The sequence below is a fragment of the Fundulus heteroclitus genome, chromosome 16 (genome assembly GCF_011125445.2).
Source record: "Fundulus heteroclitus isolate FHET01 chromosome 16, MU-UCD_Fhet_4.1, whole genome shotgun sequence".
Lineage (NCBI taxonomy): Eukaryota > Metazoa > Chordata > Actinopteri > Cyprinodontiformes > Fundulidae > Fundulus > Fundulus heteroclitus.
Window position 1 is genome coordinate 27,817,764 of NC_046376.1, and position 134,164 is coordinate 27,951,927.

Genomic DNA, 134,164 nt, shown 5'->3' on the forward strand with positions numbered 1-134,164 from the left:
TGATTTCTGATGGGGGTTATTTACTGCACTCACACACAAAACTAGAGTGTAATTTAATTTATGCATAAATGTTGCTGTTCTGCGAAGCCAGCCGTCAGAGGTTTTATGAGAGCATTAGGGAACAAACGGCATCACGAAGAACAAAAGAACACAGCAGACATGTCTGGAAAAGCGCAGTCTGTGAAAATGGAGAAAGGCAGAGCCGAAGAATTAGCTGCGAGGCCCATTGGTAACTCTGGAGGAACTGCAGAGGTCCACAGCTCAGGTGGGACAATTATTAGTCATGCGCGCCATGATTCTAGCTTTTAGGGAAGAGTAGCCTGTAAAAAAAAAAAAAAACATTGAGTGATCGGCATAAGTTTTGTTCGCTTCAAGTCACGCAGAGGATACAGCAAAAATGTGGAAGACGGTGGTCTTGTCTCATGAAACCAAAATTAATCAGTCCTACATGGAAAGGGCTGCGCGCGCTGGGGCTGGACGATAATTCAATAACGATATATATCGATCGATAGACGTATGGTTGAATATAAAAAACAGGGGTCAATAAAAAGTTCAATAAAAGAACAGTGCATTCTAGCCTATCATGTGGGTTAATACTACAGTCATTCCATCCTCCCAACCAATCACAAACCCAGGAAACCTCTATCAGCCTTCAGACAGTTCATAGAGCATGTGTCCTTTTTTTTTTTTTTACTTTTTAACACTTACAGTTTCGTAAAAACTTAGTTGAATAAAGAGTTGAGTTTAAATCCATTTATTTAATAATAGGTCATTAAGCAACAGCATAAAATGGTCAAGGTCGCACCTAAAATGTATATTTTTATTTATTTTTTTGATAATTATCGATATCGATCAATATGATTTCTATTTTATCAATATGTTTTTCTTTCTATATCGTCCAGCCCTAACGTGCGCCAGAGAACTAACAATGTTCAAAGCGCTGAATACCCCATCCCCAGTGTAAAACATGATGGTGGCAGGATTACGTTGCAGGGATGCTTTTCTTCAGCAGGGACAGGAAAACCGGTTACATTCGAGGGAAGACGGCGTGTAGGGCAGAAAACCTTGTGCTGGAGCGGCCCGTTCACACGATGTTCTCAGACCCTTAAATCCAACTCAGTTATTTTGCAAAGAAAAGAAAAAAAACGTGGGAAAGAAAGAGATTCTCCAGGCGGGAAGCTCTCTGGTAGGTCGCCAGTCTTCAGAGAAACATAACGGGAGTGAATACAAAGAGCAGTTTTTCAAATTATGATTTTATTTGTTCTAAACCACCCATAAGCAGCAACAACTGCAATCCATCTGTTGCCAACTGGAAATCATTTTTTTACATCACTTTAGAGATACGTTGGCCCGCTGCAGAGTTGTTTAAATTCTGCCTCACTGTTGTTGTTTTTATTATGAACAGTCTCTCAGAATTCGTTCCAGACTTGGACTAGGCCGCTGGCGGCTGTTCATTGGATCGTTGTCAAGCTGCGTAACTCAATTGCACTTGAAAATCAAGGTCACAAACTAATAACTGGACGCTCTATTCGGGATTTTCTGCTAGAGCGAGAGCAGAATTAATGTCAGTTATGGCAAGATGAAACCATTACTCTACCACCGCCGTGTTGGCATGATGTTCCTTTTCTGACATGCTGGTGGTTTTCCACCAGATGTAAATAGACGCACAGCTTTGTCTCATCAGCCGACAGAACGGTTTCCTAAAAAACAATAAAGATCTTTTTTTTTTTCAAATACCAAACGGCCTTCTGCGTTCTTTTTGGTCAGCAGTGGTTCCCAGCTTGGCCGTCTTTGCCCAGTCTCTCTTTGTTATTTATTGAATCATGAGCACTGACCCTAACGGAGGAAAGTGAGGCCTGCAGTGCTTTAGACCCTGCTCTGGGCTCTTTTGGGACCTCATGGATGAGCTGTCGTTGCGCTCTTGCGGCCACCCTTGGGACGGTTCCCCACTGTTCCATGTTTTCTTTCTTCGCGTCTCGCTGTGGCGCCTGGAAAGCCTCTGTAACCCTCCAGACTGATGGCTGGAAGCGTTCATTTCTCTGTGGCTCTCGGACTTCTTTAGATGAGCACGATGTGCCGCTGCTGTTTTCAAATCCTTTTGCTCAGTTCATGTTGTCAATCACGTAAATAACGGAAATCATTTAAACACCCTTTATTTAGGTTATCTTAGTCTGATATCAAAATTTATTTGATGATCTGGAACATTTAAATGAAAGGGAGTAAATACTGTTTCCAGCACTTGTAGGTACAAGTTGATTTGAGTTCAAAGCAGTATGATGCATTAAACCTAACGTGTTAACTCGTAACTACAAACGTAAATTATCACATGACACTTTAACGAAAAGGTTATTTTCTGACACTGCCACTGAAAAAAACCTAACAATTAACTATAGGCTCAGGAGACACAGCAGGTTGTTGGACTGCTTCAGTTCATAAATCTGAGTTCTCTGGGTGGAAACTGAAGTTCAGAGTCCTCCTCTATCACTGCCATGTTTGTGTGTAATAAAAAGAAAAAAAAAACAATACATGAATTTTGGACAACAGAAGCATTTGTGTGCAGCACAGCAAAAGCCATTTGATAATGCATGGTGGTACAAATACTCTAAAAGACCCATTTTGTTCCAGAGCCCTTCCCTCTAAGCACCCAGATCTACGTTCCTGTGATGCTATAGACCTGGGATGAAACGTTTGCTACCTCCCTTGATCACTGGTGTTAAAAATCTAAAATTGTTTCTCTTGTATTAAAATCCAGAGGTTTTTAAAACTCATAACCACTTTTTTTTTATTCTGAAAGCAAACACAATTATCCTTTTCACATAAAACACACATTCACACCAACTCAGTCAAACACTCAGTATAACAGATCCTATTTCAGTAAAGTCTACAAATCCAGTTTCCAAACAGCCACGGTGGACACATCACTGAATAAATACAATGGTTTAATAAAAAAAAAAAAAAAGGAAAGTCCACCTGTGAAGATGTGTTTGGCTTGTTTTAGAGTAAAGTGTGTCGATGTGCTTCATTTGGTGGCTTTGTCTTTCAGCAGGAGCATGAATTATAAATCGTTTCAGACATAAACACCTGTCCTTTGTTAGTGTAGAGAAACAAAATATAGGGAGAAATTAGAGGAATTCACAATAAAAAAAAAAATTTTGCTTTTTCTAACTGAGCTACTTTGATTTATGGGCAAACCTTATGCAAGTAAAAAAAATAAAATTTAAAGTTCAGTGCATGATCAGGATTGTCCTCCTTACTGCATCTCCACAGCTCTGATGTTTTAACAGAGGAACGGCGTAGACTTTAAAGCTACAACACCATCCCTTAACACCCTTTTCAGTGCTTCAAGCCACCTCAACTAGTACTGAAGGCACAGTTGGGCTAGATTGTGTTTCTTTTCTGAAAATATTTGTTTTCTTGTGTATCTTGGATTAGTTGGAATAGCACCTATTTAAGGTGATATGCTTGTCCGCAGTTTATCATCTTTAACAACGCATTTTAATTCACATTTGCAACATCGATTACACTAAAGTTAATCCCACCGATCGACTCCCAAGCCGTCACGTTCCCAGGGCCTGAGGTTTTTGAGACGACTGATAAGCGAACCATCCATGATCTTGAACACTTGGTGCAGTTTTCCGCGCTCTCCCCACCCTATCCCACCTCACAGGTCCTCTCTACGTCAGCTATGGTCTTTGGAGCAGCGCAGGACAAAATCAGAGGCCCTCCCTTTTCTTGGATCGCCACGTCATCCTCAATCCTGACGCCGAGGCCACGGAAATGCTCTGGCGCCTGGTCGTTGTCTTCACAGATGTATAACCCTGTGGCGAGGAAGACGGTGAGGGAAGGGTTTTCTGGTTGTGTAACAGGTGCAGTGCCTTGCAAACACGTTCAAACCCCTTGAGCTATCTGGGCCCATGACAAACGTCAGTGCTTTTCATTTTATGTGAAAGACCAAGGTCAGCTTTTCATAAAAACCTGAAAGGTGTGTTGTACATTTGCATTCAGCCCGCTTCATGTTGATAGCCCCAAATAAAATCCCCCTCAAACGGCTACCGTTAAAAGTAAAAATTTGTAAAAGGTCAGTCAGCGTGGACTTTAATCTCAGCATAAATGCAGCTGTTCTGCAGGCCTCGGCGGATCTTTTAGAGAAGATTAGGGAACAGTTTGTACCACGAAGACAAAGGAACTCAGCAGGCAGGTCAGGGAGAAAGCTGAGGGGAAGGTTAAAGCAGAGTTACGTTGTAAAACAATATCCCGAGCTCTGACCATTTCACAGAGGACTGATCAATCCATCGTGTGTATACTTAAATAGACCGTCCCTATTGTGAAACATGGTGGAGGCAGCGTCATGCTGTAGCGATGCTTTCTGTCGGCACGCACAGAGAATAAAAATGTTAGAGACAGCAACAAACTTGAGGTCTGAGCAGAGGTTCTCCCTACTGCAGGAAAAAGCGTCCGATCCTAAACATAAATTTAGAGCTACAGATCAAAGCTCAGACGTGTCCCAATGACCCAGTCAAAGTCTAGACCTAAACCCAATTGAAAAACTGCCAATATTGGACTGAGACAACCAATCTGACTGAGCTGGAGCAATTTTGCAAAGTAGCATGGGGGGAGGATTCAGCCTCTGAATGTGTAAACCCGATAGAAACACGGCCTTATAGACTAGCAGGTGCAACTGCTCCAAAAGATGGTGCAAAACCTTGACCCAGGAGGACCGAATGCAAATGCACACTCCACTGCACTACTTTGTGTTGGTCTGTCACATAAAGCCCAGGAGAATTCAAGGAGGTCTGTGGTCATAAAGTTAGAAAAAGAAATAAATTAAAGAAAATACTTAAATTCATGTTTCAAGGCACTGTGGTTTAGCGATTTGTACTCGTAGCTTAAAACTACCTGGTTCTATAGTGATGACCATTCCAGGCTGGAGAGGTTGTGAGCGGGACAACTCGGGGGTGTCGTGCACGTCCATGCCCAGGTAATGGCCAACATGGTGGGGGCAGTACCTCCTCGCAGCCTGGGATCGAAACAGAATTGAAATCCTTAGTGCATGTTAAACAAAAATAAAACCTGCCACCATCTGTTAAAAGTCATGTCGTTCATTTCCCACCAGCAGATGTTTGTGGCGCCGGACAGTATAATGGTTTAATAGTTATACGCAGAAATAGGTTTGCCGCTAACCACATGCATCTGGTATCTGTGAAGTTTATTGATCTGTGAAGCTCTCCCCCTCAGGCAGTGTCGCTCAGAGCAGCAACACGGTCAAATGGTCATAATTAAAACGCTGACGCTGAAAAACAAGGCGGTTTGGTCTTAACTATGTCCTCTGAAGCTGTTATAAATACTGTAAATGCAAGATGTGAGCTCCCCGTAGCCAACGCCCACTCCAGCTGGAGAGATCATGGAGCATCATTTCACTCGTCTGACAAAGGGGACCCCCCCTCCCCCGTCCCTTTTTCTGGTATTTTACCTTCAACACATCTGCATCACTGGTACCAGCCTTCAGGATGCCGAGGCGCTTCAGCTGGCGTCCCAAAAGAGCCAGCATGGTGCTGTAGATGTGATCGAGGCTGACGCCAGGGGAACAGAGGGACAGACAGGAGCGCTGCACCTCCAGGACGGCCTCGTACAACTCAGTCTGGGCTGGGCTGAACCTGACGAAGGACAGCGAGAGGGCCCAAAAAAAAAAAAAAAACACCACAAAAGTGTGTTTCTTACTCACCATGGAAATATGCACTCGATTAGATGAAAGTACCGAACTACAGATTTCAACAACAGAATTCATCTTCCTCAACGTTTGGTGAATTTTGTCTCTTTTATTAGCAAGATATTATCAACTGTTTGAAGTGTTTGGTTCATCTTTAAACTTTTTCTGTCAAACTTACCTGCCGTTGACGGGCCACGTTCGAGTGATGTCGCTGACGTAACCAAAGTACTCACAGCCACCATCAAGAAGAACCATCTCACCATCCTAATGAAGGACACGGGGAGCAAATACTTATAGAACAAGCTGCTTGGTGTAAAGACCAAACAAAAACACTTTTACGTGGAATAATTTTTCCCTAATTAAAAATACATGATATCTCAGTGCTGCATTCAATAAAGTTGATCACAATAAGACTTGAACATACTGTAGGGATTAAGGGACAAGCATTAGGCTGGTTTAAATTTTATCTGTCGGACAGATTCCAGTTTGTTCATGTTAATAATAAATATTCTTCAAACTCTAGGGTCACTTGTGGAGTACCACAGGGTTCAGTCCTTGGGCCAATTTTCTTTACTATATATATGCTTTCTATTGGTAAAATTATCAGACAGCATGGGAGTAATTTCCACTGTTATGTTGATGACACTCAGCTATTTATCCATAAATCCTGACAAATCCAACAAATTACTTCGACTACAGTCATGTCTTGATGACCTTAAAAAACTGGATGACTTTAAATTTCCTGCTTTTAAATTCTGACAAGACAGAAGTTATCACTGGACCAGAGTCCTTAAAAATACGCATCTTAATCGATCACCTAATCTAAATGGCATTAAATTGGCCTCTGGTAAAAACCCTTGGTGTTATTTTTATCAAAACATGTCACTTAAATCCCATATTAAACAGGTTTCCAGAGATTCCTTTTTTCACCTCTTGAATATTACCAGAATTAGAAACATTCTGTCCAGGAGTGATGCTGAAAAACTGGTCCATGCATTTGTTACTTCAAGGCTGGACTATTGTAATTCTTTACTTTCAGGAAGTCCACAAAATGCAGTTCAAATCTTCAGATGATCTAAAATGCTGCAGCAAGAGTTCTGACTAAAATCAACAAGAGGGATCATATTTCTCCAATTTTAGCTTCTCTTCATTGGCTTCCTGTTAAATCAAGAATAGAATTTAAAATTCTTCTTCTAACGTATAAAGCCCTTAATAATCAAACTCCATCATATATCAGAGCTCTGATTACCCCGTATGTTCCTAACAGAGCACTTCGCTCTCAGACTGCAGGTCTGCTGGTGGTTCCTAGAGTCTCTAAAAGTAGAATGGGAGGCAGATCCTTTAGCTATCAGGCTCCTCTCCTGTGGAACCAACTCCCAGTTTTGGTCCGTGAGGCGGACACCCTGTCTACTTTTAAGACTAGGCTTAAAACTTTTCTTTTTGACAAAGCTTATAGTTAGAGTGGCTCATGTGACCCTGAGCTACCTCTATAGTTGTGCTGTGATAGGCTTAGGCTACTGGAGGACATCAGGGACTATTTTTCTCACTCTGCTGAGTTCTACTGTTCTCCAATTTGTATTGTTTGTTATTTCAACTTTTTGTTCTCTGTCATTTTTTTCTTCATAGTAGGTACACCTGGTCTGGCGCCCTGTTAGCTGTGACATCATCCAGGGAAGACAGATCACCTGTTATTACCATATAACATAGAAAGTATTCCTGGGTCAATGTGTGCTTCTGTGCTCGTTTGTCTCTCTTGTTGTGTCTCTGCTCTGTCTTCTCTAACCTCTAGTCGGTCGAGGCAGATGACCGTTCATACTAAGCCCGGTTCTGATGGAGGTCTTCCTTCCCGTTAAAGGAGTTTTCCTCTCCACTGTCGCTTCATGCTTGCTCAGTATGAGGGATTGCTGGAAAGTCATGGACAATGCAGGCAACTGTCCACTGTGGCTCTACGCTTCTCCAGGAGGAGTGAATGCTGCTTGTCAAGACTTTGATGCAATCTACTGGGTTTCCTTAGATAGGAAACTGTTAAACCAATATGTATGATTTGACTGAATTTGACTTTGTAATGTGCCTTGAGATGACATGTGTGTAAAATGGCGCTATATAAATAAAACTGAATTGAATGCAATTCGTTTACTAGCATTATAAAATGTTAAATACCAGTTTTGAAGGCTTGTCATTATGTCTTAGTGTTGGGAGTTAGTCTGCTTGCTTTCTGAAACCTGACCCTAGGTTTAAATACTTGTGATAAGGATCTGGAGAGTTTCCAGACCATGGAGCCCAAACTTAGAGGAAGCTTGTTTCGACTTAGGATTGTGACACGCTTCTCCGTATTCCTGGAAAATAAGCACACATCATCGGCAAAGATGTTGCACGGTGTAGAACATTTCGATACCGATCTATATTCACTGTAGTGCCCCGCTGCTTACATTTTCTCCTCCAGACAAATTATTTTAAGGACTTCCTAAACAATTACGAGGATTCATCAAATGAAATAAAGTTTATCTGAGCAGACTCCAACAGGCTTTCTGTCAGTTCTTGATGTTTTTCTTGAAGAGGAGTGGCTTGTTCGATGCCCCTTCTTGTACCTGGCTGTGCAGACGCACGCAAACAGTATCTTAACGCTGAACAAGTCTGGAGGCTACATTGTTCTCGGCTCCCTCCTCAGTGGTAGATCGTCACAGATCTTGCTGGACACTGGTGTAGAAGCCCTCTTGACAGGAAGTGAGTTTCTCATCTTGAAGTACATGATGATCCAGAAAACTGTGGTCTTTATGATGCAAGGTGATAATGGTTGCACATTTTGCTTTGAAGGTAGTCATTTCAAATGTATAAAACCACTGATTTCCACCACCTCTCCCCCTTTGTAATAGTAATCAGTCTAGTTTTACTGACAGATTGATTTCAGATGGACTCTTTCACAGCTTAACCTGTGGTTATGATTTCACTGCACTGATGAAAAAAGCTTTTATCCCGTCAAATAGTTATACATTTTTAAATCAATACATCTGATCTCTGCAGATTATAGTTCGCCTCTGTTTGAAGATATTTTATCACAGCAAAGAAAGACTTTCAGCCACGACTAGACAGCAGCTGGAAACTATATGTTATATGGTCTTAACTGCACCTCAAATGTTTACCTTGATGATCTGGTTGTTGTTTATGTAGTGCAGAGTGTTCGCTCGATTTCCTCCGGCAACTACGGGGGGGTAGGCCAGGAAGTTGGCACCATGGATCCGATTCTCGAAATCAAACTAGAAAAATACATAATAGTTTAAGGAAAGAGTCTCTGTGAGATTCACGGTGAGGTGAAAAAGTATTTGCCCCACTGAGCTATATAATACACTGGAGTGCTAATCACCGTCTGTTTGAACGAGTCGCTTTGAAGCCACCAGCCGCCATATTGGTACTCCCTATTTCCCCCCAGTAACTAGGGAATATGTGCGCTACAGCATCGAATAACGAAGATTTTCTCATGTTCAGGGGGGGCTTAAGACTTTTAAAATGTCAAATGCCATATAGTTTTATGTTATGTTCTAAAAATATGAAGTACTGAGAAAGTCATGTGCTGAAATATTTTGCATTTTATTCATTTAAATATATATGTTTAACATTTATAAATATATAAACAACAATGTACAAAAACATATATTTACATATGTGTATACATATATATACATATATACATATACACATGCTTATATATACATATATATATTTAATATGAATAACATGTAAAATATTTCAGCACCTAATTTCCTAGTAGTTGATAGTGTTAGTACATCCACTGACTGTAGAATTACCTGTGAAACGTTTTCACACAGCCAGAAAACTGCTTGTTGTTGCAACCAAATCCTATGGGATTCTGTGAGAGTAGGGAGTAGCAAGATGGCGGCCAGTGACTTCAGTTTTTCGGCAAAATCAGCACTCCAGTCTATTATATAGCTCAGTGATTTGCCCCCTTACGCTTTTTTTTTGTTCTGTTTATTTTATTAAATTTTAATGTTTCCAGATCATCAAATCCATTTCATAGCCAGACACACGAAAGGGTAAATAAAAAAAAAAAAAAACTGTTTTTAAATAACAATTGCCTTCAATAAGGGGAAAAAACGATCCGCTGCTGGAGTACCAAAGCCTTAGAAATGGCTTCTTAACACTTTCTAAACTGAAACTGATATCTCTTGATGACTTTGTTTCTCAGCTGTTCTTGCATTTCTTTGAATCAGGACATGGTGAGAACACAGATGAATTCTATAAAAGGTAGCAAATACTTTTTCACACCACTGTAAATAACCATCTCTGACATACATGGACAATTTTAACAAAATAATACGGTAATAAAATACAGAACCATTGAGCTGAGGTCCTCAGCTCTATAAACCTAACCTTAGCAAACAGGACTGACTCGTCGACATCTCCTTGTGACAAAGCCATCGTCCTCCTAAAGGCCTGAAGGAAAAGGATGTTAATCTGTGTTTCAACTGGATCAAATGCACAAAATCTGAGAATGACAGATGAAACGACTGACAAACCTGGGCTGTGATCCGACCCGCCTCTTGCATAAGCGATACCTCTGCAGGGCTCTTGATCGCCCGGAGAGAGTGAACGAGGGGCCGGAGCGATCGTGGGACGGGGCCCGCTTCAAGCAGGGGGAGCACATGGGCCTGGTGAAGCCCAGAGTGGGCAGGCTGAGAGGCATCGTACCAGAGCTGAGTGCCTAAGGGAAAAAGAGATGACCAGAAGAGTTTTCTTAAGTTTTAATTGTGAAGGAATTCATTTTTATTTGCCAAATGTCGATTTCAACACTATATGAAATAAAAGTCTGATGGAGCAGAGAAACAGAAACTCACTGTGATCTTCTTAACCTGAGTTTGTTTGTGATGCTTCCTTAAAAGACTCTAAAAGTCTACATATTCTAGTTAAAATGACTTGAATATGTGAATGTAGCTTAAAAAAGCAAGACCACAACCAATCGTTTTAGGACTTTTTCCCTTCTAAAAAAAAGCTGCAGCAACCCAGCTGCATAGATGTGCACACCTTTTTAAACCAAAACAGGAGGCAATTTCAGCATTCAGTCTTACACGTTTCCATCAGCTACTTATTATTGTGAATAGATGAACCTGTTATAAACTTTAGCTGTACTAGTAGCATTCTATGTGACATATATTGCTAAGAGGTTACGAAGGTACCCGTATCAAAAGCATCAGTCAAGAGGATACAAAAAGGGTTCCACACAATTACATATATACACACTATATATTGCCAGAAGTATTTGCTTGTTTGCCTGCACACACATATGAACATGAGTGACCCATGACAGGATCTGTCACTGAAAGGGGGTGGGGGGGGGGGGATGAAGTTGACCCGTCAATATTATGTCCACCATCCACAGCAGGAGGTATCAATAAACCTATAAGTACTATGGACCGTAAGGGGGGATGTGGGATTGTGGGACAAGCAGAGACAGCATGAGTAGCTGTACAGTTTGCAGGTGCACACAGATCTGTGCCCGTATTCACAAAGATGCTCAGAGTCCTCTCAGAGAGCGCCTATCTTAGCCTTAAAATCCCTACCTAGGAGTCCTAGCTTCAGAGTGATTCAGATCGCTGCTGAGAGCGACTGAGTGAGAAGACGACACACATTTTGATTTTCGTGACGAGGTGTGTGGTTGACCGCGTTGCTAGTTGGGCGCCCCCCCCTTTTAGCCCTCCCAGTTTTAAATGCACTTGAGAACAACATGCAACAACTTGACATTTGAGCTGGCGGAGGCAGGCTCGGGGTCTTTTTCACACCCTTGTTCTCCGATTGGCATCTAGAGTTGGAGGCCTGGAGGAGGAGCGGGCCGCCTAGCTGGGGTCTGGCATGGGTGTTGGGTCCTGGGGGCCGGCTGGGGCAGGCACTTCTGCCTTCCCCGGGACTAGGATGAGCGTCTTAAACAAGGTGGGCAGGGTGTGGGGGAGGCAGCACTTCTGGGCTCATGGGGCGGGCTCTGGTTGGCTGGCCTGTTCACATTGTGTTGGGCCTATCCCTGGGTAAATGGGCTCGTGGGTCAGCGTGGAGGGTTGGGGCTGGAGTATGTACCGGGTATGTCAGGCAGGAGGTGCCCCCCCCCCCCATCCTGATGATGGTGTTCCCCTCCCAGCTCTGGCGTCTGAATACCCCAGAGGGGTGTCGGTACTTGGACCTGGAAGTATATAATGTGTTCACTTCTATACAGAAAACCCCTATTATTAGCTTTGGCTGTCACTTTATACATCCTGTATTAAATAAGACTGCATATTTTTCAGCGATGTCATCGAGGCGTTGGTTGTTTGTATTTGTGATACTTTTTTGGTTGGTTTTGCTGTTATTTTTATATCTCTCTGCAGTGGTGTAGACGCAGACTCCATGGATGTTATCTTGTACTCTCTTTTTCCTCCGCTCTATTTTTGTTATCTTTTCTCCCATTTGACTCATCTTTTTTTGTTCCTTTTCTTTCTCTTTTACCTTTTCATTTTCAGTGTTCATTAAACTTGAAATAATCCCAAAATAATATTTAATAAAGCTTTAGGCATATATTTATATCAAGCAGAACAGTATGGCAAAAGCAGTAATGCTCCACTTGTGAAACTAAACCTGTTGGGCTCTCTTTGCAGTTAAGAAAGCAATTCTTAAAGCTACACAGCCAGACAGGACATGTTAAAAAAAGAAAGTGTGACGCTGTCTTTTAAGACCTGGGATTGGTTGATAGTACACGAAAAAAAAAACAGAAATACGCTCCTAGTAATCAAAGCACTGGTGCCCCTTATGGTCCTTATGGTTATTATATGGTAAATAATATAGAAATTCCTATATACTGTATTCCTTGTACAATTCTTCACTTTTTATTTATGGTTATTCAATATTTTCCTATTATTTATTTATCCTCAATAAAAATCACGTTTCTAAGGCCGCACCTTTAACCCGTCCGCCCACTGAAACAAATTTTCCCCTAAGGGGAAATGTTGTATATAGTTGTAATTGTGGAATCAGTTGGGTGCGATTTACAAACTGAATATTTACCTGCAGGAAATTTCCCAAGACTTAGCGCTATGTCACAATCCTCTCACAGATTATCTAAATTGACCCCATGCTTTAAATACAAAGTTAGCATATTATAATCTTAAGCAAATTTTTCTGCTTAATATTTTTCTCAGATCAGGCAGAAACTGAAACTATGATTTTACTTAGAATTTTACCTTGGTAAGATAAATGTTATTGACAAAGGATCTTAGGCCTTATGAGAGTTCCTAAAGTGTAAAAATGTAAGGAGTAGTGAGGAGGACTTTTAGACAGTCTAAAAGTGGCCATGTTTAGATGCACAAAATTTCACAATCACTTTGTTACTTAAGCAGAGAAGATGGTGGGAACAGAGAGAGCTGATTGGCTGATCCTCCACCTGAACAGTGGAGGAAAGGAGCGCAAACTTCTTTAACAAACATACAATTATTAATATGTAGATAAATTAAACTTCATTATATCCATAGGGGAAAATAATTAGTTTCAGTGGGAGGCTGGGTTAAAGGTAAATAATAGGAAAAATATTGAATAAAATGAATAACGATTGGAGAAATTTACAAAGAATATATATAAAAAAGGTGAGAAAGTACTTTCTGTATTGCACGATAATGTCAATACCCTAAATGGTCATCTAGAAGTTTGATTGTGTGATACTTTCTCCTCGCTTTTGATTGCTCCCCGGAGCACTTCTCAGTTTCCAGGCTGGGCAGTAAAAGCACCAAGATGCACAGAGAAAAAGAAGCATTGATCTGCGGCAATACACTTTAAAGTTTGTGTATTTGCCCCCTGATCCAGGAACCAATTTACCTTTCAACACTCCTCTACTCTCCTCTTAGAGATGTGCGGACAGATGTGCCGCTGTCCAGTTCAGTATTTTTATTTTATTTTTTTATTTTAACACCCCTTTTCTCCATTTTGTCGGTCGCTCTGCCAAATACAATGTACTCATAAAAGCAGGCAAACCTAGTAAAATGCTGACAGGTGAGTGCGTATTGATATTAAATAGATGAAGTAATAAAATGACTAGCAATAGGAATAAATAAGCAAATCAAAAGAATGATGAGGATGTATACAAGGTGCGTTCAAACATTTTGATGCTGTGTGACAATCATGACACACATTTCTTAATCCAGTCTAGTCGGTTAATTTCTCTCTTTTGATTAACATAGGAGCGCATTAGTGGTTTTTTTTTTTTGTCTGGTACTATCAACCACACAGCTCTTGGAAGACAGTGTCATACATAGTAATAGGGTCGACCCTACCTCCTCACTAAGATAAACATTTCTGTCATTTCCTTACTCAGAGTCGCTCTCAGCAGCGATCTGAATCACTTTTAAGCTCAGACCCCAGGGTAGGAATTTTTAGGCTAAAACAGGAGCTCTCTGAGAGGACTCTGAGAATCTTTGTGAATACGGGTACTTGTGCTTAGAGATACACTTCTATAGAGAAAACCTATAGTTAGCTTCGGCTGTCGCTAAATACACTCTTAAGTAACATAACATAAGTAGTCACCTTTTCTCCCTTTTAATGTTTTGCCTCATCTTTTTCTCTTCCTTTCTTTCTCTTTACATTTCTGTGTCTATTGAACTTGAAATAGTATCTAATAATGTTTTTTGCATATATATTAAGCAGAGCAGTATAGAAAAAACCAGTAATGATCCACTTGGGTAAGTAAACCTGTTGGGCTCTCTTTGGCACTAAGAAAGCTATTCTTGGTGCTACACAGTCAGACAGCACATGTAAAAAAAAAAAAAGGAAGAATCTGAGGACGCTACTAACAGCCATAACAAAGCCACACTGGACGGCGCCATCTTTGTTATTTGTAAGTGTGAGGTGCATGTGGGTTACAGATAACCTGACCTGGGCCAGATTGATATCGCTCCGCCTAGCTCCACTCACATCCATCTGGGACCTCTCCCATAGAAAGTGATTTCTTCAACCAATTTTATGGTCTGGCCAATCAGGACGCAGGGCTGCAGTTTCATAGATGTGACGTAGTGGAGAAGCGACCATGACGTGAGACTGTTTTGATAGCAATGGCGGCTCGCATCGAGGAAGCAAGCGTTAACATTGATGCTGCTATTTCTTCCGTGTTGTCCAATCTACCTAATATTGTTTCATTAAAAGAACATCAGAGAACGACTCTGAAGGCTTTTGTTGGTGGAAACCATGTTTTCGCCCTTCTCCCGACCGGATTTGGCATGTTTTGTTTTCCGGGGCGCGTCCGCAGCGGACATCTTGTCGGTTAGCGGTTAGCGCTAACCATATTAGGAGGGCTTTAGTCCTCGACGCGGTCGGCCCGGGATTGACTCCGACCCGCGGCGCTTTGCCGCCTGTCTTCCTCCCTCTTCCTGTCAGCTCACTGTCAAAAAAACGCGTGCCACTAGAGCCGCAAACACATTAAAGGAGAAGTCCGGTCAAAATCAGAATTCAAACTGCTGAAAGTACTTTAAATATAAAACTACTACATACTGTGCAAAAAATTATAAGTTTTTTTAATTATGAATAATTTTCATTTAATCATGTTTATGTGGAGGAATCCATCTTGGTCAAGAATAGTACTGTCACCTCCCATTTTTTGACGTCACTCGGTGGACCCGCAGTTGAGCAAGTTTCAACGCTCTGTTTGTCACGGCGCACTATTTTCCAACATGGTGACGACTGGTGCTCTGTACGAAGCAGAGAGTGATGAAGTACTTAGTGACAGTGATGAGAGTTCCGTGGAGCTATCATCATCTGATAGCGATATGGATTTTTTTTAGAAGAGTTTCTTGACAGAAACCGGACTTTTGACGGAATCCAGCCTACCTATTTCCAGTGCAAACTCAGTCGGGTCCTACAGTATATATGTATACACGCGTGTGTGTGTGTGTGTGTGTGTGCGCGCGCGCTCCGCCGCAGCACGGCTTTGCCGGCGCTGCAGCGGAGCGCGCACACACACACACAGCGGAGGAGAGATCGCGCTGAAGTGACTTAAGTTATATATTTGCCCTCTAGTAAATAGGGCAGGTGGTCATTATTGTATAAATATTAAAATATAAAAGCGTTCCAGCACATGCTGGGGCGGAGGGATACCACATCACATGTGGTATCCCTCCGCCCCTCTGCTCGGTGACCATCCCCGCAAATTCTAAATAAAAAATTCTAAAATAAAAAATAACTTACCAAAAATCCTCGCTCTCATGTCATGTTCAAAACATTCTTCTTCGAAATGGTCGCTGCATATGACGTGTTTTCTCTCTGGCCAGAAGTTAGATGGCAAATCCGCTCTGTTCAAGTTGGCAATCCAGCAACGAGCCCGGTGGCTCATGAATCGGGAAGTTGAAATAAGCAATGTTTTTTCCACTTTTACCAGTTGTGTTGGGACATCCGATGGCCATGCACGTGGGCATTGTTGCTTCAGCAAAAGCTCTCTGAATGTCAGTGATGAAGTCCTCTGGAAATCCGAAAAAATTATTGATGATCGCAGCTGTGTAGAACGGCTCCTATTGACTTTGCTTGGAAAGAGCGGAGAAATGCTGTCGCCGCTTCCGCTTTTCCACGCCCCAGGATGTGATGTCAAACGCCCCTTACTGCCCAAATATGGGCAGTAATGTCAGCCCCCATACACAGTGATTCAGACGACAATTTATGTTTTTATTTTCTTATTGATTAAAGATAAGTTCATTAAATAACCACAAACGTATTAGTTTTAGTTATAGCTAATGATACCCTGATTTTTCCTTGTTGACTGGACTTCCCCTTTAAAAAAAGAAAGTTTTGTTTTTTCCTGCGTCGCTCTCACAGCGTCACGGGTTAGCTTCAGTGTGAGTGGTTGAAATAGCACGTCAATAAAGATGACAGACAAGTGGCTTATCCAGTCATATGTAAGGATTTTTGATAAGGCCCAGCCTTCAATAAAGACAATTCCTATGAAGAGGTCCCAGATGGATGTGAGTGGAGCTAGCCGGAGCAACATCCATATGACTGGAGTCAGGTTAGGTTACAGCGAGAGGCGAGGCTACAGTCTCATGTTTAAGAAAAGATGCAGCTCCCATGTACACACGGAAAAACCAAACCGGCACTTTGAAATGTATCCACTCTGGGACCCGGTTCTAAAAAACGATTGTTCACGGTCTCCCAAAACACTGCATCCATGTGGACGCACAGCCTCAAGGACAAAACACGTTTGCGGATACACCTAATCTTGTCTCCGGGGGGCGGGGCCTATCTACCATAAAAAACAAACAAATAAAAAACAGTAAAGTGACTCAGAAGATCTGTGGATTAAGATATGTCCTTAAAAATGGGACAGATGTAGAGATTGATGTAGTATTGTGGACAAACACAGCCAATTCAAGATGTGGCAGGTTGATAGGAGTTCAATCATAGAATCGTTAAATAAATGATTACCTTAGAGATGTACTCAATGTCTTAATCAGGGTGACTGAACCTTTAAAAAAAGGTGTGCAATACATCTAGAGACATTTACCTTTAAGGCTTTTTAACACCAGACCCAGCTCCTCTGTACTGTGAACTCTTTCTATGCCCGTCAAAGCAGCTGCCCCGTCCTTTCCCGCCCGCGGACCGTCCCACAGTTCCCTCCCCGGATCTCTGCGGGGGACGAACAACATGGCCTGGTCTGGTCGAGCCCCGCCGTAAAGAACCAAGGCACTGTCTGGTTCCAAGAAGCCAGTGAGGTAGAGGAAATCCTACGAAATGCGGGGACGAGGATTAATCAACGGAGCTGTGGACCAGATGGGATCCACAGGAATGACAGGATGTTGTTTTCTTTAGAGGGTGAAGGAACACAAAACGTACCTGGTTCTGGTGGAAGGGATAAGGGATGTCGTTGGTCATGTAGCGTGTTGGATGGGATAAAACGATGACCACGTGGTTGCCAGAGGAGGCGGGAGGTCCCAGCTTGTCTGCATGGGCCTCAATGAGCAGGGCGAGCTTTTGCCTGCGGAGCTCGTACTCTGTCTGGGTTATGCCTGGGGTCACCTCACCTGAGGAGCAGAGAGATCCTCACTGCCTGAAGATGCACCGAGCTCTTTGGTTGGCATGAATACGTAGAGGTAGGAGCATCTTGCATCTATGCATGAAAAAGGCACTCACCGTGTTTGATGAGGTGAGGATGAGTGAAGGGGCTGGGCTGGCCAAGGTACCGAGGTGGGACCGTCTTTGGTTTCAAGCCTCCTGGTTTCACGGAAATGTGTCTGCACCACATGCAACCTGCAGAAAACGCAACACAACTTACCCGAAAAAAGTTGACACTTTATACCTCCTGGTAAAGTCTCGCAAAATTGTTAGGTACTGTTTAACGACGCTGGTTTGGGGCAAGAAAGACGACCAGAACCGAAACTCTCCAGAGCTTCTTTCAAACGATGTCAAACATTATTTTAGTCCCGATCCAAAGCGTTTCTTTTAAGGTTTCAGTCCAGCTGGGCTGTTTCAAGGGTGACATTCCTCCCCTGTAGCTCTGTTTAACCCTGGATTTATATGGTCCTTATTATTTACACTCACTGGTAGACTGAAGAATCGTGAGTAATCTCAGTAATCTGCCTCAATGATCAACTTAAAAAGCAGACTAATCAAACAAATATTAAAGCTATCACTGCTTGAGCAGAGAATCCAAAGGTCTCTGAATTTTTTCTAAAATATTTTTACCAATACTCTTTTTTTCACCACAGTTTTCCAGATCTGAGAGCTGACTTTTTAGTCTTCCGAAGCCTAGAAAGTCTGTGTAGGAACCCCGAGAGAACGAAATTTAGTTTAGTTTATGAACGCACGGGCTACAGTCAAACTTTTTCAGCTTGTTTGCCTCCTGCTTTTTTTTTTTGTCTTTTCTTCCTAAACACACAGTTATGGCATGCCTGAGTCTGGCTTCGGTAGCTGGATCTTCATGAACCTTCAGCAGTAAGACCCACCTGCAGCCCGGGAGCGCGGCGGCAGCAGCCTGACAGCAGAGCGCAGGAAGCTGCGGGCTGGGGACCACATTGTTCCTGAAGCTGCTGCTGCTGGAGGACACCGAGGACCACTCACAGCATGGCGTCCTGCTGAGGACAGCACCCGTCAGAGACAGACAGGGAACACGAAGTTATATCTAAACACACGACGGCGGCATGCGGGTGTTAACTCGCTTGTTGTAAAAGCCGCCCAAAGCCTCGGTTATGTAGTGAATGACAGCTGCCTTTGCTAGCTCGCTGCTCTGTCAGCTACATTCATTCGGCTGCCGGGGATTGCTGCCCGGAGTTTGGGCTGTCAGGCACAGAGCACTCGTCCCAAAAGCCACTTGCCGCTGTTGAATCACATATATATATATATATATATATATATATATATATATATATATATATATATATATATATATATATATATATATATATATATATATATATATATATATATATATATAAATAAAAATAGTATTAACAAAAGAAGAGCAACAACAACACTGAGACAGCCCCTTACTGGTCTGATTTTCTGTCACACATCAGTGTTTTCAGATTCACAATAGGGCTGCACAATTAATCGCATTTGCAATATAATCACAATAAAAAACCCCCGCAATTTCCATATTGCAGAGTTTCAGCAGTGAGACAATAGAATTGTACGGTACGGAATAGAATTAGGGCCACTCAAAAAAAAAGTATCCTCAAATCTGACTTCTTTCTCAGAATTCGGAGAAAAAAGTCAGAATTGATTAGACTTTTTTTTTTGAGTGGCCCTAATCCTCTTCCGTAGTATTGTATTACTTGTTTTAGAGTTTATATAATCATACTGTTTTACCAGAAACTTTCAGGAATCTCACCATAGCATTAATTACCGGCCAATCAGTTTAATACATAGACTTGCTTGTTGGTTGCACTTTGCACTTTATGTTCAACAAGGATTGATGTCCAAAAGCTGTTCTCTTGAATAATACTCTGATCAACACAAACATTAAAAGTTATTGTCTTAAATAGGCCTTGTTTACAAAAATCTTTATCTAGAGGCCATTTTTTGTTGCTTGTGGTTAATGCAGAGAAAAGTCTAAATCAAATCGCAATTTTGGTTGAAATATATCGTCATTTCTGCTCTGAGTTGAGACGCAGTGGGTCTTTTAGCATGTAATCTGCACAGCGATGAAACAGATTGATTTGTGGTTTGTATATGTTTAAAAAGACACGATAAATTAAACTGGGGAAAAAAACACATTAAATCACAATCGCAATATTAAGATAAAGAAATCGCAATTAGGTTATTTTCCAAAATCGTTCAGCCCTTATTCTCAACATATTGATCATGTCATTAAAAGATAACCAGAGAAAATATAGCATTTTGTTTTTAAATGGCGTTTTTATCCAGATTACAGCAACAACCGCCATCGGTCATCTGTAAGAAGCGAGTATTATGATTCTGGCCCACTCTCCTTAGTGCAACTGATATCATTCAGCCAGACTGGAAAGTTTTTAAGCGTGAATAGCCTGTTTGGGATCACTGCACACAGACAGGACTTGATAGCTTATTTGTTAATTTTGACTTGCTGGTGTTCTTTGGATCATCGTCCAGCTATGTCACCAAAGTCACACATGAGGCCACAGACTGATGGCTGGCCATTTTAGGTGGAGACCAGAATTAAACAGCAAGTCATCCAAGTACCAAAGACGCAAAACAGCCACTGACCTTCTCATTGCCGTTTTCCCAAAAGAGAAAATGGAAATTGCGAGTCAGGCCACTTTTGTCACTTTTTGGTCTGCAGTGGTTTTCCCATTGAAACTTTCCTCAGAAGCAAATTTTGCTCAGTCTCTTATTGTTGAATCATGAACACTGATCTTATAGGAGGCGAGGCCTGCAGGGCTTTAGATGTTGTTCTAGGTTCTCTGTGATGGAGAAATGTTATTATAGCACTGTATATATGTTTAAGATGTAAGTATATCTTTGGGATTTCAAATAAAAAAACAATGACATGTTTTCTTGAAAAAATGCAAAGGAAATTTTGGGGAACTCATACGAAGTTTAAGAAAACCATGCAATGACTCAGAAAATGAAAATCCCAAGCTAACTAAGATACCTACTCTAGGCTGAGAACAACACATGGGATCCCCCAGAAAAAGCTGCAGGACGCTGCTGGGAAGAGGGTTGTGGGTTTCCCTCTCGGACTTCTGTTTGATTGTCTGATTTTAATTAAACAAATAAATGAAAAATAAAAAATAGAAATAAAATGCTTTTAAAAGTAGCCAAAATCATGATTTTATTTAGCATTTTTCATGAAAAATAACACATGAAAATGTCTTCCTTCCCATTGCAAGAGTTGTTTCAACCGCCATTAAAACTCATGGTTTTCAAATGGTCTGCTCACGGATGTTTTAATATTTAATTCCAGTGGTAAACAGTGATCCTTTTTTTTTCTTTTAGGAACCCTTTTTTGTCGTTGACGGTGTTCTATTCTTTCTAACATCTGTTGTCAACGCCACCCTGTGAAACCTGCCTGACAACCCCTAACGAGGGCAAATTTCACCCATGTCTTCTCGGGCTGTCCAACTTCTCGCCTGAATAAAAACACAGGAGCGACGCAACCTCCAGCGGAGCAGTGTTTGTGGCGATAAAAACCGATCGCAACCTTCCTCTGCAGCGCACCTCCTCTTCTTTTAGCATTTCCAGTCAGGTGTGTGGAGTTTATTTCCCTCTCCAAAACATGCAAATAGATAGTTTCATTCAGTGACGCCGCATGTCGTTATGTTGTTTTCATGAACCAAAGGGTCAGCGCGTCACGCGCTGATCCATATTTCCAGAAAGTTCTCGCTGCCAGCTATTGCAATATGTATTTACCTTGCGTTAAACCCATTTGTTTTGCATCTATTTCTTCTGGTTCTGAAATGTTTGACGGATGCGGTAACTAGAGCACGTAGATCACGTTCGTTGCGTGTCGCCATGCTAGCACCGCCTAGCTTAAGACGGGGTATTATCAGCTCAGCATATGAACGCTGCCTCGCTTGGCTGAGTCGCTGCCCGTGTGTGTCGCTCTGTTCCAGGCCGTGTGCCGGACCTTGACGCGCCAGCATGGACCCACGAAAAGTGACGGAGCTGAAGGGCTTCGTGCAGCTGTGCGAGTCCAACCCAGGGATCCTGCACCTTCCAGAGATGGGCTTCTTCCGCACCTGGCTGCATAGGTGAGGATCTCTGAAACAGGACTGCTGATAAACCCTGGGGGGTGGAACTGGCACCAAACTTTGAATAAAACCAAAACCAAACTCATGGGAGAAACTGATCGCTCCGGTCTTTGTTCTCGGGAACATCTAAAGTCTTTAGCAGCCTACGGGCTGACCACGTGCTCTGACCCGCCCACCTTCCAGGATGAACCAGTGGCCATTTCTGTTTGTGTGCATTGTGACACAAGCCACCCGCCGAGACTGGTGTTCAACGTGGTTTTGCAAAATTAATCTCAATAACTATTATGATCAAAATGTGTCCTCGTCCCATCATAAAAACCAGTGTCCAAAAAATGACAGGATGGTTAATTCTAGGGGCCCCTGGGTTAGACGAGGGTTTCTAGGAACATTTTAGTGACATAAACCAAATTCTACTTATTCTTTATTTTTATTTGCCGGTAGGAATTTGTAACAATCAGTGGTGGTTCTAGACCAAATTTAGCAGGGGGGGCCAGTGTTTTTTACAGGGGCACCAAACAAAAGATTGGGGGGGAAAAAACTAAACAGGTCAACATTTCGTCGTTCAATATATTAAGCCAAAGAGCCAATTGTGGCTCTGGAACTGAAGGTTGCAGACCCCTGATCTTTTCTCAATACAGCGGGAGCTTAACGTGAAACAGCCTAATTTTTAAATTATTGTTATTTTTGTATATTTATTTTTTAATTATTTTGTTATTTTATTATTGGATAAAACCGTAAATGTAAAAAATACAACTGATCCAAATGACCAGTCTGTCAAGATATCTTTGTCAGAATTTGTCATTCGAAGAAATTTAATATCATGTCTTTAGTACAGGGGCCAGGAACAGTTCTACAGGGGCACTGGCCCCTGTTGGCCCCTGTCTAGAACCGCCCCTGGTAACAATACAGTCAAAAGTTTTTATAGCGATTACAGTTAAAAAAAACCCATATTTGATGGATTTTATTGAGATTTCAGGTGATAGACCAAAATAAAATGGTGCTGTTGGGGATACAGTTTAGCCCGAAAGTATTCACCCCCTGGCCGATTTAGAGTTAATCCTTCAGTATGACATTTCTTCTCAGTGGAAGTAATGGCTAAATTTTGGCCAGAGGTTGGCTTGAATCTGAGAATTATTAGGGGGAGTGAAAGATCAAGGTGATGGCGCTGAGGCCTTCCAACCTTAAAGACTTGGAGCTCAGCACCAAAGATAAATCATCAAAACACCAGTGGAAGTGCGTAGGGAGCCGCTCAGCAGTTAAAAGAAGGGTTGGAGTGCTCTAAAGCCAATAAACATCTTTTCTGTCAATTATTGAATATTGCATGTAATTTTAATTCTTCAAGATTGATACTTTTTTTTCTATAAAGTTATCATTTGAGAGATGTCTGTCTCATTTCCTTTTAAGAAAGAAAGATCTTTGTTGAATGAGAATTACTTTATATCTAAATTTGCTAGGCGGGGTATTAATTATTTTGGGTTTAACTGTAGGCTTTGTTTTAAACCACAGGTGGACAACTCCAGTCCTCGAGGGCTGCAAGTTTTAAATATGTCTTTGCCACCACCCCTGGTTTAAGTCCCTTTATCGCCTCATACTAATGGAACACACTGAACTTTGTAGTGCTGAATGTTTTATTGCATCCAGCATTATGAAATGATTGTGAAAACAGGGATGACTGCTTTTTTTTGGTCCATTACTAATCGCTCCTAATTTGATCTTTCAGTATGGGCGCTAACATCCCTCCTCCGACCAAGAAACAGGATTCGTGCCAGGTGCTGTGCAGATGTTTCTCCTCTTGCCCAATGTTTTTGGCTTCTTTCATTTAAAAGACACGAGGGAACGATTATGAGTGACGGGCTGTTGTGCGTCGTTTAGGGTGGCTGTCCATGTGGTCCTTCCCCTTCGGCGGCGCCGCCTCCAGAGCCCGAGCCTGAGGTTCCCGTGGACCCTGAGAGCGAGGAGAGTGAAATAGGTACTGAAGAGATGCTGCTTTGATCACAGCTTCACTGCTTGGTCTGGGATGAGCTATTTTTTTTTTGGTGCAGAAATAGAAAATCAAGTTACCTAAATATAACAGAGAAAGCAAAAAAAAAAAAAGAAAGAGAAAAAAAAAGTGACCCAGAGTCCCAGACTTCTATTTTATGGACGTTCTGGCGATACCGTTATTGGTACCGTCTCTTTTTGGAAGAGTATCACAGATTATGCAGTGTACCAAACAGTGGGCATTAGGGCTGGGCGATATGGATTAAAAAATAAATCTCCGATTTTTTTTTCCCCCTCCTTTTTGTTTCATAAAACGAAATTAAAGAAATTATTTTAAAACCTTGCTTTTATGTCAAGCATTTCGTCAGGGAGTTGACCTAAATTCAAAGTGCAACTAAAAAACAAGCTGTGAAACATGCTTGTAAAACAAGATGGCAGCCGTGCCAATATAAACAATGAAAATATAACAAAACATTTGCTGCTAGTGGTATTACACATTGAGCAAAGAACAGTACTGTTTATCATTTCTGATGAAATCTTGGCTCCTAATACAGTTATGCCCAATGCTTTGGACCACAAATATCAAGATTGTAAATGTTAATCATTTTAACCGTGGGCATTAAGTTATTTCTCCTCTGCTTCACAACAAACCCACCTGAGAAGCGCCATCATACTGAAGCACACAGATCCAGTTAAAGTTCAGCCAGCCGCTCATGTTTGTGATGGTAGGAGAGAAACGTTTCTTTCTAATATAACTCCCAAAGACTGATTAGCAGGTCGATGGTGTCTAATGGTTCTTACGGAAACAGTGAACCTCAACGTGGCACGCTTTGCTGAAGCTATCCAACAGTAAGGAGAGGGGTTTTTTTTATTTTATTTTAATTTTTTTTTTAAACCTGTCTACTTGTGTGCGGTGGCAACATAAATGAGTCCTCGTCCAGCTTAATGCCCAGTGGCTAAGAAAGATTTTCCTCTGTCCCGTGCCTATACTCTTGAGAGGAGTGGCCAACTGGCCTCCCACGCAAGAATCATTGCCTTTTAATGTAAGGCGTGTTAAAATTCTCAGAAACTGACCCTTGAAAACATTATTTGCTGTTTTTTTTTTTTTTTTTTCTTTTTTTCTCCCCCGTATTTTTTTTTTTTTATAACCGACTTTCTTTAATAGACGCAACTAATTTTCTATACAGAATATTTTTACCTCAGTACATTAAGGTGCAATGTATATGCACTCAGCAAAATGATGCACTGCCTAGGAAGCCAAGAATTTGTGTGAAATCTTGTCTTTGGCTCCATCGTCCTTAGCATTGATGAGGCTGGAATGTCTACTCTGAGGGGGGACAAAAAAAAAAAAAAGAAAGGGGGGGGAAAAAAAGAAATAACCAAGATACTTCTTTCTTTTAAGAAATCGACAACGAGGGAGTGATTGAGCCAGACACAGATGAGCCGCAGGACATGGGAGAGTTTGAAAGTGCTGAGGTACGTTTTACTTCCACTAAAGCCGTATTCGCTGAGCCGTTCACCCAGACCAAGCTTTGAGCTAAATAATTTGAATTTGTCTACGCAGATTACAGAGGAGATGATGGACCAAGCCAACGAGAAGAAGATTGAGGCAATCAACGCTCTTGGAGAAGGTTGGTTATTCTCTTTTAATAGATGAACTTGGATCCAAAATTGATTAGTAAAGGAAAATGATCTCCCAAGACTGAAAGGAATTAATTATTTTCCTTTTTTTAATCCTAGGCGACCTTCAGAAAGCTTTGGATCTTTTCACAGAAGCCATCAAGCTGAACCCTCGTTTGGCCATTCTTTACGCCAAGAGGGCGAGGTGAGCATCTGGGGATGCATTTTGATTTAGCTCGATAACGCCACTGTAAATTAGCGCCTGTTTTCAATGTTTTTGTCTATTAGTGTTTACATTAAAATGCAGAAACCCAACGCAGCCATCAGAGACTGCAACAGAGCCATCAGCATCAACCCAGACTCTGCACAGCCCTACAAGTGGAGAGGCAAAGCTCACAGGTACAAGAGATTCAGTGTTTACCAGTGCCATCACCAAACCCTCAACGTAAACGCATGAAAGCCAGCCCAACAGGTTGGAACGTTATACTTTCATCATATTGTGGAGCTGGGAAGATTAAATCAATACCTTGCAAAAGTGGTTCTACCAGAAAATGTTTGCCCTTCAGGGTTCCCCTGTGTTGAAAAATATTTGCTTATGTCATTTCCCAGCACTTGTAGAGGTTTGAAAAAGGCAAACTGAGCACAGGAAAATCTGGATTTTCAAGAGTTTTTCTTATTTTTCCCCACTTTTTTCTATTTTATGAAGGATATTTAAAAATCCAATAGACCTTTAAAAATGCAGTCATTTCATTTCAGTCATTTTTTTGGCATTTTTTTGTGGCATGGAAGCCTGACGCCAGTCTTCGATTTCTAACATAAAAAAGAGAAAGTTCACAATTCATTTGAGTTTCTAGACCATTTTAAATTCACTTTGAATTGTGAAGAAAGTGCTGCAGCTGTTGAGTTTACAGGGCAAATTTAAAGTTAGTGTACTGTTCTTAAAGCCGCAGTAAGGAGTTTTGAGAATACTGTGGACTTAGGCTGAAAATTTGAGCAAGCACACCTTACAGGTCCCTCCCCCTTGCTCTCTGCTGCATAGCCTGCCGTGATACGCCGATGTTTACCTGACTGTTTTCTGAGCAGGTGCAACTCCAGAAATTTGTTATTTTCCTGTAAAGCGGGTTGTTTCTCCGCCATTTCTCCACAGCTGCAGCCCACCGCCAAACTTGAGTTAGAATGACGGTAGCGCTGTGCAGGAGAGGGGATGTGAGCAGTGTGTACACAAGAGTGATTAACACTCCTAACAACCAATCAGAGCCAGGCATTCCCCCTGCCTCTGATTGGTTGTTTATGACCGGGAGCGATCTATTTCAGCAAATGGCAGTAGGACCACTGGGAGGAGCGAGAGGAGCTTTTATTTATTTATTTATTTTTTACAGATTATCTCATATTTTACTATCAACACATAGGAACAGTTTTAACAAATGAGTAAAAAATGTATGTATACAAAAGTTACCTGCATTTAGTGTAAGATACTCCAGTCCTTATTTGACACGTCAAGGAGTTTTAGCCTTTAAAATAAAGCTTATCTAATTCCGCGCGGATGGCAAACAAGCAGTGAAAAGAGCCGACGTCGCTCTGTTTTAGGATTGGGTTGTTTCTTGATTTGCGGAACCTACAGACAATCAGACCCGACTGCTTGTTAATTAAACATTTTTCGGGGATAACATGTTGTTTAAGTGTCTGGAAAATATTTTTTAAAAAGCATCCAAGAAATAAATAAAAAAAATCTTGTGTTGAAAGATGAAAATTGTGAAGTGGCGGTAAATTTTTATTTTTTTTAATTTTTTTTCTTTCAAAAAACTTGCACAGCATGATGCCGCCACCTCCATGTTTCTGGGAGGGGGTGGTGGGTGCAGGGGGCTGTGCGGTAAACACGGGGCCTTCCTCACTTCCTCATGCTTGGATGTCGGATTGTTCCGAGTTCCTAAGCTCTGACGTCAGAGAAAAATCAAACACAGCAACGCACCCTCAAAAAGTTCAGTTTTAGACAAACAAGTGCTGGTAGTAGTTGTCAAAATATGCAAAAGCTTCCACGTTTCGCTGCGTGTGTCTCTGTGCAGGCTGCTTGGTCACTGGGAGGAGGCAGCCAAAGACCTGGCCATAGCCTGCAAACTGGACTACGACGAGGACGCCAGTGCTCTGCTGAAGGAAGTCCAGCCCAAGGTACCGAAGCGGGGGAACAACAAAGCCCTGCCGACGTCACACACAGCCGATCAAAATCAGATAAAACGTTTTCATTCCCATTCTGCTGCCGTTTGTCAGGCCAACAAAATCCTGGAGCACAGACGCAAATACGAGCGGAAGAGGGAGGAGAAGGAGATCAAGGAGAAACAAGAGCGCATAAAGAAAGCCAGAGAGGAGCATGCACGAGCACAGAGGGTGGGTCTGGGGGGCGGGGGGGGATGCCTTCAAGCTTTTAAATAAAATCTGTCAACCTGCCTCACCTTTTTTTTTATTTCGTCAAAACAGGAAGAGGAAGCGCGACAGTTTGGAGGAGGGTTCTTCCCAGGTGAGAGTGGGACCGTAATGGCTGCACACATTCTTTCTGCTACACACAGTGTGACGTTATCCATGTAGAACCTGAAGTCCTACTCATGCGATTGTTTGTGGCTGTGTGTTTTGAGTGATGCGTCTCCAAGAATGGCAGATGAACTTTTTTTTTTCTAACCTGAGCGTCGTGAAACACATCAGATGATTTCTGTTGGGCGTAGCCAAAGTCTGGGTCTGTTCTTCTACAGGACCGTCTGGATTCCCGGGTGGAGCCCCTGCCGGTATGCCCGGTCTTGGTGAGCTCTTCACAGATCCTGAGCTGCTCAACGCCATGAAGGTGACTCTCATGTCAACACAGATCCCTCGTGTCGTAAATCAAAAATGTCATCAATCAGGGCCATAAGGGTTTCTTGGATAACTCTAACACTAAGATGCAAACGGTTCAAATAGAGGAAACTTGTGTGGTTGTAGGCAGGCCCAAAAGGAGAATGTCGTAGTTCAACATGGATTGGGTTCTTCATTCATGCTTTTACTGATCGATCCTATATAAGCATCAACAATAAGTCGTTAGTGTTGGATTAATGTGCTGCACGGTTCAGTCACTAACCCTAACAGCCAAGAGGACGGATTCACCGTGGCGATGTAGGCTAGAGGTGCGTCTAGAAAAATTAGAATATCAAGAAGTTAATTTGTTTTTCCAGTATTTGACGGAACTTTTACATTAATTTAGATTCCTTGAAACAGCAAATCTGTATTTGGTGTTGTGTTTCAGAGTATGGCATTACAGTCTAATGCTGTTCCAGAAATGTCAGAGTAGTGAAAAGAACCTCTGTGTGCTGCAGCATACGCATGTAGTTCTGGGTCTGGGCTCCTTTTGCTTGAATTCATCAGTGCAGCTCAGTATGGAAGGTCTGCTGGGGGTTTAATTAGTAAGATGAATGAGGGAAAAAAAAGCATCTAGACCTGCAGTGTGAACGTAGCCTTAGACTCTGTTGGCCCAGTTTGCTGGTCACCAAAGAACCGTGACTACTTTTAGCAGCGTGGGCAGGTCAATGACTGTCTTCTGGACATCTGTCCAGTCAGCAGTCTCACCTGTGACTGTGTAGGCGATGACATGATAGTTCTGTATTATGATCCTCTCTTTATTGTTCTGATGCAGTGTCCCTGTTCTTAGAAACTGAATCCACAATTATCCATATGTGGCAAATGCTTTGAATATTTTACTGTGAATAATCACAAGAGTTTACATTTTTACCTAAAACTACTGAAATAAACAGTTTTTGTTATGCATATTCATTAAGATGTCCCTTTTTAATATTAGAGACCAAACAAGATGTGCAGCGGGTTCTGTAAATAAGGGCCCATATGCTGAGCAAGTTCTAGTTTCTTTGTGGTAGACTGCCTTTTTAAAAAAAAAATTTATTAAAGGTGACTTTTTTTCTTTTTTTTCCTTGTCCAAATTCAGGACCCTGAGGTCATGGCTGCATTCCAGGATGTGGCGCAGAATCCGGCCAACATCTCCAAGTATCAAAGCAACCCCAAAATCATGGCGCTGGTCACCAAGCTGAGTGCTAAGTTCGGAGCCTCCCCGCAGCCATAGGCGGGAAAGAGACCAGAACCGAGTGGTGAAACGATGCAGAGAGCGCCGCTTTTCAACAATTATTCACTGTGTTTAGTTCAGAGCGGGGAGCCAACGTTGTGTCACCCGGTGAAGTGTTACAAACCATTGAGCCACTCTTTACAATGTTCTCAATCAGCCTGTTAGCACTTAACGAGACCTGAACAAGCCGACGGGTCGGACTCTTCAGTAACCTCGCCGACGCGTCTCAGTCGGGACTTTTCTTAACCTATCTGGAACAAACCCTCCGCGTTACGACTCTAGCATTTCTACATTTAATACACTGTAAAGTTTTCCCTCCGAACACAGCCGGAAACCCGCAGGCATTGGCGTGTTTTGTTATCAGATCTGCTAACGATGCTAAAGAAAGTACTAATGTTGTCTGACCTTGTTGGAGAAAAATAAAAACCTCTTGATGCAAAAACGGCTTTTATCCTCAGTTCAGACCTGCATTTCATGCTATTTCAAGTTCTTTTCTTCCTTCCTATTAAATGGTGAAATTGTACCTGTGTGAATTTCGGCTCTTGTGCTTTTCATGTCAGCTAATGGGCTTTTTTTGCCGACAGCTTTGTGAGCAGCTGAAAGCTAATTAGATTTAGCTGCATGTATAATATAAGGCTTTACAGCATTTACTACCTTATGTGAAAACTCAACTTTTATGCACATCATTTTGAAACGTTTGATCCATCCAGATTTACAAACTCAAAAATCAACTTTTATACCAAGAGGGTGGAACCTTAAACCTTAGAGGAGACGTTTGGGTTTATGAAGCTAAACTTTTACCCTTTTGTCACTATTTTATGCAGAAATTAACTTTAGTATTGTTTTCTAATTGTTTAAATCCTTTTCCTAGATTCGACAACACACCTTTAGACAGAAATGTTATAATCCAGGAAAAATACAAAGCAAATAATTACTTTACTGACATACAAACCAAATAAATTGACTTGTTGCGTCCTTAGCCTTTACAATAGTAGTATTCAAACCTGGTACTCAGGGCCCACTGTCCTGCATGTGTTTTTTTTTTTTTTTTTTGGGTGTTTCTCTGCCTCCACACACCTGACCTGAATGAGTTAACCGGCCTCTGCAGCCCTCGGTGGCTCCTGAGGTCAATCGTGTGATTTAGGTGAAGTGGAGCAGACATCTAAAACATGCAGGACAGTGGGTCCTGACCACCAGGGTTAAAGATCGGTGCTTATAAATATTGTTTTCCTGCTATGGAAGGATTGACAGGATATGACAAAGTGCTGCCCATTTCTGGCTGACGTGAGGTTGAAGAAATGCTTGTGTAATAACTACCCAGTAGGTAGTGGTTTTTGGGGGACACCTTTTATGCAAGTTCATCAATTAGACACTATGCAGAAAAAGGTTCAGTTATAACATGTACAAGTAGATAAATATTCAAAATAAACCTGGGTTAAAAAAAAAGTTTAATCGAAGAATTCTGAACCAAATAATTTAAAAAATCTTGTTAAAGGGATGAAAACTGCCTAAGCTCAAAACATGTGCATCATGTATTAAAGCCCTTTAGGCTCCACCTGATTGCACAATCCCCATGTCTGGTGTCTTTTTCCTCACTAAACGCAGAAGATGAATGTGCCAGATGCAGAACCAGATGTTAGACAAATCCATTACAAACAGAGTGTGGCTCTTAGGTCACTTAAAATCCTGCTGAATCATCCGTCCTTCAGCCGCAGGATTACTGATACTATAACGCACAGCGAGTCCTCCAGAATGAGCTTTTTAAACCGACTCAAACAGGCCGTACCTTATTTCAGTTCAATTAAGCCATTGTCTATTAGAAAGTCATCCAGTGCAACCGATCCGGGGTCTGTTTGTGATAACATTACTCTTTATTTAGGTACTCGGAACATCCCAAAACAAATGTGTAAAACAACATCTAGTATCATAAGCAGGGGGAAGGGGGGGGGATACAAAGGCAGAGGCCGCCGCTTGCAGAAGTCAACAGTATAACAGCTAGTGTCCGTATCTGTGAAAACATGAGAGACAGATGATGTGCTGTCAGTGCAGCTGTGTGGATCAAAAAGATTACGCTAGAATTTCACTGAATTATTAACCCAGTTCAGAAAGCCTAACAGCAACCCGTCATACTCACTTCTGAAACTCCCACTCTCTGTTGTCCAGAGGACACACCTGTCTGGTTTTCAGCCAACGGGAAATACAGTGAAAATGAAAGGCATGCTGTGAAACAAAAACAGAACACAATCGCCTTAAAACCCAGAACAGAGGTAACTTGATGACAGCAATTTAGTGTTTTTCTGGAGACTTGACGAGGCGGCATCCTGTGTGACCGTGGTGCTTTTTAAATTTGGGCCTAAAGACTTACCGTAGGTCCAGAATAATGAGCTCCAATGTTTAAATCTGAAACTAGCTGCCAAAAACAGATAGTCTTCTGCTAAAACTGTCACATTTAATATCTTGATAAGAAAAAGCTAAGATTACAGAAATATTAAATTAAACATTTCGATTAAATTTACAATTATGCTTAAACAATGTGAACCATGTTCACTTTTAAAAAAGGTTATTGTCAGTAGTACAGTTGTAAAAAAAAGTATATGTTTGGCTTACGTTAACGTTATGAACAATTATTTTAATCTTTGTGGCACCAGTGATTTCAGATGATTTAGAACAATTTCTATATATTCCAAGAAAAGAAGTGAAGATATTAAGGAATATCTTAAAGGTCTCTAACATTTAAGGTTAAAAAAAAAAAAAAAAAAAAAATCCAGACAAATTCAAAGCCAGTCTAAGAGAGAGATTAGTAAACTCACATTGCAGACACCCCAGGCTACGGTGCACTCTTCCGATGTCGCAGACGCCTGGTTGGCCTGACACTCTATGCCTGGAGGAGGACGGGAAAAGGAGGTCCATTACAAATCAGCTTGCAGGAGCACCAAAATCATTTACTTTGAAAAAGAAAGTGGGCAGCCAAAAACTCCATGCAGCAAACATGATCAATGTCAGGTTCAAATGAGCTCACATAGGTCCATGATGTGGTTCCTGCAGATGGCACAGTTATCCACCACTATGTCCCAGGCCCACAGCGCCACAGCATTCCACTAGGGATGAAAAGAAAATCCACAGTAAGAGCTTACATAAAGCTATATATTAACCAACCAGACATAACATTATGACCAGTAACAGGTCCAGTAAATTACAAATTATCCCCGGTTAAGAGGGTGGGATATATTAGGAGCCAGTGATCAAATAGTCCTCAAGGTTGAAATGCTAAGAGGAGTCATTTGAGCGAGTTTGACTAGAAAAGATAACTGGAACCGAGAATCTCTAAATCTGCAGCTCCTGCGGTGCATGTGTGGGGAGTGCTTGACAAAATAAATTGGATGCCTGGAGGTCCAACCTCAAAACTTAATCTACGAGGTGCAACAAGGTTGTTTTTTTAAGACAGATTTTACCTACAGTTTACCTACAGTTGCCATGGCTACTTGGCATAAAAAAAAAAATCTGCATCTGAATTTGTGATCTGAATCTAGATGTAATCGTGCAACTCCTGGTGCCAATAACTGATAACTGGCTTTAGTCAGTTTGACAAGTCGTGTAATCTGTGATCATGTATGGGATACACACTCTTTCAATGTGCTGAAACCAGACTATTAGTGCTCAGTGCCAGAATGAAATTTGCGCAATGGGTCCCCAGCTTTATGACCTGAAGAATCTGCTGCTAGCACCTGGAGACCCTGAAGTCCCACAGGCTGATTTGACCGCAAAACGGGGACCGACACACTATTAGGCAGGTGATCATGGTGTCCAATGTGAGTAAATAAAAACTAGATATCGATTTCTGCTAAAATAAAATAAAATAAATAAAAACACCTAAAGATCACATTTATGTAAATTAACAACCATTAAAACTTAAAAACATATCACCTCTTCAGTAAAATTAATAACGCAGGTATGGCTGTCATGTCATCAGAATGAAAGTGGAGCTTTAGCCTGACTTCTCTGTTTAGGAGGATGACGGGTAAAAACCTATGCAGACATGCTAACCCCTCTAAAATTAAACACACTGGCTGATTCGTTAGAAAATAAGCCAAGATGGGCCAATAAACGTTAGGACAAAGCAAATAAATAAATAAATAAAAAATACAAACAAAAAGAGTTCAACCACTTATTTCATTAATTTTACAGTTTGTGAAATCGCGACAGTTGGAGCTAGCTGACTAAGCTAATTTAGCATGTAGGGTAGCATTAAGTTGTCTTTAGAATAGGAGTTTATCGGTTTTCTACCTATAATTACTCTAATAGAGCTACAGACGGCGTGGGATCGCTTTCAATTGTACGTTTAAGGCATTTTCCCTGTAAATACGACGCATTTCACAGTGCGGCATGCTAACAGTTTCATGGCTACTAGTAGCTTCATCTAAGTAGCTTAGGCTGCTTGTAGCACTGGGCTGTAGCTCGCAGCCTTCTGCCACCATCAACGACATAAAAAATAATTTTCATTCCACCAAGGCCGCTTTAGACAAAAATACCTTTTTGACTTCAAATCGCTTCTTGCTCGCTCCGCTGTTGGCACCGCTCGGTGTGTCAACATCCATCGCTGCTGCCATCTTGGATTATCGGGGGGGAAGCTTAGTTTACTCACCCGGAAAGAACGACGGCTTCCGCTAATCTGTTTCGAATTAAATTATTCCGTGTGAGTATTTTCTGACAATACGGTTTAAGTGAACGAGACTTATGGTGTGAAATAATTTAATTTTCTAAATTTGTAAACCAACCCCCAAAAAAGACCAAAGAGAAAAAAAAGTCAGGTTCCACCGAGATTTGAACTCGGATCGCTGGATTCAGAGTCCAGAGTGCTAACCATTACACCATGGAACCACATGTTATCAATATCTACAGAATCTTTCCATATTCCTTTCTTCATTTTATTGTTTTAAAGGTAGATATCAGTCTGTCTGGAGGGAAGTTGATTTAGGATTTCTGGTAGAAACATTGCTGGGACTTTAAAATGCAATGCCCAGAACATAAAGTTTTGTTCACAACTTGGCTCCAAATAATAACTAATTTTATACTCTTAAAAAATGCTTCTGTGTTTTATGAATGCCAGAGTTTCCTTAAATCCAAACAAACTTTTTGGCCATGTTGTATAGAATCCATGCAAACACATTTCAATGAGGAATTTGAAAGAAAAAAGAAGCTGAACACCAAAGGGGGAAAAAAAAGAAATTCATAAAGTCAGATCCATTGCCTATATCTTATGTGACGCCACCAGAGGCATATGAGGATGGGAGTTTGTTTTTAGTTGATACCTTTTGTTTGATTCAATAATGATTTGTAAAGCAATTGCAAAACAAATATAAAAAGTTAACATGTTCTTCTAAAGGGGATAAACTATAAAGTGAGTAAATTGATATTACAAAAAGGTCTGGCTTGAAACTTTAAGAAGCCTACCACTGATGTCCTGTGGCCTGGACGGACTGAAAAAAAATAAGGAAAATAAACAAAATGTTATGGAGAGCCCCTATAGTGGAATGTTATCAAACATTTTTTTTAATTGCCATTTATAATACCACATTCTGGGTAAAGAAAACCATGTTACAAAACTTTAACAACCAATAGTGACATCAGACCTTAACCAGGCTAGTCAGTCTTGATTTTGAATGGACTTATTAAGAGACTCCACGTTCTGTAATCTTAGCAAAATACAGGGGCACTAACTGATGATTTGGACAGAAAGGGGAGTCAAGGTGCGATCAGTGTTGAAAAAGAACCAGACTTAGTATCCAAAATGAAAGATACAGATTGTTTCTGAATGTTAATGATACCCATAACTTTATTTTCAGACATGACAGCAAAAGTTAGCAAAACATGTCAAAGAGAGATTCAGAAAAAAACTAGACCAGGCCTCTTCTCAATGTACTGTTATGATAAGTCTTATGACACACATTCATAGTGGATTTTAACCTTCATCCAACCATTTACTACAAGTATTCCTTTTTAGCTGAAAGTGCATAATTATTATACAGGTTGTCGTACATTATATAGTTATGATATTATAGTAAACGGATCACTGGAACATGCTTCGACAATAATCTAACAGCAAACACATATCTACAATGAAACAGCTCGTTACAAAGAAACTCAATTTCCCATTTTTGCTTCGTTCATCTTCTTGTTCTTGGCCTTTTGCTTCGCAGCCTTTCTCCGATGCTGGGTCCTGGATACTTTGTCCAGCTTGGGCTTTCCTGGCCTCGCTTTCACTCTGGCGGATTTTATTTTTACAGGTCTGGACCCTACAGCACCCATCTCCGTAGAAATTGTAGCGTTTTCTGGGCAGGTAGCAAAGATGTTGGTGTCTGCCACCTGCTGACCCCTAAGCTCAAGAGGGTGACCACATGTTGCTGCAACCTCCAACTTCGCATTGTCTATCCACCTGAGGAAAGGCGAAAGGAGGATGAGATGTTGGAAAACCATTAAAAACTGAACATACAGTCCGAGCTTTACATTGCAGTAATAAAAGACATGATGATTATACAGATGTAGCATAATGCTAGCCTGCTTGGTCCTTTCCAAAACCAGATTTGGTTTGGGATCACTGTCATGTTGGAACGTCCAGTTACATCCACATATCAACACTTCTGACTCTGACAGACAGGGAAACTTCTAGGCTTAAGCCGACTATAAACTGGAAACTGCTAGACACCATCGTCACTGTCCACAGTGAAGCAAGTTTCACAACAACATAGACCGGGAGGGTGCAAATCTATTTAAAAAAAAAGTGTTACAATCACAGGAGAAAAAGATTGAGTTATCGGGCCACAATTACAGGAGAAAGCTTTGAAGAAGTCACTGCAAAGCTTTTAAACACATGAACAAATTCATTGACATAAAATAACTTCTCAAATAAAACAGCAAAATCACAAAGCTGATACTTATGACGATGATGAGGGGATGGAAACTTCCAGTCAGGAACTCCCTTGGAGTGAGCTGAACTATCTGCAGCTCAACGTGACAAAGACTAAGGAGCTAATAGTGGATCTGAGGAGGACAAAAACACCTGTGATCCCTGTTTCCATCCAGGGGGTCCCTGTAGTCACTGTGGAGGAGTATAAGTACCTTGGAGTGTACTTTAACAATAAGCTTGACTGGACTAGAAACACCAAGGCGGTCTACAAAAAGAGCCAAAGCCGACTCTTCTTCCTGAGGAGGCTGAGGTCCTTTAACATCTGTGGGGCGCTGTTGAGGATGTTTTATGAGTCTGTTGTTGCCGGCACGCTCTTCTTCGCTGTCACATGCTGGGCCAGTGGGCTGTGGGCTACCGACAACAACTGACTAAAGAAAGTGATCAGGAGGGCGGGGGATGTTGTGGGGGAGGAGCTGGACACTCTGACGACCGTGGCAGAGAGGAGGATACTGTCCAGGCTACAGTCCATCTAAGATGTCTCACACCCTCTCCATGACACACTGACCCAGCAGAGGAGCTCCTTCAGCAGAAGACTCCTCTTACCCAGATGCACCACAGAGCGCCACAGGAAATTATTCCTGCCTGTGGCTATCAATCTCTACAACGCCTCCCTCAGTTATTCTAACACCCCCCCTCTGTAACTGTCATTTATGCATTCTCTGCACTATTCTTTGCACAAGTCACTATCACTTCACTGGGATTCCCAAGTGAAGTGATATGACTATTGTGGTATGGTAATACGTTGTGTGGAATGTTGTAAATATATACAGTATATAACAATGTGTGTATTCTGAAGCATGTAACAAAAGTAATTTCCCCCTGGGATTATTAAAGTAAGTCTGATTCTGATTGTGAATTCCCCCCTTTCCCAAAACCTGCTTGGTGGGAAATGCACTGACCTGCGAAGGGGCAACAGAGCGCAGTCACACAGCAGAGGGTTGTCCCGCAGGTCGATGGTCTCAAGGCCGGTGAGCGCGCTCAGGTCAGGAAGCTCCCTCAGCTGGTTTCCTCTCACAGTCAGCACCGTCAGTCCAGGTCCCAGGCCCAGCAGGGCCTCCTTCGACATCTAACCACAAATACAAAATATAGACAAGGATACTGACCTTCATTATAGAAAGGACTTCACTGCAAAAACGGATCTAAAAATAAGTAAAATGTTCTTCAAGTTAGTGTGTTCATCCTTGATCTGAGCAGGTAAATAAGATTATCTGCCAATGGAATGAGTATTTTGACCCCTAAAATAAGATAATTAGACATCCTGCACTTGAAATAAGATGATGGAGATGAAAGGTTCCTATTTTAAGTGCATAAATCTTATTCCATTGGCAAATCATCTTATTTACCTGCTCAACTCAAGGACAAATAAACAGATTTTAAGAAAATTTTACTTATTTCTAGTTCCGTTTTTGCAGTGTTCTTATTTGCTGCTTATTTTCACAAGCAGTCAAATCAACACTTTCTGTATCAGAAGGTTTTGTTTCGGTTCAGTCATCAAAAAAATTCTACTTCATCTTTACAAGATCTCTTTTACCTTTTCGATCCCCATACGATCCATGTAAAGCCTGCGAAGACTCTGCGATGCGTGCCGGAAAGCCCTGGGTCCGATCCAGCGGACTGAGTTTCCAGACAGGTTCAGCTCCTCGAGGCGCGGGGCGTCAGCCAGAGCGTCGGCAGGCACCTCGGTCAGATTGTTTGAGTCCAGGTGAAGCGTTCCAATGGGAGCAAAGCTCAGGGCCCCTTTGGCGATACCGCTGATGGCGTTGTTGCTCAGGTATAGGTCCATCAGCGTAGGAGCGGCCGAGGACGGTAAACCTGCGGGCTCCAGCTTTGAGATGGCATTTCGCTCCAGATGCAAAACAAACAAATTTGGTAAGAGTGACAGAGCTGCAGAGGGAGAGCAGAGAGAGAGAATAAAAAAAGCAACTTTACTTTGGTTCCTTTCATGGGTGCAGTGGAACCTTTAGGAACTTTCCTCTGACCTGCTCCAGGGACTTGTGTTAGTCGGTTCCCCTCCAAGTGAAGATAGGTGAGCTTCGGGACTCCAGCGAACGCTTCGGGCTCCAAGGACGTGAGGTCATTGTCAGACAGATACAAATAAAGCAGGTTTCTCATTCCCTGGAAGGCCCCGCCTTCGATTTCGTGGATTTTGCAGAGCTCCAGGTGAAGAGACACGACTCGGCCGGTGCCTGGGAAGCTGCTGGTGGGGATGAAATGGAAGTGGTTGCCACGCAGGTCGAGGAGCTGAGTCCTGGTGGGGAAGCCTTGAGGGACTTTATTAAAACCCCGGCTCTCACACGTGGCATGATGGGCTTCAGTCTGGGAGAGTAATCAGAGAGAGGAAGCTACAGTGCATGTTTGTCAAGAATATTTTTTTTTTAGATCCTACAATAATCTTTATTAACTTTCAATTATTCAAGTCAACGTATCAAAACGTTATTATCCCACTTTACTGCAGACCTAGCCGAAGAATAACGAAGCTAAGCAGATCTAAGGAAGAGACGGATGCTTCATTGTCACAGCTAGGTCTGCACCGTGACGTTTGTACATCGTTTCACAGTAAAACTGAAGTCTCTTTCTCTGCTTGAAAATAATCATTTGCTCAAACAGAAACATACGTCACATTCACAGCTGAGTGGACACTTGACCGTCTGCTTGGGCGTGGCCGTGGCCGTGATGTCGCCATCGCTCTCCTGCTCCTCTCCCTCTTCCTCCTCTTCGTCCTTCAGAGCGTCCGCCCCGCTGCGGCAGCGCAGATGCGAGGAGGTGACGGTTCGGAGCGGCTCGTCAGAGAGGTGAGCCGGTCCTGCGCAGGCTCCCAGCAGCTTCGCTCCTCCAACCGTTGCCCATCGCTTCAGAGGCCTCATGTGGCAGTCGCAGTAGATCGGGTTGCCTGTGCGAGAGAGATCCCTGTAGCTGCACAGCGCTTTGCTGGAGTGGTCACACTTCCTAAACTTTTTCACACCTTGTCGCATTGCAGGCCCAGTAAAAGCGCACGCCTAAATCCAACTGGAAATCCTGGACGAGGCGCGTAAACTGATGTTCAGATACAATTCCCATCAAATGCACACACCACATGTTTCATGTTGAAAACCATGCACTATACAGGACTGTCTCAGAAAATTAGAATATTGTGATAAAGTTCTTTATTTTCTGTAATGCAATTAAAAAACATGAAATGTCATACATTCTGGATTCATTACAAATCAACTGAAATATCGCAAGCCTTTTATTGTTTTAATATCGCTGATTATGGCGTACAGCTGAAGAAAACTCCAAAATCCTATCTCAAAATATTAGAATATTTCCTCAGACCAAGTAAATAAAAAATTATAACAGCAAAACAAAATCAAACATTTGAAAATGTCCATTAATGCACTCAGTACTTGGTTGGGAATCCTTTTGCACAGATTACTGCATCAATGCGGCGTGGCATGGAGGCAATCAGCCTGTGGCATTGCTGAGGTGTTATGGATGCCCAGGATGCTTCAATAGCGGCCTTTAGCTCATTTGCATTGTTGGCTCTGGTGTCTTTCAGCTTCTTCTTCACAATACCCCACAAATTCTCTATGGGGTTCAGGTCAGGGGAATTGGCAGGCCAATCAAGGACAGTAATGCCATGGTCAGTACACCAGTTACTGTGAGAATCTTATGTCGTCTCTTAACCACTACCATACTTGTGATTTAGTTTACTGAACCAAGCTGAGTGTTTTTCAATGCTCAGGAAACCCTGCAGTGTTTTGAGTTAATTAGACGATTCAAGTGATTAGTTGAATAGCCTACTAGTATACTTTTTCACGATATTCTAATATTTTGAGATAGGATATTTGGGTTTCTTAAGCTGTAAGCCATAATCAGCGATATTAAAACAATAAAAGGCTTGCGATATTTCAGTTGATTTGTAATGAATCCAGAATGTATGACATTTCATGTTTTTTAATTGCATTACAGAAAATAAAGAATTTATCACAATATTCTAATTTTCTGAGACAGTCCTGTATGCCATCCATAGTTATGCACTACTTTGTGTTGGTCTATCAATAAATCTTTAAACTTGGTGTTTGGGAAATATCAAAGAAAAGAAAGAAAAAAAAAAAGGTGCGAATACTTTAGGAAGGCACTTTAAACATAGTAATTGTGACTCTGCTTATCAATGAGAGAGGGCAGGACGGTACCGGTCAGGTTGAGGATGGCCAACTTCGTTGGGCCCGTGAGAGGTTCTAGGTATCGGAGCTGATTGTGGCCAAGGTCAACGTGGGACAGGAGCCGGGCCTGGGAAAACGCCTGGTCTGACAGATCCTGAAGGGACATGTGATCCAGGTGGAGGTGCGTCAGCTTCCTCATGGAGACGGATCCTTCTCCGAGGTAGGTCATGCGGTTGTAGCTCAGCTCCAGCCGTTTGACTTCAGGGAGCCTTTCAAAGGAAGAACAAATCTGGGGTAAATCAGTCTCCAGACCTAAAACAATCCTACTTTAAAAACCTCTAAAGCAGATTTACGGGGGCCTTCTGTTTTCAGGTAATTTGACTGATCTCCAGAAATTATCAAATTGAAACATATTGCCGTAACAATGTCTTCACACAACAGCTGGATATATGGCGACTCAATTACACACAGGTAGGCTCAAAACCTACTAACAAGGTCACTTCTGAAGGCGACTGGATTTTATTCCTTCACATCAGAGTAAGGAGGGCTGAATACAAATGCGTGCCTCACTTTATTTGAAGTTCAAGGGGGTATACTCTTGGTAAGTAGGGTTAGGTCAAACACTCTATTTGTCCTGAGATTAGTGAAACGGTCTCCCTGTGATAATAAATCAGAGTCTAACCTTGTCATTGTCTGTGTGGGGAAGAACTGCAGCTCATTGTGATCCAGGCTGAGGCGGCTGAGTGCGAACAGCCCTGCAAACGCTTCAGGCGCCAGGTTGTTCAGGGAGTTGTAGCTAAGACGCAGCCATTTCATGTTTTGCAAGCCCTGAAAGATAAGTTAGAATCGTGCCTCCAACAGTGAGTGAGCGCTGCAACTACTTTTCTGTATGTCAGGAACAGGAAACTGCAAAAGCAAAACTAAAAATCAGTCAAACTTTCTAGAAATTAGTGTATTTGTCTTGATTTGAGCACATAAATAAGATGATTTGCCAATAGAATGAGATCTTTGTGTTTAAAATAGGAACAACTCATCTCCATCATCTTATTTAGAGGGCAAAATATCTAATTATCTTATTTTAGGGGTCAAAATACTAATTCCATTGGCAGATCCTCTTATTTACCTGCGCAAATCAAAGACAAATACACTCATTTCAAGAAAATTTGACTTGTTTTTAGTTCCGTTTTTGCAGTGTGCCTTGGGGGTTATCCTGCAGTTGTCGAGTACCTGGAAGGCCATGTTGGGGATGTAAACCAGGCGGTTGTGGGTGAGGGCCAGCACGTTGAGGAGGCCGAGCTGCATGAAGGCTCCAGGCTGGATCTCCTCGATATGATTGTGGTCCAGGTGCAGCTCCTTCAAGGATGAGAGGCCGTCAAATGACTCCTGCAAGGTGCAAAACAGAGGCGGTGGTTTTTAGCTGCAACCTCAGTTGAAACGCTAAGAGGAACCAGCGTCGCCCCTTTCCCCTCTCATCTCACCTGGTAAAGGATGTCAATTTTGTTGTAGGCCAGGTTCAGGGAGACCACTCGACCAAGACCACGAAACGCTCCCTCCTTTACCTTGGAGATGCTGCACCGCTGCAGGCTGAGGTGGGTGAGGTACGGTGTGTGAAGAAACGAGCCTCTGGGTAGCATCTGGAAGTTGTTGTTCTTTAGATCCAGCTTGACCGTTATCTGTAGGATAGGGTCAAAATTTAAACATTTAACATTTAACCTGCCAAAAAAAAACTCAGATTGATGGTTGGATGGTGGATAAACAAATTGTTAGACTGAAAGATATCAGAATAGATTGATACCAGGCATATGCATTGATGGACCAATTGACAGGAAGAGAGACACAGGGGGGGAGAGATGTTTTTGATAAATGAATGGATGATAACGAATGGCTGGACAAATGGTTGGATGTTATAGATGAGAGATAAATGGATGTCGGACAAACCCTTTGATAGGAGGACCTGGGAAGTATTTTCTGGGTCTAGATATGAGGAAATTATTGACTTTTCTATGCTGCACAGGAACCATGTTAACAAACGAGGCTCAACTCACTCAGAATGACCTTTAAAAATAAATGCACAGGCCCAAACCCCGCGGTTACCCAGCAAATCACAGGCCGACATCAACGCCCCATCAGTCTCGCTCTGGGTTTCAAAGACAAGTAAAAAGCAGAAGCCTAGACCAGGTTGAAATTCCTCACCTCGTCTACTCCCAGGGGAATCTCTGTCAAGTTCTTGCCAGCGCAGACCACCGTCAGTTTGGAGTCATCACAGCTGCACTCTTTGGGACATTTCCTTGCTTTGATGGTTGAGCTCCGAGTTAAAACGAGCAGGAAGACTACAGCAAAGAACCGCATCTGCGCCAGTAGTGTTAGGATCATGATTTTAAAACATCTGAGATTTCCTGCAAATCACTTTTGTCTCCCAAGCTACGTCTTTTAGGGGTAAAATGTGAAAAATCAAAACCACAGAAATCTTCTGTAGTATGTCAAACTGATCAAAGTTGCTCTGTAGAGTACGACTGCTGCTGGAGTTCAGACCCCTTCAGATCTTTTCTCTTCTTTGCCTTTAAAACTGCTGAACCGTTTTACTCGTTTGGAAAAAGTTTAAATAATCCACTTGTGGTTATCAGAATTTGTTTAATATACAGTACTGATGAAGATCTAAACGTCACCTAAGTGAAGAATATCCATCTAACTGAAGCCTAACCCGAGGTAGGTGTCATTTCAAAGTAAAATGACCGACATGCACACACCTTACCTTAGAGCTGGATCCACCACCACTGCTTCCCTTGGAGTGGTTTAAACTCTTGTGTGTCGGTGCAGCTTTCAGCAAACAAGGCTTTGGTAAATTCCTCCTCTTGTGTGACCCCTGATCTCTATGCTACCCAAAGAATTTACACACCAGCCTCCCAATTTCAGCCAAGTCAGAGAACCGAAAACACACACAAAAAAACAATTCCCTTTTAATATTTTTCTGCATTTACCTTTGCAAAGACCATCTTTATGTGAGAGGAAAAAAACAGCTAACAAATTGGCCGCTGTTGTCGCGCCATTTGCCCTTTTTCCAATATATAAATGAAAATATATTTATATAGACAGACTTAAAGCCATCAAACATTTAAATGTTTTATTTTTTTGCAAATCAAATTCAAAAAACACAGCACCTAGCTACAAAAGACAGTCAAGACGTCAGCTTTTAAATTCCTATTGGTTTAACTTAACAATTGACTTCATTGACATTTGACCAAGATCGTTTAAACCAGAACTTTTTTTTATATTAAATGACAGAATACTAAATTTAGCCATATATAAAGCTGAGAAAATCTGAAGCTTGAGACTGCTCTCAGTCAGACTACAGTGTAATGTGTGATGAGGTCAGGTAGATGGTAGCAACTTTGTTTCAGGATATGTTCAGGGTGCAGCCGCGTCCGTCCTGTGGTTTAGGCTTAGTGTACAGAAGAAGTTCCTAATGTAAGAGCGCATCAATTTCCAATGCATTCAAGGCGAGTCCCAAAAAACATGAGGATTAATGAGAGAAAAGCTTCAGATAAACTGCAGTGACGTAGCTCATTGTGCCAGAATGGAGATCTTCTCCAGTGCAGCTTTGTTTAAACCCTCGGGTTCATGTGTGCGGGGTTTTTAAAGGTCCATCAGTGAATCAAGTTCAGTCTATGTGCCTCAGCTCTGAGATCGAACTCTCTGCAGGGTTGACTGGAGGCCGTTTCTGGCATTTCCACACGACTCCAAGGATTTGTTGCTCCTGCGGATGAAAGCAGAGATTTTCTTACTTTTTAACCAATAACTTAAACATAGTTGCCCACTTATATGCATTAGTTGCACAGAAGGGGCCACTACAATGGCTTGCAGAAGTTCCACATTTCCAAATATCTCGTTACCACAAATTCCAGTGTATTTTTTTCAGGGGGTTTATGTATTAAGCCACCAAAAATTAGTGAATAACAATAAAATGGGAGGAAATTATTATTAACAAATAGAAAAAATCTAATGTATATCTATAAACAAGTCAATACTCTAGAAATATTTATTAAAGCAATACAGATGCAGGTTTTGAGGGGACAGAAGGCTTCGATATCAGCCAGATTGGATGGAGACTGTCTACGTTTCATTTTTGAGTCTTGTCACAGATTCTCATCTTAATTCAGATCTGGACTTTGACTAGGCCATTCTAACAGACGCATATGCGTTGATTCAACCCACTCTTTTGTAGCTTCCACTCTGTTTGGGCTTGTTAAAGGCCCAAACAGACTGCCCAACAAACAGGCCCACCTAGACTGCCTTGTATTTAGCTCCATTTTCCTAATAACCCTGACCAAGATCCCCGATGAACCCTGCTTAAAAAAAAGCATCCCAGACGCATGATGCTACCACCACCACCACGTCACTGTGGGAATTGTGAGCTCACTGTGATAAATATGGTGTTTTGGTTTCATCTGATCAGAGCACCTTGAACTGGGTTGCCGATTCCCTAAATGACCCGGGGCAAACTGAAAGTAGCCTTCTTGTGGCTTTCTGCCTGGCATTGTTCTATAAAAGCCAGGTACTTGAAGTGCGCAGCTATTAGTTACGTCAAAAGATCCTCCAACCCGAGAGCCGTATCTTTGCAACTCCTCCAGTGTGACCATGGGCCTCAGGGCAGCCTCTTTATCTAATGTCCTTCTTGCCAGGCCTGTCGGGTTAGGTGGATAGCGATGTCTTGGTAGGGTTGCAGTTGTGCCAAATATTTTATTTTACCATGATGGATTGAAAACATCTCTGTGGGACGTTCAGCTCAGAGTCTTGATTCATAACCTCTCCCTGCTTAAGGCCTCTTCACAACTTTGTCCCCGACCTGTCTGCCTATGCTCCTTGGTCTCCATGATGCTGTTGGTTCTCTAATGTTCTCCAATAAACATCTGAGGCCTTCACAGAGCAGCTCTGGTGGACTTTATTAAAATAAATTAATTCAGGGGTGTTGAGGTTGTAGTGCCATTGAGCCATGATGAGAAAATAAAATCAGATTGGAAGCAAAACTAAGCTTTTCAGGCACCAAAGACCCGCCCCCTCAGCAGGGTTCCATCGGTGCTACAAAACCTTTGCTCCCACAGGACAACCCCTCTTACTCTTCATCACTTCTGCCTGGGACATCTGAAGGAGAGGTGACGCCAGCCACGCTGACCAGCCATGCATGGGGCCACATGGGCCTCGAAAGACCCACAAACCAGCACAGGGGAGAAATCGCTCTTTATCCGGAGGACCCGACTGGGTTCGGTGATCTGCCGACCAGGATCAGAAGCTAAGTTTGCAGCCTAACTTCTGCGCAACCAGCTTTGTTTATTCTTCTCAGCGGTTGCAGGAAGCTGATTCCAGACAACATGGAGCGGCAGAAAGGTCGGCACAGGACCCACTTTCCCAGGCTGAGACCGAAAAGTAGCTGAAATCGCGACTGCAACGGGGTCAGAGACTGCATGCAGGACCTTGGAGCTCCCTGCTCCGACCATGTTTCGGCTAGCTCATGGCCGCATGTCTGCTGCTGCTACCCCTTTCGGCTAAGAACCAACGTATCCACAGCTTTCACTGCTCTCTTACTTGGATGGCCAAAGAGGACCGAACTCACACAAGGCACCGGCAGAGAAACCACAGGGAAAGTTACATGGTTTGTTGGAAAGCTTGTGTAATGCGTATTGGTGTTTTTAAACACAAAGAGCTTACGGACGTAGCTCATGCTAGCATTCTGTATCAGGCCACTGCTGATATGATTCAAGTGTGTTTTTATGGTTATAACAAACGTTATCTCCACAAGGGTTTCATACATTGATGGGATATTAATGTTTATGTTATCCGGCTCACTCATTATGAAGAAAAATGAGACCGAAGCTTTTAAAATTAGCAGGGAAAATCCGCTAGCCAAGATGCTATTTAGCCCCCGGTGACTTCCTGTTTCCGGATATTGAGTTATGGTCGTTTCAAGCATAAGGCTTGTTAGTTTCGCTCCGCCATCGTTCTATAGTGCTCTGAGCGTTATTACCACATTAATATGGAATATTAATGTCGATTTAAAGGCGTTTTGTTTAACTTTAGGATTAGCTGATTTTCACGACCGATCGCTACAGCGACCCCTAGCCTCTCGGAGGTATAATTGCATTAATAAAATCAAGTGCCCCTAAAGTTAATGATTTTACTGAGCAAATCATTCTATAAAATGTTATTTCCTCAAATGTTTTGTGTAACTCAGGATTTGCATTGTGAATGGGTTGAAACACATACCAAATGTTTTGAATTAGTTAAACTAATTTAAGCTCATTCCATATTCTTTAAAGGGGAAGTCCGGTCAACAAGGAAAAATCAGGGTATCATTAGCTATAACTAAAACTAATACGTTTGTGGTTATTTAATGAACTTATCTTTAATCAATAAGAAAATAAAAACATAAATTGTCGTCTGAATCACTGTGTATGGGGGCTGACATTACTGCCCATATTTGGGCAGTAAGGGGCGTTTGACATCACATCCTGGGGCGTGGAAAAGCGGAAGCGGCGACAGCATTTCTCTCCGCTTTCCATGCAAAGTCAATAGGAGCCGTTCTACATAGCTGCGATCATCACTAATTTTTTCGGATTTCCAGAGGACTTCACCGCTGACATTCCCACGAGCAATTGCTAAAGGAACAATGCCCACGTGCATGGCCATCGGATGTTCCAACACAACTGGTAAAAGTGGAAAAAAACATTGCTTATTTCAACACAGTCACTTCAGCGATCTCTCCTCCGCTGTGTGTGTGTGTTTGTGTCTGTCTGTGTGTGCGCGCGCTCAGCTGCAGCGCCGTGCAAAGCTGTGCTCCGCCCAGCATGTGCTGGAATGCTTTTATATTTTAATACTTATACTATAATAATCAGCTAACTTAAGTCACTTCAGTGATCTCTCCTCCGCTGTGTGTGTGTGTGTGTGTGTGTGTGTGTGTGTTTGTGTGCGCGCTCCACGGCTCAAAGCCGTGCTGCGCGGAGCGCGCACACATACACACACACACACACACAGGCGTGTATAGATATATTCTGTAGGACCCGACTGAGTTTGCAATGGAAATAGGTACGCTGGATTCCGTCAAAAGTCCGGTTTCTGTCAAGAAACTCTTCTAAAAAAATCCATATCGCTATCAGATGATGATAGCTCCACGGAACTCTCATCACTGTCATTAAGTACTTCATCACTCTCTGCTTCGTACAGAGCACCAGTCGTCACCATGTTGGAAAATAGTGCGCGTGACAAACAGAGTGTTGAAACTTGCTCAACAGCGGGTCCGCCGAGTGACGTCAAAAAATGGGAGGTGACAGTACTATTCTTGACCAAGATGGATTCCTCCAAATAAACATGATTAAATGAGAATTATTATTAATTAAAAAAACTTATAATTTTTTGCACAGTATGTAGTAGTTTTATATTTAAAGTACTTTCAGCAGTTTGAATTCTGATTTTGACCGGACTTCTCCTTTAAGGTGAACTTTGGTTCTTTAACTCAAACAAAATGTTATTTGATCAAATAATGTTTTGTATAACTCAGGATTTGCATTGTGAATGGGTTGAACCACATGCTAAGTGTTGTTCTAAATTGGTTAAGCTAATTTAACTCCATTCCATGTTCCTTACAACAAATCTACAGTGAACCAGGACTCACTGAATTATTCTGATGATGATCCACCACTTGTTTTGTCTTTGTATTCTTTTCCATGTACACAGTTCCTTAGCTTAGTTTCTTTTTATCTTTAAATTTGCGTAGTAGTTTAGTTACGTTTTACTAACCTAGCAGAGGATTTGTTGATTGAAGTATAGTGTTAATTCAGATAAACAGCGTTATATAGTGATGATCTCTGGATGTTGATTTTATTTCTGTTAATAAATTCTTGAACTTGAAGAGAACTTGTCACTCATTTACTCTGTGTGTGTGCAGAGTTTGCTGTGAAAAGATCGCCAGTGCTCGAATCATCCTTTTCAATATTGTCCTGATATCAGCTCTAGAGCTTATGTCTACCGAACAATACCTAACAGAGTTTTATTTATTAATCATTGAATAACTTTTAAACAGTGTATAACTGCACAACAGGGTAAAGAAGGTTAAACACAAAAAACAGCATTTTCCTTTTTTATTTGTCAATTTTTGTAAACAGTTTATCAGTTTCCTTCCACTTCATGACCACTTTATGTTGGTCAAGCTCATAAATCTTCGGCAAAATAAATGCTGAAGGGGCATAAATACCCTTTCCAGACACTGTATGCCTACATAAATAACAAACAGTGCATTTTAATCACCCTGATCCTGACACAAAAATAACTCCTCACCACTTGTATGTCCCCTACCACTGAAGAGGGGACAGTAATTGTTGCATTTTGTACCTGGATGCTGCATGCTGATTGGCTCATTCACCACGCCCTTACCGGGACATGAATGCTTCGAGCACTGCCACGTTCTCTTTAGGGAAGTAGTCCTGGCGAACAACGTGCTCCAAGGCATGGAGGTGGCCCGGGACAACGAGGACGGGCTTGATCTTGTCCTCACTCTGAGGACAGAACGGCGGGACGGAGAACAGAGACAACAGAAGTGAAGCCCTGGAGAAACTTTTGACATGGTGACTGTCTTGGTAAAGCTTACCTTGATGAGTCCCAGAAGCACTAACAAAATAGATACGAAGCTGTAGCCTTGGAAGGAAGGAGTGCTGAACGCTTTAGTGAGGAGGGCGTCTGTGAGGAGAAAAACACATTTCAGCGAAGGTTTGCTCCTGAAACTCCACTCAGAGAAAACCGACTAAGAGCCGGTTATGATGGGATTCTTTTTACTCATGCTGACGATATGAAGGGATTTGACCGTAAAATGGCATAAATCTTCCAGGTAGAACTCAGTAAAAAAATGGAGTAAAAAAAATGATATCGCAACACACAAATCATGATTCATTAGGACTAAAAAAATAAATAAAGACAAAATATCTCTGAATATTTAAAAAGCCAATTTGTCAGTGAAGGCAGCTACAATTAACCCAGCACAAGTTTATGCATCTTACCAATTGTGTCCAACACAGCATTCTTGACCTCATTGTTCTCCTCCTTATACACAGACGCGATCTTCAGGAAGGCTTCAGCAGTTTTCCTCGCATCCGTCACATCCACCTAGATGGAGAAACAAACGAAACTTTGGTACGCATTTTTTATTTCCAAAAAGTAGCAAAATGCCTTTGTGACCTTTGAATGACTGGGCATTTAGTCTATTTATTTAAAAACCAAAATGCTGATAAAAATGCTTAAAATTAAGGCATAATGTGCCAAATCAAAGCTAAAGAATATAACAGAAATATAAATCTAAATAAAAAAACATTTAATTTTATAGTATTATTAGTTTTTTATTTTGTTCTTGGAAAAATTAAGCACCAGAAAAAAAGACTGGAAAACCCATTTGGCCAAAGTTAACTCAGTTATGCTCAGGAACCCTGAAATGAGGAACCTGCTTCATCGACACAAACACCTTTGTCTGCACTATTATTCCTAAAGTTGCTGTTATACTGTTTTCTTTTGTGTCATGTACGCTGGTGAATGGAAAAACACGTCTTTTATCGGTCCAACCGTGAGGAAACAAAGTGCATTCTGTGGAACATCAAGTTTGCTCGTGTCTTTGAAGTTAGTAGGTTTCGATGCACTCGCACTATGAATAGTTGTTGTATACTGGGGTCGGTGCTTTCACAGAGGTCTGCCGCGTCACGACCAGTCTTTTTAATTTTCCAGTGGCGTCCCATTTAATTTTCACACTGCAAGATTAATGGACCATATGGGAATGAAAATATAGTGCTGTTCGCTTACTTGCTGTTGGACTAGCAAAGCTCTCTTGGTGCCAAGTTTCAGCAGTTTGTCAGGAGACGGGAAGCTGAGGAAAGAAGAGACGTCTGGCGGTCGCGGTGCTGACACGGGAGTGGACAGCTTTGGGCGAGAAGGCAAAGAAAAGAAAGTAAGCAACTCATAATACCAGTAATTGAGACTCCATGTAATCAATTCAGCAGCGAGAGATGGTGATGTCTTCAAACATTTGTCCTGATCGCTGATGAAGAGTCAGAAATTTCTGTTCCCTAAAAGCAATACATTAAAGTCACAACTGACCTTGTTGGTGCTGCTTTCCTCCTCCTCTTCTTCTTCTTCCTCCTCCTCAAGTTCCTCATCCACATCTTCCTCATCTTCATCGTCCTCGTCATCATCTTCGTCCTCATCGTCTTCAGGCTCACCCTCATCGTCACTGACAAAATGTCAGAAACAACAGTTTGGACTTTAATGATGCATTAAAGTAGGCATTAAAAGTTTGTCTGGTTCGATCCTGATGATTTGTGGCAGCAGGTATGATTGGCTGGGGGTAAAGCAGGAATTCACATGAAAAAGGCTAATTCATATATTTAATACCCAGCAAAGCCCTTACCTCAGTGATCCTAAAAGATTGATCATGTTCACGCCTTCCATGGTGTCTTTCACAGCTTTGCAGCCATCCTCTCCCAGACAGTTCCCTGAAAAAAAAAAAAAAAATCAAGACTTTTACTAACGGCGTGAACACAAGCAGAAAAAATTAAATCTCTTCAAAGGTTTAGCAACCGTTTACACTTTTTCTGAAAATCGTTTAAAATATCGAACACCACGCAGAAGATTTGAGCTGCTGTTGTACGAATCTGTACCATTGAGGTCCAGTTTCTCCAGCTGGTCCTTGTTCTTCACTGCCTGCGCCACAGCCAGAGCTGCGTCCGCTGTGATCTCGCCATACGACAGATTGAGCTCCTGTCAAATGTAGCACAGAGCTTCACTCAGCAGAGAAGGTAAAAGATGGACATCCTTCATTCAAACAACATTCTACTCATATTCACAAAAATCACAGAATATATAGCGTTGCATTTCGATTACAACGATCTAAACATTAACTGTATATTAGAATCAGTTATTATTACTTATTCATGAAGCTTTTTAGGAGCAAAATGAAAGAGGTGGGTAAATGATATGAATTTATTGAGCTCAGTGTCAGCGCAAAGACACTAAAGATTTTAACCCTTAAAGCTGCAGCGCTGTGCTAAGATACAGAGTCCTTCACACACAGCACAGTGTAAAAGTGAGGGACCATTTCACATACTGAAGTAATAGCCAATGCGAATAGCAATATCACCTTACAGTGACCCCCAGCAGGTACGATCAGCTCTAAAAACAAGACTACAGAGAAAAATCCCTTATTTCAATAGCATTCTGACCACACAATCCTGAATTTAACTAAATTATTTTATTGAATTTCAACAAGGAGTTTATTAAAACTTTTAACCAAAAAGAAATCCTATCAGAGCACTTCCTAAGATAGTGGTTTAATCGTTTAAAATTAAATAACAGCAGTGGCTGGTTTTAACATGTTCTTTTTCACTGGGAGCATAACTGCGCTGTTGGAGGGGAGTCAAAAGGGAAGGGAAGCTAATTTCTTCTAGAGCGTCTTTAGTGCTGTCCAGACACAACTGGGTCACTCATGATGGATGTTAGTGTCAGGTCTCAACAGCGTCTTTTCATTTCTCATACAAGTGGTGTCAATTTATTCCACCAAATAAATATTAAGTACACACATTTAGTACAACATTTTTGGCTTGATCCAGAGAGGTCATACTTCATCACTCAAAGATGTAAAAGAAGAAATAACAGGATTTATATAATTTCTTTTAACCAGGTTAACTGTAAACTAGAGATGATCAATTATTATAACTGTGTGACAATGTTGCTTTCTGCTAGTTTTCCCAAACACAGGCCCTGATCCTTCATGCTGACACACTGTTGGCACAGATCAGGATACTTTATGTAATTCATGTTTTAACAGCCAAGTGTATCAAGCACTGACCTTGAGGGTGGGTAGGCCATTCGACACGGTTTCTGCGATAGCTTTGGCACCTTCTGGTCGCACTAAACAGTCCCCAAAGTTGATCACCTGGATGCTGTGGAGGTGTTTCAAGGCCTGTGGGAACACACGGTATATGCAACATATCACTACAGGGAAAAGTGATTCTGTTAAGGCAATCTGGACTAATTCCCTTGCAAAAATGAACACAGTCTCCAGAATCCTTCAGCAAAGTCCTCTTTTTATTAATTTGGACGGAAACTCAGATGAATAAATAAAACCAGCAACCTTTACCAGTGTGTTCCAATTATGACTAGGGATAAGCGATATGGACTTTGAATTATATCAAGACATATTGCAGCAATATAGTGATAACGATAAAAGTGATGATAAAAGACTATTGACAGCTTCTTGCAGTCTTTCTAGGTAACTAGACTGCATGTCACAGCAATTATAGCCCCATAAACGCAAATACTGCCCTTTAAAAAATAGAACCAAAATTCAAAATAGGCTGTATATCAGAACACTAGCTACATAAAAAGTGTGATTATCACTTTGATCAATTTCTAAATTAAACACATAAGTTAGCATAAACCAACACACTAGAAAAGCCACTTTATATACGCTAAATGTCATTTGATTTTCATACATGAAATTACAAAAAAAGGCTCACTCATATTGTTCATCTGAACAGAAAAGATTCACATCAATCCTTCAATGAGTCAGCAAGGACAACCAACACTAGATTAATATTTGCTTTTAGTTTCCATTTCCCTGTGTTTTATTTTGCTTAAATTTTGGGGTTGAGATGGACAAAACAATGAAAATGTATTTGAGAATTTAACCTTGATATATTATTCAGCAAATTTAACAATACATTTCACAAAAAAAAAATCCCTTTTCATAGAAGCCATCTTTTCATAACATTTATACTGAACTTTAGGGAAAAATAATATATTCTGATAAAGATCATTTTGATTAATACTGCTACTGTTCACTGAGCTTGGACCTCAATTCCAAAGATTAGTCTTTTAATAAACATAAAACAAATTGCTACTAAATCTCCCAGCCATTGTATGATTATTTCACGTAAAAAAAGCTAATAACGCTGATGTTTCTGTACCTGAGCCATGGCTATAGCCCCTTTTTCAGTAAAGGTGTTGTCATTGAGGTTGAGGATCCGGAGTCCTGGGTTCTGCTGCATTGCTGAGGCCAGAGCTGTCACACCAGGGTGATTGATACCATTCTGGGGCATATGCACCTCCTCCAGGCTGCCAATCAACTTAGAAAAACACAACAGAAAACAAGGGATGCAATGTTACAACTATCAGCCTAAGAGGCAGCAAAACCTTTCAACAGAGGGAATGACTATACGACGTCAACTGCTGCGCTAGTCGCTACAGTCAGGCTGTTCGCCACTATGAGCTGCATGAATTTATATCAAACCATCACAGTACAGGTATCACTCAGGGTGAAGAAGACATCAGTTGCAGGCGTTAAACATCTTCATCCAGAAATGGATGCAAGAGTTTTTTTAAGCAATGTAGATGCAACCCTAACCACTCCACCTCAAGATAAACCAATGATGGGTTTTAAAGCAAAAGACTGAAGACTTAAGATTTATTTTCTGACTTCACAATCGGAGGTATATTTAATTTTTAGGTCTACACTGCCTTTTATATTGCATATAGTAAACGACAAATAAGACGCTAAAAGCCAAATAATAAAATGAAAATTCTTTATAGTTTTGCACTTAAAAATAGGATTGCACATATACTGAATCACGACCCAAAAACAGTGTGGGTTAGGGGTTCTGCTATATAATACACCCTATTAAAATGACAAGAAATGTCAATTTTATAAACAGTTGGTATTCTCACCATTCGATCTAATATAATCTGAATAAAGGTCTCTTTGTGAATCCTACAGACAGTGTGAACCAGTCCTGTACCTGGAAAGCTTGAGCGAGGGCGGTGGCTCCATCGTTTTCCAAACGGTTCCTCCCGGCAACAAACACCTTCAGGCTGAGGGGGGCGCTAGTCTCACTGGACTGTTTATGACACTGGATCAATGAAGCGGCCAAGATCTGAAGAGTTGAGTTCAAAACACGATTTGATACACAACTGAAGAGGAATGTGTACACAAAGCATTTTGGTACTTGGTCCGTCTTTTCTCACAACAGCGACGACATTTACCTTTCCCCCTCCGATGCCCATGCCGCAGTTGTTGAGCCGTAGCTCCTGTAACGTGAAGCAGGCGGTGCTCTTGAGCAGCTTCTCAATGCCCTTCACGCCGTCAGGCCCGAACGCGTTGTCGCTGAGGTCTAACACCGTCAGTCTGGCGCCTGCCAGCATCAGGGCATCGCCCAGTGAATTCTTCAACACAGAGACACAAAAACTGACTGTAGAATAAGAAGATGCACCAAGACCACCCAACCACAGATTGTGTGCCTTGTAAACACAGATCTCCAAGGTGTCATTGAACATGCCTTACCAAGGCGGGTGGGATTTCAGAGCGCAGGCGACCGGTGAACATGTCGCTCCAATAGCAGCGCTGGTTGGGAAAGAACACATACAAGCAACAATGTAACCAAAGATAAAAAAAAAAAAAAAAAAAAAAAAAAAAAAATCCAAAATTGTAGGAATTGTACAATTATTCCCATTTATGCATCAGATCATGTTCTTAACTACTATCTGATTTGCTATCCATTTGTATTAATGTCACACTGCATGTGATGTTTAAAACTGGACTGACAACCAAAGTATCCAACTCAGAACCTTGAAGTCGCTCTTCGTCTCCAGGGCTTTGGCAATGGCTTGTGCCGCCTCGACGCCGACGGTGTTTCCCTCCATCCTGAGAGCCTGCAAACCCTCAAACTCCTGGATGTCCTTTACGATCTCCTCCGCTGCAAAAGGGGCGAGCGACGTCAGTTTCAGAGCCGGCAACGAGAACAACTAGTGGTGCACATATGCAACAATCATTGCGGTATTAGCGTGGGCAACATTGCAATCACCAAGAACTGCTGGAACGCTATATTCTTTTAGGATGGTGTGCATATCACTCTGCATAAATCTGGTATTTGCACCGACTCCAACTGCTCTTAATGCCTAGAGTTGATTTATATTTGCATTTGCTAAGATGCTAGAGCTCAGGAAAGGTGGTAGGGGCATTGTGTAAAAAAAGAAAAGAGTCTGAAAGTTGGAGCATTGGTCGCAAGAGTCACATACTATTTTTTATTTATTTTTTAAATTGCAGCCAAAATGATCACATATGACTGAACATTCCAAAAAAAGGTTAAAAAACAAAACAATTGGACTCTTTTCCAGAAGTTTGAAGACATTTCGCTTCCCATCCAAGAAGCTTTCTCAATTCAAATGTCTGAAGTAGTGTGGCGCTCCAAGCTTTTATACTATTGCCCAAAAAGGCCTTATATAGCTTAGATAACATGCAAATTAAACTGAAACCCTTTATAATGGGGAGTCGTTAGGGTCATTCTCAGCTTCTTGGATGGGAAGTGAAACGTCTTCAAACTTCGGGGAAAAAAAGTCCAGTTGTTGTTTTTTTTTTAACCTTTTTCTTTTAGAATGATCATGACCTGGATGACTGAGAATCTTCACCAGCATATGACTGAACATGAAAGTTTAAGACACTGGACTGAAACATCACAAAAAAAAGTGATTGCATGAGAGATTTTTTGTAATATTAGTAAGGAGGAGTCATCAGTGAGAAGCGTACCTGTCTGGGCATCATCCAGCTTCCTTCCCTGGCCTTTGTAGCTCAACTCTCCATCCTCCACCCCGGTCTTGGCCAGAGAGTCGGCCAGCTGTGCAACAATGTCTGTCGCCATGAGGATACCTGAGGACCAAAGGCAATGTTCTTTTGTCATTCCTCTTCATATTAAACTCGGGTGTGTGCACTGTTTCCCTCCCCTTACCTCCACATTTACAGAAAAAAAGAAAGAGGAAAACGCCTGGGCGTCCTTGTTTATCACAGCGTCCAACAATAACTTTAAACTTTTTAAGCCCTAATAACTCCTTTAAAACTAAACCATGACTACGTTTTTGACCAAAACTCGCGTTCGTAGGCTAATAAAGTTGTTCTGAAGGCACATATCTTTTTCCAGCACCTGCTTTCTAGAATAAACCCCACGGCTGCTAACTCATGGCTAACAGTGACAAGCTCCGAGGAGCCGACATGGTCAACTGCCGACTCAGCAACACACATTACCTAATAGTGGCTTAAATAACAATGATAATTTAAAAAACACCAACATGCTAACATCGAAACAGCACAGACAAGTATTAACATCTGGGCTCGTTAGTTTATAACAGTTTAAAAAAAACTTAGTTTGCTAGCTAGCATTGATGGGTTTCACGTGAAACAGAGCATGTCTGTGCCTCGGCCTTGTCATTTGGTCACACAACGTTTACTGCTGTTAGTTTACGGCTTACATTTAATCCCCCCGACACTTTAGACGACAAATTAGTTTACATTTAATGTAGAAACGTACGTCGCTGTTACCACAACACTCCAGTTACGATTGAATCCAGTCCAGTGACACACTCCCGCTCGGCTCTGCCGTTCAAAACCAAATCATCGCCTCACTAAACCGCTTGACGGCCGCTGAGTGCAGACACAAGGGACTTGTAGTTCCATTAGACTACAACGATGCGTTCAAGGGGCTCGACTGGGCAGCTCTTTAACTTCAACGGTTTTCCTGTTAAACATATCGAAAAAAAGCCGCCTGGGTTTGTGAGCATGCTTTTTTTAAAAAGTACACTCGAGTCCAAATATCTTCAGCCATTATTTCTGCGTATTTGACGAAATAGAAATAGACATTTAGTGGTATCATCATTGCACATTTCTAGCAAGAGTAAAAAAGTGGATTATTGTGCTCACATTATCGTGTGTTGCGAGACAATTGTTTTTAAAAAATGAATTAGTCCAACTGAGAATGTAAAGAGATTAATAAATGTGTGAGAACCAATTTTTTAAATGGAAAATTATATTACAAACCAAAGAAGGCACGTGCTATAAAACTTTCATACACACAGATTTGAGTACAGCTGAGCAGTAATTTAGTTCTACATGAATATATGAGAGTAAAATAAAACAAATACACAAATTAGGGAAAATAACAAAACAAAAGCAGAACAAGGAGGTTACTTACAGGGCACAACCTGCATGCTTACAGGAGTGGAAACTTAACTTAGGGAAACTTTACATCTGATTAGCAACTGTCTTATAGTTATAAATTCATTAGATGTAAGGTAACTGTACAAAATATAATTTTATGTATAAAGTGGTCAAAACAATCAAATTCCCATGTCGAAAACTTTGATTCTTTCTAAATTTCCTGTTTAACAACAACATCCGTTTCATGTTAAGAAATCATTTTAGGCCAAATTATGGAAATTTAACGCTAGAATTCTGTCCAAAAGATGAGTGAAGACAAAAAAATGTGATCTATCACTTACAATAATCATGACACATGGCTTAAGATGGAATGAGCTAATCACTTTGAAGCAGATGAACTTAAACAGATCCCGTTTTCCCTTTAATATATACGTAATTTTTTCCAGAGGGAGAGCAGATAACATCTGCTGCAGCCATTGGTCTATGGTCAGTCCATGAGTCTTTTTCCAGAACATTGGTATACATCTTTTCGCATTAAGCAAATATAAGTTTATAAATGTACGTTAATTTTTAGTATAATTATGTTTTTCAGGGTACAGTCCAAACACAAACAGCTTTGGCTCAAGAATTATTTGTTTGGAAATCATTTTCTCAATTACATCTTTTACCTCTTTCCAAAACGGTGTAATTTTCCTACAATACCACATAAAAAAACATAACAATATACCTGCTGTCACTTTTTAATTGACGGGTGATTAATGACCCTAATCATTTCCGGTCCCCCTTGATTTCCGGTCCCCCCTTTGATTTCCGGTCCCCCTCCCCCATTTCCGGTCCCCTCCCCCACTTCCGGAATCCATACCCCTCCCCCATTTCCGGTCCCCTCCCCCACTTCCGGAATCCATACCCCTCCCCCCATTTCCGGTCCCTTCCCCCACTTCCGGAATCCATACCCCTCCCCCCATTTCCGGTCCCCTCCCCCACTTTAGGAATTCGAAACTGACACAGATTCAACAAATAGGATCTTCTCACCAACATGACAATCAAAGACGGGGGGTTACCGCGCAACTCCGAGACAGGCTCAATATAAAACAACTCCGGTTATTTTTCTGCTTAACGCATGGCGTGACAAGATGATAGCAGACCGGATCTCAACGCTGTTCTGCAACTGTTGCGACTGGAGAGACGTTTTGAGGATCAAGAAAGTGGTAGCTTTTTAGACCCGCCCTCCTCACAACACCCGATAACGCCCCCCTTCAATGTTAACCACACCCCTTCTCAGTATAAAAAAACAACCGGGCAGACCGATCGGAACATCCATGCAGCTTCAGTGACCAGACTTTTAGCATCTGAAACCATGAACAACTACGCGGTTGAAAGAACTACCGTTTCAACATCACCGCAGCATGGCTCCCCGGACAGCGACAAATTTTTTCCGGGACCGTACCACCCTCCTTCACCCTCGCCAACCCCTGAATCCTCTTCCGAACTCGACAGCGACAGCGAGAGTCTCCTCACATCGCTGCAGAGGCGTATCGACGACTGGGCCAATGCCCCAGGAGGCGTGCATGTACGGCCCGAGTACTTTGTTTTACGGGATGAGAATTCCATGCTTCCAACCACACTTCCAGCCATGGTTCCAGCCATGCCGTCTCTGTCAGAGACCCAGGAGAAAGATTCACAAGTGCTGAATCTTCCACCCTCCCCGGACCCTTCTCAGTCTGAGTACTCACAGCTCCAGGACTCAGAACTTCCCTCCGGCCAAGGAGAACCAGCCTTCCCGGACCCTTCTCAACCTGAGGATACGCAGCTTCCATCCGGGGAACCAGACGCTGACACTGGCGCCGATGAATACAATGGATGGAAGCGCTTCGGGTTCATCAAAGCGGTGAAAACTGTGGTGTTTCATCTTTTGAACGCTGCGATCGGAAAATACATGCACGGTAAATGTTATGGGTGTAATAATAACCGTCCTAGTCAGAGAGACCATGAATGTTCGGAGCTGCTTCAGAATGGGTTATTTGAACGCAATTACAAGGGTGTAATGCGACTACTTTATAACGCACGTTTCATGATGCCGTTCAACGGTTTTTAGCCGCTCGCAACATCCATCAAGACAACGACACAGTCAATGCCGTCGCACAGGCCTATCTGTACGAATTGACGCTATCCAAGCGGGTGCATGACCACATCAGCGAGGTGTATCATCAGCTGGTTCAAGAAAACTATGACTTAAAAGATCAACTTGAAACCATCACGCAGTACTGGCAGGGGTCTTGAAACCAAAGCATGCATGTTTTGTCATATCTTTCTTTGATATATATTATATGAGTGTTTTCTACAATGAGTCTGTGATATATGAAATGATTGTTTTCTACAACTAGATTGTGATATATGAAATGAGTGTTTCTTTTACATTGAGTTTGTGATATAATAAACAAATGTAATTTCTTTCCTCACTCCTTATGTTAATAAAAAATATATAAAACCCAACTACATTCTTTCTACACGTTTCTTTCAACTAGAAAAAAAAAATCTGTTACAGCCATGGCGTGGGAAGTAAAATGGCACCACTCGTCATTCTTGTAAATGTAACAGTGTTTTGAAACTCCAAATGGCTAGGAGCACCATGTATTTGTTATATGTTAAGCAGCAAACTTGCAGGCTGTACCCTGTCTTTCTGAGTTACCACCCTTAGATTGGTGGTGTCTAAACTTTTTCACCCCACCAGTCAAAACGATCAAGTGGAAATTACTCACGGGCTGGTGAACAAGAAAACTAAGTTGTAAGTAATCTGTGTCCATCTACCTCTAGTTTTGAGTTTCAAGCTAAATTTGTGCCATTCTTGAATTGAGGTAGAAGAGAAATTCTTTTTAAATGGCCCCTGGAAATAGTTTAGGCACTCCTGCTTTGGCCCGTTGCCTACTAGGCAATTCCGTGGAGGCGGTGTGTACAACTAAGATAACATCCGCAGGTATTATAATCACAACACGTGTCCTCAGCCGCGCTTCTCCCCTTGTGGCTGTTCTCCGTCTCACTCAGCGGAGTTACAAAAGAGAAGCCGGCATGCACCTATGTAAAACCCACTAAAATACATTAATAACAGCTTTTATCTGCAGCTCATTTTTCCATTGTCTGCCTAGAGAGCTTATCTCTAAAAATTCAAAAAATCCCCGAGCCTATCGTTCCACTTCCCGCGTTTATTCTACAAAGAGCAGAATAACTTAAGGGAATATTGTTTTGCACAACATGATATCTAGTGAAAACTTCAGTTTTAAAAGAAGAAATAACTTAATATAACCAGGTCTGGAAATCAGTTTAGAGCCTGGTGCAAAGTCTTAAAAGCAGCATCTCTACAAGTATGACAGCTATCCTGTCCCACAAGCACATAAGGGTATCAGATATTAATTGAAGCACAACTTCTCTTTTACCAGAGAGATATTAAAAGTGGGGTGGAGAACATGACAGGACATCTGTGTTTTTAATGTTGATTTCAGAAGTCTTCCTGTTGCAAAACATTACCGTTGTTAATTATGAATATAGGCTAAATATATTTTCCTTTCATTACTTAAAGTCTGAAAACATTACATATCTTTTTTTTCTAATACCGACTACTTTTTATGCAAATATGATAATTTGGTTAGTAGTTTATAAGATAAAACCAATCAAGCAAATATTTCTAAGTAGTGTATAAACATGTTGAAGAACTTTTGCAATGGTATATTTCTTTTCTAAAATGAAAATTGGTAGAAACTGTCATGGTTTAGGTTTTTTGGTCCGGCATTTTTCCTGTTTTTTTTTTTTTAGTTCCTCCTCTCACTCAGCTCACCCTCCAGGTTCGTGCGGGTAATTATATTTCTGATAAATTTTTAGTTGAAAACGGCACCCCTCAGGGAAGTTAGTCCAGTACTATTTTCTATGATGATAAACCTGACATAGAAAAATCACTTTTTGCAGATGACGGGGCAATTTGGAAAAGAGAAAGGAATATGTTGTAAAGAAAGTTCAGGATGCTATTGATTGTAGTGGAAGATTGGTCTTTGGGGGATTTAAGTTATCTGTTGAGAAATCTCAATGTTTTTCACGAGAAAGAAAGTCAAATTTGTCTGAAATTGTATAAACAAAGATTAGAAAGGGTAAACATTTTTAAAGTCTTGGAGTTTGATAGTTTGCTTACGTGGAAACTATTCAATACTAAGAAAGTATTGAATATTATGAGGTGTTTAACAGGAAGTGTATGGGGAGCTGATCGTATAGCGTTGAAAAATGTATATATTGCATTAGTTCGATCAGTTCTAGATTACGGTTGTATTGTTTTTGATTCGGTTCATCTTTAAAAAGGTTGGACATAATTCAGGCTCAAGCGTTGAGAATATGTTGTGGAGCAGTAAAATCGAGGTTAGAGAAATGCCATTAAGTCTTAGAAGGAAACAGTTGAGGGCAAATTATTGGGCTCATTTACAAAGTCTAAAAGAAACACATCTAACAATAAAAATACTAATTGAAAGTTGGGAAAATAGTAAAATTAAAATGGAGGTATTTAGTAAGGGAATTATTCAGATAATTGAGGAGTTAGGAATCGATAATTGGGCCGTTAGTCTACCTTAATGCCGGCTATACCATCAACTAGTGTTGATCTTTCTTTATTAAAAAAGATTAGTTCAAGCAATAACGTATTAAGTATACAAGCTTATGTGAACACTTTGATACATGAGAGATATGGGTATTATGTACATGTATTCACGGATGGGTAAAAAAATCCAGAGAATGGAAAAACAAGCTGTGCTTTTGACATTCCTGAATTAAAAGTTAAGGTGTAAACTGATAATAATAAACTGATTATTTGTCGGTTTATGCAGCATATTACTGGGATCAGCATTCCAGAAACTGTGGAACATGTGTTGTTTGAGTGTATTAAATACTCAAATCAAAGAATGGATCTAAGAAATGGACTGGAACAAGAAGGAATCAAACAACTGAACATTACAAATATCTTCTCAAATAAATATGGAAAGATGGTGCTTAAGATCATGTCATCTTATCTACAACAAACTGGACTAAAACTAACGATTTAAGGAAAAGTAACTAAAGATCAAGTAGGCGGTGATAATGCACTATTTGATGGCAAGACACCGGTAAAAAAAGAAGAAGAAGCTCACCCTCCACTCCCTCAGCAATCTGTCACACCGGTTGGGCACTAATTAGTCAGAACTCCAAGTAAAAGTATAGCTACCTCTCCAAAATATGACTTTGGTAAAAGTCCAAGTCACTGACTGAAATGTTACTTGAGTAAAAGTATCTGAAATGTCTTGTACTTACGTATGAAAATTACTGTAAAAATAGATGTATGTAATGTAATAAAAAGTATAAGTAAAACAAAGCCAAATTCACTTGAAATAATATAAACAGCCAAGTGCAAGAGAAATTTAGACCAAGTTTAGACAGAAAACACAACCTTTTTTCAAGTAAGCTCAGTGCTATATACTTTACAATTGTACACAACCAAGTGCAGGCAAAATTTGATAAACCAGTTGCAGCCAACCTACAGGAAGTGGTAAACTTGCTAATAGATATACCTGCAGGTTATCATTGAGTTAAGAAAACTCTCTGCTATTAGATGCTTTACCTATACCACAAGGTTAATATAACCTGCCATACCACTGAACCAGCTTCTTATCCTCTTGGTGGTGATGAACAAGCCCAGGAAAGTCCCAACTTTGTCGCAGTCAATCAGTAGGTGGGGTCAAAACACTTGCGAGTCTGCCTGTGATTCCGAACGGGAATCACTGGCGAGTCTCTCTTAAACCAAACATTGAAAATGTATTGGAGTAAAAGTATGCAATTAAGTTCAGAAAAATAGTAAGGTAAAAGTTATCAAAAAATGTTATACTTGAGAAAAGTATAAAGTACTCCAAAATATACTTAAGTACAGTAGTAAAGTATTTTTACTTCGTTACTATACAACACTTGTTAAAATTGTAATTCTAGTCTTGTTTTGGACACTGTTGTCGATGCTGAATTCCAGGGGTAGAGAGACACTAGAAGTTCATAAATTTAAAATCATGGCTAGTGCTGATAGATACTTATGAGTCAAGTCACTAAAAGTAGAGATTTAGAACGTTGTATATATTTAAAAGCATTAATAACTGAATTTGCATTGCCAAAGGGATCAGAAAGAAAACAAAGTCTGAAATAAGATAATAACCTATGTATCAATGAGACACATTGTACTCCCTGGGAGACATTTTGCTTGGTATTTTGGTCATTTCTTTGTTAAAGTTTTAATTTGCTTTAACTTTTTGCATTCCCGGTGATTAACTACATTCAAGGTAGTTCTGAAAAATAAATTTAAAGAAGGAGATGTTTCTCCGAGTGATAGCCCGTCAGTTTAGGCTGACGACCATGTTCTGGTAAGGGTATGCCCCTCTCTTTCCAATTTCAATTGAACAATAAGCTTTGTGTTGACTAGAATTTAGCCATTTCTTTTTATCTTGGAATATCAGGCCCTGAATACAAATGCAGTCCACACTTTTCAGATTTGCATTTGAAAACCACTTTTTAAACCACAGATTCTTTTCTATCCACATTACAATATGCACTACTTTGTACGAGTCAATGTCATAAAATACCAATGAAATACACTGACATTTGTAATCATAATTTGACAAAATGCAAAACAGTTCAAGTAGTACAAATGCCTTTGCATCCATTGTACATTTCTATTTATATATGGTTCTTGCTTATCCAAATTGCCTTTGCCTCTTATACCTTTCAATTTGTAAAATCTTTTTGAGACAATCGCAAAATAAAAATCCAGAGGTGATTTTTCAGGGTTATCTGCCTTTAGAAATAACACTGTAAAAGATATGAGACGGCAGAGTAAGCTTATCCTTCATTTGCACATAAGTGCTTGTGGCGTTAGTAATACCAGACCTATGCTACCTTCCATCTTTACTCAGAAGTCAAATGACTGATTTTTACAGATAGAGGAGAGGAGTCAACTGGGGTCATTTAAATGTCTGATGCAGACGCCTTTAAGGGGCCTTTATTTGGTGGTTTCCCGGGCACATCCTACACTGCAAATCCGACCTTTATGACATATTATATATTGAAAGAGTCTTTAGTCCCATTTAAAGTGTGACACTGGCCAGATCAGACTAACACTGAAAATACTGGTGGGCTGGAAAACTAACACCGCATCCTGTATGCACCATGCCCACTGTGAAACATGTGTTTTTTCTGCCTTTCTCTGTCTTGAATCCCAACGATCTCAATCTGTTGCAATGCAACACAAACTCGGAATAATGAGTGTGTAAACATCTGCCATTTCTTCCTCTGCAAATAGGTGTTCTTGCCTATTCCTATACAGCTTTGATTCGTTTTGTATTGTTCACACTACTTCTACATTTGCTCGTTGTATTGCCAAAGCAAATTCCTCGTAAAATATGAATTAGCAACAAATCTCACTCAGACTCTGCTCTGTGACACAGATGACCGGCATTAGTTCAAAGTTAGTTTTTTAATCATTTCAGATGAAGTTTAGGTGTTCAGATGTTGTCACCTACACCAACCTGCACAGCAGCACATGCTCAACACTAATTGTGCTCTTTACATATATAATAATTTGCAAGGTAAAATACTTGATGATGATTACTGGTCATTCAAACTTGCTTAAAATAAGAGTTATGGTATTGTAAAATGCAATATATACAATAATTTCCTATTTGCCCACGCTTCTCTGTGCATTTCTTCAGTCAAGTTGGGTCCAGTTAAGTTGGCTTTGAATGTAGAGTTTATCATCTGTGTTAAAGTTGTTGTTTCATACATCTAGCTTTAAATTTCAGTGATTCTTGCTTGGAAGATGGTTTCATTATTTCTTTATTTTTTCCAACTGTAACTAAAAAGAGTGAAATACTTACATTACTTTATACAAAAACACAAAATGTGTTTCCGTTGCTGCTTGTTGTGAATTCAGATTTGAGGTCTTGCTTTTGTGTACGACTAGAGAAGGCTGGGGCTTTCTATCCGGGGTCATATTTAGTTGGGGGGAGCTTAGGTCAAATCAACAGGTTTGGAAGTGGCTTTTTCTTGTTGAATGATGGCAGTAATTGTCTAAACTTCTTCTTTTACTCGGCAAAACTGCTGACAAACACAAAATTGTTGGATTTTGTTGTGAAATCAAAGGCAGCCGCAGAACACCAGACTCTCTAACAGCTAAACCGGTGTTGTAAAACCCCCTAAAGCTACATCTCCGCTGCAGGATCCGGGGCTAAATGGCTAAAAGTGGGTAGAAACGGACCCCTGGTAGGAAGGCAGAGTTTTAAGGATGAACCCTGAACTAAAGGTGGAGTTTTGTGGAGGATGGAAGTTTCTCTTAGTTTTCATCTAGTTTACAAACACAACTAGACCCAGCAACCTTCTGTGAATGCCGCTGTTTTATAGAGTTTGCATTCAACCGCTTTGATAAAATCTACAAATCATTGGCGTAAATGTTTAATCAAATGAAGCTTGAACGTCCACTTTGAGCTTCACCACAGATATGCCAACGGTAGCAATCTTCTGACTTTTTAAGAGATTTTAACCTGTAAAGTTAGCATATTTTCAGCGTTTATGCTCTGAAGTACGGATGAAAGGGATCACAATCCCCCAGGACTGTTGATTATTCACCGTCTTTACAGAGCAGCGCCGGATTGAGGAAAAATCAGTGCAGTTCACGCTTAACGACAACAAATGAATAGGCCTACGTTCATGTAGGGCTTCAGCCAGATTGATAGTGTTAGTAAAATTGTATCGTATGTCGATTTATGGAAAAATATCAAATTAAAACCTGAAAACCTGAGTCTTTTTTTTTTCTAAAGTTGTATTTTGTAGTTGTAAGAACCCAACATACAATACGAGTGTGGATAGTAACTTTAGCCTCCCTGTACTTGCAGCTGAGCAACAAATAATTTTGCTAATTTTACTAGTAAAGTGAGGACTTGAATGTAAAATGAGGCACTCACTTTTTTCTGGGCTATGGGCTAAGGTGTCAAATAGGTCAGGGTGTGTGTATCACTTTACGGCATATATGCTATAAAAACCCACCGGTTATTACTCCTTTAGGGTAATCTTGCAGAAAAATATTTTATTGCTTATCAGACTTTATATAAGGGGTATAATTTCAGTGGTTAAAAACCTGCTGAGTTGTTTACGAGCCCCGTTTACGAATATCACCCAAGTTATTATTTTATAGCATTCACGGTTTGCATTTGGAGGACCTAGTTGCAAGAGACTATGTGCTGAAATTATAAAGGATTGTTCATTTGAAACTGAAATCAGAATGGAGTCAAATAATCAAAAGAATATCTGGTATAGTCAGATTTAACAACAGTGACAAAAAAAATTATGCATCTTTTTGTGCAGTGTTTCTTTTCATATAGCCTTTACTTTGTGATATTTTACATAAAAATGTAATCAATACATTATATAACTTTCAATTAAATTACTCAAATAACTTTTCAGACTACACTGAAATCATTTTTATATAGTTTCATCATTAATGTATTTGAAATTGAAGTCTTTCACATTGTAAGAACGTTAGCTGATATTTAACTGATACATGCATACGGCAGTTACGTGTATTAAAAGTACACCAGGAACAAAGTGATGGTGTGCCTATAATACACTTTCATTAAACAGCGAAAGCCCTGTTTTCACAGGGCATCAATTCATTTGGACAAACTCAAATAACACATGATGTACTTTATTCATCCGAGAATTGGGGAATTATTGAGCAGTAGCGGCATAACATATAGAAATCAAGCTAAACATGAGACCCAAAAATTAAAATATGAAGTGGAAGAGTATCATCTAAAAATGTCTATACATTCTTACATCTTATAGTTAAATCCATTTTGCTCTTAGCAGCCCCGTATTACTGACCTACTCAGTTAATGCTTTTAGCTAAGAAAAGACCTTGATGATTCTTTAGAGGATCCAAAGATAAATTGAACGTCTGTAAGAGACTATGGGTTTACCAAAATATATAAATAAAAGGTGAGATATTAAAAAAAAAAACTTTTGGGGTGTAATAGTGTGTGACTTAAATTATCAGAAGAATAATAAGAAAGAACATTTTAGCTGCTCCTTTAAAGAAATATTTCATTTAAGATACAAAATTAGAGATTAGTGAGAAAAACTGATTTATTGGTTATACACACTTTGGAATCCTGAGCAAAAACATTCAATGTTTAGAAACCTAGTAGGAAAAAGGTTAAATTAGTCAAGATCTGATGAATTAGAACCATATTGTTACAATTTACTTTTGTTTAGTTTTATTTAAACGCAATGAATTTTAACGCGCTATCATGGTGAAGCTGACTGCTTTAAGGATGGTAATAGTGGACTTTCTATGTTTTATTCAGTAAACCAGATTTAGAAACCAATCTCTGAAACGGATATGCCGAAATCCTTGGCTCCAAAAAAAAAAAAAAACAACAACAAAGAAACAAAACGATACACAGGTAGATTTAATTTACTAATAAATAATATTTTGTCATGTTACAACCACAACCTTTAATGCATTGTTTGACCCCAAACCCTGCTGCAGTGCTTGTTTCCAAAAGGCTAAAGCTTAGTCTCTTCTGACCGAAGCACACAGTTCCAGTCTAAATCCCAGAACAGTTAGGTTTTCAGTTTGTGATGGTTGCACAGAGTAGGCTTTTTTTCCTACCCTGACTCACAAGAAGCTGGTTGACGTGTTTTAGAATTTATGGACATATCGATGTTCAGCCAAGGTTAAACGTTTTACTCAAATGTCAAAAATGTTGTAAAAATTCACAAAGAATTCTGTTAAAAAAGAAAACTGTGTTTTAGTATGTGAAGTGTTATATGAATCAACAGTGAGGTAAAATGAGAAGCCCCTGATATCTGCAGCAGATAACTAAGTTCAACTTCATGGAAGTTTGACATAATCAACATCTTGTATTATGTCTTTTAAATTGTGACATTTACAGCAGAGCCTGTAAAAACATTTAGTTTTTTGATGATGATAGCTTGTGTTACGTTTTCATATTTAAAGCAGTTTCTTCATTAAACCATTTTTCAGCCATTCCTCATAAATTACTTTCTTCCATATAACCTTTTTCTCTCAGTTTAGTTATTTTTTAACCTATGTGAGGCAGAACTGAAAAGTGTTTTACAAATAAAGTTTATTTGGCTGATACTGCAGGCCAGTGACTAACTTGTAATAACAGAAATCCACTTCAAAAAGAGCCACCCTTTCAATGTATAGTTTATTGAGAAATAGGATATTTATGAAAAATTTAATGAAGAACAAGAAACAGCAGTAAGCACCATAAAGTTAAATCATTTTTCATTTTTACCATGGTTAATTTTATACTGATTGTGAGCCTTGATGGTAACGATCCATGAAAATTATCTAAAAAGGGGAGACAAACATTTCACACATAAATGTCTTTGTCCTTTTCACAATGTGCTGAAGAGGATACTTTTCCTTATTGCACATCTCCTTATAGCCTTCTGTCTGGGTTAGACCGCATGCTGTTTTTTGGGGGCAAAAACACAAGAATAAAATCATTGTTTTAAAAAAAACAATACTCCAATAAACACTAGTAAATATTTTACCGTCAATTGGGTTGTGGAGGAGGCAGTATTCATGGGAAGGGTTCCATTCTTGGATTTTGTGGTAGAAATAGCCTTTGAAAACAAACAGTATGCACATTAAAAAATGTTGTAAAACGTTTCAATGTAGAAAAGCAAACCAATCTTAATTTTGCAAAAAAGGATTTTGCAGCCGTCGGGCCAAAGAAAAAGATGATTTCTGTAACTTTACCCGGACTGAGGGAGGTCTGCTTCACTTCAAGTTCTTCTGAGGACTCCTTCATTATCTATGGAACCAAACAAAGAACCCCACAGAAGGAACACACAAACCATTTATTTTTCATAAGCTAATCCATTACAAGGAATATATTGCTAGCTCAGTGTTTCCTCACCTTATAGAACGTTCCCATTTAAAAACCCTAAAAGAATAAAAATAAAATGGTTAAAACAACGTATTAGTATTTTTAAATACTTTAGATACTTTATCTTTATGAAAGTAAATCCTACCGTAGTTGAACGGTGTTAAAAGTACATTTTCTTGCTCCACACCTGTGAGGTCTGAAAAATAATTAAACATATATTGTTACACAGCCGAAAAGCGTAAGGGGGATTCCCCAAGTGACATTACTACGGTATCACATGATCAGTGGCGTCATAGGGGGGGATTCCCCCCCGTATATTCAACGTATAACTTAAAACATCGTTAGAATATATTCATTAGAACTTACCAAAGAAGCGTATGCCATGTTGTGGGTTGGAGCTTGCGTTCTGACCCTCGGGGTGGATCAGAGCGTTAGTGAGGAGCGAAGCTGAAGAGGTTTCTTGCATGATCTCGAGTGATGACTACCTTGCACCGAATGAGCATCTTTATACATTTCTGGTACTGAGAGGATGCGTTTACCGAGAGAGTCGTGACTTCCAGCGGTATACTAAGTTTTACCGAGGCCCCGGATACCTCGACCTGCGCGGAGCAGTGTCTTATTCAGATAAGTTGAAACGCTTTCCTGTTCTGCTAACTAACAATGGCCTGGTGTGTGGCGCACTGAGCGGCGATGGTCACTGGTTTATTGAGATAACAGGGAGGTTTCCTGTTCGGCTCCCTAGCTGACCAGGAAGTGTAGTGTCCATCCACTGATCTGCGCTGAGCAGAAACTCTGTTGATGAAGATAACAGAGAGGCTCGGTGTTTTTGTTTATTAACTAACAATGAAAGGATGTCATGCTCGTTGAAAGGAAGGTTTTGCTGTTGTGTGAAAATGATAAGATAACGCCCTGCACGAATTTGCTGACTGCAAATGCCGGATCGATATTGTCTCCCCTTCCTGCTGCATGCAAACGCAGCACATGTGTTTGAGACAACTCCTCCCCTCCTCAACAGAACTCGTGAAATTTAGGTCGTGACCCAAAAACCTGTGGTCAGTAGACACTGTCCACCGTAGTATGAGGACGCTCCAAACCTTTAGTTTGGAGGGAGGACTGACTTGAGCTTTATATCAGGATTAAAGATTAAGGATTCTCTATTTCAACGCAATCACAACGGTGCGGGACGGAGGTTTTTTCCACGTAGAGTGTGGCTGGTCTGCTGCTGAGCGTTAGATTGAGTGCGTATAAGATACATTAATTGCGTGTGTACAACCGAAATAAATAGATATAATTAAATAATCACGATAGTAAAGTGAATTGTATTATAATTAATATCACCTTTTAATATGGGTGGTATGCTGCTGCTAAGCATCAGATTGAGCGTGTATAAAAATTAAATAACTGAATGTGGATAAAATTAAATCATTGGATGTGTATAAGATAAATTAAATAACTGGATGTGGATAAACTGAATTAAGTAGCTGGATGTGTATTAAAGGAATCATTAGACATACTTAAATATTCACGATAATAAAGTTAATAACTATATTAATAATAATATCGTATTAATGACAATAATATAATATGGGTAAGGCAGGAAATCAAAGGGAGGCCGGATATCAAGAGGGGCCAGAAATCGAGGGAGGCCGGAAATCGAGGGAGGCCGGAAATAGGGAGGGGGGACCGGAAATCAAAGGGGAGACCGGAAATCAAAGGAGACCGGAAATGATTAGGGTCATTAATCACCCGTCAATTAAAAAGTGACAGCAGGTATACCTATATGTTTTTTCACATATAGTGAACCAGAGTTCCTCTGTCCTCTGTACATTTTGGACATACATCGGGTATCTTCCTGTTATACCTATTAAGGTCCACTGGTGTTATATAAACCCGCATTAACCATTTGAATTGAATAATTTTAATAGCTGTGTTGATAGAGCTGGTGTGGGACAATTTACATGCTGTGCTTCACCGTGTTTTACTAAAGCGTTGAAAACCAGTAGAGGTTGATCACGTTTTTATGGGGATAGACCAGCACAGAGTAGCGCCTGTTCATTTATCGTGAGATCTTTCTGATATATGTAACATCATTGAGTGATAAAACTCTGTTATGATACCTTTCTTCAAACTGTCCTTTGTTAACATTTTTTCTAAAGTTGACTTGGCAGGCTTAGTCAACTCATTATTTTTGATTCATTCATAAATTTCTGAGTTGGAGATATTTAAAGAAATGTTTCCTATCTAGGGGAAATTTATGTTGCAGAACCTGAAAGCTCATTTGTATGTCTGAGTCTGGTACATAAAGATTCTGATTCATTTGGAGTCCTTTGTCTTTCTATATTTTAAATATTGAATGAGCTTTTCCAGGTACAAAATACTGGTTATCCCACACTGAACTGAACAGAGACAAACAATCTGGTTCATTTAAAAAACAAATTATATTTTCATACTCTTATCATATTTTTATGAAATGGATTTTTAGTGTATTTCAAAAGCTTTAATATTGAATTTGAATATAAATATGAAGGGAGAGTCAATTTTAAATCCTGAGTCTCCATGTCAGTCCAATGTGGAGAGTGATTACTGTAATAAAACATCATAGACCTCAACTGCACAGCATAGTAATACAAGTAAAATTTGGACACTTCAAGCCTCCACGGTCATAAGGGAGGTACAATAAAGACAAACGGAGTCTGGGCTTCCTATTGTTCCGTAAGAAACGTAACATCTTCTTCTTTATTTGTGAAAAGAATTCAGGAGGTGGAAGAGCAACATTCTGAAATATATAGAGTAACTTTGGAAATATGTTAATTTTTATTATATTTATTCTGTCAATCATAGATATTGGTAATGGCATCCATCTTTCAAATGAATTATCTACTTCATTCAATATGAGTTTCTAGTTGGTCGCAGCAACCTGTTCAAGATCTGAAGAGATGTCTACCCCTAAATATTTAAATTCATTAACTATTTTAAACTGTAATACATCTGAAGATGGGCTAATTCTTTCATTTGCATTCATTAATAGAATATGACTTGTTTTTGTTTATTTTGTATCCAGATATCTCACTAAATAATTTAATTATTTCCATAATAATTTGTATTGATCGATTTAATTTTGATATGAACAAGATCACATCATCTGCGAACAAGGAAATCCTGTGTTTTGTAGGTCTAACAGTGATTCCAGAGAGATGGGGGTGTGAGCGAATCGCAATAGCAAAAGGCTCTATTGCCAGAGTGAATAGTAAAGGCGACAATGGACAGGCCTCTCTACAGCCTCTGTTGATCTTTATTGGCTTAGATATGTTTATTATTTCAAATGAGGGATTATTGTATAATATTGTGACCCATTTTACAAAATTGTTTCCACAATTGAATTTTTCCATAACTTGAAAAGGATATTCCCAGTGAACTCTATCGAACGCCTTCTCTGCATCTAATGATAAAAGAGCTGAGTCTGAGGTACCATTATTATAATGAATTATGTTTATTACTCGCCTCGTGTTATGAAAGCCTTGCCTCTCCAAAATAAACCCGTTTTGATCAGTCAATTGTATTTGGTAAAACCTTTTGTAAATGTCGTGCTAGCAGCTTGGAGATTATTTTCAGATCAGAATTGAATAAACTAATCGGCCTAAAGTTCTCACATTTATTTGGAGCTCTGCCTGGCTTTGGCAAAAGGATAATCATGGCAGCATTTATTGAGGGGTGGTGGTGGTGGGGGGGGGGTCATTTGAATGGAAAATTTCTTTAAACATGTCTAATAATGGGGTTAAAAGCTTGTCTTTAAAGGTGTTATATAAATCTATCAGAAGGCCGTCTGGGCCTGCTCTTTTCCCTGATTTCATATTGTCAATGGCTTGCCCTATCTCTTCTATTGTAATTCCTACATTCAAGTTGTCCTTGTCTTCCTCTGAAAATTTAGGTATATTTGAATTTTTTTAAAATTGATTTATGTTTTCTAATTTTATGTTTATTTGTGCTTCATACAATTCTTCATAGTAGTTCTTAAAAGCTATTAACTTCTTGGGGGTCTTGCAAGATTAGTTCATTTGATATAGTAGATGTGATTGGTTGTTCAGTTTCTAACTGTTTTATTTTCCATGCCGGTAACTTGCCTGCTTTGTTGCCTTGTTCATAGAATGTTTGCCTGAGTCGCAACAGACTTGATGTTGCTCTTGAAGCTGAATATTTATCATATTCTGCTCTCAAGATCAATAATTCCTTATGTACTTTAGCTTGAATTACTTTTATTTTATCTTCCAATTGAATTCTAGTTTTTTCAGTTTGTTTTGATTTAGACCCTGTATAACTAATAATAAGGAAGGCCTTAAATGCTTCCCATTTTATACTTGCTGTTGTTTCTGTAGTATTGGTTAGGAAGAATTCATCAATTGGTTTTCCCAAATATTTCACAAACTTTTTGCCTTGTAACCATTTATGTTGGAATTGCCATCTCGGCATGTCTCTCTTTAATTTATCATCTTTGTAAATTAAACAACACGGTGCGTGCTCTTAAATTACAATATTGTCATAAGAGCAATCTTGAATTCTAAACTGTACCTCTGTAGAAATTAAAAAGTAGTCTATTCTGGAGTGGGTTTTGAAAGTACTTGAGTAACAGGAGTATGTTTTATTAGCTGGGTTTTCTCTCTCCAAACATCCAGCAACTTCAGCTCCTTCATCATCCTATGAATTGCAGCTCTACAGTTGTTATACGACTGATCTAGTCCGGATGACCTGTCCATGTTTGGATTTAATGCACAATTAAATCCCCCCCCCCCCCCCCCCCCCATTATGTGTGATCCTTTAAGCGTTGAAAGGGTGAGGAATAAATCATTGTAAAAATTACTGTCATCCACATTGGGTCCATATATATTAGTTAAAATTAGAGTTTCTGACATTAGGGAGCCTTGGGGTATATATATATATATATATATATATACATATATATATATATATATATATATATATATATATATATATATATATATATATATATAGCCCCTTCACCTCCTCCTCTATGTTACTGTTTTTGACTAAATGACTAGCAAATTAAATTTTCCAGCTCAAAACCTTTAGGGCATTTAGCATTTGGACCACAAAAGGCTTACTGAGGAAGAAAGCGAGAGCTGAGAAATGGCAATATTTAGGCTAGTCACATGCTGTCCAAGGGCAATGTTGTACATTCTTCTCTGTATGTGATAGCACAGGAGCTTGTTATGTGAACAGCTATTCCATCACATTGTGCTACAGAATGACACAGGACAGCCTTACTGACTGTGGCTATCAAACTGTACACATCTCTCTTTAACCCTCGGTAAATTTAATAAAATTTGGTTCAGTTCTGTTCAGTTTACTTATACAGCACCAATTCAAAAAAGAGATGTCATATTAAGGCCCTGTACAATACAAACAGATCAGTTCATATATAGAAATGTATTGTTAATTTATTTAAGTTAACAAAGTACATTCCAATTCAACCCTAGTTATAAAACGAAGCAGTCAAGTTCAGTTTATTACATCAACTGGTAAAAAGTTATTTATCTAAGGAAATCCCACTGATTGCATTGAGTTGCTCCAGAATTAGCATGATGTGATTGTGTAAAGGAAAAAAAAAAAGCTTTTTAAGAGAAAGGCTTGATCTATAGAGAGAGCAGTTGTTGCTGCAGTGGCTCAGCCGATAAAAGTGGGCAGTATGTCAACAGCCTGAGCCAACAGCACAGGTACAGCTCAGGCTAACTCAAGCCACTCTATAAACCTTAGCAAGAAGGAAGGTTTTATGCCAACTTGTAAAAGTAGGCAGGGCGTCTTCCTAATGGACAAAAATTGGGAGTTGGTTCCATGGGATGGGAGCTTACTTGAACTGAATCTGTCTCCCATTCTAGTTTTAGAAACTCCAGGAACCACCAATAAACCTGCGGTCTGAGTGTAAATGGGCCCTGTTAGGAACATAACAGGGCTTCAGCTCTCTGATAGTGGGAATTATGAAGGATAGTTTATGACTCTCATCAGAACTCTTACTATAGCATTTTGGACAAGCTCAAGACTTCAAACAAACACAACACACGTGTACTAATGCAATTTATCTGCACAGAGTTCATCACTGGACTTATTATTTATTTATTAAATGTACGTAGTGCTGTTTCGGTCTTTCAAAGCTGTTTTGAGCAACTTTTTTTTGTCTTTACTATACTAACTCTTCACAGAGTAGCTTTGATATATATTTGATATCTATTTTTCAACATATTAGCAGGTGACTTTTTTTTCTGTTGATTTAAATATAAAAAGAGAAACAACACAGATTTCTTCTCAGCTGTTGCGACCACGACATTTAAAATCATTATTCAAAATCCTGGAATTTTTTTCATTATTTTTTTTTTTCATTGACGCTTTCAGAAAAACCCCAGATTCTACCAGAAAGCGTGAACCGCAAATCGTAGCTCCACACCAAGCGCTGTTATCACGTGACACACCATGGCAGGCGAGGGAAAGGGCCACGCGGACGCCGATAGGCGGCGCGCCGCGGCCGGTCACGTGACAAATCTCAAGCGCGTACAGCGAGGGAGGTTTCGCAGCTGGTCGCGGCGGTGCTGCTGGGAATCGAAACTTATCGGAGAGACCGGAGTGACTGAGACACGAAGACGCCTCGGTATCCCTGCCGTAGCGCATTAGCATTAGCCCAACTTCACCGCTGCCGCGCGTCTCTTCCTGCTTTAATCCACGAGCCATGGCCGGCCTTTAAACTTTGCTTTGGTTCAGCGAACTTCACCAGGTAGGTGTGTCTTGCCAAAGTTGCCCCCACTCCTCCATAACGTTTGCGCTTTCATTTTGGTGGCTAAAATAACAGCACATAAACACGCATGTGCCCCCCCTCCCCACCTCCCACCCGGTTAGCTGACCCTTTTGTGTCTGTGCAGGTCTGTTCTGCAGCAAGCAACCATGGAGTCAGCCCGAGAGAAACGAAAGGAAGAGATAAGCAAGGCTCTGGCTTTTATACAGTGAGTGCATTGTTGTTATATCAATCCGAGGTCGCTCTGGCAGAAAAGGAAACTGGCCTTGGCTGATATCCTGCAGGTAGGACGTGCCAGCGCGTCTGATTAAGTTGTTGTCTTGTGTTTTTAGGTCTCCCTTCGCCTATCCAGATCCTGCAGGATACCAGGTACAGGCTGCGATCGGGCTTTGTTCAGTCTGCCATGTGTTAGTTTACCTGCAGCCTCGCTGTTTCCTTTTCACCGCTGTCTGTGTGGAAGAGGAACAGTTTGAATTTCTTCACCGTGTTTTACCAAAGTGTTGAAAACCAGTAGAGGTTGATCACGTTTTTATGGGGATAGACCAGCACAGAGTAGCGCCTGTTTTATGAAGTGGGAGGAAATGCAAAGTATGTGTCGCTTAATGGCTGTTATCAATACAGTTGCTCTGCAAAGACCTTAAGAGAGTTTTAGTGAACGGTGAATGTCAGCAAACGTGTGGGAGAAGGTGGCCGAGTCAGATGAGACCAAAACTGAACTATCGTGTCTTCTTATCCTGAATAAACCCATTCCCAAGGTGAATCATGGCGGTGGCAGCATCATGCTGTGGGGATGCTGTTGCTCAGCAGGGACTGGGAAACTGGTCGCTGTCTGTGGGAATATGGATGCAGCTAAAGACAGAGCAGCACATGCCACATTCTCCCAATTTTCATTAGTAAAATCGTTTTGAAACCGTGCAGTTACCACAGCCGTGCTGCGCTTTGTGTGGCTCTGTACCCGGGGTCAGCAACGTTTACGACCCAGAGAGCCATTTTGCCGCTCCTGCTTACCAAGCAAAATCTGTCAAGAGCCACGAAAGCTGCGATGACCCGTTGAACAAACACACGGTAGCTTCGTCAACTTTTGAAAGCGGTGAAATATTTCTGCCGAAACCAAAGAAGAATTTCATTTCTAGTCGTAGGGTAAAATAAAAAACTTTTATCACAAAATTGTTTAGAATGCTTTGAGGTGAAGAAATATTGAAATTATACTATACTGAACTTTATATCAGCTTTATAAAGAGTCACTGTGAATGCCCATTAAGAGGCACAGGCTACACATCCCTCGTCTATACTATAAAGCCCAGCATATAAATGGGAAGCATTTGATTGTAATATGTCAAAATGTAAATTAAAAAAAGACGTTCCTTTGCAAGGTATTCACACTTGAACCTTTGTGTGAAATTGTTCAGAATGTATAGGCGGCGGCCTATAGATTTATTTTCACTGGAACTAATGGGGGCCAAGAGTGACCCCAGAAAAGAGAACCCCACTCCAGAATCATCCCTCCGCTAAACTTTACACTTTACAGTCTCACTTTCCTCCTCATTTTGGGTTGCCACACAAAGAAGCACGGTTAGCCACTCCAGTGATGGCAGTGGAGGCCAATTAAGCGTAACGGCACCAGGCTCCCTGCACGGCCCGTTTCGATGGAAGGTCTGCGAATACGCAGCAGTCCAAAGGTCCGACTTATTCCAGCAATGTGTTGCCAGTCTGTAATCTGGGCTGCTACACCAACGTCTGGGATTGAAATCATTTGCGTGTCGAATGGGCCTGCCTGCAGATCCAGATTTTTCAAACATCGTCTTCATTACAGAAGCAGAAATGCAATAAAGGAAGCTCCGAACCTTTGCGCGGCTTCCTCAGTTCCCAAACGCTGACTGTTGTTAAAGCGATGATGCAAAACAGCTGCAAATAAACCTTCTTCCCAACTCCTTTGTCATTACAGCTTTTATAAAGCAGCAGGTACAAAAGAAATGTGGATTTGGACATTTCCAGTCCCCATTGTTGTTCTGTAAAATATAAAATTTGGCTTAATAAATAAGTGAACGAGAAATATTATCCAGCACTTTGTCAGTAATGAAAAGGGTCTTGTGTGCATGTTGACCCTGTCTGACGTTTCCTCTCCCTCAGGACTTTTTGACCCGCTTGGTGTGCAACCTGCTCGAAGAGGGCAATGCCTTCTTTCGAGACCAGCAGTGGCAGGAGGCTGTCGGGCAGTTCAGCGAGGCCCTGAACGTCTCGCACTACGCAGAAACGGAGGAGATCCAGATCCCTCAGGCGCTGCTGGAGAGCCTGTACGTCAACCGAGCCGCTGCCTACCACAGCATGGTGAGGGTCTTCGCTTCACACATGATGCTTGAAGAAAGGCTTTTTTATTTTTGTGAACAGAGCTCGGGCCAGTGGTACCCTTACGTCCCAACGTTGGAGATGCATTAAAGTTGGAGGAAAATAAAAGGGGGTGGGTGTGCAGTCACTGTGGGTTGAGAAAACTTCCAACCTGTCTGAACAAGCCAGTGGGCTCAATTACAGTTTTAAAATGTCAAAACAAAATATAACAGAGATGGTATTCAAAAACGGTATCTGAATACAAGTTTGTAAAATTAGACCCTGCCGTTATTCATGGGATTGCTAATAGAGTTGGTTGTTTCTTTACTTTTGGAAAATCAGTAATGTCTCAACTGCTGGAGGGTTTGCTGTAAAACGCTGCAAACATCTGTGGCTTCCAGAGGAAGGTTCCTAACGATGCGCTAAAGAGCAAATACGTTCATGTTTAGGAGCCAGACGATTTTTAGAATACGTATCATAAATAAATCAGTCTCTCACTTAGATTAGTAATCTTACGGTGCTATTTTTCTGACCTAAAAATAGACATCTGTGCCTCAACCTGTAAAACAGACATGCACTTCTACGGATGCATGATGGCGTGCCCACAGAGGGAGCACGACAACTGTAAGCAGGAAACAGATTGTTTTCTATATTTAAAACAATAAAGCTAATATACAGTTCACCTGGGAGGTATTCATACCACCTCTAACCCCGCCAGCTGCTTTATTCCAACATTGATCGAGTTAATAGTTCTCTCATCACTACACACAACACCTGATAATGAAAATGTGAAAAAAAAAAAGTTGAGATTTTGCTATTAGGCAAAAAAAAAGGAAAAACTAAGACATTACATCATGGATGACTGTGGCTTGATGGGTTGGGTAGTCGTCTTGCAATCAGAAGGTTGTGGGTTTGATTCTTCCGCTTGTCACATGTTGATGTGCCCCTGGGTGCGTATCGGTGTATGGATGTGAGTGCGATTGGGTGAATGTGGCTCTAGTGTACAGCGCTGTCCGTTTACCATTTGTCAGTGTATAGGTAATCACAGCCTTTACTCATTACTTGTTGATGCACATTTGGCACCATTCTACTTTATAGCGATGTTTTTGGACACATATTGGGCAGTGGCTGGTTTCCTGCAAATATGATGTCTGGTATTCATGACAGAGAGTTCAGCACGTGTTTCATCAGATTAAAGAATTTTGTTTCTCCTAGTCGGAGAGTCTTTCAGGTGTCTTTTGGGACATTTGAGGCTGGTTGCCACAAGGCTTGTACTAAGGACAATAAACATAGACAATAAGGGCCAGATTGGTGGATTTCCACAGAAGTTGTTGTGGAAAGTTCTGTCGTCAGGGAGCAGCGCTAGAGCTCTGGGAGTGGGGTTATTCACCCCCCACCGCCCCCACCCCCCATCGCTCAGTTTTAGGCGGCCAACTAGCGCCTGGTGGTCCTAAACGTCTTCCATTCTTCTCCACGAATGATGGAGGCCTCTGAGCTCATGGGGACTCAAAGCAGCAAAAATCTTTCTGGAGCCTTCCCCTGATTTGTGCCTTGAAACTTTTTAGGGGAAAACAACATGTTGTTCATAGAAAACTAAAGAGGAGTGTTGCACATCGATAGATGCTTGTTAGTTGGCTTCTTTAATGCACGTCAGAGGCACTGAGACGGAGCAGGCCGCTGGACTTTAGCCGTTGGTAGTTTTATCAGACAAGTCATTTCCTCCGGGATAAATCACCAGATAAATTGTCACTTTTCAGTTGGAGTTTCTACTGCCCCTACTTCTGTCTTTGATAACCAATTTGTTAACCACGGTGGCAAAGTTCGGGATTGGTTTGGTAAAACCATTCATCTTCAGCGACTTTTAGCTTTATTTAGATTTTTCTCTATATTTTTTTACTCAATTCTTGGTTGCAGACATTGAAATTAATTTATCCGCCTTGAGCTACAGACCCAGACACAATTGCAAATAAATGTTTTTGGACATACTGTAATCCTTTGATATACATGTTTTTAGGCACCAGAGAGTTGGACAACGGTGCTCTGATTGGTTTTAAAAAGAAATAATCGATAAATGTGATAAGATCCATATGTGATCAGTTCCAGACTGTCCAGTCTGGTCCAGGGTTATAGTAGAAGTCCAAAGGTTATAGCCCTGCACTGCCCACCTTTCATCACCCAGCTGAGCCCAGTGTTGACTTAAAGCGAACACAGACTTTTATTGTTTCACGGTGGAGTATTAAAAACATGAAACGTTGAAAGTTGGTCACTTTTCTTATTTGGGAATAAATAAATAGAAAATGAATCTGACTCAGCTGTGTTACAGATTTAGAAGCTACATTCCATACTAGATACTAGAGCAAACTTGGCAGTCCACACTTATTCCTGCTGTGTTTAGTCTAGGATGTTCTCCCCCTCCCTCCTGCTTAAAACAGCACCAGCCAGATGATCCCTACACGATTTGGATGTGTTTGATTAGCATTACAAGGTCATTGACCCTCAACCTGTTTACAAAAGAAAAGAAAAAAGCACACTGCTCAACAGCTCCCCCTTGCAAATTATTATTTTTGTTTTACAAAATAGAAGTGGAATGTTTTTTTTTTTTGTGCTTTACTGAAAAATGTCTCTTCCCCTTCGCTTTGCTTTAACAAGGGAAAGTATAAAGAAGGGGTCGAGGACTCCAACAGCGCTCTGGATGCGTGTGAGGGCAGCCGCAGGGCTCTGTACAGGAAGGCTCTGTGCCTGAAGGAGCTCGGCAAATACAAGGAGGCGTACGACTGCACCACCGTCTGCTTGCTCAGTAATCCTCAGGTACGTGGGACATGGTGTAGGGGGGGGGGATTTGTGCCAAGCCGTGTCAGAAAAGCTGGAAAAAAGCAAAAATATATGAAGAGCCACTCTCTTAACTCAACAGGATAAACAGGTGAATGAGCTGGCGCAGGCGCTGGCCATCCAGTTGGGGATGAAAGTCCGGAAACCCTACGTGAGCTCCAAGGTGAGCCAAACAGTCATTTTTTATTCAATTTTACTTTGTGAAACATACTAAAACTGAATATTGTCTTAGCCTCATGGTTGAGTTATAGTTGGGCTTCAAATAAAAAAGGCAGTGAAACTAGACTACAACTGAACTTGGGTTGTTAGTTGAAATCCTGTCAAGTGTATTTCTAGTGAATTTGGGTAATCAGGAAAGATGAATCAGTTTTCTTGCCGAAGCGTTATAATTTGATATTAGAGTGGCATGAATCCTCAGACTGTACGAGGAATGGAAAATATTGATAAAAGCACTTTTATGCTTCATCTATTATACATTTCTGGTTCTTTACTAGAGTTCCTTTTTTTACTGTGCTGTGGGGTAGAATAGACCTCCTGGCTACACTTAAGACTACAGTTCAAATGTTAATTTTTTACAGTTTTTAGTTATAGTGGTTTTGGTCATGCTGGGATGTCTTTCTAGTTTTAATGTTACACAATTATTCTTCGGAATAATCACTACTACCTTCTCTGCATACTCCCCTTATTTTTCTCCTTATAGAAGGTACCCCTGGCTACCCCAGTGTTTCTGTGATTAGCCATGAGGTTTTGGGTCTGGTCAGAGTTATTAAAAGAAGCCGTTGTTGCTAATAGTCAATTTTACTTTTTCCCATAAAAATTATAGTTGCAGATTACCACTAACGCAGAGTTTTAGGAGGGATTTGTTTCTGTTAAAAATCCGTGGTTCCCTTCCACTGTCGCCAGATGCTTTCTCCGGATCAAGGATTGCTGCAGAGTGAACAACTAGATATAACCAGCTGGGCTTCTTTTGGATGAAAAGCATTTTATCACTTGGTATTAATGTGTTGTTTGGAATAGCATTCTGCCTGTATGATTATATTAGATGAAACTGATGGCCTGAATTGGATTTGGGCCGAACTGAACCTGTGTGCGTTCCAGAGGCTCCTCTTTTTAGTGAACTGGAACAAAACGAGTAAAATAAGATGAAGAATCCTGCAGATTTGTCCTCAGCGGTTCTTTGTGCTTTTCTTCAAATACAGCCTACGGCCGTTTTTTATGGAAATGTGCTCGTATTATATTTATGGGCATTTATCATTACAGTATATTAAGAAATCATTTCCCCCTAATATTTTTTTAAATTGACCAAAAAACTAAAAAATAAAAAATAAAAAAGGTTTTTGTGCGGCATTACAGCATAAATAATTGTATCACTATTTTCTCAAATTCAGAGTCATCCTGATGTTATTTTACACCTCCCCTTTCTTCCAGGCCATTCATAATAATGTCGTTCAAAATGGTGTGAATCCTCCGAGTGTCGATGGAGCAGGTCAGGCTTCCTGTCTTACATGTCGGCTCTATAGTTAATACAGTACCAGCTAAAAGTTTGATATCCTAATAAGATAAATGTTCTTTTGCTTCGCCGCAGGTGACTTCCACAGCGTTTCTAAATCCTCCATCCCCTCCACGCCTCCCGGCTCCAGTTGCCCCGCGGCGTCTGCGGTCCCTCGCCGGGTGGGAGCGGTGGAGGACTCAGAGGTGATGGGAGATGACCTGGACAGTCTGCTTGACAGCTTTCCTACTGGGCAAGTGCCATCTGAGGTATAAGGAGCTGTTTTTTTTTTTTGCTTTGAAGACGAGAAAGCTAGAGTTTATGTAGAAATTGTAAATGCTGATATTTTAACGTAAGTGATTTGATATAAATACATATTTTTTTAGACATTGTGACTCTTGTTTCTCCAAATCCTGCCCAGGTTCTGGTGTTCTCAGACCCCCCTCCCCCTCCCGTCCTTCCCGCCCCAACACCCCAGCTACCGCCGGCCTTTTTCAGCTCTTCCGTCAGCCAGCTCAACTGCTTGGACTCCTTTACGAACGGCGACCACGGCTCAGCTGCTGCAGCTCTGGATATCCTCGATGACCTCCACTCCCCTGGAAACGAGGGCGGCGCAGACGCCTCAAACGTTTTGCAGCCCACCACAACACTGGAAAACCTGGATGCTCTCGATTCTCTTGACGTCCTTGATGACATACTGGACTCGACACCGAATGTTGATGCTGCTAAGGAGCCTAAAGTTGAGCTGAAGGAGGGCGGAAAGACTGTAGCTAAAGTGCTGAATGAAGTGGACACCCTCTCCCACATAAACACTCAGAACGGTGACGCCGTGAAGCAGCTGGACTCTCTGGATGCCTTGGACTCCTTCCCCAGCGTGGAAGATGTGGCGGCGGCTTTCCCAGGAGTTTCAGTTGGAGGGAAAAGCCTCGATTCACTCTCTGATTTCAGCTCAAACGGTGATTAAAATTGATCTGTGTCTTATTGGTCAACCAGAATGATCTTTATTGACACGTCACGGTTGGTAAAAAGTTGCTTGCTGGCTTTGATTGACAGGAGTGTTATTTTCGTTTCCCCTGGATCATGGTGGTGGTTGTTCTGTTTTTTTTTATCTTGTGAGCTAAAGAGCAGATAAAAAAAAAAGATTTCATTGTTGCGTTATTGAAGGTCAAGTGGGAGAAATATACGTAAGGATGGACAAAATGTGAAAACAAAACACAAAAGGGAGACATAAAGTAGAAATATTTATTTTATACAGTGGCAGAAAGTTTGAGGCACTCGTGCAGGTTTTAAGATTGTGTTTAGAGCGTGAGAAAGCATCTTAGAGGTTCCCTGACCTAAGGGGAAAATTAACAAAATTGAAAAAGTTGATATAAAAGGTGGGCCGCATTTGTCTGCACAGATGCATTAAAAATCCTTACTGCAATAACAGATGGATTTATTGTATTACCATCTAAATCTGAAGAATATCTCTCTGAAAAATCCAACCTTTAAATATGAGTAAAATAATTTAGTGGGGGGAAAAAAAAACCTATGATAAGAAATAATTTAAACAGGATCGCAGATGACCTGATTGTCGGTACCACTGCTGTTGATGCTTTGTACAAACCCCACCCCCCTTTTCTTTTAACCAATGGGACAGTCCTTACTCTTAGCCTAGACATTTTCACAAGGTAGGAGCACACAGGCAGAGAAGTGTTTCATATTTACATCAGCCAGAGTCCTGGGTCCCCTGTTCTGGTCGGCTCAGCCCACAGGTTTAGGTCAAAGGAGTGATATGGCCATTAAAGAAGTGTGAAGCTACATCTGAATATATCTACCTTTTTAGAACTGAAAAAGGGTTGAATATCCATTATTTAAAAAGGTTCCCAGCACTGCAAAAACTGATCTAAAAGTAGGTAAAATGTTCTTAGTTAGTGTATTTGTCCTTGATTTGAGCAGGTAAATAAGATTATCTGCCAATGGAATGAGTATTTTGACCCCTAAAATAAGATAATTAGACATCCTGCACTTGAAATAAGATGGAGATAAATTGTTCCTATTTTAAGTGCAAAAATCTTATTCCATTGGCAAATCATCTTATTTAACAGCTCAAATCAAGGACAAATACACTCATTTTATGAACATTTTACTTATTTTTATTCCATTTTTGCAGTTAGCATATAGAAAACAGAAACAAGGGTCTTGCCTGTGGAGCCATGTTGCTACTAGAATGCCAGAGAGATGAACTCTGGCTCTGGTGGGGACATTTTTTATTCTGGGAGAGGACTGTGGTCTTCATCTTTAGGTTATTTCTTGCGTATCGGACCATTAACGCAAGTTGATGTGCGGTGATTATGTGAGTGCTGTACACAGAACACAGGGTTGCTGTTTGGTGGATGCTAGGTTTTCTCGGATCTGCTTACAGGTTAACCTCTAGACTCCGTGGTGTCGTTTCTGTTTTTTTTTTTTTTTTTTTTTTTACCTTTTATCCAAACTGAGACAAACTGCCTTTTGCAACGTTTTTCTAATCCTTCAGAGAAAATTCCCTGAAACTGACCTGCGTTTGTTTGCTAGAAAGGAAAACTGGATGTTTAAAGTAACACTATTGATATTTTATATTTATATTACTCCTCAGGTTTCTCAGAGTCTGACAGTGCTCCAGGTTCTGTAACGAGATCGCCTTCAAAAACACCCTGCAAAGTAAGAGTGATTTCCATGACCTGTCTGGCTGCTTTTTTATTTTCATGTTGATGTTGATGTGAATCATTTTCACATGAAGGTGAAGGACAGCCATGGTGGCACTACAGCTGTCTCTAACCCCCTGTCATCCACCCATGAGTTCCTGCAGGCTTGCTCCCTCTGTTTTCCTCGTGGAGGTCTGTTGGTGGTTTTACAAATCATCTTTTTACACGTTTATGCTGATTAATGTTGACAGGTCTTTTTTTTTTAACATCCTAATTCCTAGGTCCAAGTGTGTACAGCTTTGTTCACAAGCCAGACCTCGTCCACAGCTGTAGGAAAAACATTTTGTTATGTAGACGGAAGGCTGGCTCTCCTTCAGAGTGGACGAGAGTGAGACCGCTTCCTACCTGGATGTCGTTCTCTGGACCGTTTATTCTTTGTAGAGGTAGGAGAACATCAACATGTATGGTCTGATATGCTGTTTTACATCATTTATAACGGGACACGCGCCTTCCAGGAAGTTCCACTGTTGTCTCATTAGTTCAAAGAAGATTTTCCCAACAGCCTGATGTTTGTTTTGAGATCTTTGAGGCTACCTCATTAATGCAGACAGGTTGCATTTAAGGGCTTTCTTGATCCTAACGGTCTGGCAGGACTCAGGCCTGAATGTGGTTTGTAAAAATAAAGTAAAAAATGTTTAATAAGTCACTTAATGATTTAAGAAGGGGGTGATTACATTTTTGCTTGGTATGGATAGCTTTTATTTTCTTTTAAGATAAAATCATGACCTGAACACTGCTTTTCTGTATTTGATTGAGTTTTCTTTGTTTGATATTTAGTTTTTTTTGATCTGAAACATTTTATTATCATAAAAATTTCCCAAAAAAACAGAAGAAGTGTTTAAAAGGCCAAAAGCGTAGTCATGGCGCTGAAACTGAGCCGTCAAGTGATCTGTAACAGGTTGGTGTGTGAGCGTTTGTGTTTTCTTGTATCCAGAGCTGATGAAGTCTGGGTCTCTGGGTGTGTGCAAGTATGGAGAAAAATGCACATTTGCTTACAACCAGCTGGAGATCGACGTTTGGACGGAGGAAAAGAAGGGGAGGCTGGACAGGAACGCCCTGTTTGGAGCGCCTTCTGTGAAACTGGACCCTGTGAACAGCATCATTGGTCTTCTGCAGGAGTACAAGGGCATGTTCATCTTCCTCTGTCAGGTTAGCGCTCGCTGTTATATCCTTTAAAACCAAAGATATTGGTTGTATTATGTGGGGTTAAATTTTGTTTTAAATGTTTTTCTCTGTAGGAGTGCTATGAGGGTAAACCTAGAATCATCAGCAAGCGCTCATGTGCTAATCAAGCCGTCTGCTCCAACTTGGAGGGTTGTCACAACTTTGATGCTAATAAGTGAGTCTGTGGGTCTGGACCAGTCCCAAAACCCCCAAAACGTGTCTCGTTTCAGGGTTACATGACCTGTAACTTCTCCCCTCTCGTCCCGTCAGGTGCTTGGCCTTTGTGGTGAGGACCCACAACATTAACTACAGCAAAGTGCGTCCTCTCAGCGTCATGTGCAAGTTGGGTTTGTGCCGACAAGTCATCCGATACAGCTGCCCGTGGGAGGAAGACTGTGTGTTTGCCCACTCTGTCATAGAGCTAAATACCTGGAGGGTTCAGCGCGATACAGGTGCAGTCCTTTTACGTCACGTGTCAAACTCAAGGCCCGCGGGCCGCATCCGGCCCATCAAGGCAATTTATCCGGCCCACGAGCCAAAAAAGGCATATAATGTCATAAAGTAGAGGCATATTTCCTTTTACAGTGTATAAGTAGCTGAAACTGTGAATCCCGTAGCGAATGTTGATTATTTTTTTTATTTTTTAACTGTGTAGGAACAGCATCCTGACACTAGATGTCATTTTTCCCACAACGCATTAAAACAATCCAGAAATGTCCATAAAGAGAAAGTCATGCAGAATGATTTTAAAGTGTAACTCACCCCAATATCAACTTTTTTCCCCCAGATGAACTGTATAAACTGGGCCTAAAAGGGCTACTTTTATTTTACTGTGCTTTTTCTTTTTTTAATATAATTCAATGTGAATTGAAATGAAATTATGAAATCAAAAGTGTCATCTATACACGTACAACAAGCCCTTTTAATGACGTCATGATGCCAAAGTGGCTCAATATAGAAATGTTCTATGTTATTTATTGCTTTGTTCTCAGAAAAGTCCAATTTTAATTTTAGCGTTGTGTTCTAATACAAAGTGAGCTCGGGTTACAGTCTATGCCTTTTTGCTGCATGTTTCCTTTCAACTTATTCAATCCATCTATGCCTGAAAATAGTCTTTATGGTAATTTTGAAAACACAAGAAATACATTTTTTAAAGTAATGTCTGGCTGTTTTGCTTCAAAACATTGTTCTTCTCGGGAGTTGATAAATGTAGTAGTTTATTTTTTTTTCTGAAAGCATCATATATTGGTGATCGCTAGCTGGTAAATATTTATTGGCAAAATACTGACAATACCATTGTTTAGTTTTATTTTAAATGTGTCTTATTTTACAGGTATCAGTCAGGATGAGATTGTGAAAGTGTCAATGAGATATTATGACAAGCAGGAGCAAAACTTCAGAAAGGAGAAAGAAAAGAGGGTAAGCAATAAGTGCTGCATTGACAGTGCTTTCTATTTAGACTGTTTATTTTGTTGGTAGAAAATGTATTCACACTTTACAAATTTCTTCAGCTTTTACTTGTTTTCTTTTTTTAATCGCGCTGAAATCTTTCATATCATCAAATATATGTCACACAGCCTTACCGGAGTAAAAACAAAAGGCAGTATTGAAAATGTTTTTTCTTTTAAGATAAACAAAGTTGTCCAAACTAGTCTTGCTCTTTTTGGAAAAGTAATCATCCTCTAAATCTGTTAACTGTCTATTAACCAATGAAAGCAACAACTGCCATCAAGCTTTGGTAATAATTGGAAAAGAGTCTTTTACATTGTGCAGGAGGAATTGTGGCCCTTTCTTCAATGCAATTTTTTTTAAGTTCAGCCCTATTGTAGGGATTTTGAGCATAGACGGGCTGTTCGATGACATACCATCCAGTCTGAGTACATTCTAGTTGCTAGTAGGTCATTAAGCCTAGTTGCCCGACCTCATGACTATTGTGGAAAGTTACATCATTCCTTTTATTAATTTTCCTGTTTCCAGCTGTCTTCTGGTGGAGGTGGAAGCAAATTTAAAGGAACAAGCCTTAACATGAAGATGAAGTTTGCATGCGCGCAGTGCTGGCGGGACGGCCTGATCAGTGAACCGGACAAAGCCCTCAAATACTGTACAGCTAAAGCCAGACACCCGTGAGTATAATATAATAATATTCTCACTAGCAAAATCACCCTTACATTTTTGTGTGTTTCTATGTAAAGAGTTTAGTAGTCGATTTGTTTAGTCCTGTGTCTTGTTTTCATCCAGTGTTTCTGTGTTTTTGCTTTTCATTTCCAGGTGGACCAAAGACAGACGACTGCTGCTGGTTAGGTCTTCAGAGCGGAGTAAATGGGTTCAAGTTCGACCACTGCCACAAACCAGGATCCCTCTGCAATATGATGTAAGTGTGCTAATCCGGGTGGTGGACACATCTAACCAAAATGTTAGCTTCACAAACTCATATTTCGTAAACAAAATAATTATCTTCAGTATTGTTAAGCCAATGTTAAATAAGGAAACCTGAGGAACCCAACGCTTGTCGCTAACCAACAGTTGTTACAAGTCTTTAGACAAAAGATGCTGCATGCGCACACTGACAAATGTGCGCATACAGCATCTTTGAGGGGTTAGCTGCTTTAGTTCTGGATAAATTACTTTTAAACTTTAAATTTTACACGGCAGTGGAAGCTTATGAGAAAAATATTCTATCCCTCTGTGCCCAGGCAGCTGCATTTTAGAAAAAAACAGTGTTTATATAGTTTGGAAGCCAGTGTTGCCAGTTCTTGTGAGAGAAACAAGCAACCAGCTCTATTACCTGTACCTTGCAAACGGTGTAATAAATGAACAAGCCCAAAGTTGTTTATAATAAGCAGATGTGGCAACACTGCTGGAAGCCTGGAACACAGTTCAGGACTGAGCATTTCCCCTTTTCCCCTGATGATTAGAGTCATTGTCTGTTTGCAAGACTCATTTAGGTCCTATATGCACATGTTTGTTATATGCACACAAAAAACAATACCGATACTTATTTTAAACTTTTTTTTTGTTAACCTAAGGTCCCCTAATAAAACCTGATTAATTAGTGGTTCCTTGGAAATATTTGTTCCTCTAATTTGATTTCATAAGCTGAAAAGTATGCTTAAATAAGATAAAGAAAAAAAATTCCCATCAGTATTTGGGATGCTTTTAAGTTGAAGCAGCAGTTTGCTACAAATAAGGCACCGAAATAGTTTTACTTGATGTCAATGTATTCTTGCAGTGTTGCATCATTCCAGGTACAGAGATGACGTTTTTAATGACATGGAAAGTAGTTGTCAGCTTCTGTCCTGTTACTGTCGTTAATCAAGCTGTGATCTGCCCTCTTACAAAAATACTCATACCCCTTGACTTTTTCTACATTTTGTCATTTAACAACCACAAACCTCAATGTATTTTATATGATATGAAATGTTTTTTTTTTAAAAAAAAGAAAACCTTAAGTGAGCTCAAAGAGGGTTTCCAACCTGAGCTGGCAATCTTGGCAGCTCCTCTAGAGTTAGGCCTTTTGGCTGCTTCATTGATTAATACACAGGCACTCCACACTTTTCAGAATTTTATTTCTAAAACAAAAAAACGTTGAATGTACGATCCAAGAGAGATAGAAACCAAGTTTATGAACCACTACAGAGATTTATATTGCCAGCCCCCTTCTGCCAACTTAGACCAAGGAGAAGATTTTCTAAAGGATTTAGACTTACCGGCAATCGGGAAAATTCAGAATGATCTTTTAAGCTCACCCATTACCAAAGCAGAAATAGAGGAAGCAATGAATAAACTTAAAGCAAACAAATCCCCCGTAAGTGATGGCCTGCCATGTGAATGGTACAAAACATTTTAAAGAACAACTCATACCACTAGTTGAATTGTCATTTAATTACACACTTGAACAGGATAATTCCTCCATCATGGAAAGAGCTATAACTGTGACTCCTAAGAAATCTAATAGTGAAACTTGATCAGATTACCAACCCATATCACTACTTAATGTAAATTAAAAATTATATACTTCAATCCAAAAGATATGAACTCATTATCAGTTACATTATAAATGAAGGTCAGACAAGCTTTATAAAGGGGTGTCAGATCCATGATAATATAAGGAGAACCCTATACATTATAGATCATATTCAAAATAAAAATATTTGTGGGGTTTTAATAAACCTTGATGTCGACCTAAACATGAGTATTCTACCTCGCCTCCTTTATGTATTCCTGTCCCTACCCATCCGGATACCAGAAAAACAGTTCAGAATATGGAATAAAATCTTCTCAAGGTTTATATGGAGTGGCTGTAGAGCAAGAATCAGATTTGAAAATTACAGATTGGTAAAGATAAAGAAGGCATGGCTTTGCCAAACCTTAAAGAATACTTCCATGCAGCACAAATTAGGCCCGTGCTTTGCTGGTGCGACAAAGATTACATAGCAAAATGGAAAAACATTGAGAAATTTATACAAGGAAGAGAAATCAAAGTTTAATTGCAGATAGAGAAGAAACAATGAGTATAATGGAGCAGGTAGACACTGTCGCTCAATTTAGGTTAAAATTGTGGTTTAATGTGGTGCAAAAATATAAACTTTAAAAAGAACTCCAACTGCTTCGATGGATTGCATATGTTGGGAGTTTTATTCCTAACTCTCTTGATCAGAGGTTTAAACAATGGATTCCAAATGGAATAACTACAGTATGTGCATTACTAAAGAATTGTAATTTTATGAGTTTTCAGGGGATTATACAAAAATACAATTTACATAATTAGATATTTGCAGTTAAGGGATTTTTTGATAAGGAAATTAAACACAATGTAAATTTGGATGGAAATGGAATGAATCTACAATTGAAATAAATATAGAGCAGTGTCTACTGCCACCTACTGGAGAGAAGAGGGATTACAATCTCATATGTGAAATTGAAATGGGAGAGGAAGCTGATGATGACTGGTTACCATTTTCTCTTGTGTATAGAGATTATACCGCTGGAAGAATTTAATTAGATTCTTTGTCACTCCCAAGATTAGCAGTAAATGCTCATCTGTATCACAGACATGTTGGAGAAAATGTAGAGCTTCAGATGTTGACCATTCTCATGTTTTTTGGCTTTGCCCCAATATTAGAAAGTTTCACTTTGCTATTGTCAGAATTCTGGGCAATGATATATCCAGGTTGTGTGTGCTACTGGATTTTGGTTACACGAAAGAAGGAATTGTGCTAAAAGAAGACAAATGTTTACTGAAAAAAAATTGTCAGCTAGTAAAAAAGCAATCACGAGAAAATGGAATAAGTCGGACTCACCAACACAGTCGACTGGATAAAATTTGTGAACAAAATATACTTGATGGAACAGCTGACTCATAAGTTAAGGATTCAAGAAGAGCAGTGTCAGAAAATTGGGAGAAGTGGATTATCTATTCCCCAACAAGAGGCAAAGGAATACTGAACTGACAATCTATAATCAAACTCGAGACACATGGCAATCTAAAATTTTTCTTTTCTGTTCCTTGTTTTATTTATTTTTTCCTTCTCTTTTCACAAGAGACCTGTTTTTTTTTTATTATCTCGTTTGCCAAAAATGCAGTTTAAGAAAAATGATAATAAAAAAAATTTAAAGTCCATGTATAATATTTCTTTCTCTTCATGATTATACATTATTTTGTGCCGGTCTATAAAAGACTACTAAAGGAGAAAGAAATTAGTGGTTGAGACAGGACAAAATGTGGAAAAGTCAAAAGGGTGTGAGTACTTTTACAATTCTGCATTTAATAACACAAACATTTCTTCTGTCAGATGTGTGCACAGATTCTGGAGAGGAGGAAATGCAACTACACTGGAAACTGCACGTTTGCTCACAGCCAAGAGGAGAAGGACATGTGGACGTACATGAAAAATAATGACTGTGAGTGATTAAAATCTCTCTGCACTAATGCAAAATCATGCAAATGCAGCCCGTTGTTAGTAGATCGTCAAGTGGATTGACATTTAGATGCTTTTTATTTAGTAATAATACTTTTCATTGCAACTCAACAGATTTGCTAAAACTCCTCATATTTATGGTATAATTGTGTGTGTTTGCAGTGTGGGACATGCAGCAAGTATACGACATGTGGCTGGCTTTAGCCGCTCAAAACCGCCAAACAGACGGAGCCACGTTTAGTCAGCCTCACCCTGAGGAGAAATGTATCGCCATGCCAACTGATTATGCTGAACCACTGGTGGGTTGATGGACTGTTTGTTTATTTGCTGCGATTGAAACCAAAAAGGAGGCTCTAACCATGATTCCTGATTGTATTTTAGAATGGCTTCCACTGTCGCCTGTGTGGTAAACACAGTAACGGTGAGCGGCAGTGGCAGCAGCACATTTCGTCTGAGAAGCACAAAGACCGAGTGTTCAGCTGCGAGGGAGAAGACGAGGCTCTGACGTGGAGCTATCGCTTCCCCGGAAGGCGTTTTAAAATCTGCCCCAAGTAAGTTCTGGATCTGGTTACTGTGTGCTTTCTGTTGGATCAACATCAAGGACTGTTCTTCTCTGTTTGTTTCTGTGACTCATGACAATAATATGGAATCATTACATATAGAGTGATAGGGTTTTTTTCTGGTAGATTCTTTGTGGGGTTTAGGCCAGAGAGGCGTAACACCAGCAACGCCACAGTTGTCCATGTCGTGGCTTTGTGTGTGTGGTGGCTCATGAAGCTCTGAGTTAAAGCTATAGTTGGTAATCCTGTTCAGAAACACTTGTTGTTATAGTGGGTGAAATGGTCCTTCCATCCTGACTGTAGTAAATACATGATGTATTCAGAAAAAGGAGATTTAAAAAATTAGATCTCTGTGAGAACCGCAGGCCTGTAAAATCTGACCAATCCTGTCATTCGGTCCGAATGGAAAGAACCAATCAGATGCCATGTCTCGTCCTGCCCTCACCCCCCCTCTGTCCCTCAAGTTCCGGGGGAATCATCTCATCTATTGGTTGTCCCACATGTCAATCATTCTGACACGCTCACGTAATGCCAGTGTGCGTACTCGTTCCTTTCTAGTCGCCGCTTGCTGGCTGCGCATGTGCACTTCTAGTGTTTATGTATCTGGTTAGCTTAGCGGTTAGCTTAGGTGTTAGCCATTCATTGTGGCTCTGCTGCTCACACTGTAATTTGAAAATGGGTAAGAGTTGCAAGAAGCAATCTGCGTACAAGTTTGGGAACAAGACGAGGTGCCTCAGTAGAAAGAAATAAGACCAGAGTGGATTTGGGAGTTTTTTTTTCACGTGATCCTCCTTAGGAGTGGAAGAGCAGGTAAGATTGTCTTGCACATGCTCAGTTATTTAAAAAGAGACTGACGGTTCTTACTTGCATTTCCAGAAAAATTACCAACTCTACCTTTAAGCTACAGCCACGCTTTCTCCCCCAAACCTTTGAAAGGGCTGTGTTTCACAATCAATTTTCAAATCATCGTGCCTGTGTAGGCCATAGCATAACAGTTGCGTATTAAAAATCATATTTTTACTCATCTTAGGTTCTAATTTTCCGAAAAGCTAAGTTTGGAATCTCCATTATTTGAAAGCCACTCAAGTTCACAAAAATTAACATTTGAAATATATCACAAAAAGTGTAATATATCTACATGATATTTGAATTACACATCAGCACCCTTGCAAGAATAAGTGGGTGTGGATGATGGATGGATGGATGCATTCAAATTACCCTTAATGAACTAACTTTCTGATGGTATGCTAATTTATTCAAATTTGGCAGTATATGCTATAACCTTAATGTTGTAATCAAAACTGAGTTCTAACTGAGCGTAACGCTTGTGATTTCCAGAATCGACGTTGGCTGTCCAGATGGCGTAAGCTGCGACTACGCTCATGGTCCAGAGGAGCTGCAGGAGTGGATCGAGAGACGGGATTTTCTCCGACAAAAGCTAGCCAAAGCCAGGGAAGACATGCTCATAATGCCTGACGAGCTCGACTTTGGGAAGTACAACTTTCTTCTTCAGAACTGAGGATAATGGGACTTTGTCACCCGGTTTTGGAACCGGCAACGATCAGTTTGATTGTTTCATGCCTTGTTAAACTGAAACGGAACGAACGGTAATCAGGATTTCCAGATAGCCAAATATACCATTGAATCCATAGAAGTATTTGCCTTACCAAACATAAGTCATTATCATAGATTTATCATAGATGGCCAAAGTGTCTAGAACCACATTTATTGCTCATCTTTGTATAATGTTCACATTGTTCATTAAAAACGGCCTTTTGAATGTAATGCATAAATATTGACCCCACTGTGAAATGCATTGCTGCCCTAATGTAATAGTCCAAGACTATTTTTAAAAGGTTCATATTCAGTCATGCTTGCTGAATTTGGTATGTTTGTTGTTTTTATTTTGTCTGTGCTTCCTCCTCACTTAGCTTTTTTCAGTAGCAGTCGGTGCTTTTATTTCACAGTTCATCAAGACAAGCCGAATGTTAGAAAGCTAAAAACTTCAGTAAAATACTTGAAATGATTGAGTTTGTGGTTATGGAAATGAGTTATGAAACAGAGTGAGCCATTTTTATTTCATTCTCAATATTTGTTTATTCATTGTCAAGGAAACCTGTTGCCACAGAGTTTCCTTATTTTAAACTTCATAGGGGGAGGGGTGTTTTTTCCGTGTCCCTTCTATGTGTTTGTCTTAGTTTTGCAGAAATTGTCTTTTATGGGAAATAGCTGGATTTTTTTTTTCTGAATATCCTGAGATTATTTGAAGCGGGAGTACATTGCCAAACAAATTTCCCCCCCCCCCCCCCCTCCAACCTTAACCCTGAGGCCTTATAATAGACAATTTTTTTGTTTTTAAATAAAACTAGCAAAACAACAATAATCTGTATAATTTTAATTTCTGAGTACGGCAGGTGCAAGTGGTATCCCATGTAAAAAAAAAATGTTTTTAGCAAAATCCCTGATGGCATTATATTTTGTCCAAACCCATGCATGCTTTATTCATACTTTTTTTGTAGGAACCTTTCATCAGCACTCTATGACTTTCTGTTTCTCTGGGGTGTATATATGATGTGACGCAGATGTCAGCCTCTTTTAGCCGCCAGGCTGGAGGACGACCCATATTTATCTAGTCCCCACACAGTAAGCAGGATGTAAATAGAGGTAAATAAAAATAATCTCCAAAGTTTACTGTGGCAGAACCTCAGCAAAGAGTGTTGCCTTGGGGTCACTGATTAGACTATACATGCCAACTAGTTTTTGGGGAGTGATCATGCAGAAAAGCCAGTCTGTGTTAGCATCACAAGCATAAACATGGTGGAGTTTGCTGAGCTCTAACTGGAACCATGTGCTTGGGTCAGATCAGACTAGGACAAAGCCTTTTAGCAAAGAACACTAAACCAAAGAACATGTGGAGAAGCACCTCTTGCCCACTGTTAAGTATGATAAACTCTCTGAAATACCGGGAGATAGTGAACGAAACACTGATGGAGTCTAGCAAAACATTGGTTATCGTGCCTCCTCAGCATGCAGTCAGGGTTTACAGAATGCTGCCAAGTTATTTGACTGGAGTGTGCTGAAACATAGACACATCTAAAAGTTGCAGGACACTTGCCTGTGAGGCCCAGAGTTGGACACCTGTGATCTAAAGGGTTAAAGGAGAAGACCTTGGTGCCGCTCTATTGGCAGATGGGGGTTGTACAAAGTATTCACAGCAGGGATGTGAATGTTTTTTAACATTGAACCCAAACCCCCTACCACCACTGAATAAATGTGCTCAAAGATTTTGAATTTTTCAAAATCTTCGGCGTCACCTTTTTATCTGAACTAGTTTTCTGGATTTCTTTTTCCAGAGAATTTTTCACATACAGGGCTGCCATAGAGTATTCACTTTCCTCTATTTTTTGACCATACAGTGCTTTATATAACAGGTGTCTCCTAAAACAAAATAGTTCATGATGACATAGTGAAAAGATGTTTTTGTAATACGTGTACAATTTTACATCATAGATATATAGGGACTGAAACTTTTTGCTTTGACACTCTATATTAGGCTCAGGAGCACCTGATTTCCACTCATTGTACAAGGACACCATAAGTATGGTGTTGTATATTGTTGGTAACAGAGTTTGTAGCCACCAGAAGCCTCCTTAGATTTGACCACCTGACCAAGCTGAGTAATTGAAGAAGTAGGGCCTTGGCAGATGATGCAGTCAACCTGGGAGATGCACTTCACCCTGGAGCACCTCGACCACCCAGAAATGTTCGCCAGGATCCTGTTGGTGGACTTCAGCTCAGCCTTCAACACCATCAGCCTAGACGTCTTCCATCAGGTCATCCAGCTCACTGTGCCGGCTTCTACCTTCCAGTTCCCTGACTGATCGGGAGCAACAGGTGAGGACGGGGGTGAGTTTGATGTGCTGGTGAAGATTCTCAGTCATCCAGGTCATGGTCGTTCCAAAAAAGTTAAAAGAACAAAACAACTGGACAACAAAAGTCCAGGTTTTTTTTTTTTTTTTTTTTTTTTTACTTTTTTGGAATGAGTTTAAAGATGACACTGCTACCATTGATCCAGGACTGTAACAAGTCTGCACACAGTCAGGAGGTGGATCTGCTGGTGCGGTAAGAACCGCCTGGGGTTTGACTCGCTTAAAACTGTGGCGATGATGGACTTCTGGAGAACTCCTCCACACTGCCACCCCTCACTTCAAGAACGCTGCTAGGAACTTCCAATTCCTAGGAAAAAGGCTTCAAGAAGCATTTTTTTCCTTTTTAATAAATGTAGATATAAAATGTATTAAATTAAATTAAACCGCAAGCGTCTTATTCTGTTTATGTGCGCAAACCTGGTGAGTAAAGCCGTTTCTGAACTGTGGCTCTGTGTTGCACTGCCTGTGTCAGACAGTAGGGGTCGCTGCACGCCCCGCATGAAGTCCTGCTTTGCACCGCACGTGCAGCAGTGCGTGGTGTGCTGAAAGCCAGTTTCTGCTTCACGGTCCGCTTCCCGCTCCCTGATTGGCTCTGAAAGGCGTCGAGTCCGGACTTTGAGGGCGTGGCCGCTGCTGCTCTATAAATCCTTTACTGGGACACATGCCGGCGCAACCTGTGATGCGGAGAAGTTAGTGAAAAGTGAACGAAGCGACTTTCTGGGCGAATATACGGGGTTTGTTTTGTACTTTGAGGATCTAGTCGGAGCATTTATTCTTTTCCCGACAAGAGCAGGAGCGACACTTTATTTATCATGTCAGGAGCGAGTGAAGTCCTCTTTGGAGATAGAAGTGACATCCCTGATCTCCTGAAAGCCTTGGCTGAATATCCCTTCTCTTTTCCAGCCTTTGATGACATCGGTGAGTTGATTTTAATGTTATGCATAATTTTTTTGGATCAGAAAAGTAGGTTCAAAACTTTGCTTCCACTTATTTTCTTGTTTTTAACCATATACTGCAACCGGTAATTCATTTGAACACTTTTGGCGGCAGCCTAAACGAGTCCTGCTTGTTTACATTGCTAGAAAAATGGCTGCCATTAAAACGTGTTTGCTACCTGACAACCAGAAATAAATTAACGTGACACCATTATTTGAATTAATTATTTGTAGTAATTTTAAACAACCTTTGTGATAGTAGCCTTGCGCCGTGAAAAACAAAACGTGTCTTTTGGTTCTGACAGGGAATAAAAAAGTGTTAGTAAAAAGTTGAAGCAGGTATGTATATTGTGTACCGACGAAATAATCTTTGAGTCATTATAGCTCTAAGTGGAATAGTCTAAGGTGACCTTTGGCTCACTTTGTTTGCAAATATGTCTCCTCGTGAACAGCTGATGAAAGGTTGTGATATCACCTTCATCATAAATCACAACAGGGCCGCCTGAGGCTCATGTAACATAAAAGAAACAATCGTTACTCCTGTATTTTTCCCCGTGCTCACTAAACGTTTCAGGTTTGCTTCTCATTTCCTTTTGCTTAGGGTAAGTTTTCATCTTCTTTACATTATGACAGTGCAGATAAAAGTCCTTCAGATGGCCCTAAACCCTTGCCGTAATTTTGTTTTAAACTTGTAGAAATGCAGCATGGGTTCAATGTGAATCAAAGTCATGACTGTTTGCCTTTACATTCATTTAATCGCTAATCAAAAAGACCTAAATGGGAGATGTGCTTGTAGGGAAATGTCACACTGGTACCAATTAGTTTGAAACTTAAAAGAAACTTTTGTATATCATAGATTGCTTTTTTTGGTAGATCACTGAGACTAACTTGTTTGAATTATGCACTGTGTAAATTATCCCTGTCCCATTAGTGTTTTCCAGGAAACCCCAGTGGGATTAAATCACATAAAATGCATGAAAGAGGAAGACCAGCTGCTTCCATTTTCTAAGATTCAGTCAAACAAATAAAAACAACAGTTTAGGTGATTTCTTACGTTTCAAAGTATAGGGTGCAGGGCATTTTCAGCACTGGATAGCTCCCTATATTGTATCTGTTGTATGATCCAACAGTTATCTTGAGCCTCGCTATGGCAGATTGTCACATCGCCTGCCACACATAAAATTACTACCAATTCAGAAGCAAAGAAAACTGTACATGTCTAACATGTTACCATATTCTGTGTTATTATGCTGTTTGTTTTTATTTGACTTAACAAATGCATCCCATAATATTTCTGTCACACTTTTGTTAAACAGTTGGCAAAGGGATCATGTGCGCTTCAGAAAACAAACCCAGTAGTTATAAATGTAAAAATAAAATGTCCCTTTGATTAAAATTTTTGTAACCCACTTTCACTTAGGAAACAAGTATGCTGTTGCACTCTTCTGCTAGTGTGGGACAGACTCAAGAATGGCTTAAAGAAAAGATAAAACGAGGGGAAATGGCACGGGCGTATAACACCTGCTCTTGTATGGTCCATGGAAAAATACTGCTGGGAATTGAGGAAATCATTCCCCCTAAAATAGGTCAAATCTTCTGTGCAATCACCTACAGGTGGTCATTACTCACAGATGTCCCCCAGTAACACGTGTGTGTTCTGTATCAACAGGGTTTTCATTTCTGTAAATAATCAGTAGCTGGTGCTAGGCATGGACTTATAAGATTCTCATGGAGTGATAGCTTTGAGTAAAACTCACGTGATCTTTATAGTGCTTATGCAAAAATGTAAAAGAAAAATGCATAACAGGATTGAATTACTTTTCTTTAAAACATAAGAGTAACACTTATTTGTACAGCTGCCAAAACAATATTTTATGTACTTCTTATTACATTATTGTTATAAATAAATATAAATAGTTTGAAATAAAAATGACATTTTCCAATACATTTTAGCAGTATCTTAAGATGCATCTTGAACAGATTGTAGATTTATAGTTCTGCTTTTTATGAAATAACAGAAGTTGATGCAAGCTTGTCAAGTAGATAGTTTGCCAACAGCTAACTATCTAGTCGTAGCATGCCAACTGCAGTCTTACAACAGGATTACTTTAACAAGGGTTGTGCTCATTCAGTTGGAACACCATGACTGTTTTTTGGCTAAATAAATTTTCCAAGGGACCAAATCTGCCTTTTTTCATATGCAAGAAGACAGCATAGCATTTATTCAGCCTGCTGATGGGCAGAGTGCAGCCACAGGGGTGTGTGGGGATGCTATGCTCAATGCAATTGGACAAAACTTTGGTAATTTTCTCACTTTTTCTGCCAATGCATTAAAAGGATAAGATTGTAGAAAAACCCTAATTCATTTTTTTAGGTTTATTTTGAAAACATCTCAAAACACTGTCATACCATTTAGGTGACTGGCCTAAATGACATGGATAGGAGTGTATTGTACAACATACGAACTGCAATTAGTTTGGATGCACATACATTTTCACACGTGTTTGCGGTCGCACAGGTTTTGATTACCCGCTTAAAGATCTTGATACAATGCAAGTGAACACAGCCACTGCTATCATCTGATTGTGTGCTTTTCTAAGGTTGACACAGTTTACAGGCCTCCGTGCCCGGTTTGGTATACATGGACCAGCTGCTGCTGGGATATTTATTTGAAACCTGTCAGGCTGGACTACAGCTAGTTTACTAGGCAGCTATTATTAACGGTGAAACCGATACAGGGAGTGAAGGCGGGTTGAATACCGTGAACCTTAGTGCACCTTCAGCTTGAGAGAACACGTGACAGGCGCTCACCAAAAAGGTGTGCGCGAAAACGTGAAGATCCCCACTCCCCTCTGTGTCAGTTTTAACAATGGTTACATTTAAAGCAGCGTTCTGGTTGACCCGCATCTGCGCTAAAATGAGGACGTGTTTCATTGGGGAGTAAAATGTTTTTTTTTGTTTTTTTTTCTTTTTTTTTAATGATCGCTAGAAATAAATGCGATCATAAAAATAATAATAATAAAACTATTTAGCAGTGAGCGAACGTTATTGTGCTCTCTTCCAATGTCCCCGCCTCCCGGTGTCCGCTGTTTTTAATCCGTGTGCACGCGCGTTCTTGTTGCTGTTCTCCTTTGCCCGCACGTGCGGAGGAACTGGAGCCACGCCTCCCGACAGCTTGTGCTTTCACGTGAGCGAGGGTGAGGCTGGGTCGCACGTGTTCGTCCACGAGCGTCCCGTTCTTGCGAGAGAAGTCACAGCAGACTGCCTGTGTTTTTTTTTTTTTTTTGGAGGGAGGGAGGGAGGGAGGTGGCGCTGCTGACATGCAGCCCAGGCTGTGCTCCATCACGGAAACATTATTTTCGGATTTGTTGTGCGCCATTATGCCTCCTGTTGTTTCCCGACCCAATTCATTATTTTCATTCTGGTTTATTTTTTTGTTTTTAATTTAATTTCGATTTTTTTACCCCCATGTGAAAATATAAAATAAGTATGTCATCTGTCCTTTGCTGTTTTTACATGTGTTTGGATCTTTTATTATATTTAAGTGATCTTTGCATGTTTGTTGTCTGTCAGAAACGGTAGCTACACCAAACGCGACCCACACCGATAACACATTCATGTCCAAAAACGGCGACATCCAATCAGCTTCTACTATTTGCTTTGAATGGGCGGGGCATGCGCCTCATGAATATCCAATGAGCGCGCTCTGTAGGTACGCAGAACAAGACGGCTGTTAAGTCTATTAGACACGTCTTATTATTGATAAAGAAGGTGCAACACCAGCCGTGGTAGCAAACAAACGTGGGAATCAGTGTTTTTTTTATCGCCGTGGGTCTGGACCTAGCGCTCGCTACCAACTCAGCTGCCGTGTCCCCGGAGCTTTGGCGCGGAACAATGCCTGGCAACGCAGCGGTGACAGTGGCGCTCCCAGCCGCCGCAGCGGCTCCTCAGAAGTCGTACCCTTTTGTTTTAAAGAAGATCATGGACATCCCACCTCCTAATATCCTGGAGGAAGGGGACGACGGTAAGCCTGGGAAGTCATTCTTAGAGTGTGCCAGGGCTTTCATCTTAAGGCATGTCAATTCAGCTAATCTACGCGTCGGTCGCCCACACTTTGTGCGCAACCACACTTTGTGCGCAACCCGGGGGTCATTATGTGCAGTTTTTAATATGATGGGTGTTTGTGGTCGAGTGGCTTCTACGCCATGTGTTGCGCGTAGCCTGTCTCATCTGAGGCAGGGAGGAAGCGTAAAAAGAACAGAAAGTTCCCACTTGTCCAGGCGGGTCTGGAGCCAGCGGAAGCCTTCAGAAAGGACACCCACAGACGGAGGAGCTGCTTGGTGTTTTTATCCAACTCATAGTTTCCCGTGTTTTCTGTTTACCAGTTCGGATTGTGTAGGTTTGTGTCCAGGGCTGCTTATGCCGATCATCCATTATCTGACTTCCGTGACGCCCCATGTTATAATGTCCAACTCGCCCTCTCTCTGTTTAGCGTAAGTGACAAACTATGTTGTTAGGACCCTCCTTTATTTTCACGGTTTTTCATGAACATGGGACACCACCCTTTCCCCGTTCACTTAGAAATACACACTCCTCTGCAGCTGTGCGTGTGTGAACTGGGAAAACAACAGCGGCTGTCCATTTCTTAAAGGCGAGAACCAGACTTTTTTTTTTTTTTTTTTTTTTTTTTTTGTAGCTTAGACAAGTTTGTCACCTATAGAACAAGAGGTAATTTTTTCTTTAGCTATTTTGTTTTAAAATATATTTTCTCCCCAGAAAAAAAAAAAAAAAAACTTGGATAAAATCCAGATTCACACATGTCTCTAGTGACATCACAAAAGGTGATTATATCGGACCTTTCCTTTGTGCTTCCATATGTATGTTTTGCTCTTGGAGAGCAGACTTTTCTCATCTTTGTGTGTACGTTCTTAACCGAAACCTTCCCGTATCTGTGTTTCCTTGCATTATATGAATCCAGCAAAGCATGTGAGCAAGAGAGGATGTGGGATATGATAAAACACACGGACAATGTTTGAACAAAGTGAAGCAGGGCAGACCGGAATTTCTCGTTCAAAGATCTTCAACAATCGTTTCGATCCAAGTTGGAAAAATAAATGTCGATGCATTCCAGCAAGCAGCGGTGTCTGCTGATTGCTCCCACTGGAGTCTTTAATGCGTCTTTTATTGCAATAACAATTAAAAACAGGAGACAACAAGTTGTTGCGACATTTACTTATTTATTAATGTATTTTTTTGTTTTGTCTTGAATGTCCATTCCAACCATCCTAAAAAGGGCGGCATCATAATAACATTTAAAATGTTATGACATTTGGTGTGCCACTCGTTTGAAAAGCATTCAGGAGGCGGGTCCAAACGTTCTTTCCTGCAAACTTAGTGCATTAGTCGCTACTTTTGCCAAAAATGTCTCGGAACCTACGTCAAAATTAGTCAAAAGTTACTTATCCTTCATTATGATCACTGAATACTTTGTATTTTCTTAAATCCTGGGTTAATTTTTTTTATTTGATTAGTTAGCTGTATTTTTATTGTTGGTTTACATTTGTCAGAGAGAGAGAACAATCCAATTGAGAATCTTTATTGTCACCAAGTGGTACCATAGTGAAATAGTTTGGAGACAGGCACCGGCTGAGGATGCACACCGCTAACATATAACACGCAGACACAAGGAGACATAATATTTCCACATTTTTGTACATATAAATGAAATCAGTTGACTGCACTGAACAACACGCTTCCTGAGAAGCTTATAGTGTGTTAATAGTCTGAATCCGAGTAAAAAAAAGTCTGATATCATTTCCTCTGCAAACGATATGAGTTACTGTGTTGGGTCTAGATTGACTATATGATTGTAATCCAATGGTTAATATATTTAACTTCCTTTTTTTTTCCTTTTGCCCTATATGCAGAAATAGAGAAGGAAAAGCAGAGCTCCTCTGAGAATGTGGAAGGAGGTGGCGCCGTGGCGTCCGGCGCTGGTGGAGGCTCTAGAGGAGGAGGTGGCGGAAGTGGTGGGGGTGCTACCGGTGGAGGAGTGTCAGCCTCCCTGACCCCGGCCATCTGGGAGAAGACCATCCCTTACGATGGCGAGACCTTCCACCTGGAGTACATGGACCTGGATGAGTTTCTCCTGGAGAACGGGATCCCTGTGAGTCTGGAGGAAGAGGAGCTACAGAAGACCCTGGCCTTAGTGGACACCAAAGGCAAACCCGTTCCCAAAGTTGTCGCTCTGGCTCCCGCTGCACCAGTCGCTGCCCCTCTGGCTGCTGCTGCCACGGAAGTCTCCGCCCCGGCGCCGCCCGCCCCTTCTCCCTCCGAGGCTACTTCGGATGTGGAGGAAACCGTGACGGTCACAACGCTGCAGCCAGCCAAATTAGAAAAGGAGGAAGAGGAGGAAGGACAGGAGGAGGAGGAACGTTTGACTGAGGAAGCACCAGCAGAAGCTGAAGTGAAGAAAACAGGCAAGTCATTCAGATTTGTCGAACGTTAGCAAGTGATGGATTTATGTATTCATTGATGTTTGCAATTAGTTTTCTTCCAAATGTGGGGGAATATCTTTAATTAAAATGAGCAACAGAGAAACAAAAACAAAAAAAACAAGTTTATTTTGTGCCATGACAAATGAATACTGAAGACTGAGATATTTTTGATGCTTCTTGTTGCCTTGCATCTGACCGTAGAGACAGTGGACTCACCTTGCATATGTAAATACAGCCAAAGCCGCGGCCTTTCAGTCCATCCCACAGCATTTAAACACTCACAAAGCAAGGTGGTTATTACACTAAGCTGTGACCTGGAAGTGATCTTTGAAAACGGATGTTAAAAGTTGACAGAGGACTAAACAAAAACAAGGTTTGTTGTTATATAAGAAGAAAGCATTGGTGCCAAAATAAGAACTGGTTCAATCGTAAATCGTTCATTTAAAGGGCGAAAACTTTGTGCCAATGTAGTTTTACATACAGTGCCTTGCAAAGTAACGTTAATATTTTGGCCTTCACCCCCATGGTAAAGCATGGAGGTGACAGAGTCATGCTATGGGGATGCTTTTCTTCAACAATGGATCACAGATAATGAATGATATGGATGGAGCTAGATACAAGGAAATCCTGAAGCAAAGACTTGAGGGGAGGTTCCCACTGCAGCGGGACAGCGATCCTTAACACAGCTACAGCTACGATGGAACGGTTTAGATTAAAGCATATTTCTGTGTGAGGATGGCCGAGTTCAGACCTAAATCCTGTCAGGACTTTAATAACTGATGTTCAGACATTCTCCATCCAGTCTGATACGTTATTTAGCAAAATACAAAAGCTTCAACATTCAATTTTTAGACTTGCAAGGCTGGTCGAAGCATCTCCTGAAAGACTTTCAACAATAAGTGCTTCTGCATTGTACTGATTACAATTCACAGTTTTCAGGTGTTTATTTCTAAGGCATTTCATCAGTCATTGATCGTTTTCCTTCCTATTCAGTTATGTTATTTTTGTGTTGGTGCACACCATAAAATTTCAATAAAATGCCTTAATAGAAGGCACTAGGTGCTTTAATCCACCCCGGTCATGTACCAATAGATTGTTTTATGTGCATCTTTTTACAGAAATCTTTATAAGATTCGTAACATTTGGTCAAAATGGCTTCTCTTGCACCCAGACTCAACCTTTCCCTCTAAACCCGCAGATTGTAAAGCTAATGAGCGAAACACGCCGTCCCCCATTGACCCAGACGCCATTGAGGTGGACATCAATTTCCAGCCGGATCCCACGGACCTGGTCCTCTCCAGCGTTCCTGGGGGAGAGCTGTTCAACCCCCGCAAGCACAAGTTCTCTGACGAGGAGCTGAAACCCCAGCCGATGATCAAGAAAGCCAAGAAGGTTTTTGTTCCTGACGAACAAAAGGTAGGTTAGTTTAACGTATAGCATCCCTAAATCTGGAACAGCTTTCATTATTTGGCTCAGAGGTCCTCTTTCCAGTCCCTCGTCATTGTTTCAGATGACCGATTCAATTCATTTCCATTTAATTCAGTTATAAGTTGTTCAGCGCCGTTCAATTTCATTGAATTCAGCTTTTCTAACACATTTCATTAGGAAAAATGTCAAACTGGTCCAGGTCATATCCAGTCGTATAGAATCCAATTTAGACCCAATTACGGTGCAACGTCATCCTGTTCATATTGCAGCACAAAATCTGTTGATTATCAAGAGCCAATTGGTCAAAGCTTATCTAAGAAAACCTAGCCGGCTGCATCAAGTCGTTGACTCTGTGCCTTTCTCTCTTTCACTGATTGCGCCTAGGATGAGAAATACTGGTCCAGGAGGAAGAAGAACAACGTGGCGGCAAAGCGGTCTCGTGATGCGCGGCGGCTGAAGGAGAACCAGATCACGGTGCGCGCCTCCTTCCTGGAGCGGGAAAACGCCGCGCTGAGGCAGCAGGTTGCTGAGCTGCGGAAGGACTGCGGGCGGTGCAAGAACGTCTTAGCCCGCTACGAAGCCAAGTATGGCCCTCTGTAGGGAGAAACGAAGAAAAGGAGAACAATGACATAAACAGAAATCTAGAATCCATGCAGCATCAATGAGACAGAAGCAGAACTCCCTTCCCCGCAGAATCCCAACACAGACACAAACCTAAATTTGCACTGTTGTCTTCACCAACCTCCAGTCACTGCGTCGAGCTCCAGCTGACGCCTCTTAACATGATGCAGGAGTTTTGGACACACGCTGGGCGGCGGCGGGGTGCGATGGGAGCGGTGGTCGATGGATGGCCTGTGGAGAGCGCCTGGCTCCTACACTGAGAGAAGAGGTGGACTGTGTGTGTGGGGTGGGGGGGGGGGCACACAGGTGTCCCCCTGGGAGAGTCATGGCATGTAAAAAAAAAAAAAGAGCAAGCTGGTACAACAGAATCACACACCTCAGCTTTACCGCCACACTCTGGTTCTTAGAGGACCAAGTCGTAAATAGGCTCAATCAGGCTAAATAAACGAGCAAGAGTTAGATTCATGTTGGTACTTCCAGCTAAAAGGCCGAGGGACCAGAGGAAGGTCGGGGCGGGCTGTCATCGGTGGGTTTCAGTCCCAATTCTTCCCGGTGTACACACTAAAACAGCATCTGAGACATCTGTGTGTGTATATACAGTCGATTTTCTGTACTGTCGTGTTAGTGTGTGTAATTCATCATTGCACTTTTTACCCTGAAAAAAAAACAAACACACACGTTTGCTATGTGAGAACGGGTAGCAGTTTGCCGTCTTGTTCACAGTAAAAACAAAGACGGGGGGGGGGGGGGGGGGAAAAAAAAACAGCAGCTTCCACCTGGGGGTGGGGGAAACGTGACCTGCAGTTTAAAGCTACTGTGATGAAATCTTAGTTTCCTTTTCTACTGATCTCGAATCAGCTTTCAAAGCCGCTAATAAAATCAGAGATGTGTAAAAACGACGTTGTTACAAATCAAGAAAGCAATGTTGTTTTTTTACGTTTGATGGCCTAAGTGTGAGGAACTCAAAGGCCCTCACCTGTGGAGGGGTATGTTAATATGTAGAGATGTTTATTTTACTGCACACTGCAAGTAGAGGGCGCTAGAGTCACTGTCTCCTCACCAAAGGTGTAGTGACAGAGATTTTTCTTTTCCTACCTTTTTATAAACATGTAGCCACGCCCAGAGCCTGTGTGCTTGTAAATATTTATGTATCAGGGTTTCAATTCCCTAAGGCAGGGACTCTTACTTTGTCTTTGTTAACCCAATAATATCCTAACGTTTTCCAAATAACGAGTGCTGTATTCGTTCTATTGGTAACACACATGTTAATTGTGATGTATAACAATAAGTCAGACAAAAACTTTTTTTTTCCTTTTAAGAAACAGCTACACTATGAAAGCAGAGACGGAGCAGGGAACAGGGATCAAACAGATTTTCAAATTTTAATTTATTTTGTCCTCGTGCACAGATGCTTAGGACAGTCTGCTTTACCCCATCCTCTTCTTATCAGGGCCGGTCCAAGGTTTTGAGTAGACCTTGATTTAGGGACCCACTCGCAATTAAACCTCCCACCATGTTCTGTGTTCATTGTTTATTTAAAGCAACAATTTATTAAATAAATATGGATAATTTAGGGTAAATATTTTAGAGCAGGTTAAATCAAACAAAATCATAGCGGTGGCGTTAGTTTTCCCCACGTATTCTATCTGGCGGTCCGGCCCTGTGCGTTGTAGCTCAATGCAGAATGAATGGAAACCCAAAGAAGTGGTCAAGTTTAACTGGCTATGCATAGAGAAATTTCTGAAAATTGATAAATGCATGTTGTAAATTATTTGCAATGGATGCAGTGTGCAGTGACCCCAGCTCAGACAAAACTTTAAATTTCTTATAAATTCCTCTATTCAAATCTAATAAACCTAATCTATTACAATCAATACAAAAATAAAAATGACTTATGATAAATAGTGATAAACTGTGACTAACATTACTCAAAACTAAATTTCCCCTTGTGTGAAGACATGTAACATTTTTCAGTTAAAAAACAAAATAAAATACAACTTTAATAAAAAAATAAATAATTACACATTATGAAATTGTTTTAATTTGCAACTCTAACATGGCTATCACACTAAAGTTCCCTTTGAGTAAAAGTTATACATTTGTCCATCTTTATAAAAACAAATAATAGTTTGATTGTGATTTTGAACTGAAGAATTTGAAATTCTTTTAAGCTTGAATCTCTGAAAACAGCTAATCGAAAAATAGTCCCATTTCTCATAAATTTGACAGCAAACATCTTCTGAAACATAAACTGTAAATAACACCATAATGTAAGGGCTCTTGGGGGCCCTCTGCTGGCCTGGGGGTCCAACGCAGTGGCTTAGTTTGCCTTTGGCTCGGGCCGGCTCCACTTACCCACTCTGATTGGATCAATTTTGGCAGAGCTATAAAAGTTGGGTTGGTTGAGGAAGAAAGCACCTAAAAGGCAGGTTAGTTTTAATTGGTTAAAACTTTGGTCGAGTGCTTTTTGCCAAAGTGGCTTAGTCTGATCCTAATTTTGCATCACAGACTGTTAGGGGTTTCTACATTTACTACATCGACTGGTTTGGGCTCATAGTCACCGTAGTGTTGGACAGATAATTAATGTGGCAATAATACTCTGTTATGTAATGCCTGTTTCATTTTAATTAATGTTATCTGTAAAATTTGCTATAATGTACTGAATAGAAATGTCCCAAAGTCATTGTGCTTCCAGTTTTTGGTCCTCTTTCCTTAAGGATCCTAATGCATGAAACCCAGTGAGGCTTGTGTTTATTTTCTCTTGTAAATGTCACACCAAGTGTACTTATGTCTGTAAAACCATCACTAAAGATAGGATGTGTTTTTGGATGCCTAGGATAATTGTTCTGTTTAAAAAAAAAAAGAAAAAGTCCTCTGCTTACGATGGGCACAACAGCACCATCTGTCTCAGAGATCATCAGCTGAAAACGGTGTCTTTTTCTAACTATTATAAGGATTGACTTCTATTTGCTACAGATGGATTTATGCCTACATTATACACTGGATCAGTTGGTGCTTTCTGTGTTTTCATAAAGGGTAAAAACTTTCTTGACAGTGTAGTATAAAATACATTTTCAGGCATTGTGCATTGTTTTTCTTTATGCCTTTTGGACAGCACTGTAGTTTCGGAGTGCAAACATGTTTTTAATTGAATAAAAATATATTTGGCCTATAAATGAGTGATAATTTAATGCCATCAGGGCTATTTTTAGATAAGACAAACATATATATATATATTAAATATGTTACAGAAAGTGTCATACACAGCATGTAGCAGTCTTTAATTCTGATGTATAGCACCTTAAAATGATTTATAATGTAAGAAAACATGAGATTACAAGTTACAGATGCTCAATTTATACAAATGGCAGCTTGTTTTTTTTTTTTGTTTTTTTTTTTGAAGGGGAAAAAAGCAGCAGTCCATCACAGACTTAATCGATGAGCTCTACAAATTAATTTCTCCCCCTTTAACCAAAGCAGTTATTTTCTGACCAAGAGCTACAAAAAAAAAGAAAAGAAAAAAAAGGAGAATAGCCGATAGGAGAATATGGTAATGCTATTGAGTAGAAAATCAGTTTGTTCAATTTTCAACAAAGTTATATCCTGAAATCAGGTTGGAATGAGAATCTGCATCAGTTCAACATTATTGTTTACTCTCCGCAGTACCTGCAGTACTCCTGGGAAAATATCTTTAATGAAATGTTTTTTATGTGTTGCTTTCTTCTCTTTTTATATAAAGATGTTTTTTGTATTACCACTATCTGATACATGCAGCTGTAATACTATGTAACTGTACCTTGTTATATGCATATAAAATAAAGTGGAATTTAATGATGTCCAGCTCTGGTTGTGACCTCGCTTGAGTCATTGAGCCGCTGCACTGAAGCTTAGCCAAGGTATAAGTGTACTGGGTTGCTGCGAATGGCCTCCAGGCCAGAAGGGGGCACCCTAGTGCCCTAGAAGTATTAAATAGGACGTTAGTGCATTCAATTTATCTTTTGAAGAGACACCCAAGTTGAGCGTGTTCTGATTGCAAGGCTGAAAACCAGAAGGATCAGCCGATCCTGCTGGAAACGTAAAACAGTGGATTTGCCCGTATTTATGCATGTTAGCACTAAAGGAACATGTTCAGAATTAGAATTAGTGAAAAGTGTACCACTAATAACTAGTTCAATACTACAACTTTCAATACTACGTTTTATATTGAGCGCAGCAATGGATGCTGAACTTGGGACCGCTCTAGGACCCCTGACTATCCCAGATGAATTTCCGTCTCCAGTGGGCTTTCTTGTTGTATTAGCCACAGGAAACTCACAAAATCTGTCCTCTGGGTACAAAGGGAATGTGTCCTACTTCTCAGAGATTGTCTGTTTCGTTAACAATAGGGCTTTGACGCTTGCAATCAAACTGAATCTATTGACCAGCTCCGTCGGACGAACAATAGGAACTCTGCTGCAGTTGCGAGTCATTCTTTTTTTGTTGTGTTTCTCACTGATGCACACACAATCCCTGCCTTGCTATGCCAGAGAAGAACAGGCACAAGGGTAGCAGAGCATGTGCAGCACATTTCTGAACTGCAGCTACTGCATACTTTCATTTGACATATCCACAATGTTTTCCCATAAGTGGAACATGCTTTGTTTCATGAATGAAATTGCTCATCTCTGGCTTAATTTAGGTTATTAATTTTAAAATCTGTGCCACTCCTTTGAAAGGAAGGAACCGTTTCACTGGACTCAGCTGTTTGTGAGTCAGGTGTGCTCAAGCACGGACCGTCTATGCCAGGCAGGCCCTCGGGGACCAGGATTGTCCACACCTACCACGCCTAAGAAATAGTTATTAAAAGAAAACGCATCAACATTTGAGCCCTGGTCTTTGTATGCCTCCAACCAATGCATACAAAACATATCCGCTGGATAACTAGCTACACAAAAATACTTCCAAACCTAACCTTAGCGATATGGCCATGTACTTCTTTGGAAATTTCTGTCAAATGTCAGCACCTAAGAAAACTCATGTTTTGAGACCCTAAAACTTCACCCATCCATGGGTGAAGTTTTGGGCTTAGCAGAGCAGTTCCCTGGATTGTCCGTGCTAAAGTCAAGAACAGCAAAAATGTATAATGTTCTGAACAATAAGCACTTTCATGTTCCATGTTTACATAGAAATGTTGCTCACATACAGCAAAACTGTGGCATTTTTTCCCCATACATCCAGTAGTAAAACAGTTTGTGTTAATAGAGTGTGATTTTTTTAGTCTGTTGTCGATTAAAAATGTCCATTGCTTGTTTGCGAGTAGGAGGTCACATTTCATTTCACATTGTAACTTTTTTTAAATATATGCATATAAAAACTGACAATTTTTCATGCTTGCTTGTCAGCACAGCTAATTAAACTTGGTCTCTTTTTAATCAAACTCCGCTGAGCGTTCACGGAAACACGCGACTGCTAGAAAAATGATTTCAACAATTTATTCCACCTTCTCAAACCTTTTACCTGGAGCAAAGTTTCCTTAATGACTGAAGCAAATGAGATGATTGACTCGTAAAACACATTTCAAACGGAACAATGCGCAAACAATTAAGCGGGGTGAGCTTGCTTAAGGCCCCACGCACCCTTGGGTCGGCCCTGGCACGGACAGACAAAGGAACGCTCGGTTAACAAAGAAACTGCTTTTGTAGGAGCACTAAGGTTTCGTCCTAAACCCTTTTGCTGCAGAGCACAACCGTCCTGAACGTGTACGTGAACGCATGCTGGAGAATCGGGATCTCATCGTGTCTGTCATGCAGCTGTTTTTACGCCCATCTGGTCCCTTGCTTCAGCGCTGCCGCTCATCAGTATTCCAGAGGAGTAGGAGAATGTTGCGTAATGATCACATCGGCACACACGGTGGAGCTGCGTTGCATAACAGCGGCATCCTCAAAGACAAGCTGGATGGGTGTGTGTGTGTGTGTGGAGGATGGAGCCCTGAAAGGGAGGATTGGGGTTTGGGGCAAGAAGAAAGGATTGGAGGCAAACAAGACGGATGAGGAGGGACAAAGATGCAGAGAACCCTTGTCTTGCATGTTAATGTCATAACAGGACATGTTCCTAGTCTGCATAAATTTGTATTTTTCCCCTCAGATGAAAAAGCCAGCCCTTCCCATGGCTTTGCACAGACACCGGTAGAAGACACACCGACTAGCAGAGAGCTGGATGATGAAATGTAAAGTAATATCTTCTGGGATGAGTCCAGCTGATGTGGGTGGTGAGCAATCTGGCTGCTCTATATCTATTTTTTTTTTTTTTTTTTGCTTTGAATTATTGATCAAACGTGGCTTGAATTTGTTTACTGCAACAAGAGGACTCATTAGTCCTCTGCTTCAACCAATCATCCAGCTCTTTAGATCACAAACAAGTCCAGCTTTCAGCAGGAAGAACGACAGGGACGCGTTTGGTTTCCATGCTTCCTTTTTTTTCTGCCAGTCTGCTCTTTTTATTATAAACTTAAAAAAAGAATCTGATACAATAAGAAACTGCAGTAGTAACTCCCCCATTTCCCCGAGGGGCGGCACAGAAAACAGGTCATTGCATTTCGGTAGTGAAAGGTTCGTCGGACATCTACAGGGTGTACAGGTCAGATACAAAAGAGGAAAGAAATAATAAAATACAGAGAAACAGAGCACTATTTATATATTATTTAAACTCTTAAATCTATTTTACTTTTACATGTTAAAGTTTACATAGAAAATAAGATTCTTTTATCACAATAGTTCCAGGTGCAAAATAAAATGCACACAGCGGCACAAGCAAAAGGACATCAGAATTGAAATTAATTTCTTTTCCATCTCCGTTAATCATCAACCCTACTTTTAGAGCAGCCTGCATGTAAACGCCGTCCTATTCAGTCCTATCCAAACACAAGAGCTTAAAGAAACCCTAGATTAAATTAGTTTAGTCAGACATGCAAAGATCCGAATGTTTCACTTCTCTGCAGGCTACTTAAATCCAGGGTAGACAATTAGATCTGGACCACATTCACTTTCCATTTTATCCCCCCCAACATCCCAAAACATTCACAGCTGCGTCTTTCTACTGGAAGCAGTTTCTGGGTTTGTTTTTTTCTTGGGCGCAGAGAGGTAGAGACCCCTTGACTCTTTGAAGGGTGGCATAAAAGCTTATGGCACCAGGCTGCAGTGCGGAAGGATGAGCATCAGCGTAAGCAAAGACAGCGGGGGATATGGCTTTAGTTCAGGCACCCAAAAGGTCCTGACTGACTGAGCAGGAAGTTCAAATTTGGGTTTTTTCTAGTTAAAAATGAAAAAAAAAAAAAAAGGCATTTCTAATAGAATTTCATAGTAGTCACAATTAAGTAAAGTGGCTTGAAACAGAATTGATCACCCTTCTGACATTTTGTCACAAACTATGAACTTCAATTTCATTTTGGGGGCCTTAATGGGACAAACCGACAAAAATGTTGAGTCACGGATGGTTTTGAAATTTGTCTTTTTTCAAAAGATACAAATATGCAAAATGTGGCTTGCATTTCCTTTCAATCTCCTTTACTCCCCTAATCCTAATTAAAGGCAAATGGAGGAGCTGCAGGGGTCCACAGCTTGGGTGGAAGAGTTAACAGAACAGCTATTAGTCCTGCGCTCCACAAATACCGCCTTAAACGAAGGAGTGGCAGGAAAAAAAGAAGTAAATGTTGAAAGAAAGTCACATGAGGAAAACAAAATGCGTGGCAGAAAACCGAATATTCATGTCACCCTGACCACCGCGGCCCTGTGGTGAAACAAGGTGGTGGCAGCATCATGCTGTGGGGATGCTTTTCTCCAATAGGGATGAAGCTGGTCAGAATTGATGGGGAGATGGATACAACTATCCTGGATGAATACCTGCTAGAGGCTCCTCATTTTTCTAAATCTTATTAGTAAAGAAAAAATAAACAAACATGTAATGTTCCTTCCACTACACAACAATACACTGCCTTGTGTTAGTCTATCACAACAGGCCCCCAATAAAATTGAAGTTTGTCGCTGGAGTGGGACAAAATGTAGCATAGTTCAAAGGGAATGAATTCTTCTCCAGGGCACTGCATGTCTGGGTACAGGAAGTGCCGATGGACAAAACACTTGAGGCTAAGGGAGCAAAAGGAGGTGCGGCCACATGATGGGCAGGGAATACAGAAAAGGGTGGGAAAAGGGGACATTCAGTCAAAAAGGAAACGTTAACTGAAGATTTTTGGTTTGCCTTTTAAAAACAGGAGTATTATCAGCCCCAGAACAGAACGTCCTTATCTGCAATCTCTCTCCTGCACAATCCCCACCGCCTGAAACCCAAACTCAAGAAGTAATACATTTACCCGTCTTATACGAGACAAATACTGTACAAGGTACAATTCACATTCAATACTTTTTTCTGTACATCTTTATTTTGTCTCAGTTTGCATATATTCATGATAGGTTTTTGAAAGAAAGAGGAAAAAAAAAAAAAAGGAGGAAAACTTCAGGGTGTATAAAACTAAAGAATCTGAACATGAGAACTTTATATATACACAATCCTGCAGTCACAACCCCCAACCAATACAAATACATAGGGTAATTTGAAAAATAGGAAAATAAAATATAAACCGATACAGCTGAAGGATAACTAATCTCCTAAATTTTCTGAAAAAGAAAAAAAAAATGACTCTTGGGTCCTTACGCCAACTTAAGCAAAAGTTACAACATTAAAAAAAGAAAAAAAAAAAAAAACAACACCTACACCTCTGGAAAACACTCAAAAAGTTGATAAAAAAAAAAGAAGGTCTGATGGGATCACCTTTTTTTTCCTAAAGCAACGCAACGCGAGCTAGGCTAATCTAATAATCTCCCAACGCATTTCACCTCGTCCGAATAAAAATGTGCAACAACCAAGCGGAGGGTGAATGATGGGTTGTGCTGATGCTGTGATAAGGTGCTGAACAGCTGCACACGTGGAGGCCAGCCCTGCCCTGCGCTGACCAACGACGACACAACCTTACACACGCGACGCCAGGAGAGTAACATGTCTGACACCCTCTCTGAGAGCCGTGCACACAGACGCCATCGGTTCTCTTATGCATCCCCCCCCCCTTCACTGCAGCTGGGAGGAGACCTGGACTGAACTGGGTTGCTTTTCCTTGCAACAGCTTGAGAAACACAGACAGCAGGAGAATTTCAAGAGGAGAGGAGAGAATAGTGTTTTGGTTCACCACAAACGTGCTCTGCGTTTCAACGCGACGCTCGCCGGTACAACCCCGGCTACTACGCAGAGGCAGCACGCTCGTCTAGAAGTTTCTCGCCCCGTCTCCCTCCCTCTTCCCTCCGAGCCGGAGGAGGAAAAACCTCTCCTTCATAGTCAAAGTCATGCTAAGCCATTTATCACAATCCCCGCTGCTTAGCTGCTGCACCTCCTGCTCCTCGCCCGTTCACCTTCACACAAGCTGCTGACCGGAACATCGTGCGTACGCTGCGTTTGTGCCTGCACACTTCCCCGGGTTTACTACCAAAAAGGCATCAGCATAGTTAAAAATTCTAATTAATTTCTCTTTCACATTCAAAAAAAAGGCTTCCTCCAGCCGTTTCCCCTTTGACAATACGTCCTCAGACGCCGCCCTTCCCCTCTGCTCGGCCGCCACCATTCATTCCTGCTCGCACAAAACGGTCCAGCGACTGATAACAAAGCCTTCAATATACGTGCATCCGATGATAACGGAGACAAACGACACAAAAAACGGAGCAGGACTCCACAACACAGGCAGCAGAGCAACCCCCCCCCCACCCTTCTCCTGTGTATTTGTGGCAAGTAGGGCAGAGCAGATTGCGGAGCAAAGTGCTGAGTTTTCCACAGCAGTCGTTCCCTGCAGGACTTGGCAAAGTCCTCTTTTCACAGCATGACAGTGCAGTGCAAAATGGAGCTGCTCTAGAGACGGGTCCGTCACAGGAGTGGAACGTGAATCCTTCGCGCCGCCCGACGCCTGCGAGAACCAAGCCTAGAAAAGGGACTCGACCCCTAACTAATGTTATTGTTGTCGATGCAAAGTGAGGGAGAACAGAAATGACTCTAGGAAGGATAAAACAGGAGATGCTAAACAGATTATTTTTTCAATTTCTGTGGCAAAATCCACTCTGGATGTGTGTTAGCATTATAAGATTTTGTTAGAAAAACTGAAAACAATTGGAGAGTCTCTCGATTGGACTCTTGCGTCCAACTGTTCTTGTTCCAAACACGCCTAGTTGGCCAGCACCACAGGCTGGAAGGACTGGCTTGGATATTGCAGGCTGTAGCTTCCTAGACCGTCAAACGGGGGTTTCTCCACGTAAGGGATGCCGCCGCCGCTGCTGAGGATGCCCACGCTTTGAGGGGAGGGGCTGGCGAACGGGTCGAAGGGCGCGTTGGAGCCGATGCTGTGCGAGGGCTGGAAAGGGCTGGCTTGAGGCTGCATGGGCTGAGTGTCCGGGTCAAAGAAAAAGGGGCCCGGGGATCCTGGGTAGACGAACTCTTTGGCGCTGGGGGAGAGCTGGCTGGGGACGGGACCTCCGAGGGAGTGCAAGGAGAGCGACAGGGGCTTGTGCTTCAGCAGCTCTGGTGCCGACATGTTGGTGGGGGAGCGGGAGAGCATCCTCTGCGAGGGCTGCACGATGACGGCGGAGCCGGCCGCTGACCCGGCGCCGCTGCACTTCTTCATTTTGGTGGAGCCGAATTTGGTGGCGGCAAAGCTGGCGGTGGTGAAGGTGATGGGCTGGGGACGGGCAAGGGGCAGAGCTGAGGGGGCCTGCTGAGTGGGGAGGTAGGGTAACCCGGCACTGGGAGGAGAAGGGGTGGAGGTGTTGGACGAATGGACCCCCGGGTCGGTGGGTGTGCTGGAACTGGGGTAGCTAAAAAGCCCGGGCTGAGCCGACAAAGGCGTGGGAGAGCTCGAGAGAGACGGCATCAGCGCAGGAGATGCTTGACTTCCAATGGGCACAAACACCTGAGCATCGGGATTAAACCCCAGACTCTTGGCCTCCTCAGCCTCGGGCTCGCCTTTGCCCTCGCCGCTCGCCGCCTCGGCCCTCTCGCCGTCGCAGCCGAGGCCCGGCGGGTCCTCCAGGTAAAGCACCTTCACCGCTCCCTTCTCGCCGATCTGGTAGGAAACCTCATACGGGTCGATCCACACGCTGAGCTCGGCCGGGACGTTGGCGCGCACCTCCTCCGTGTCCAGCCCGCTTCTTTTGGCGGCCAGCTCCACCACGGGGTCCCTCGGCGCCCCCAAGTGGATGCAGCGGAACGCGGATCCCCTGAGGGGGGCCTCGGGATACCAGTGTCCCTCGAAACGGGAGACCAGTATCCTCTCCAGCTCCTCGCCGAACAGGTCGGCCCGACGGCGAGGCAGCTTGTTGTACAGGTAGGACACGATGAAGTTGAGGGCGACCTTGACCTCTAGATGCATGGCCGCATCCGGTTAGAGCCGTCGCGTGTGAGCAAAGTGTTAGAAGACGCCGCTGACAGGCTGGCGGCACAGATGTGCGTCTGTACCTCCGGCTTACTGAAAAGTCGTTGAAGCTTTTCGCGTCATGGCGGCGGGGGCATCTCATGAGCGGGGGACAGCGGGTGGCAGGCGGTGTTTCTCTAGACGCTGCAGCTGTGAAGACAGGAGAAAACTGTTACTCTGATGTTAAGCAGAGAAAAAAACGATAACACACACCCCTGTAGGCTAGACCCGGAGGCCAAGTGAGGCGTTTTCTAATCCTAGCTGGTTACGGTGCTGTGGAGAAGTTCACGTACAAGTCGTCATGGGCGTAGATGCCACGTTAATTTAGGGCTTTTAATGATTCATTTGAACTGCTCTTTGTTGCACTGCAAAAACGGATCTAAAAATAAGCAAAATGTTCTTAAACATAGTGTTTTTGTCCTTGATCTGAGTAAATATGATAATTTGCCAATGGAATGAGTATTTTGACCCCTAAATTAAGATAATTAGACATCCTGCACTTGAAATAAGAAGATGGAGATGAATTGTTTCTATTTTAAGTGCACAAATCTTATTCTATTGGCAGATCATCTTATTTACCTGCTCAAATCAAAGACAGAAACACTAATTTTAAGAAAATTTTACTTATTTTTAGTTCTGTTTTTGCAGTGTGGACCACCCGACTGCAACCAGGTTCCAAAGATCTGTCTGTTGAGCTGAAGCCTCTTTGACGACGTCCTCCTTGTCCAAATTTATTTTATCAGAAATAATCTACTTGATAGGCCAACGTGCAATACCTCGCAAAAGTGGATCAAAGACTTAAATACAGAAATGATGGTAAAAGAAGGAAAAAAACAACAACAATAAAAGTAGAAAAAAGTGTAACACAAAGAGCGAAATGAGCCAAACGAAAACAAACAAGCCACTGAAAATAAACGCGTTTTAACGGAGATCATGAAAACAGCACGAGACGAGGCCCGTCTAGTATTTAACGGCGACTGGTTCCGTCGTTTTGGAGCCACGGATCGCAAAGGGCCGATCTTCTCTGGATCGAAGAGCAGCTGATCATCACCATACCACATCATGATGCTGCCACCACCATGCATGGTTGAGCAGCCTCAGCTAGACTCTTCCAGACACTCTCTTCTCGTTGTGGTCAGAAAGCTCAACGCTCACCTCCTTTGGCCGTGAGAGCGCTCTACAGAAGGAAGCCGCCAGTCGAGCTTGAAGGTCTGGATTTCGGAACAGACGCCTCCTCTTTGGTCGGGACTGGCCACAATAGCTATGTTTACATGCACAAAACTTCACCATCGTATTGAAATGTAAAAAACAAAAATAATCAGATTGTACCGTTTATATGGGCGAACAATCAGTGACTCTGATCAAGACGTGCGTTTATAAGGACCTGGCTTTATTTGACATAGAACCAATAGAACCAAAATGTCATTCGGCATAAACCACCCGTTTCACTGGGAATACAAATTCATTCAGATTGAGCTTAATCTGAACACAATATTCCGACCGGTGTGTTGACATGACGCATTTTCATTCCAATCGGTCCTTTACGTGGCTAAAAGTAATCGGAGTAAACATAGCTAGCGACGTTAAACTCGCTCCACTACGGACAGGGACGCTGGTTCCCCAGCATCCCCTAATCTGTGGATGAAGCAGGCTGACATTAAGCTTCTGGAAAGGCCTCCAACTCAGCACGACCGAAAAATCTATAGGCTATGCTTAACTGCTGGGTTGATGGCAGGATACCAACCGGTTCAAAGGAACTGTACAAAACGTGATTAGAAGAGGGGTTAAAACTCCAGCCAACACAAAGCTAGGATCTCTCTCATTGCAACGCAAAGCATCCGCAAGCTGCAGACATCAACGCAAAGATTAATGGAGGCATGCAGCTATTTGAGCCTTTATCATACAATGTTGAACGTGTAGATGGAGACATTTCAACTTGTGCACCCAACACTCGTCTTAAACCGTTCTCCGTTGTAACAAAGTGCGGGTGATCCTCTTCCTGCACTTTTATAAGATGTCACAGCAAATGCTAAGGTAAGAGAAACTTAAATATGTGAAAGTGGATACGGATTCCAATAGTGAACGCCGCTCTATATTTACTCGTACCAACGATAAATAATTCATTCGGCGCCTGAGGGGGATTTTGAGACAAACATGATGCTTTTCCTGAATCAGCAACTATAAAAAACGGACCGTTTTTTTTTTTATTGAGTCCATCAAATGTACGACTGGATGATGGATGTAACAGATGCTGCTTTGTCGAGCTTCAGAAATCCTGCATAATCTGAATGTGATCCCATAAAGTGCTTCTATCTTAATCCTTCGGAGTCCATTCATCAGCATGGGCGTGCAAACTGAAATAAAGGCCCGCATGAGAAAAAAAAAAAAAAAAAAACACTCAAAAACAGAGCCAAACCAGGAACTGTGTGCTAGCAGTCAGAAAATGGCAGGGACATTTGGTGGGCGGAACACAACTTCCCAGCATGCACCTTCACCCTTCCTTCCCTCTCACTCCCAAAACATGAAGGCAAACTAAATCTACAGCAGTTCTTCGCCTTTACCTCCCTGGGCAGATGGGGATTTCAGCGGTTAAGATTAGAAAGGCGGCTCAGATTAAAAGACAACTCTAATGTCATTAGAGACAGAACTGCACACAGGGCTGGGCCACAAAGGCTGCAGGAGAGACGGCCAGGGAAGGAAATCTAAACTCTCCTTTCACCTGCTTCATGAAGGATGAAGATGGGGGGGCATGAAAGAGCTATAAATAGGGGCCTTGTCTTTTGGCAACATCTGTGGAACAAATCCATTTCTGCACGCTTCACATAAAGCGAGCTGACGCGACTGAAGGGAAGCATCCAGTTTGCCCATCCGAGGCATTTATGCACCTCACAGGATCCGAAACACTGACGTGACGAGCATCTTACAGGAGAATAAGCTGTTTTTATATTATTATTATTATTATCGCTGGCGCTGTTGTTGCACGTCCATGCGTCAGCAGGATCAGAGGTGTTCTGTTTGTTTACATGGACTGACTGTGGGCCAGTGTCTGCCACCGTGTGTGTCGGGTTAAAACCCACACATGCACGCTACATTATGACCTTTCTGGGCGATCGTGTTGGAAGGCAAGCAGTTGCATAATAGAAAAGTTGCCTTCAAAACATTGGGATTTGTCCTCTGTCCTCCCGCGGGTCGAATATGTTGTTGTGTAACAGTTCTGCCCCCCCCCCTCCTTTTTTCTTCTTTTTTTTTTAACTCGATTTGCATACAAAACGATGAAGCCAAAAAGCGTAGACAAATATGCAAACCTAAGAGTGATCTCAAAGGTTTGCATTGGGCTGAGAGACAGAGGCAGATTAGCGGCAGTCCTTAAGCCACTGGAACAGGGAGTACATTTACTTAGCTGCGTGCGCGAGTGGAGGATCCCTCTTTGTTTTCCCGAGAAAAAGGCCACTGGAAATTAAATTGTAAAGCTAACGAAGTGCCGAGCAGCCCATCGAGGATGCAGCTGACCAATGAGAGAGCCCGTCTCAGCATAAACATCCTCGGGGAAAGGGCAGCAGCAGCAGTGGGACACAGTGTGAAAAGGCTGCAAATGTGCATAAAAGAGGAGGACACACACAGACATCCGAGCCCAGCACGCTTTGCAGGGAAAAGCCGTGGAAAAACACCAGCGCATCCCAACGCGATGCTCTATATAACCACACTGAGGAGAAATGTCTGCACTTCAAGCACCGGGGGATGTAGTCGCTCACCTGCCAGTGATGATGATGAGGAGGAGGAGGATGGTGTCCGAGCTCGACTCGCACTCCTTTGGTCCTCTAGATTAATTCCCTCATGATTAAATTTAAATTCAACGCGGAGGTGTCAGTTCACGGGTTCGCCAGGCTGATATCGTAGAGGGATGAAAGATGCTGTTTTTCCTCTCCTTTCTCGCCGCAGCTCTGATTATCTGACGTACTTTGTCTCTCGGTGACACTTTGCACTGGAGGGGTCCGCTGAAACTTTGCTGTTTGACAACCCGGCGGATTTATACGCTGTGAGTCGCCCACACCCCTGTGACGACAGGGACTACTTTTTCTTCCTCATCATAAACGATACCTACGTCTGTTTTGTATTCATAGCCAAATAATATTCATTACAGTTATAGACTCGCCCAGTCGTTTTTAATACGTATGCAGCCTCGTTAAAATAAGGAAATCGAAAACGTCACAGACGCCATCTTTTAAATGTCACCAAAAATAGCGCTTACTTTTGGCATCGAATGCATAATATTATCTTTGTAGGCACTAGCTTACATGGCGGACAGACATTTTTCTTCCCGGAACAGTTTACTAAAAATACTAATAGTGATAGCAACAGAGTTTTTATTGGCTGACATGCAGGAGGACCAGCAGTTTATTGGTCAGCAGCAGCTGAAGCGAATAAGTTTTAGCAATGGCTTATGGGACATGATGTTCTTAACGATTTCAGTAATTATCAATTTTACTTTTTTGACTGCACTGGGCATGTATATTATTTCTTGAAATTCAAAATAAGTTTTTACTCTATATCAGCTCTTCATGAAATAACACCCACTCGCCCAAGCTATGTGATTTTCAACACAGTATTCAAAATATATAGGATTTAAAATATGAATGACAATAAACTGGTGAACAGGGAAAAACATACCGACATTTTAAAATATGCCCCATGCTAATGAAACGTTTTGTATTACTCTAAGGAGTCTGAAAGCCCCAATGAATTTTTAGGGTTTGATTATTAATATAACACGGTGAATGATGAATGAAACCAATGCAGCCTTTCTGATCATGCTGATTTGTCCTACAGGAAGCGAGACGCCACAGATGATTTCACCATGCACTACAGATCACAATTTTGCGAGTCGGTTACACACTCATTTAAAGTATTATCATTTTTCCAAATATAATTCTGGTGTGAATTTGTACTCACACCCCTGATTCATTGCTTTGTATTTGAAAATTTTGTTACATAGTCTGCAAGTCTTTTGGGGTATTTCTCTAACATCCTTACACTTGCAGATTCGATTGGAGACTGGATTCTTCATTGTAAAATAGCACAACCGGATAGTGTTTTTCGCGAACATCTGTGAACACATATTTTCAAGCCTTGAAACAGATTTTCAATTGGATTTGACTCTGGTTTTTAACTGCGCCATTAAGACACACAATATGCTTTGTTACAAACCACTTCATTGTACCACAGGTTTAAGTTTGCTGTCATTACCCTATAATACAAGGAGGAGAACCTCTGCCCAAGTCTTTTACAACCGCTAACAGGTTTTCCATCCATCTTCCCTTTAACTCTGACCAGATTCAGGTTCCTCATCCTCATCGTGTGAAGAATTCACTTTTTTTTATTATCCAAGAAACTGGATCTTGAAACAGATTCACTGTTTACAGCACTGATCCTATTTTATAGCTATTATGAAATACAGCTCAGTATTGACCCTTACTGTATTTTTGCGTCAAAAAAATTAATATACAGAAAGCCAACAGGTCTTTACTCAACTCAGCCACACACTCATATGAACTGGGTTGCGTGTATCTTCAGAGAATATTCAGAAACACGGCCCTGGATATTTTTTCTTCAGAATAGAAATACCTTTATTGTCCCACAGTGGCGAAAGTCGGGTGTGCCAGTGGCAAAAACACATATAGACAGAAGACACCAGACTTACACATTAGATTGAATAATATACATTTAAAGTTAAGCTGTATAGCAAAAGAGAAATAACTCATCAGAAAGGAGGAAAACTACTGTGTAATTTTTAAAGATATAAAAGCCTATTCAAGTAAAAATGAAAATGTTCACGTTATAATAGAAGAAAACCAGCAGCTCAATACAGAACCATGTAAAAAACAAACAAACATTTGTATGATTGTATAAACAAACACCTCCGAAAAGCTAAAGATTTAGCAAATAGATATTAGTACCTGAAAAATTAATCCTAGATCAGCTCAGAACCCGTGCAACCATCAGCAAGTTGTAAACACTTCTTGAGTTTGTTGTGAGCAGTAGATATAAAGTCTCACAGCAGCTGGGATGAAGGACCTGCGAAAAAGCTCCTTAGAACATCTGGGATGCAGCAATCTGTCTCTGAAAGAGCTCTCCAGCTCTGCAACAACTCCATGCATGGGGTGGGAGACGATGTCCATGAAATGCCATTTTTCTTATGGTCTTTTTGTCTCCCACCACCTGCACTGGATCCAGGGGCCATCCCAGGACAGAGCTGCTCTTCTAATGAGCTTATCCAGCTGCTTCCTCTCAGCAACAGATCAGCTGCTGCTCCAACAGTAAAAACCATAGAAGATGGCTGATGCCACCACAGAGTCAAAGAAGATCTTCAGGAGCTTGCAATCCAAAAGATCTCAGCCTCCTCTGCAGATAGAGTCTGCTCTGACCCTCCCTGTAATGAGTATCAGTGTTGTGACTCCAGTCCAGATTACTGTTCAGGTGAACACGTAGTTATTTATGAAGAGCACAATCTCAACATCGGTTGCCTGGATGTTCACCTGTCTGTGAGGTGGGTCTGTGCCTATGTAAATCCACCATCCAGCTCCTTTGTTTTTCCAGCATTTAGCATGAGATGGTTCTGCTGGCACCAGTCTACAAAGCTCTGGACCCACTGTCTGTACTCTGACTCGTCCTCATCTGTGATGAGACCGACTATGGCAGAGTCATCAGAGAACTTCTGCAGGTGGCAGCCTGGTGAGCTGATGAAGAAGTCTGCAGGGTAGAGGGTGAACAGAGACGGTGCCATCACAGGCCCATGAGGTGCTCCCGTGCTATAGATCAACCTGTCCTCACATACTGCCCCGTCGACCAGTGAGGTAGTCTAGTATCCACTGAAAAGGGTGGTGGTCCACTCCCAACCACTCCAGCTGGCCATCCAGGAATCCTGGTTATATGGTGTTGACGGTGCTGGATAAATCAAAGAACGTGATCCTAAAGATGCCCTTAGGATTCTCCAGATGCTAACAGCTCAGTGTAGCAGGTTAGATGATGCCAGGATGGCAGGCAAACTGCAGTGGATCCAATGAAGACTTCACCAGGAGGCGAAGATGGTTGAGGACCAACCTCTCGAGGGTCTTAGGAACCAGTACTACACAGAAGGTTTTCCACTGCTGTGGTATTTTGCCCTGCTGCAGACTGCTGTTGAAGATGTGTCCCATGATGCCACACTAGTGGCAATCTAAAGAAATACTGACTGAAGAGTAAGGTTTACCCTTTGTTTGTTGTGAGAGATTTTCCATAGAAGGTTTTCCACCCAACACTTCATTACTTGTGCAGCAACCTAAGTATTTATCTTGAATTATTTAACAGGTGTTTATCAGTTTTAAACAAGTACAACATTATAATTTAGGGACTGACGAGCATGCAAGCAGTTCTTGAGTATTGTGGGCAGCTTTAAAATGCAGCATGTTTTGAATTTTGGCCACTCTTGAAAGAGTGTTAAATAGATTCAGCATGTTAAGAAGACAAAGAGTTTTCTTTAAGTTATGACAGGCAACTGGAATGTTTTTCCATTGGTTGCACAGCTTAGAAACATTGAAACATTGAGGATTTTCTTTTATCCAAATGTAGTCAGACTTCAGATAAGCGGAAGAGGATGGATGGATGGACAAATATAGTCAGAATTATACACACATGCTCAAATATATACATACACACATTGAGCCAGATCTTTTAGGTGGCCTGCTAACTTCTGCTTAGTGATTGTGTTTATTTGAAGCGGATAGTTTCTCTTCGCCACGAACGAACAACAGAAAATATCAAGATACCTTACAATCAATTGGAAGCTGCTGAAACACCTGTGTCAATGTCAACAGTGAAGTGAGCTTCACATCAACATGGACTGGGAAGTTCCTGACTAAAAAGGAAGCCCTAACTCCAGAATTAATAGGAACCTCCAAGTTCAAAGGAAGTTTGCCGCAGCCCACATGGATGATCCAAATGGCATCTGAAGAAAAGTTGTATGGTCAAATAAGACAAAGATTGAGCTATTTAGCAAAAATGACAAAAATACTGTCAAGAATGGTAGTGTTAGCATCATGCTAAGGTCCTGTTTTACTGCCAATGTTGGTACATTGCAAGAGGTGGAAAAATTATGATGGACTACCTATAAATTCAACAAGATGTTTAAAACTGGTCAAATATCTGAACTACAAGCTTGGCCTCAACCTCAACCGTATGGACTGTGCTTGAAAGCTGAGTCTTTAGCAATTAATCATCCAATTTAAATTAACCTGATAAGAGTGGTCAAATATCTAACTGGAAAAATATCAGAAGTTTTTTGATGGCTACAAAAAGTGTGTGGATGAGATTTAACCTTCTATGGTATGTTCAATTCAAGCGGATGTATATTTGTGCCCCCAAGTCTTCTTTTTAAAATTATTTTGATGTCTAATCCACTCTAAAAAAAAGAACTGTTTAAAAATAACAAACATTATGTCCATTGTTAGCAAAAGTCTTACTGTAAATATGAATAATTTTTTCATTAATATGAAGTTTTAAATATTACTATACAGATATCAGATTTTTAAAAGTAAAACACATTTTTAATTCAGTTGGAAGAAAATGAACAAATAGGTTTAAGTCATGTTTAGATAAAAATTCAAAATCACAAATTTGTTTTAACTATTTCCTTTCTTGAACTGAGGCGCTGACGTAATAAACACGCGACACCCCACGGCGAAGACATAACAAAATGGCGTCGTACTGCATGACTGTAACCAGACTCCGGGTAAGAAAAGTTGTTTTACACATTTACAGAGCTACTTTTAAACATGCCACACGTCAACATGGCCGACTTCAGTCGACATTTACGGGCGGTGTCCGATAACGGACCTTAATCTGCTGCTGTGCGCAAGGTGAACGCAAGGTTACGCGTTTAACAACGCGATTGAACACCTGACGGCTGCTGCTCACCGGGTCACATCGGGTCAGCGAGAGAAACAGAGGACTCCATGATAACAAGCCGCTCTTACAGCAACATAAATGTGGCTTATTGTCTGCCAGTTCTATTGTATACAACAAGCACAACACCACTGATGTCCTCTAATAATGGATACTGCAGTATTTTCAGATTCAGGACCTGTTTACGTGCGTACGGCTTATGTACAACATCAGAGGTAAACGTTGGTGTCACGTGATTAACAAAAGTGACAAAATACTGGAAGTAGATTTCTTTCTCGTGTATCAAACACATTTAAATATGCAAGGCGTACACAAACTTGCTCTTAAATATCTACACCTGCCTGTTAAAATGCCACATTTTTGTGATGGGGGGAAAATGACAAGCTATAGTCTTTAAAAAAACTTTTAAGCATAATGCGGTATTTAAGCTTTACCATTTAAACTAACATCAAATGCATCTGCGAAAAACATTTAAAGCTACAGTTACCTGGTTGAATAGCTTTAAACTAAGCGTTTTGTTGGAGCACCTTTGGACTCAGTTTCAGCATCCAGTCGTCTTTTTGTTAAGCTGTCTTATCAGCATCCCACTTGATCACAATATTTCACCCACTCTGCCTTGAAAAAGTCCTCCTGGTCTGCCAGACCGTGTGGACATCTCTTATTTACAGACCTCTTTGGGGCAACTCAACAGAGTTTCTGTCAGATTTAGTTCTGGATCCAGTACAGTCGGTTCACGGGCGCACATGATCCAGTTACAGGTGCTGGTATCTTTGTCTGATTAATGACTATGGTGTCACCTGAAGAACCAACCGGTTCCTGTGAGACCCGTGTCAGTTTGTTAAACACACCTGAGCGCTCTCCCTGCTCCTCGATGCGGTGAAATTGAATCGCTATTTTGCAACCGTCAACATTCCTACTGCTCTTAATTAGTTTACTGCTGTACTCATCCTGCTGTCCGCTTTTCCTTGACATCATGTGACCTTCCCTTAAAAGTTATTATGGAGGGGAAATGTGTGCAGATTAAAGATTAACAGTAATTCAGATGGACTAAGAACTTAACTAAGTGAGAATGTTTAATGAAGCCAGTTGTTAAATTACCCATAGTTCAGTGAGTTGGCGAGGCCAGTCTGCTGCAATATGAGCTGTAGGACCCTTCACCTGGTTTTTCTCTGAGCGCCGCGACTTTCTACTGAGTATCGATGTTAAAAAATGAAGCACACACAAATAACTGAGCTTGTTTTAAAATGTCTGGTCTGCCATCACAGTGACGCATGTATGTCCTAAAGTATAATTACTTGTTTTAGTGCTTGCGATGATACACTTTTTTACTTTTTAAAAAGGTAAATACATGAATAAATGTTGAAATTTTGTTCAGTAATTTGCTCTTTTCTGTTTTAGCAATAAACCTCCAGCTATGATCTTACTGTGACAATTTTTCTGAAGTGTTGGTGGATAAGATGGAGCATTTTACTTGTGCAGCTGACTGTACTTTACCCAGCCCCACTTATTTAAGTGTCTTATACTTGGCTTGTGTAATACATATTTGTTTCTTACGAATGCTTTGCTAAATGCCACAATAAGGTTTGGTTATGGTTTTATTGCCCTGTGTAATTTACTGCCTCTCCTGGTCCAGCTGGCTCTCGGATCTGGTGCAAAACGGTTTCATGTCTCCGCTGTCTTCAGCGCCAAGGCCAAGGTGGCGATGAGCCGCTTTGAGCCAGGTTCCAGCATTAGTTATGAGAAGATGCACGAGAACATCAGCATCGTACGCAGGAGGTCAGCAGTTGTCATTTGCTCAAGTAAAGTGTCTTGCAGATGTGTTCATACCCCTTGAAGCTTTTCACAAGTCGTGACGTTAGAACGGACGACTAAAGCCACCACTGCCAGTGGAAGTAATATGGTTTTTGTTTGTTTTCAAGCTATTTTAGGGATAAAAGTATAAAAATTGTGCCATGCATTTATTCCCTGCCTCCTTCACATTTATACGCCTACAAAAAAAAGCCGAAAGCTTCAGAAGTCACCTAATTAGTAAGCGGAGTCCAGCGGTGTGTAAGTTAACCTCAGAATAAACCCAACTTTTCTGGGAGGATCTCAGAGGTTTGCTAGAGAACATCGGTGAAGAAACGGCGCCATGAAGACAGAGGAACACGGCAGACCGGTCAGGGAGGAAGTTGTTGAGAAGTTAGATCTCTTTCTGTCAACTGGGGACTAGAGCTGGGCAAACATTTTTTTTCTGTTTTGAACGGTTTCAAAAAGTCCTTCCTGTTGTAAAAAAATCCCAATAAAAAACATTGAAGTTTGTGATTGAAATGAGACCAAAAGTTTTAAGGGGTATGAATACTTTGGCGGGGAAATGTAATTGGAGCTTACTCCGACTGACTATCTCCTTTGCTCAAAAAAAACAAAACTGCCAAGCACTCATTGAAATTCTTCCAAAAATGTTTTCCTTCAACCCTTCGCTGCAGGCTCAGCAGGCCGCTGACTCTGTCCGAGAAGATCGTATACGGCCACCTGGATGACCCGGCGGGGCAGGAGATCGACCGCGGCCGCACTTACCTGCGGCTGCGGCCCGACCGCGTGGCCATGCAGGACGCCACGGCCCAGATGGCCATGCTGCAGTTCATTAGCAGCGGCCTGCCAAAGGTGGCCGTTCCCTCCACAATCCACTGCGATCACCTGATTGAAGCTCAGGTTGGAGGAGTTCAGGACCTGCAGAGGGCTAAGGTAAGGACAAACCAAGGGGAAATATCACTACCTGAACCAAAATGATACCTTTTGACTTCTTGAGCAGTTTTTTTGTGCATTAGAAATAACACATAAGCAGCTAATAACCTCACAGAAAACATCTGATGAATACATTGACCAGTAACGTTTGCAAAATGTGGATGTATCCCATAACATCCTTAGTCTGGTTGTTTCTTTATATTCCCTTTATAACAGGAAATAAATGAGGAAGTGTACAACTTCCTTGCGACTGCTGCAGCAAGATATGGGGTTGGTTTCTGGAAACCAGGCTCAGGGATTATCCATCAGGTACAGTATTTACACTAATGTAAAATAAAACTAGTTGTGTTGTTTGTTTTGCTTGTTTTGAAATTCTGCCTGTTTTGTATCCGTTTTTTGTTTTACCAATTGGATTTTAATTCAAACTTATAACTCCATTATCTGTTAAATTTAGTTTTGAATGACAGAGGAAAATCATTTTGTTATTCAAGCTTTTTGTGGAGATATTAAATCAGGCAATCAAAACCATTCACTCATCAAATAAGCTCGTTTTTAAACTAGTCTTTCGAAAAATTAGTTTTAATGAATACCACTTATGCTTGCTGTGAGTTTAGTGAGTGTTAACCTGCTGCTTAAACAGATTATCCTGGAGAATTACGCCTATCCAGGGGTGATGCTCATCGGCACAGACTCCCACACTCCCAACGGTGGTGGCCTTGGTGGCGTTTGTATCGGAGTAGGTGGAGCCGACGCTGTTGATGTCATGGCTGGAATCCCATGGGAGCTCAAGTGCCCCAAGGTGTGTATTTATTTGTTTGATTTCTCTAGATCACATTTTCCAACCTTTATTTTTGTCTTTAGCCACTTTTCTCCACAAAGGGGGATTGTTCTACAAGTGTTTTCCAGCCCGTGTCGTTTTCCCTCAGGTGATAGGAGTGAGACTGACCGGAACGCTGTCTGGTTGGACCTCCCCAAAGGACATCATCCTGAAAGTTGCCGGCATTCTCACTGTCAAAGGTGGCACCGGGGCAATTGTGGAGTATCACGGACCTGGAGTTGACTCCATTTCCTGCACTGGTAAGATGGAGGTGACGTGAAATTTTTGATGTGTTCCAGATACGCATTGTTTTAATTTACATACAGCCGTCACAATGGAAAAACAGACAATAAGTGTGATATATTGTAGTTTTCTGCCATTTCTGCCATTAGTACGGTTAACTAGGCTATCTCTTCTAAAACAGCTGTCTCTGTTTGGAGTATTTAGATCCTTTCCTCCTGAGATTTGTAAAAGACTGCCAATGTTCCCATGATAGAGGTTAAAAGCTCAAAATACAATACAGTTTTATTTATAAAGCACTTAAAAAATAACAAATTACCAAAGTGCTGTACACTGCTTTAAGAACACTGAAACAAAAAAATACACCAGTTCTAGCAAGCATAAATACAATACATCTATGACCAACTAATAAAACAATAGAACAATAAAACAAAATAAAAATGGTTACAATAAAAAATAATAAAAGCCAATATCTCAAGCTGAGTTAAAAGCTAAGGAGAAGAAAGTTATTTAAGAGAAGAGTGAGTCAGCATGTCTGATTTGCAGTGGCAGCTTATTCCACAGTTTGGTGGCAGCGACTTAAAATGCTGCGTAAGCGTGAGAGAGCACACGTTTGAATCAGGTAGGACAGATGCTGAGGGGCAGAAGCATGTAAACATTTAAAAACAGAAGAATCAAACGGAGCACGCTGGAGTACTCTGTTCACCCTTGCTGTTATCTGTTGAAAGTCTCGCTCTCTCTCACAGTCTGAACGAGCCACTGGCGTATCTCTACACTGCAGATAACAAAGTTAACTTTTAAATCGCTTTTCACATCGTCGTGTCCTCTGACGTCATTCTCATCATCTCACTGATGGTGAAATGTGCTAATTTCAAGTCGTCTTCCCTCAGTTAGTGTCAATGCAGAATTCTGTGTAAATGGTTTGGACTTGTAAAGTGCTTCATGAAGACCTGACAACCACAAAGCGCTTTACACTACGTTCAGTCATTCACCCATTAAATCACACATTCACACGCTGACTGTGGTGAGCTGCAATGTAGCCACAGCTGCCCTGGGGCAGACTGACAGGAGGGAGGCTGCCAGATAATCTGTGCCACCGAGTCATCTGCACACCGCCAGCAGGCAATGCTCGTAAAGTGTCTTGCACAAGGACACAACGACTGAAACAGTCAGAGAGGGAGAAAAAAAATAAATGAAATTGAAACAGTCCGAGTCGGGGTTTGAACCGGCGTCCTTGGGCCACAGTCGCCCCACACTCTGAATCATTGTGACTCTGTTCACTGCTTGAAAAAAGGTTTCGAGTTTTGAACCAGCGTATCGAGCTAAAAATTGTCAGCCAATTTGTTGGTGTCACTGTAGTAAAAAAATCTAATGATGAATTGCAGGAATGGCAACAATCTGCAACATGGGAGCTGAAATTGGAGCCACCACATCCGTTTTCCCCTACAATCACCGCATGAAGACGTACCTCAAGAAAACTGGCCGCGAAGGTCGGTATCTCACTGTTTCTGTCTCTTCAGCCTTTGGCTGCTTTCTTACCTCCACCTGTCGTCTTCTTCAGAAATCGCCTCGGTTGCTGATGAGTTCAAAGAAGACCTAGTACCTGATGAGGGCTGTGAATACGACCAAGTTATCGAGGTCAACCTCAGCGAGGTGACTTAAACACTTTCTTTTTTTTTTTTGCTAATCTAAAAAAGGCAAAATCATTCATAAAAAAACCTTATCCGAACAAGTTTATCGTTCACACATCACTTTCCTTTGGTCTTCTCCCTTCCAGCTGAAGCCTCACATCAACGGACCGTTTACCCCTGATTTGGCTCATCCCGTGTCTGAGATCGGGGCCGTAGCGAAGAAGAACGGCTGGCCCCTGGAGGTTAAAGTTGGTGGGTATTCGTGGCATGGCCGTGTTACCTTACTCTCAACATTAGTGCTTTGTTCAGTGAAATTAGACACTCCAGTCTTCGTTCCTTCTCGCTGTGGTATTGACCAGATGGGATCAGATCACATTTCACCTCAGCTGTGGTGCTGCTGTTCTAAAGTCACCTTGAATGCAGCACTCATTGAGGGATTAGTCAAACACGGAAGTAAAATTAGCACCTGTTTTCTGTTGTTGGATGCTGTCCTGATTTTAAGCTCCTAAGTGTTGGTTTCCTACGGACTAACAGGTCTGATCGGCAGCTGCACCAACTCAAGCTACGAGGACATGGGCAGAGCGGCCTCTCTGGCCAAACAGGCGTTGGATCAAGGCCTGAAGTGTAAGGCCCAGTTCACGATTACGCCAGGCTCAGAACAAATCCGAGCCACCATAGAGAGAGATGGATATGTGAGTCACAAACGCAGCGACGGAGATAAAAAGTTCAGTTAACCAGAAACCGCAGCGTTGTCTTTTTATGAGGCATCATGATGGTGTTTATCTCCTGATCAAAGTGTTATTCTCGTCTCAGGCCAAGATTCTGAGTGATGTTGGAGGAGTCGTCCTGGCTAACGCTTGTGGTCCCTGCATCGGCCAGTGGGACAGGTATGAGTCTCCTGTGTTGGAGTTGAATCGTAGCCGGATACCCAGAACGGTGGATTTGTGTTGTTTCAGTGACTGCTGGGTTCAGAGCAGAATGAAGCAGTTTTGGTTTTAATAGGAACCATTTTAAGCACTAAAGAGCAGGGTTCCCATGGGTCCTTGAAATCCTTGAAAGTTTGTGAATCTGATAAAATAAATTCAAGGCCCTTGAAAGTTCTTGAAAACAGGCAAAGAAACACCTTGTCCTTGAACTTTCACCCCTTGTGGGGTTGAAAGTTCACACGGATGACGACTCATGTCATTATTTTACTACCACACGATCTTTTAAAATTATGTTGATTCCGCAGACTTTTAATTTGCAAAAGTACGTTCGCTCTTCTTCGTTAGTGTGTAGGCTACGGTTTAGGCCTACGTGCGTCCAATAGGTTACATTCACGCAGTGTTGCCAACTTAGCGACTTTGTCGCTATATTTAGCGACTTTTCAGAGTCAAAGTCAAAAACTAGCATAATCAAAGATGAAAGTAAGTGAAACAAATTGATATAATTCAGAACATCTCAATGCTGCACTTTTTTCCATAAAATTCCATGAAACGG

At 41.2% G+C, this 134,164-nt stretch overlaps 9 protein-coding genes and 1 non-coding gene across 13 annotated transcripts in view; 4 read left to right on the forward strand and 6 right to left on the reverse strand.

The window, feature by feature from the left end:
• Positions 1–2,136: 2,136 nt before the first annotated feature.
• xpnpep3 (X-prolyl aminopeptidase 3, mitochondrial) lies at positions 2,137–18,955 on the reverse strand. The gene is made up of 11 exons (XM_021310822.2): positions 18,655–18,955; positions 17,843–17,959; positions 17,546–17,733; positions 17,217–17,436; positions 10,240–10,424; positions 10,094–10,156; positions 8,848–8,961; positions 5,886–5,971; positions 5,471–5,654; positions 4,897–5,017; positions 2,137–3,818 (listed from the first exon to the last, which is right to left on the reverse strand). The coding sequence occupies exons 1-11, from the start codon at positions 18,722–18,724 to the stop codon at positions 3,652–3,654; spliced, it is 1,515 nt and encodes a 504-aa protein (XP_021166497.2). The 5' UTR covers positions 18,725–18,955; the 3' UTR covers positions 2,137–3,651.
• A 2,280-nt stretch (positions 18,956–21,235) lies between these two features.
• Positions 21,236–30,014, forward strand: st13 (ST13 Hsp70 interacting protein). Its single transcript, XM_012852964.3, has 13 exons — positions 21,236–21,374; positions 21,742–21,879; positions 23,600–23,648; positions 23,752–23,848; positions 25,262–25,335; positions 25,424–25,490; positions 25,600–25,684; positions 25,768–25,878; positions 27,543–27,645; positions 27,745–27,861; positions 27,952–27,991; positions 28,221–28,309; positions 29,438–30,014. The coding sequence occupies exons 2-13, from the start codon at positions 21,770–21,772 to the stop codon at positions 29,570–29,572; spliced, it is 1,077 nt and encodes a 358-aa protein (XP_012708418.1). The 5' UTR covers positions 21,236–21,374; positions 21,742–21,769; the 3' UTR covers positions 29,573–30,014.
• Positions 30,015–31,420: 1,406 nt separating this feature from the next.
• Positions 31,421–34,243, reverse strand: rbx1 (ring-box 1, E3 ubiquitin protein ligase). Its single transcript, XM_012852965.3, has 5 exons — positions 34,102–34,243; positions 32,592–32,670; positions 32,383–32,453; positions 31,707–31,792; positions 31,421–31,580 (listed from the first exon to the last, which is right to left on the reverse strand). Exons 1-5 carry the CDS (start codon positions 34,177–34,179, stop codon positions 31,568–31,570), a joined length of 327 nt encoding a protein of 108 aa, XP_012708419.1. The 5' UTR covers positions 34,180–34,243; the 3' UTR covers positions 31,421–31,567.
• Positions 34,244–34,378: 135 nt separating this feature from the next.
• On the reverse strand, positions 34,379–34,450 carry trnaq-cug. Its single transcript has one exon. It is a non-coding gene; the product is annotated as a tRNA-Gln (tRNA).
• Positions 34,451–35,361: 911 nt separating this feature from the next.
• On the reverse strand, positions 35,362–43,661 carry chadla (chondroadherin-like a). 2 transcript variants are annotated; one of them, XM_012852966.3, is made up of 11 exons: positions 43,431–43,661; positions 42,872–43,027; positions 42,157–42,351; positions 41,906–42,061; positions 41,361–41,506; positions 40,709–40,947; positions 39,152–39,426; positions 38,516–38,852; positions 38,068–38,420; positions 37,436–37,602; positions 35,362–36,005 (listed from the first exon to the last, which is right to left on the reverse strand). In XM_012852966.3, the coding sequence occupies exons 2-11, from the start codon at positions 43,025–43,027 to the stop codon at positions 35,714–35,716; spliced, it is 2,316 nt and encodes a 771-aa protein (XP_012708420.2). In that variant the 5' UTR covers positions 43,431–43,661; the 3' UTR covers positions 35,362–35,713. The 2 variants fall into 2 exon arrangements, with proteins under 2 accessions (XP_012708420.2, XP_021166499.2); XM_021310824.2 differs by lacking the exon at positions 43,431–43,661 and having other exon boundaries at positions 42,872–43,358.
• Positions 43,662–43,785: 124 nt separating this feature from the next.
• On the reverse strand, positions 43,786–57,175 carry rangap1a (RAN GTPase activating protein 1a). 2 transcript variants are annotated; one of them, XM_012852967.3, is made up of 16 exons: positions 57,058–57,175; positions 56,283–56,402; positions 55,325–55,452; positions 55,041–55,100; positions 54,743–54,922; positions 54,499–54,633; positions 53,671–53,829; positions 52,551–52,664; positions 51,364–51,463; positions 51,114–51,198; positions 50,804–50,936; positions 50,510–50,626; positions 49,720–49,825; positions 49,314–49,402; positions 49,100–49,221; positions 43,786–44,432 (listed from the first exon to the last, which is right to left on the reverse strand). In XM_012852967.3, the coding sequence occupies exons 2-16, from the start codon at positions 56,392–56,394 to the stop codon at positions 44,351–44,353; spliced, it is 1,722 nt and encodes a 573-aa protein (XP_012708421.2). In that variant the 5' UTR covers positions 56,395–56,402; positions 57,058–57,175; the 3' UTR covers positions 43,786–44,350. The 2 variants fall into 2 exon arrangements, with proteins under 2 accessions (XP_012708421.2, XP_012708422.2); XM_012852968.3 differs by having other exon boundaries at positions 49,058–49,221.
• Positions 57,176–76,149: 18,974 nt separating this feature from the next.
• Positions 76,150–95,476, forward strand: LOC105917982 (zinc finger CCCH domain-containing protein 7B). Its single transcript, XM_036148348.1, has 22 exons — positions 76,150–76,424; positions 76,570–76,650; positions 76,775–76,811; positions 78,573–78,770; positions 81,417–81,575; positions 81,679–81,759; positions 83,025–83,082; positions 83,182–83,354; positions 83,507–84,041; positions 85,700–85,764; positions 85,844–85,940; positions 86,030–86,191; positions 86,743–86,957; positions 87,047–87,147; positions 87,243–87,424; positions 88,306–88,391; positions 88,950–89,095; positions 89,241–89,343; positions 92,765–92,873; positions 93,053–93,189; positions 93,272–93,441; positions 94,789–95,476. Exons 2-22 carry the CDS (start codon positions 76,592–76,594, stop codon positions 94,967–94,969), a joined length of 3,054 nt encoding a protein of 1,017 aa, XP_036004241.1. The 5' UTR covers positions 76,150–76,424; positions 76,570–76,591; the 3' UTR covers positions 94,970–95,476.
• Positions 95,477–98,047: 2,571 nt separating this feature from the next.
• On the forward strand, positions 98,048–110,702 carry tefb (TEF transcription factor, PAR bZIP family member b). 2 transcript variants are annotated; one of them, XM_012852970.3, is made up of 4 exons: positions 98,048–98,297; positions 104,242–104,793; positions 106,010–106,227; positions 106,624–110,702. In XM_012852970.3, exons 1-4 carry the CDS (start codon positions 98,192–98,194, stop codon positions 106,837–106,839), a joined length of 1,092 nt encoding a protein of 363 aa, XP_012708424.1. In that variant the 5' UTR covers positions 98,048–98,191; the 3' UTR covers positions 106,840–110,702. The 2 variants fall into 2 exon arrangements, with proteins under 2 accessions (XP_012708424.1, XP_012708423.1); XM_012852969.3 differs by lacking the exon at positions 98,048–98,297 and adding an exon at positions 102,011–102,338.
• A 2,595-nt stretch (positions 110,703–113,297) lies between these two features.
• On the reverse strand, positions 113,298–122,386 carry LOC105918003 (protein Tob2). The gene is made up of 2 exons (XM_012852971.3): positions 122,089–122,386; positions 113,298–118,486 (listed from the first exon to the last, which is right to left on the reverse strand). The coding sequence occupies exon 2, from the start codon at positions 118,292–118,294 to the stop codon at positions 117,095–117,097; it is 1,200 nt and encodes a 399-aa protein (XP_012708425.2). The 5' UTR covers positions 118,295–118,486; positions 122,089–122,386; the 3' UTR covers positions 113,298–117,094.
• Positions 122,387–127,042: 4,656 nt separating this feature from the next.
• LOC105918004 (aconitate hydratase, mitochondrial) overlaps positions 127,043–134,164 on the forward strand; it is a 19,077-nt gene continuing 11,955 nt past the window's right edge. The window contains exons 1-11 of the mRNA XM_012852972.3: positions 127,043–127,100; positions 128,907–129,049; positions 129,739–129,997; positions 130,214–130,306; positions 130,638–130,796; positions 130,924–131,074; positions 132,440–132,544; positions 132,616–132,707; positions 132,832–132,937; positions 133,220–133,377; positions 133,499–133,572. Coding sequence (XP_012708426.2) covers positions 127,065–127,100; positions 128,907–129,049; positions 129,739–129,997; positions 130,214–130,306; positions 130,638–130,796; positions 130,924–131,074; positions 132,440–132,544; positions 132,616–132,707; positions 132,832–132,937; positions 133,220–133,377; positions 133,499–133,572 — 1,376 coding nt within the window. The 5' untranslated portion in view covers positions 127,043–127,064. The remainder of the gene's footprint in view (positions 127,101–128,906; positions 129,050–129,738; positions 129,998–130,213; positions 130,307–130,637; positions 130,797–130,923; positions 131,075–132,439; positions 132,545–132,615; positions 132,708–132,831; positions 132,938–133,219; positions 133,378–133,498; positions 133,573–134,164) is intronic.

What these genes read in the sequence shown, in the direction of transcription:
- LOC105917982 (XM_036148348.1), top strand. Translation starts at nt 76,592, where the DNA reads ATGGAGTCAGCCCGAGAGAAACGAAAGGAAGAGATAAGCAAGGCTCTG. An exon ending in CTTCAAAAACACCCTGCAAA is followed by an intron (nt 85,765 to 85,843) that starts GTAAGAGTGATT and finishes TTTCACATGAAG; the next exon opens with GTGAAGGACAGCCATGGTGG. An exon ending in ACCGTTTATTCTTTGTAGAG is followed by an intron (nt 86,192 to 86,742) that starts GTAGGAGAACAT and finishes TCTTGTATCCAG; the next exon opens with AGCTGATGAAGTCTGGGTCT.
- tefb (XM_012852969.3), top strand. Translation starts at nt 102,209, where the DNA reads ATGCCTGGCAACGCAGCGGTGACAGTGGCGCTCCCAGCCGCCGCAGCG. An exon ending in CCTGGAGGAAGGGGACGACG is followed by an intron (nt 102,339 to 104,241) that starts GTAAGCCTGGGA and finishes CCCTATATGCAG; the next exon opens with AAATAGAGAAGGAAAAGCAG. An exon ending in AGCTGAAGTGAAGAAAACAG is followed by an intron (nt 104,794 to 106,009) that starts GCAAGTCATTCA and finishes CTAAACCCGCAG; the next exon opens with ATTGTAAAGCTAATGAGCGA.
- st13 (XM_012852964.3), top strand. Translation starts at nt 21,770, where the DNA reads ATGGACCCACGAAAAGTGACGGAGCTGAAGGGCTTCGTGCAGCTGTGC. An exon ending in GAGCGAGGAGAGTGAAATAG is followed by an intron (nt 23,849 to 25,261) that starts GTACTGAAGAGA and finishes CTTTCTTTTAAG; the next exon opens with AAATCGACAACGAGGGAGTG. An exon ending in AGCTGCTCAACGCCATGAAG is followed by an intron (nt 28,310 to 29,437) that starts GTGACTCTCATG and finishes GTCCAAATTCAG; the next exon opens with GACCCTGAGGTCATGGCTGC.
- LOC105918003 (XM_012852971.3), bottom strand. Translation starts at nt 118,294, where the DNA reads ATGCATCTAGAGGTCAAGGTCGCCCTCAACTTCATCGTGTCCTACCTG.
- xpnpep3 (XM_021310822.2), bottom strand. Translation starts at nt 18,724, where the DNA reads ATGTGGTCCCCAGCCCGCAGCTTCCTGCGCTCTGCTGTCAGGCTGCTG. An exon ending in TCCTCACCTCATCAAACACG is followed by an intron (nt 17,734 to 17,842) that starts GTGAGTGCCTTT and finishes TCTGCTCCTCAG; the next exon opens with GTGAGGTGACCCCAGGCATA. An exon ending in GGTCATCACTATAGAACCAG is followed by an intron (nt 3,819 to 4,896) that starts GTAGTTTTAAGC and finishes TCCTCGCCACAG; the next exon opens with GGTTATACATCTGTGAAGAC.
- rangap1a (XM_012852967.3), bottom strand. Translation starts at nt 56,394, where the DNA reads ATGGCGACAGACATTGTTGCACAGCTGGCCGACTCTCTGGCCAAGACC. An exon ending in TGGGCATCGGAGGGGGAAAG is followed by an intron (nt 54,634 to 54,742) that starts GTAAATGTCGTC and finishes TCAACTCTTCAG; the next exon opens with ATCTTGGCCGCTTCATTGAT. An exon ending in CCCTCGCTCAAGCTTTCCAG is followed by an intron (nt 53,830 to 54,498) that starts GTACAGGACTGG and finishes TGTTTTTCTAAG; the next exon opens with TTGATTGGCAGCCTGGAGGA.
- chadla (XM_021310824.2), bottom strand. Translation starts at nt 43,051, where the DNA reads ATGATCCTAACACTACTGGCGCAGATGCGGTTCTTTGCTGTAGTCTTC. An exon ending in TCCCCAACATGGCCTTCCAG is followed by an intron (nt 41,507 to 41,905) that starts GTACTCGACAAC and finishes CTTATCTTTCAG; the next exon opens with GGCTTGCAAAACATGAAATG. An exon ending in CCCACACAGACAATGACAAG is followed by an intron (nt 40,948 to 41,360) that starts GTTAGACTCTGA and finishes TTCCTTTGAAAG; the next exon opens with GCTCCCTGAAGTCAAACGGC.
- rbx1 (XM_012852965.3), bottom strand. Translation starts at nt 34,179, where the DNA reads ATGGCAGCAGCGATGGATGTTGACACACCGAGCGGTGCCAACAGCGGA. An exon ending in AGCGATTTGAAGTCAAAAAG is followed by an intron (nt 32,671 to 34,101) that starts GTATTTTTGTCT and finishes TTTCATCCCTAG; the next exon opens with TGGAATGCTGTGGCGCTGTG. An exon ending in TAGCCTGGGGTGTCTGCAAT is followed by an intron (nt 31,793 to 32,382) that starts GTGAGTTTACTA and finishes TTTGTTTCACAG; the next exon opens with CATGCCTTTCATTTTCACTG.